Source organism: Pecten maximus, chromosome 3 (assembly GCF_902652985.1).
Source record: "Pecten maximus chromosome 3, xPecMax1.1, whole genome shotgun sequence".
NCBI classification, from domain to species: domain Eukaryota; kingdom Metazoa; phylum Mollusca; class Bivalvia; order Pectinida; family Pectinidae; genus Pecten; species Pecten maximus.
The window spans coordinates 18,726,553-18,860,083 of NC_047017.1; the positions used below are offsets into that span (position 1 = coordinate 18,726,553).

Here is a 133,531-nt window from a genome sequence, read left to right on the forward strand (position 1 = left end):
ATGACGTCATAATGTATTTCTTAAACGAGGCATTATCGTTCTTTATTATATGTAACACTATCACTCATTGGTTCTAATGAGATCACATGACATCAATTACTTACTGGAAATACCTAATGACATCACCGAGGAGTTAATACAATATTTTTTTTTCAGGTTTGTGAAATCATATATTGACTCCTGCTAAAATTGAAATTTTGTCATTTTGCTAAAATGTATTTAAGCTACCACAGTGCCCACATTGGCATACCCAGTCCGCATACCCCAATATGTATTAAGTCCAAAAGGGGAGGTAATTGTACACTATTTTTACGATATATCAAGTATCGGGTCGTAAAAATGTCCACAGTCTGTTGCTTTCCTGTAAGGAATTATCAGCAAGTAAACATAACGATCAAATACACAACATGAGGATTTTTTATTGAAAGATTAAGTCGATACCAATATTAAAAGTTAGAATTTGATAAAGTCGCCCTTATGCCCGTTCCAGTGGCTGTATTCTGGTATACGTCCGCTTAATGACCATATAGACCCATGAACTGTCCTAATGTGATGGTCAAGCGGCGGACGTGTGTACGGAATATAGTCATTGGCACGGCTTCGGGGTCGGGTTTTATAATAAGATCAGTCTGATCAATATGCAAACGATTCATAAAATTCTACAATTTAAGATGTATGTATATGTTTTTCTCCGTGTTAATCTTTTTTTTTTAATTTATTAGTAATAAGAATATGTGCCTAAATGAGGATATTCAAAACTTGTATAAAATGTTAACTATAAGTATTATTATGAATGAACCTCTCCACCGGTCGTTCTCAAAAGCTATTTATTTGTATATCAAATACAACCTTGTTTTTTTTGTTTTTTTTTGTTTTTTATTTCTCATATTTTTCTGTCTCTGTCTTCTTTGTCCGTTCTCAATATCTCCTTTTCTCCTTCTCTTCAAATTTTCCTCTTTTTCACTCCTTTTCTCTTTCGATATCCATTTCCTGTCAGTCGAACGTTTCTTATTCTGTCATTATGAAGACGAAATATTTTCGTTATCATGTAACTACTCTGGTCACCTAGATACCTATAGTGTATGTCACCATTTTTATCCTCCTTGATGGGAAGTTGTATTGATACATGGAGGCGTGCCATGGGTGGTTTTTATTATAAAACACGTTCTATAAGCAAAAGATTATATTTCTTCATAAGAAAGAATCATTCGCAACCTTGTTTAAAACAGCCGTGTATTCGAGTGTACTATTCGCATATTTAATTATAAGTTTTATGCAAATCTTATTTCATAAATATAACATCGCTATTGTTTTATTGTTAAAATGTTTACTTTTATGTGAGTGTCCCTAAACTACAGTTCCATCCTTGTATTCACACACACACATTGGTCATAGCATATGTATATTGCCAAATTATGGACTCATGAAAAAAAAAAAAGAAGATAAGCTTGCTAAGTGACTTTAAATTTTCCTTTATTCTAATGTTTCTTATATTAACATATATGGCATTTGAATCAAATCCTGGCCCGGGTTCTGATGAGCTTTCAGTTTTTCATCTTAATGTTCGAAGCATTAGAACAAAGTTAGACTATATTGAAGATTTAGCAGGCGAATACGATGTTTTATGCTTTACTGAAAGCCATTTAGATGAACATGTCAGTTCTGAGGATATAGGTATTTCAGGCGTCAACGTCCCTTTTATGTTAGATAGAAACTTTGCGGGTAGTGGTGTTATAGTCTATGTAAATAACTTGTTAAAAGTAAGCCGTTTAGCAAATCTTGAATATCCCGGCGATGAAGCAATTTGGATACAAATTACATTGTAGCAGTCAAAATTTATTATTTGTACCTAACTACCATTTACAGAGCTGAAAATGCAGTTTCGCCGTTTTGGAATAATCTGCGAGCATCTATACATAATGCTCTTGACATTTCGCCTAATCTGGTTATTACTGAAGATTTTAATGTAGACCTGTTATCTGTACCATATTTTCTTAGACATAATAACTTCTTATAGTTTAACTTATGTAATATTAGAACCTACACGTATAGGTCAAACCGGATCCAGTTTACTAGATCCAGTTATCCTCAGTGAGTCTATATCCTGCATTGATTCTTCTGTAATAGATAGATCGGTCAATGACCACAAAGGTTGTATTGTTAGTATGCCGTGCGCCTTATGCGCTTGTGGAATTACACACCATTTAGTGATCTCACTAGTTGTTTACGTGATATCACTTATTCATTAAGTGATAACGACTAAGTGATATATACAACATGGGATAAATAGTAAAACGCCATCCATATAACAAAAATTCACAATCCATGGTAAATATATATTTGGGTTGAGAGCTTCCCAAGCCCCCGTGATTTAGGATATAGTATAGATAATTGACGAAATATAAAGAAAAATCGCGGTTATCTATACCCGACGTTTTTATCACTAAGTTCGCTCACGAGTGTTTTATCTTGCTTCTTTCTTAGACTTCGTTCTGATTATCACAAACTACCACGAATATCTATTTATAAAATCAGGCCACAGGTCAAGGGTCGTGATTTTCTTTTATCAAAATAAAGAACGAGGGTTTCTGGTCATCAAGTTCAGAATTAAAACATTGTTGGTGAAACTGTTTGTTGCAGATTGTTGCATATGTTTTTGGCTTGAAAATTAACATCTTATCAAACTATTTGTTAGCAAAGGTACAGCCATCATTATTTCAAATTCTGAAATGATAACAAAATATCTGTTCATGCTTAGAGTGTTCTCAGGAAAATAGTAGGAAAGCACTTCATCTGTGCAAAATGACATTCATATTGCATAGGTATATTGATGAACTTCCATACTTAGCAAAATTGTTAGGACAGCACTCCTATTGACATACCGTTTACCGTTATAAAGTGGTATCAAAATATAGATTTTGAAGAACTTTAAAGAGCAATTGATTAATCTTGATCTATTACACAACCTCGATCCAGTAGACTATAAAATGAACCATTCACTCTCCGGTGAGGAGAGTTTTCTTTCCCCTGAAAGGCGAACGAGTATATATCATGTAAGTACTGAACTTCGTGAGCTATACGGGGGTGTAGTATTTTAAAACATACAACTAGGACCTAGAGAAAATATATCGGAGATGAAATTTTGAGAATATGGTAACCAGATCTCCTAACAGATTATTGGCATACACATCGGAACAAATTGCATGTGCCCCTCTATTGGCCGACTCTTATACCTCGAAAGTGTACTGTCATATACAACTACCACACGGGCTGATATGGGCCAACGTACGACTGCGATCCGTCGACACCAAGTTTAGATTACTGAAATATGTGTAAACATTTTTAAAAAGGTGAAATTTTACAAACAAGTTTCAGTGAACGAAGATTTAACGAAGTTCAAGAGTCAACTTGCCTATTTAGCTAGACAGGCTGTCACAAACGGTCATGCTTCAGAAAGATGGACAGCAAACGGAAATGTTCATATTAGAGACAAGAATGGTTGATTAGATTTGACTTTATAAAAGCATCAACGTTGATTCTCTTTGACCTTGAAATGCAAATGGCGACTGTGATCCAGCGGTTACGATCACAATACGCTCTCTTCATAGTGAATATAACCTCTGGAGTATCGAGGATAGGGATACATATATCCGTGATACAAATATACGTCAGTTGGAGTGTTTTTCGTAATTAAGAACTACTAGTATATGGTGATTTATTTTCTCGGATATGATTATTGACAGGTCTATGACCCGAAAGTGAGAGAGAGTATGCAAAAGGAAAACTTTTAGTTCCCATAAAGTTTTTACAAAGAAACTACGTGGTTTCAATCGAACGTTTGTTCTAAATTGTGGCAGAGACAGTGTCTCTGGTGCTTGCATAAAATGAAATCAATTTTGAAAAAATATTCTGAAATTTTGACGGATCCATTTGAGCAAAGCCAACTAAGCGGACTGAAGGGAAAATCATAAAATTCATATGCATTTTTTACCCGTATACTGTGCAGGACATGATATAGATGTGCGCGTAACCTAGGTGGTTTCGTGATAAGTTATGATGAGACAGGTGAGAAATTATAGTGATATGCTTTATTGCGTCACTGGGTTTCCTCCCTGATGACATTCTGAACTTACATTTCAGGTAAAGCTGTCATCATTACGCTTTCTACAAACCAACAATACGTAATATAATATCCATACTTTCTCATTTAGTAAAAATAATTTCTGGAGGATTCACGTATTCTTTATAATGTGTATTTCATAACACTATAAGCCAGTTGGGTATTTCTCTAATTCAATGACCCGAGCAAATTCTCTTTGATCCCGTGATAAGTCTATAAAAAACACAACTCCCAAAATACCAAAGTGGAATTCACTGATGACAATATCAATATCTTGAGTTAAGAGGTATATCTCTCTGACTATTAGTATGCTCATGGGAACAAGCGGTTTCTATTGTTTGGCCACTTTGAACGGGCAGTGTGAATTTTTAAAGACAACTCCTTATCCAAATAGTTGCCCTATCCTAACTCTGATTATACTCATTATTTAAGGATATCCTACTGTGACCATGGATTAAGTAGTGAAGTTCCTATAATCTATTTAATTTGGTTTATTTGGACTAATAATATAACACCTTATTATTGCCTAACCCTCATCTCTGAACCGGCGTTATCACGTCTTCTCATCGCCGAATAACCACATAGGGTTCTTTTTCGTGCTGGTGGGACATTCCCACATGGGCCACCGTTTTAAGTCCCATCGGACGGGCTGGGAATTAGTGTTTAGTGGTTAAGAACATGCATGTGAGTTATAGGGATTTATTTTTGTTGTCCTTTCATGTTATTTCGTTCCAACACAAGCTGTCATAATTAATTGTCCAGTGTTTGTACGCAGAATGCTGCTTTCTGATTGGTTAAGGGTTTTATCATACCTCTATGAAAAAAATCAGAAAATGGCACGAAATATGTGACGTCACAATACGGCTATTGACATTGCGTACAGATTTGTGAAAAATAATCCCTTATAAGATCAGTTCAATTGTATATAAAACATGGTTCAATTTTGAAAATGAATTTCAAAAATCAATTATAAGCGTTTATGTTAATTATGTTTAGTTTGATAGGGATATGGAAAAAAATTGTTTCAAACCCCAATGAAACTAAAAAAAAAATGACATCAATGCTTAAATATTGTATACATCACAAGAGTTCAAATTGTTCACAATCTGGTGTAACCACCCTGCTCCAATGTGCTGTGTCACAAACTCTTGATATTGGTTTGATAACAAATACCACGTGACTCATAGCAGGGGTACAAGACTCGGCAAATATGTAAAGGAGAAGATTACAGACCTCATGGGCTCTCAATATGCACCAATCAAAAGGTGCATTAATTTACCCTATTACAGTCGTCCAGGGTCGCTTTGGGAACCAGCTAGCTAGTGTGGGTATGGTGTAGCTGTGTCACGGGGGGTCCGGATAATCAGCAGATTAATCTTTCTTTGTTCCTTTACAGTGACCATAGTCTTAAATATGAAAAAAAAACAATGTTTATTTGTTGAGGCTATAGGAATTTTATTTTTTTGAAAAAAAATCTGTTCTAGCAGTGGTTTGTGTCTTGCATGGAAAAAAAATACATGATCTATATTTCTTCATTATCACAGAATGGACAGTTTGGTGACTGCTGTTTGACATGACACTGATATTAAATTTGGATTTAGTTTTTCCTAGTCTAATCTAGATATGATGACATCATTTAATTTATTGAGGTCTAAATAGGGTTTTAATTATCTATCTGAAGTTGTTGTCCTGATGATTTATTTTCAATTATCATTCCATTTTTATTCTATTGATTGATTAAGTAATAAACTTCATATTTAACATCTATATCATTTTCGCCGTGTTAGTTTATTAGTTTTTTTCGTTACCTGGGCTATTTACACGAAATGAAATACATACAAATTCTGCTGCGATACCCTAATCTTCTGGAAATTCAGTATTCTCTGTTGTGCTTGTTTTCATCGATCCTTAGATTAATTGAACACTCCATAACTGCGTAATCCTATTAAAAAATCTCCTGTTTATCAAAACTTATCAATTAATTTAACATCTGAATATTGCCTGATTGGTTACTTTAGCAACAGTGGGAGATATTTTTCATAGGCTTTGTATGGTTTTCGATCTAATTAACTTCAAACAATTTTTGTCTGTAACATTTGTTTAAATGAAAATTGTATAAGTGAAAGACACGATATTGAAATGTATTTGCACTACATAATACATAACAGCATAAAGACACAATAGTGTTGTAATTATTAAGACATGAACGTTAAAGCGACTATAACTTTAGATTTCGCCTTCAGGAGTTTGGCCTATAGATGATCAAATATACCCATCATGAAGCGATACACGAGCCTATACAGTCACTCACCTTTGCTGTTTTTGTACAAATTTTCAATGCTTTAATCTTGTTCACTCTGACTGCTGCTTGTAAACATGGTCATGCTCGATTTATTACGAATAAAGCCGAATGGGTGGTCTGGTTCGTCACGTAACGAGGCCATTTACTTCCGTCGAAAAGAAAAAAAGATTTTTTTCCCGAAAATAAGAAAGGCTCGAGTGATTTTCTGAATTAAGACCGCTCTACTTGCATTTGCTATTTTTAGATATCAACTAAGTATTGTTGTATTCACTTTTAATTTTAGTTATAAGTAGAAAGTGATAGTTTTGTAGTAAACATCACATTTTATATCTTTTACTGCAAGTGGATTTTAGCATTATAGTCGCTTTATATGATATACATTAATGTACATTATTGTTTTTTCATTCAAGATAACTTTTCCACATTGTGTGTACTGACTGATATATTGAAATGAATATGCTGTTACATACAGATACATATATATAAGTCATTCAAGATAACTTTTCCACATTGTGTGTACTGACTGATATATTGAAATGAATATGCTGTTACATACAGATACATATATATAAGTCATTCAAGATAACTTTTCCACATTGTGTGTACTGACTGATATATTGAAATGAATATGCTGTTACATACAGATACATATATATAAGTCATTCAAGATAACTTTTCCACATTGTGTGTACTGACTGATATATTGAAATGCATATGCTGTTACATACAGATACATATATATATAAGTCATTCGAGATCACTTTTCTGCATTAAGTGCACTGATGTGTAAAACTTAATATCCTTTGTGTTGTACTATTTGATTTATATTATAAACGGGAAAAGTGTCATAAAAGAGCGAAACAAATAGTATAAGAATGTATCTATGCATTAGAAAGAATAAACCTTGTTTATATTGGATTCCTAGACTCTATCGGCAAATTTATCCACAACGTTTACTCCTTGCTCGGGGAGGAACGGGAAGGGGGTTCATCTTGGCCTTTATCTAGAATTAAATCTGAATTGAAGCCCTATTTGGGTGTTGTTTGCTCTAGAGGTGAAATGAATAGGATTTTAATTTTGAAGAGCAAGGAAGAATTTTTTATTTATTTCTTGTTCGATTTTGGGCATTCACTGCTTGAAAGCATTCCTTCCATCTGAGCGTTTGATTTCTCTACCCTTTTGACTGCCGTTACCTTTTCCACGCTTGAAGAGCGCTTTAGTTCTCTTGTGATTGGGGCTTTCTTTTCAATTAAAGGAAAACGGCGTTGCTCGTGTATGACTGTGGGCTGTGAGGGAACGTTTATCGTTAAAACATGTGACTAGACTGACCGACTTGTTCTTGTTTTATACAAGCTTATTTTATTGAAGAGCTTATCAGCTAACTGAGATTTTGCAAGGTCATCAATTTCACCTGTAAGTATCTGTGACGATGTGTTATCTGTGAATAACAAAAACCTTTATTGACGATGTCAATCGGACATATGAAGCAACTTGAAAGCAAGGACACTCACCCTCGATTTCAAGAGATGCAAGTTGATGAGGATAATTTAATATTTGTTTGATCGACATCATATTCTAATTAACCTTACCCTTCCAAAATTTATACTTATTCTGCTTTTAGGTTTTGAAGAATGGCCCCGTTTTATCGACCAGTATTACGGTTTTGTTTTGATGTCGGCATTTTCTGGTGTCTAATTACTCCTCTTTCACTCGACCACTCCTGTCATGATTTGCTAGACTTAGGGTCTATCGAACGATAAGAAGAAAACTTCCCCTAGATCAGTCGGTAGGATATAGCTTGTGTTCAATGCGGATTCAAAGTTTGACCTTGGATTAGGTAATTATTCCAAGTGCCTGTGCTTAAGGATTAAGGATCTTTACTGTAAACGTAATTATTTTTGAGGGATTTATATTCAGAATTTCGATAGACAAACTATACTTGTGTGGGTTATTTCCGCAGTTGACATACATTTCCTAAACATGAATGGCTTTCGCGTATTTAGCGAAAATTCCCACATTTACAGCATGTTCCCACATTTTTAGTATGTTCCCACATTTATAATATGTTCCCACATTTACAGTATGTTCCCATATTTACAGTATGTTCCCACATTTATAATATGTTCCCACATTTACAGTATGTTCCCACATTTATAATATGTTCCCACATTTACAGCATGTTCCCACATTTTTAGTATGTTCCCACATTTATAATATGTTCCCACATTTACAGTATGTTCCCATATTTACAGTATGTGCTGACATTTACTGTATGGTCCCATGTTTACAGTATGTACATGTTCGCACGAGCACTCGCCCCGTCTGTCAATACACCCGATATTCATGTACTTGTGCAACAAAAACAACTGACAAAAGATAAAGATGTGTCGCTATATTTGTCCTGGTTTTTAACATCGTTTGGAAGGTGTTTTATCTTGTTTCATTTCTAGATTTAATCGTAACCATCATCGTATACACTTAAACATCGAGGTATTTTATCAGGGCATGTTAAAGAGACGCAATAGTTTAATTTTTCTCTTCTTTTCCAGACATCTGCGTTCGATTAAAAAACTTTAAAACTCAACAAATAACATAAAGTGCATTGCGTTTCACATTCTTTCAAATGTTTTTAAATTTCTTATCGGTTATGAAATGGAAATCTAACCAATTAGCCTCTTAAAGTGTTGGAAATTAGTTGTTTGCTACGTTCTCCTTACCCTTGCCATCATTTTGAGGATGTCGTTTAACTTTGACCCATAGCCGTATAATATTATCTTGGCCCCGGATATGACGCGACAGGTAGCGTTACTGGTCAAGATGAAGTATGTGATTGGTCAATGTAGCGGTAAATGCAAAATGCAGATATCCAGTTAAAAACAAAACAACGTTAAAGTTGAATGCAAGCTAAATAAGTGGATGTATCTTATTATCACCAAAAATGATTCAGCCTGATATAATTTTCTTATCTGTGCTGAAACACATTAGTTCGTTAATTTATTTTACCAGTAGTTTTACAGTATAACCACCAGCATTAAAACTATGCCGTTTATCTTTTTTAAAGATATTTTTTGTTTTATGTATGTGGTATTTATAGAACACGGCCAATAGAAAAATTCACGTGTTCTTTTTGAAATCCCGACATTAAACACTCGTGCCATGCGTTTGAAATGACATTTGGTTTTATGCTGAAGTTTGAAAAAAAAACTTGAACTGACGAGAGAAACTTTATTTTAGCTTTGAAGGTACAAAACATATCATATGACTCAAATATGTGTATATTTTCACACTGTTACGTAGACAATACTCGGTCCTACCTACCCTAGTGTCAACCAACTGGCGTACAACTATTATCGGATATAACAAACACTAACATTACTAGATAACGTATCAACGCAGGTCGACAGAATTCGCAGCTCCATTCCAACAACTTCGGCATTGGGATTATTATCACATGGAATACGATTAGGATTCACATCATAGCATCTGTTCTTATTTTGGTCATAAATGGTGAGTATTCCTTTATTTAGAGTCCATAAGTGTATTATGCATTAGATGTAAACTGTGGAAGTATGTAATTCATTATAAGTTGACGCTCCTGTGCTTTCCCTCGGTTGGCAAATCATTGTATCCTCATTAGAATGTGTGAAGGCTCATTTCTATGAGGAACAAGCACCTTTGAATGTAAATTTTGTATTAGATCATGTGACGAATAATGCATATAAAATAATCTGCATCATAATGTGAACGGAAAATTTGCTTAAACATTATTGATTTCGAAGTACCGCGGAATTTGGAAGCGTTACATGTGATTTGCATTCACACACATAGGGTCACAAAAGAAATTAATACAGTCATTTGACAACATATGCTTTTATGCATTAAATATGTGATATATAGTACATGTGCCATCGATGAGGTATCAGATTCATTATTACATATATTCAATATTCAAGGAAATGGAGAAGATATCATTATGAATTGTGTGAAGTTAGACATCGAAACTCTAACCGAATAAAATAATGGCTGCTTGTTGACATGTTGATAGCTTCACTAAACCAAAGGCTATATAATATAATTCATTGCAGATAATGGAAAATTCCGAGGAACCCCAAATGGAAGAACTGAGGATCATTCTCGTTGGAAAAACAGGAGTTGGGAAAAGCGCGACTGCTAACACAATTCTAGGATGTAAACGTTTTGAGGCCAGTCCGATGACGCAATCGGTGACAAAGAAATGCCAGTACGCAATAGAACAGAGGTTCGGCAAAAAAATTAAGGTTGTTGATACACCTGGCTTATTTGATACTGAAGTCAATAACAAGGTAACCTTCAACGAGATCGTACGCTGTCTGGTTATGGCCTCTCCCGGGCCACACATCATACTCCTGGTGGTTACGATTGGCAGATTTACGAAGGAAGACTGTAAAACTGTTGAATGGCTCGACGACATATTTGGGAGAGACAGAATGTATGAACATTTGATAGTGGTGTTCACTAGACAAGATGAGCTTAAGGCACACAATATGACTATGTATCAGTACGTTTCCGAAAACCAGCCAGATCTGGAAACAGTTCTGAATAAATGTCAACGTCGCTTTATTGGTTTTGATAATGAAGGTTCTGTCATTAGCAAGGATAAAGACGCGAGGTCACTAATCCACATGATTGAAACCGTCGTTAGTGAAAAGGGTTTCATCGATAATGAGATATTCCGCGAGATTGAAGAACAATGGATGTCTACTACCCGAATCAGACATGGAGGAGATGATGGACGACCTTCAAATAGAACAATGTTCAGCGAATGAAGAGACACAGCGAAAAGATCCAACCGAACAGAAAAGAAGCTATTTTGGTAATAAATTTGGGGAAATAAGGCAGCAATTTGAAATGGCTACACAAAAAGAAACTGAAATGGAGCGAAAAGAACTACCGAAAGATGAATCAACAAAGCAGAACACGATACAACCAAAACCAAGAACCAACATCAAAGAACTTGCAGATATACAAATGGAAGGCAATAAACAATTACAGCACGTAGGAAAGATGAAAGGAGAAAATGGACGAGAAAGTATCCGCCAAGATTTTGAAGCTGAAAATGAGGCAGGGCAAATATGGGAAAGGATACGCCATGTTGCTAAACGTGTCTGGGAAAAGTTGATATTCAAAAGCATTGACGAATCATTTAACGTGTAGTACCTAATATATATATATATCAATGACCTGCCTTTGGTTACTAACTTTTAACATTGGTCACAATGGACAGTTCCTCGTATACTAGAAATGCCACCAGGTTGTGTAAACTATTTGCATATAGGACGATTCCACATGATTCTGTTAACATTAATGATACATAAAATAAACGGTTCAACAAAAATCTACCATTGATTATAAACTATTGACTCCATCAAAAGATATGGTTTCATATGGCTCTTCAACGGAGTGTGACCTTTAGCCACTACACAAAATGACGGCTCCAAATGATTCCATCATGATGTGCACATTTGCTGCCAATCAAGTTGGACGGGTCCACACGAATTCAAGTGTACAAACTGTTGACTTTAAATTGGAAGGTCCGCCTCATTTCATCAAAAAACGCAAATAACTTCAAATCGTTCAAGTCAAATCATATAGCATATTTCTGAAACAAAAATTAGTAATGACATTTTTTTATGACCAGAACGGATGGCTATTGGTTATCTTTCTATCCGGTACAGTTAAATGCTAAAATCGCTAAAATAAAATTACTACTAGAATAACATTACGGCACTATAATATGATTATCACTAAAATTGGATTACCGCTAAAATAAGATTATCACTATAACAGTTCACCGTTAGATAATTTACCACTGTACTAAGATAAACACCGATGAAATGTGTACGTTTGCAGTATGTAATAAGTACTTGTTTGAAATGGCGTGTAAAATAATATAAGACTCTTTCATATGTGTATATATAGGATAGGGATATTCCACCCGAGGGGTCACAAAATGTGGTGAAACCCGAGGCTTGCCGAGGGTGGAATATCCCTATCCTACATACACACATAATGAAAGAGTCTTTTTCTCACACATCACTACCAAATTTCTGGCGAAAGTGGCCATCAGTCATCCATTTTCTTCATTAAAAAAATTATTTGACGTTTTTCCCCTTAAAATACCAACGCTGAAATGAGTTATCCAATTTTACATATGATTTGATTTGCACCTCGACATATTCGATCATTTCACGGAACAAACTGCACTTTTTATTGCCAAGTCACATTTTTTTTATAAAATACTACGTCACTGCATGACGTCACGACTGTCATTGGAATTCCATTCATAGTTCAAGGCTATTGAGAGTGATGTCGATCTCGATCGCCATGACGCGGCGATGCTTCGAGGGTGGTAATTTTAAATTCACTGTGATTTTGGCAACTTCATGTGTGAACCAGCGAACAGTGACTCGATACTAATAGTGCTGATCAATCTGTTCATTTGGAAATTAGGGTAAGTACTAATTGTCAAACCCTGATTGAATCGGATAATTGACTGATGAATTGAAAAAAATTAGTAGCGAAACAATTTATTCGATATATGTAAACTATAATTTTGTACCCTAATTCAACATATTGTGCCAGCTCTTTTGAACAGGTTTCCCATTATTTTCTTGAGTATCCAATGTATGACCATCTTAGACACTTAGTTTCTGTTAGTAGTTGAGGGAGACATAAGCTTATTAACACAAACATTTTCCGTACGGCTTTCTTGACTGTGACGGAACTACATTTTATGATGTGTAATTATTTATTGAAAAGTCAGACTTTAAAATTTCTTTATGATCTAATCAGCAATGACCTCGTTGTTTTTGTTTTTATTTTGTGTTATGTATTTTACACAGAGTATCATTTCTGCTCTGATAATTTTACTGTGAATTCTTTTTCTTTCAATGATATTAGAGTCTTAAGTCGAGCATGTTTGATGCTTTGTTCAATAAGTTATGTTTTACAACTAGCATACATTAAAATACCGTATGAAATGTATTTGCACTACAGAATACCTAATAGCATAAAGGCATTAGAGTTTTGAAATTATTGACATGAACGTTACTGTAAATGATGTATATTAATGAACAATAATGTCTTTTAACTCAACTTTCTAAATTTTGTGTACTGACAAATGCAGAAATGAATAAAAATGAATATGCTGTTACATGCAAGTTAATATATCAAGACATTCAAGATAACTTTATTGCATTAAGTGCACTAATGTATAGAACTTGATATAGCGTTGTCATTTGTGTTGTACTATACAATCTTCGGGTAGGGTCATGGTTCCAAATCTATTTAGCCCAGAGTAGGATTGGGGCTTATATATATGGAACCATGGGTAGCATATTTTTGGTCCCCCACCTCTGACCAAATGTTCTAATATGTTTATGTATGTTATGATGTCAAATGGAAATAATCATATCACAAACTGGTTTTTTTCTATCAATAAAGCGACCATGATCAATCTAATGAATGCATTTGTTCACTTTGTTTTCAACTATTATTGGTTTTACTAGCTCGCTATTCCCAAGATCATGTATAAATACAAATTATAAATGTTCAGTTCGCCTTAAGAAGCCTGAGAGAGCAGAGTCTTGGTTTTTTTGTTAGTTTTTACACATTAACCTTCGCAAGGACATATGCTTTATCTTATATGCTATATATTTTAGATATAATGATGATATTGTATCTTTGAAAAAAAAACAAAAAACAAAAAACAACAAAACAAAAAACATTGACCTTATCAAACGTTTGTACTTTAGAGAAACCAATGGCATCAGGTTGATGAGTAACATAAGAGAGGTATTTGGTTGATATCATGTTCTAATATTGAAACTTTTGAATTAGATTTGCATTGTAGGCGTTGACGATGAAACAAAAGACACTTGCCCTTCCGAAACACATGGTCTTATTCTGCTTTTAGTTATTGAATGTCTCCATGCAAATCTATATTTATGTTGGTATTTAGCCCCGTTTTATCTATCTTGAGCTAAAATTACGGTTCTGTTTTGATGTCATCATTTTCTGATGTCTAATAATTCCTCTTTGGATCGTTCCTGGACTTCTGCCATGCTGTACTAGATGTAGGGCCTATCAAACGGTACAAAGAAAACTTTCTTCTAGATAAGTCGATAGGATATAACTTTTGTACCGGGGTTACATATTTTGATTGTAGATTAGGTAATTGATCCCTGTGTTTTAGGATTTAGGATCTATACTGTAAACATTATTACCATAGGAGTGTAATTTCAGAATTTCGATAGGTAAACTTTACAAGTGAGTGCTATTTCCGCGATTTCTTTTTCACATGATCCATCAGTATTGCATACATCAGGAAAAACGCCAGAGGAAAATTTTCGCTGCCGATTGCTCTTCGCGCATTTAGTGGAAATCTCTCAAATTTCACTTTAACAGTATATATATATATGTATGCTGGTAGGGGGCTCCCCAACCGCTGGAAAAATCTTTGTTCGCCTTTCTTCTTTTTTGTTTGTTTCTAGATTTCAATATTATAAAAATTATTACTAACAAAATTATCAAAATTAACAACACGTAAATTTAACCGAGTGAGTGTGAAAGAGAACGCATGAAGATGTCCTGAAAGAGAGAAAAGAAAGTGACACTTTGCTGTTGTTTATATATATAAAACATGTGTGTATGAAAGAGAGCGGCAGAGTATACTAGTTAAGAGTGTAAATTAAATCAAGAAATATTAAAAGAAAAAGAATATGATGAATGAAAAAAAAGAAGAAGAAATAATAATAATAATATTAATAATTATTGTACGATGATGAAATGGCTCGGTGCTCTAAATAGCACCAGATACTTCGATGTCAGATGAAAAAATATAGCACGTATGCAGTTACAGACATTTTAGACAATTAACGTCACGAACTAACAAATACTAACACGCACCTCGCAAGGTTTATCTATTTAAAAAAAAAGTATTATTATTTATTATTTGTATTGATGGAGTTACCAAAGATGTGACTATATGAGCCAACTCTGAGTACGAAAATATATATATATATATATATATATATGTATGAACAGGCACTCGCGTTGTCTTTCAATACATGGATTTACAGACGAGGCGAGTACCTGCATGTACGCTATCTCCGTTTTTATCACTTCAAGTTTTGTCATGTTTTATCTAGATTCAATCACCACATATACAATTTAGCACCGACGTATTGAACAGGACATATAAAGAGACCATTTGCTTTTTCCAGACATTTGCACTAGATTAAAAAATCTGTTTGTACTAACTTTAGCTAAAACAATATTTTATTCAATTACGCTTACATACTACACCACAATAAATTACAATAGTGATTAAAACAACGTGCAATAACAAATAACACAAAGTGCCTAACGTTTAGCATTCTTTCAAATTTTGTTAAATTTCCTATCTGTTATGAAATGGAAATCTTACCATCGAGCCACCTTCAACGTAGAAAATTAGGCGTTGGCCGATGAAGACGGTTATTCTCTGCCCGGAATACCTGGTTTTATTCTCCTTACACATTGGCAAGACTCTGCAGGTACGATATTTTTGGATAATCTGCAAAAAAAAAATCACCTGTTCTCTTATTGAAATCGCATGATTAAACACTCGTGGAAACAATCACGGTTTACTGTGTGTCGATATTCTTTATTGTTTTCGTAAACATAAAGACAGGTGGGAGCGGTTTAGTAATAATGTACAAAAAAAACATTAGCCACTTGGAAATTCCATTTCGGGGATGGAGGACTTGTCATTTTGAAAGACTTTTTTGCTGTAACGGTAACCAAAGAGGGTTTTGATAGCTCAGCAGCTTCTGATGACAATAGCATTGTTGAATTAAGAGGTAACATTTTCCTATTGACTATGGCCTACCGCAGACTGCTATAATAGCCGTTGGCCAATTATCTTGAAATCAAAGATATCAAAGACCCATCTACATCAACCACTTTCATGTTATGTATCTCGTTCTATACATGTAAAATGTGACAAAGAATTGTTTGTTGGTTTAGCCCAAGAACGTAATATACCAAAATTTCGCTAATACACAGAATAAGGTAATTCAAGCCAACAAATTTGATGTCATGCGTTAGAAATGACTTTTGGATTTATGCTGAAGTTTGAAAAAAAAAACAACAAAAAAAAAACTGAACTGACGAAACTTTATTTCAGACATTAAGGTATAAAACATATCATTTAACTCAAATACGTGTATATTTTTACACTGTCACGTAGACATAATGCTCGGTACTACCTATCTACCTACCCTAGTGTCAACCAATTGGCGTACACTTATTATCGGATATAACAAACACTAACATTACTAGATAACGTATCAACGCAGGTCGACAGAATTCGCGGCTCCATTCCAACAACTTCGGCATTGAGATTATTATCACATGGAAGACAGTTAAGATTTAAATCATAGCATTTGTTCTTAATTTGGTCATAAATGGTGAGTATTCCTTTATTTAGAGTCTGTTAGTGTATTATGCATTAGAATTAAACTGCAGAAGTACATTTTGTATGTAATTCATTATAAGTTGGCGCTCCTGTGCTTTCCCTCGGTTGGCAAATCATTGTATCCTCATTGGAATGTGTGAAGGCTCATTTCTATGAGGAACAAGCATCTTTGAATGTATATTTCGTATTAAATGATATGCAGAATAATGAATATAAAAGAATATGCATCATAATGTGAACAGAAAGTTGACTTAAACATTATTGATTTATAGAAATATATATGAACAGCCAAATGATATATATATATTTTTTTCTAAATTTTGTGGACACTGTATAGAACCCAGAGTACCGAGTGTTGTATATTAAAAGATTTTACCTCATTTTGACCGCGTATACGATAGTATGACCGCAGTTGGCAACGAACATTTCCTATGGTTAGCGCGCTGGTTGTCAAGCACAGCGTTAATTAACACAGATTTAGTAGTGACGTGGTCAAATGTTCTCTTGGTTCACCTATTTCCGCAATATTCGGTTCAGTTGTTTTTTTTGTAATATAGATCTACTCACTTGACGTTAGACTTTAGTGCAGAAAGAGAAAGCGCTAAAACTGCGTTGATCAGTCCCTTCAAAATGGCGTCGTCTAGTTGACGTTCGGTAACGTCACAAATACACGACATCATAATTATGTTACCGATACCCGCGCTTATTTATCTGCCGAGCCTTTTTCCACTGCGTATACGCTAATTCTTTGGCAGTTAGAGTTTACTAAGCTGAAAAAGGGAGAGATGTAAATATTCTGAAATGGTATCATTTTCGAACAAAAGCAAACCTCTGGGATTTACAGTCCACCAGCGCAGCTTACCAAACCGAACCCTTAGATTAATAATTTTGTAATAGAAAGAGTAAATACCGAAAAATAATCTCCATCAAACCAAGCAACAGCTGTTTGATAATTTGGAAGATCCAAATGTATAAAAAAAATAAGATTACGAATGAACATCGGGAAATATTCTGCATCGACCATAAGTAACGTATTGGGAGTTGTCCGATATAAAAGTTCATGATTTGCCAAAATAACACCCCCACCCCCTAGACACATACTGGGTTGATATTGACGTCTCTGTCTCACTCAATGGAGCTGTTTATACGACACAGAGAAAAGTATCGATAAACCTGTCGATTGTGACTGATATGACATAATAATAGAATGCATGGCTGTGAACGATGTATACGACGGCTATAGAAAAATTATTGTCTCGAATAACCGCGGAATTTGGAAACGTTACATGTATGTGCTTTGCATGCACATGCACACACAGGGACACAAACGAAATCAATAAAGTCATATGACAATATTTACATTCTGTGTGACAGTCTCCCAGTACTCCAGTGTTAAACCAGATGGTATTGATCACCGTATATTTACCATTGTATGGCACTGCCACTATATAACCCTACCAATTCAGTTGCGAGTTCACCAGCTTATGAACTGCCAACTGAAATTTGAATTCGAAAATTTCAAAAACAAATCGCACGACAAATAAAAAATCGCAGATGGTAAATATAAGCATTGAACGGCATTCAGTTGGCATTCATAGTCAATATGAATGCCAACTGGACAGAGGCAAATTCAACAAGAAGCGCTAGCGCGCTTCATGGAATTTGCCTCTGTCCAGTTGGCATTCATATTGACTATGAATGCCAACTGAAAGCCGTTCAATGCTTAAATATATGCTTTTATGCATTAATTTTGTGATATATAGTGCATGTGCCTTCGGTGAGGTATCAGATTCATTATTACATATAATGTCACTCTTCTATTAATTGTGTGAAGTTAGACATCGAAACGTTAACCGAATAAAATTACAAATAATGACTGCTTGTTGATATCTTGGTAGCTTCACAAAACCAAAGGTTATAATAATGAGTGTATTCATTGCAGATAATGGAAAATTCCGAGGAACCCCAAATGGAAGAACTGAGGATCATTCTCGTTGGGAAAACAGGAGTTGGGAAAAGCGCGACTGCTAACACAATTCTAGGATGTAAACGTTTTGAGGCCAGTCCGATGACGCAATCGGTGACAAAGAAGTGCCAGTACGCAATAGAAGAGAGGTTCGGCAAAAAAATTATGGTTGTTGATACACCTGGCTTATTTGATACTGAAGTCAATAACAAGGTAACCTCCAACGAGATCGTACGCTGTCTGGGTATAGCTTCTCCCGGGCCACACATCATACTCCTGGTGGTTACGATTGGCAGATTTACGAAGGAAGACTGTGAAACTGTTGAATGGCTCGACGACATATTTGGGAGAGACAGAATGTTTGAACGTTTGATAGTGGTGTTCACCAGACAAGATGAACTTAAGGCACACAATATCACAATGTATCAGTACGTTTCCAAAAACCAGCAAGATCTGGAAACAGTTCTGAATAAATGTCAACGTCGCTTTATTGGTTTCAGTAATGGAGGTTCTGAAATATGCAAGGGTGAAAACGTGAAGGCACTTATCAAAATGATTGAAACCGTCGTTAGTGAAAAGGGTTTCATCGATAATGAGATATTCCGCGAGATTGAAGAACAATGTGTGTTCACTCCCGGATCAAATATGGAGGAGATGATGGACGACCTTCAAATAGAGCAATGTTCAGAGGATGCTCAGACACCGCTCATGCACGAAGAAAGCACAATTAATGATGAATCAGGAGAAAATACAGGACAGCCACAGCAAAAACGTAGAAGCTTTCAACTTCTACAACAATGGAAACAAGCAGAAAAAGCTTCACAAGAAGAAACTGAAATGAAACAAAGAAAAACATCGACCATAAGATTCAGAAATTCGAAGGGAGAGAAGGATTTGCAAGACGATGGACATCAACAGTCATGCATTGAAAATAAAACAGCTGAACCAGTAATACAGAACACTATTCAACAACCAAACCCAGTAGAATCAGGAAATAATGTCAAACAACTTGCAGATATACATCGCGCAAAAATTATCCAGATGCAAAGAGCAGCTAGAAGAGAAAAACTCCGTCAATATTTAGAAGCTGAAAATGAAACAGATAAGTTATGGAAAGTAATACGCCCTGCTGCTAGACGTGTATGGAGAGAGTGCCAACATTTAAAAAATTGACAGAAACATTTAGCATATGACCATTTATGTATCAATGATTGGGTCTTCGGTTCCTACTTATTAACATTCATGAAAACGTTCAACGTGATTTCCCCATGAAGTGAGAACGGTTGGTATTTACACTTTGACATTACACGTGATGGAAGGTTCTGCAAGATTACACAACGAAGTGCAAACTCCCCGAAATACAAATTTCCGATATCAATCTGAATGGACAGTTCTACAATAAAGATTCCAGAAGCGAGTACCACGGCAATACATGTATACGGTACTTTCATATTACGAAGGTATCTGCCAGTCTGCTTGGACTTCACAAAGGACATGCAGTGTATCAGCAGTCAGGATCATGACCAAGTCATTTTAACTTTCACTGTGACACAAGTAGTTAGCATTCCAAAAGGTTCTCTATCTAATTATAATTGGAACATTAGCTTGCATTTGACGTTGTATCATAGTTAAGGCTACTCTGTTTTGCCAGTCCCGGTTATATTAGATGGAAATCACTGATTGTAACGATTAGTCATTAAGTATGCATTTGAATTTTATTATAAAGTATAACTGACCATACTTCTTACACATGCTTCTTTAGTAGCCCGATATATTGGTTCGATTCTTGTCCCAAGAGTTATCGTTTAATGTACTTATATATATATATATATCTGAATAGGAGAGTACTACAACAGTGTACTCTACATCCTTATTTTAGAGTTTTTTATGGCAAGCCAAGATGTCATTCATTCATGGAGCATCGTTGATCCAGGAATTTACCAAATTATAGAAGATATCATTTATAATTATGTAAGATATCTTATAAACTTGCTAAGATATCTTATATACTTGATAAGATATCTTGTATAATAAATGAGATATCTTAAATACTTTTCTTTATAATATATCTCATAAAAGATATCAGATATCTTATATAATATATAAGATATTTCATAAAAACAATTAAATAAGATAGCTTACATTTTTTATAAGATATCTAAGATATCTCAAATAAGATATGTTATTTAATAAATGAGATATCTTATATACTTTTCTTTATAAGATATCTTATATACATGTAATATAGATATCTCATAAAAGATGTAAGATATCTTATATAATATATAAGATATTTCAAAAAGAAAATTTAACAAGATATCTTATATATTATATGAGATATATTATATAAGATATACTATATAAGGAATTATATAAGATATCTTATATAATTTGATAATAAGATATCTTATAAAAGAACGAGATTTGAATCTGAGATAATGAACTCTCTTCAACTCGATGAAGGAGTCAAGAAGCTGAAACTACATATAATGGCTAGAAACAGATTTATCTTTTATGAGATATCTTATGTCTTTTATGAGATATCTTATAAACTTTAAATAAGATATCTCATAAACATATAAGATATCTCATAAACATATAAGATATATCATAAACATATCAGATATCTTATATAATTTGGTGAAATACTGGATCAGCCTTGCTCCGCAAATAAATGACAACTTGGCTTGCCATAGTTTTTGCCCCTTTTTATCTTAATAATAAATTTCTTGAGATAAAACTTTGTACATCAACTAGTGATTTGACAATGTTATATATATTAGTGTACCTTTATGTAACCATTACAGAGTTATTCTTGTTTTTTAATTCTTCATCTTTCCCCACCATGTTCTTTGTTATCTTTGTTAAAATGTGTTACCTAAGGGGTCATAAAATAGACGTTTGATAGGCCTTATTAATAACTTATATTATAAATAAAATTAAAAAAACTTCGGCTGTGTACATCTTGGATTTTATCTTTAGTTGTAGTTACTTGACAACACGTTCTGTTAATAGACCGATTTGTCGCTCAGTTGATTCTTTTTTCAAAGTTTACATGCAGCTTTACTGATTCAGGAATATATCAATAATCTGCCACAAGCATTAAAGAAATGGGGAAAGAACTATACTCAGCTATTGTAAAGTTGTCAGCTGATATATTTTATACATGTTTTCTTGAATATATATAGAATAGAAATACCAGGGCCAGATGAAGACATTTCATCTGATACAAATGTAACTGTCTGACTATAAAATCCAATTTTAAATTTCTTATAATATGACCTCACACCCTGACGTTTCTCAGGGCCTTTGGCCCTTTGATTATCTACACCCACAGTACTTTGCACTTTGTATACTATCATATCTTGAGCTACATGTACTTAAGATAATGTGTACCAATAGCATCTCCTTTGCATCCTTTCTGATAGTCATTGTCAGATTTTTATCATTTCACCAATCTATTTATGTGTACAAAGTTTCTACACATATGTCACCTTGTTTAAAGTCAATCTCATTCTGTGTATACTCTATTTATATTACTAAGTTATGGATTTTGCACAACAACTTCAATCTTCTTATTCAGCTTATTACTTTGTATCATCTGAGAAGAAGTATGACGTAAATGATTTACAAACCAGGGTCATTCACAACTAAATATGAAATGACCTTCAATAGATCATAAAATTAAACCAATTTGACAACTTGGTTAGACAACTAATTGGCTAATTATTTATTGTACATATATCTGCTACAAACACATCTATAGATGTGTACTCACATGTATCTCTTAAATGAATAAATAAAAAAATAAAAAACAAGCAGTTTGGTTATGATTTATATTTTAATTACCTTTGAAGCAAGTTCCTAAACATCTAATTTCATGTTTACTTCCATCAAACAGATATTGGATTAAGTATAGACCGTAATCCATTTTATTACAGTATTATCATGTGACCTTCAAAGGGAGACAATAAAACAGGTCACATTTAATTTTGCCAGTTGGTCTCTTAATCCAGCATGAAACTAAAACTAGTACATTAAATAGCATTTGGGAGGGAAAATACTGTCACATATGAGAGGGGGCTGCTTAATTCAGGTGGTTACTAAGGCAGGGTTGACTGTACTAGACAAGTTTAAAATTTAAAGATATGTCTATGAAAATGCTTGAATTCATTTTCTTTTGGAAATAGGGATTTTAATTCTGAGAAGAGTTTATATACATTTACATGTATATCTTTGCATTAAGAACAGAGTTCAATGGTACAAAGGTATTTTTTTCACAAAATTCAAAGTACCATATGTACAAATGTAGAACACAGATAAAAAAACATGTTTGAGTATTGACACTTTTAAACCTGACTTCCATTCCTTTTTAATAAGCTTTTTACTTAACAACTGACTTTCTTAAGTCATCCTTGATATTACATTCAACTCATCTGACAGTTTAATTCATGAAGTTAAAAAGTCTTAATATTTGCTGAATAGAAAATGGATATACAGAAAATCAATTTTGTGCATACATTTGTACATACATTGACGAATACCTACAGTCGATTTAACTACGCTTCACTTAATCGACCAATGGTATCTGATGATGTTGTATGTAGCAACGGAATCATTCTACTATTAAATGAATTAATGATAAAGACAGTCAGTTTTATCATAAGACACATAGATATATAATTATGTCAAACTCAAACTAACACATTGCAAAAAAGTGTGAATAATTTCAAAATCACAGACGAGATTAATAAAAGGGATTAACATAATGATCAATTAAATTGATCACGTCACAAATCAAATATAAGATCATTAATCTTGTGTCTCAATTAAAACAGATAAATCACAAAAGCATAATTGTTATATGTCAATCAAGTGATTCAGAATATCAATTCTGCCCTTCCCCCTCCAAACATGTATATATTTATGCATGGAAGTTATTTTTCAGTCATGAAAAGTCCATGCACGCCAACAGAATACTGACTATAGCTGTTTAGAAAAAATCTAGTAAGAGGAGGAGACATCTAGGTGGTAAGCCTGTACTGACTTCATTAGTCAGCAGTAACTTCTACTCCTCCTGAAGAAACGAAGCAATAGCAATATTACTACCAAGCTCTATACATAATTATCAAAAATGGTGACCCTTATCTGATGTCCGTGGTGGAGAGATTGAATTTTGTACAAACTGAAAAGAGACAGCCAACCCTGTTTGTTCGGCCTTGATAGGGTGTAATCCCATCAACGCCACAATAAGCAAAAACTCGAGTCAACAGTACTTTTACTCCACAGAACTCCAAACCTACCATCACTGCCTGTTGTGACTCACCACATCATTGATTTTGTACATACTGATGTAAATAGAATGTGTAATTTTGTAACTCTAAAATAATATTGTTTTTCATACAATTCTTAGAAATAGACATTTTCTCTAAAATGACTAATGCCATCAAAAGATGATTAAGATACCTTTTGAATATTAAGAAAAAAAATACATAGTTAAGGTTTAAAAATATTTCTTAATATTTTACCCTCCTTTCTAAGTTTGCTATTCTGGAGTATTCTGTGGAAATTTATTAATGTCCAAACAGTGGAAATTTATTAATGTCCAAACAGCTTACAACGTGTTACACACCTCCACACTGGTATCACAATATGCTTAAACATAAACAAAGCTAAAAACCAGTCAAATCCAAAAGGACTATATACAATAATTCAAAAATATCTTCAACACACCTTTAGGTACCTACTACACATATAAGCATGACTTTTTATAACTACAAGTATGTACAAATTGTATACCGGTATCCATTACAACTGATATTGAAAAAATAGCCTGCATATCAATTTTCCTCAATTTTGCCTTTAAAATTCATGTTTAAGAGTGTAGGCTCCCTGCATTGAAATGCAATTTCAACACAGAATTTATCTGCTCTACAATGGGGTCAAACCATCCCATTGTTGAACATAATTAAACGATATTTGTCTTTGTTATTCTGTAAAAATTGAGAATGTAACATTTTGTGATATTGAAACTTCTTATAACAGTCAGTCTGAGAAGTGCTACTTGCAATGGTTTGCCATATTGAAGACCAAATTCTCAACAAGGACACATACTGGCACAAATTCGCTCATTTTTTGCCTTTCTTCTTCCCTTTCTTGGGTTGTGGTTCACATTGCGGCTTTGCTGGTTTAGCCTTGGTTTTTTGCTTATACTCTTTAATGGCTTCCTTGCTAATCTTTCCATTGACTTCCTCAAATATGAACTTTTTGTATTTTTTATCCTGACCACCGAAATCTACCATCAGATTGTATGCCTTGAGAATGGCTACACATCTATCCATCTCCTTCATCTCATTACCCTGGGTTATTGGAGCTGTAAAGTCTTTGGGCCAAGTATCCGGACAGAACTTCACATCCCCAAAGGATTTCATATCGCCCTCTCCTCCGTCCTTCATCATTTCATACACAACCTGAATCATTTTCAAAATAAAATATTAGCAATTTTCAAAATGAAATAATAGCAATTTTCAAAATAAAATATTAGCAATTTTCAAAATATAATAATAGCAATTATCAAAATAAAATATTAGCAATTTTCAAAATAAAATAATAGCAATTTTCAAAATAAAATATTAGCAATTTCTCCTGAATTACAGGATTTCTTATAAATACAAGAACAAATGTATTTACTTTCAAATTCTTGTGCTAAAATAACTCTTTAAGTGAAAACATTTTTTGTCATTATCATCGCGATCTTATGCACAGCTACTTTGAATCAAATAGAGAATTTGTACATTTTAAGCTTATAGTAGGACGGATTTTATGATCGTTAGTGTTTTCATAAGCAGTTTCTTTTTAATATGTACATGTTTTTGTATATATTTTTTTCATTATCTTATAATACAAAATGTACTTTTAAATTATTATATACCATGTTATAATGTTATGATATAGATGAATTTAAAACAGATAAAAGATACTGTATTTCCCTAACCTTTGTATCATAGATGTTTGTGTTATCAAGAAGAACTTCAAACTTCTCGAACAGGGTTTTAGATGCGTTGCCACAACCGTGGAAAACCTGTGAACACATGAAAATACACAAGCTAAAACTTTTATGATGACAAAGCTAGCCCTAACACACAGTCAAACTAAACATGTTATTGGTACCTGTCAGATTATGCTCATTTTTCTTATTTTTGAAAGAAAATGGGTGCAACAAGTGACTTTGTGATACACAAGATATGATTATAGTCAAATATGCCTGTTATACTTCGCATATACATGTATTCAATATGACTGTCTGACTACCATTTTGTTTTCTAATCAATCTCAAAATTAAACATGCAAGACAACGGCCTAAGTATATTGAATTTAGTGATAATAAGAATTGTTTACAAATGGATTGTCCACAGATGAAAGGTGATTTGAACATCTGAAGATGAAGGGCAAACAAATCATTTTACCTTTGGAAAGTCTCTGGACCTGAGAAGATCGCTTAGCTTGCCTTCTTTCATCATAGATGGATTCTCATTCACAAGGAACAGGTAGCATTTCTCCTTGTCCACACACATGATGTGGGATATACTGCCATCCTCTTCCCCCAAGTTGTCTCCATAACAACAAACAGCTACAGGTGACTCTTTCTCCAAAATATTATCCACAGCACTCACACTCAATTGATTGTCATAGATTCGTGTAATCTCATAGTCTGTTAAACACAAAATAAGACATTTCAAGATAGGTCCATTGCTGACAAAGAGTAATTATGACTGACAAAAGGCCACTAAGAATAGGTCACTTAAGACTTCATCCCAGGTGACCTTAAAAGCTTCTAATGCAAAATTAGAACAAACTTTATGTGTTATGGAGTGATGGTTGCCTAAGTAAATTACATGCTCGTCCCGTTCAAATTTTATTTCATGTGATGTCCTTTTAAGTTGTACTCCAGATACTGTCAACAACAGTGCTCCCTTGATCAAGATATTCTATGATTTTATTATACTTTTTTTTTCTGTGATTTTTTCATTGATCACATTCCCTCTGATGTTAGTCAAGGTTCTCAAATTTTGGTTCAACTGTTTTGTAAAAAAAAATCTCTTACAGTTACATGAATGTAAATAGCCATAACTAATAATGTAAAAATGAAAAATAACAAGAGGCCCATGGGCCTTAACGGTCACCTGAGTTTTGATATATTTTGGCAGATTTGATTCCAGGGACTTCAATTTAATGTCAATGCCCCAGCATGCTAAATACCCAATATCTGGTCTCTGGGCCTCTTTCTTAGAGGGATGATTTTGTTTAAAGATTTTATCATATTTGATCCCTGTGACCTTGAATGAAGGTCAATGTCATTTATTTGAAAAATCTTGATACAGTGTAACCCTTCACTCCAGCATGTTAAAGGATCAAAATCAGAGCTTTGGACCTTTTGCTTAATGAAAAGAAGTTGTTTAAAGATTTTAGTATATTTGACCCATGTAACCTTGAATGACGGTCAAAGTCATTCATTAGAACAATCTTGATAGCCCTTCACCCAAGCATGATAAATGCCCAATATCAAGTCTCTAAGCCTCTTGGTTAGTAAGAAGAAGTTTAAAATGTAAATTGTTTACGAAAGGACGACACACGATGGACGATGATGCACAAAGGCGATTAGAATCAGTCACTTGAGACTTTGTCTGCAGTCTCAAGTAATCTAAAAAGTAAGTTGACCATAACGAAAATAAGAACTTGACTAGCATGATAACTGTCTTTATACAACTATATACTTAATTACAGTTCTATATATGCATCTGATTAATAAGGGTAAATGAACAGAAATTAATTTATGACTTAAAGACACAATATCTTAATACACTATAACATTACAACCCCCCCACCCCACGATACATTGATCGGGACATGAAAATTAAACTATACCCAAGCACATCACATTTCAAGGTAATGAAGACAACTGCTAAATTAAACGAAATGTTTTCTTTTGTTGATTATTCTATATGGTGTAAGTTAAAGCTATATGGTGTAAGTTAAATGTCTGACTCACAAGATAATATAGGTGGCAAGTTAGAGCTATCACATGATAAATGTACATAGTATTGTGCTCCACATAAAAACATGTTAACTTTGCTTCTGTAGAAATAATCTGTGATGACTTACAATAAAACTTTCTCAGAGTAATCATGAAAAAGATTTTACCAAGGGAGATAACTACTTACCCTCCTCCACTTTAACATCTGATGCGGTCTCATATTGGTCATCATCATCGTCATCATCAGAGTAAGAAACAATAGGCCCAGGTTGGCTGAGTTTCAAATTATCTGGTGGAGTGTTGACTGCTGTTTTTTCATTTTCTGGTGGAGTGTCGACAGCCGTTTTTTCATTTTCTGTTGGAGTGTCAAGAGCCGTTTTTTCATTTTCTGGTGGAGTGTTGACAGCCGTTTTTTCATTTCTCAAACTTCTAGCTTCTGATATATCTTCTGATGAGTCTTTTTCGTCGAGAAACATTACATCTAAGTCAAAGTCTACTTCTTCGTTTCTCGTATCTTCCTTCTTTTCCTTCTTCTGGTTATGTCCTGCTTTTTTCTTTCCTCCCTCGTTGTCTTCCTCACGTTCACGCTTTTTGGCTTTGTTCTTTTTCCTCCCTTTAGGAGGGGATCCTTTGGCACTGTCCTTAGTTATACTCTTGTCAAATTGCAGCATATGTCCTGGAATGGATGGAATTAAGAAGTACATAATATATTACTCAGTGACTTCTACCTCTTGGCTTAATGCTATTTATTTATTATACACTCAACTGTGAGATTCCCCCTATTATTGCTCACATGCTATGACAATTCATTATCCAATTGTTCATTTAGAAACAACTGGTTTGAGAGCATTCTCCCTATATTGCAACCTTTACTTTTATGTTAATGATTTAACCTTTAAATCCTGTGACCTCTTCCTTGTAGTTGTACAAACGAGTTATTTTATACACCGCTGTGCACTGTTGTGACATGATGGTGCCCATCAGTGAATAATCTTAAATAGAGGTTCTTCTACGAGTGGGGATTGTTTATCATTTTTATCCAACTCGAGATAGTTAATTTTCTAATTTTGAAAAGACAGGAGCTTTAGCGAGTGTCTATTTAAAATTAGAAAATTAACTAACAAGAGTTGGATAAAAATGATAAACAATCGTCACGAGTCTGAAAACTTGTTTATCCCATAACTTCTTTACTTACAAATGTAAGCTTGTCAAGTTCACACATTCTCCCAACCTAGCAACTAAATTCTGTGAACCTAATCACTATGCGACAAAATATAGTTCGCTATGAACGAAAGCTTATCATCTACTCTAGATGCACGAGTCATATCTTTTGTACTATACAAATGTATTTGTAAATGATATAATTTTACACAACGAAATTCTAGTTTGACAATGTGTCTGTGTGATTTATTAATAGGTAACTTGTTTAAATGACTCTGCTCAAATATATTTGAAGACAAATGTCACCGCTAAATATTAGACTAATCATTGTCAGATTCAATTATCGGTCCTTTCCTGGATTCCATAGGTACGCTATTACTTGTTATTATGATGTTAAATGTTCATTCTGAGATTTATTCATTCAAGACACTGTGCATTTCAACAAATATTTTGGAAACCGAGCTGGAGTGCTGAGCAATATATATTTCACGTTTGTCAGTGTGTTACATGAAATCTCACTTTACTGACACAAGACAAATGTTCCAAAATGATTTTTGTGTTTGGGATACATATATATATTTGTAATAAAGGTAAGTGGAATGAATAGAAAGTGTTTATTCTTTGATTTTTTTTTTGTTGGTGCAATATTCGTACCAAATGACACTGAACTATTTATATAGCTTCTACTATACCAAGATAAGGGAAGCTCTAGGCTTAGGCCTATGTTAGATGCCCCGACTGTTTCTTGGAAATGACTACGATTAGGGACAACGATTTAACCATTTTGTATCACATTTGTTTATTGTTTTGAAAATTCATTCATGGCTATCGGGGTCCATTGCATATCGAGAATCAAGGGGGAGGTAGGGTGTCAATTTTGGTTCGCTATAATGGATGCAATATTTCGCTTCGGTGCGTCGTCTATTTTACCAGCATCAAATCTTATTTTGTAAGACCAAAACCCCAGATTAATCAACTTTTCCATGAGGACACCCGCCTCAGCCAATTATGCTAATGGTGACCACCGGCAAATTTACAAAATGTGTCCATGTTGATTTTTTGAAGACAATGTTGATCTTTTGAAGACAGACGACAAAAAAGTGAGAGTAGTATCGTCCATGGTCAAAGACTAGTTAGCCAATCAGATTTGTTGGGGGTCACAAATGACCAATCGGAGGCTTAGACAGTGGTTTTACACCGCGGTGTGTAAACAAACTCAATAAACACACTGCTACAAATTTTATCACATGCCTTATCAGTTGTGAAACAATCATAGTTATAGGATAAAAGATATTCAACCATTTGAAATCAGGTCAGGTTTGATGGGAACATGATCATGCTTGATTGACAAATGTGGTGCTGCACTTAATTCATAACTGCTCCAATCTTTTCAAATTTTGTTAATATGTGCTAAGATTTGAACTTACCAAAATTTCTATTTTTACAGTATCTTGTAGAAGTGAATTTGAATTAGAAGGATGTAATCTTATGACCTTTTAGGTTATATGACCTGATAAGATCTTATGAGTCAGAGACTTACTTAGGTATCTTTTAGGTTATATGACCTGACCTTATGAGACTCACTTGGGTATCTTTGTATAAGACTCACTTGGGTATCTTTGTATAAGACTTACCTGTGTATCTTTGTATAAGACTCACTTGGGTATCTTTGTATAAGACTTACCTGTGTATCTTTGTATAAGACTCACTTGGGTATCTTTGTATAAGACTTACCTGTGTATCTTTGTATAAGACTCACTTGGGTATCTTTGTACAAGACTTACTTGGGTATCTTTGTATAAGACTTACCTTGGTATCTTTGTATAAGACTCACTTGGGTATCTTTGTATAAGACTTACTTGGGTATCTTTGTATAAGACTTACTTGGGTATCTTTGTATAAGACTTACCTGAGTATCTTTGTATAAGAATTACCTGGGTATCTTTGTACAAGGCTTACCTGGGTATCTTTGTACAAGACTTACTTGGGTATCTTTGTATAAGACTTACCCGAGTATCTTTGTATAAGACTTTCCTGGATATCTTTGTATAAGACTTACTTGGGTATCTTTGTATAAGACTTACTTGGATATCTTTGTATAAGACTTACCTGAGTATCTTTGTATAAGACTTACCTGGGTATCTTTGTATAAGACTTACCTGGGTATCTTTGTATAAGACTTACGTGGGTATCTTTGTATAAGACTTACTTGGGTATCTTTGTATAAGACTTACTTGAGTTTCTTTGTATAAGACTTACTTGCAATGGATATCTTTGTATAAGACTTTCTTGGGTTTCTTTGCATAAGACTTACTTGGGTATCTTTGTATAAGACTTACTTGGGTATCTTTGTATAAGACTTACCTGGGTATCTTTGTATAAGACATTACTTAGATATCTTTATATAAGACTTACTTGGGTATCTTTGTATAAGACTTACTTGGGTTTCTTTGTATAAGACTTACTTGGGTATCTTTGTATAAGACTTACCTGGGTATCTTTGTATAAGAATTACTTGGGTATCTTTGTATAATACTTACTTGGGTATCTTTGTATAAGACTTACTTGGGTATCTTTGTATAAGACTTACTTGGATGTCTTTGTATAAGACTTACTTGGGTGTCTTTGTATAAGACTTTCTTGGGTATCTTTGTATAAGACTTACTTGGGTTTCTTTGTATAAGACTTACTTGGGTATCTTTGTATAAGACTTACCTGGGTATCTTTGTATAAGACTTACTTGGGTATCTTTGTATAAGACTTACTTGGGTATCTTTGTATAAGACTTACCTGCAGGGTTTCTTTGTATAAGACTTACCTGGGTATCTTTGTATAAGAATTACCTGGGTATCTTTGTATAAGACTTTCTTGGATATCTTTGTATAAGACTTCCTTGGGTTTCTTTGTATAAGATTTACTTGGGTATCTTTGTATTAGACTTACCTGGGTATCTTTATATAAGACTTACTTGGGTATCTTTGTAGAAGACTTACTTGGGTATCTTTGTATAAGACTTACTTGGATATCTTTGTATAAGACTTACTTGGGTTTCTTTGTAGAAGACTTACTTGGGTTTCTTTGTATAAGACTTACTTGGGTATCTTTGTATAAGACTTACATGGGTATCTTTGTATAAGACTTACTTGGATATCTTTGTATAAGACTTACTTGGGTATCTTTGTATAAGACTTACTTGGGTATCTTTGTATAAGACTTACTTGGGTATCTTTGTATAAGACTTACCTGGGTATCTTTGTATAAGACTTACTTGGATATCTTTGTTTAAGACTTACTTGGGTATATTTGTATAAGACTTACCTGGGTATCTTTGTATAAGAGTATAAGACTTACTTGGGTATCTTTGAATGACAGCTTCAAAGTAAGCGGGATAGATGATGCCGTCACTGTCTCCTTCACACAGAATTACATTGTTGGCTGAACGGAAAAACTTGAGCCCATCTGTAAATTACAAAAAGTGTAGATAATCAGTAACTTGTCATTTCCAAAATCCAAAGGACATGTAAGTTCTTGGTGCACAAATTCATATACTGTATGTACATGATGAATTAACATGTGTACATCGTTTGACAATATATACAGGGTGTATTTAGCATTTTTATTAATTGATAAATGGTGCATTTGTGTATACATGATTTATAAATATGTACGTTGTGTATTAAAATGTACATGGTGTATTAAAATGTACATGGTGTATTCAATTGTACATTTGTGTGTAAATAATAAATATATAAAGTACTTATTGTATCTATCATAATATAAACTTTGTGTATAAAAAAATATACAGGTATACACTGTGACTAATTGATAACATTTGTAACATTTATACATACCAGCGAGGGCTTTCTTCATATCCAGTATAATAATCACTTCACAGGACGACCTCATACCTAAAACAGAGGGACATTTCTATCAACACAGATTGATCAACAGGCCTGAGTTATAAGTTACATATGATCTATGTGGTTGTAAAAACCAAGACAGCACCACAAGTGATACAAATCCTCACATGCCAATCAAAAAAAAGTTCCGAGACCAACTGGTATGCAATCTATATTAATTAAATTAAAATGCATTACAAAATGAGCTTGATCTTCACTGAAAAACATTTTTATACCTGGATAGTAATGGTGCTTTTCACCATGGCCTTGGTACCCTGAAATATGACTTCATGTTTCAGGATGCCAAGGTCAAGGACAAAGTCTAAGGTATTCTCATACTTGAAGGATATAATAAGTTTGATTGAAGTGCATTAAATAATTTTATCAAATTTTCAATTTTGAATCAGATGCTGGTTGGTCTACATCCTATTGTGTTTAATTCCACTGAACATCAAATTGCACTCTGTGATGATGATGAAACATCATATTGCACACTTGTGCAAGTGTTCTGTCAACAGGCTTGATTCGCATAACTTCAGTCACTCAGACACATCCTGTAAGGTTGCCCAAGAGTGCATTATGATGTTTTATCAAAGATGTAGTATTTATGACAATGAATATCTCCAGTTTGCTTACCTTTCACAAACTGGAGATTTTATATGATGATATTTTTTAACCAAGTACAATGCTTGTGCCAATATAAAGACTGATATTGGTTATCTGAACTCTATGAATCATTATATCCATCAAAACTAAGTGTTATAAAACAGCTGTGGTTCATCTTGTAATACCACTGGTTACCTGTGGTTCATCTTGTAATACCACTGGTTACCTGTGGTTCATCTTGTTATACCACTGGTTACATGTGGTTTACCTTGTTATACCACTGGTTACCTGTGGTTCATCTTGTGATACCACTGGTTACCTGTGGTTCACCTTGTAATACCACTGGTAACCTGTGGTTCACCTTGTTATACCACTGGTTACCTGTGGTTCATCTTGTGATACCACTGGTTACCTGTGGTTCACCTTGTAATACCAATGGTTACCTGTGGTTCACCTTGTAATACCACTGGTTACCTGTGCTTCACCTTGTGATACCACTGGTTACCTGTGGTTCACCTTGTAATACCACTGGTTACCTGTGGTTAACCTTGTGATACCACTGGTTACCTGTTGTTCACCTTGTAATACCACTGGTAACCTGTGGTTCACCTTGTTATACCACTGGTTACCTGTGGTTCACCTTGTAATACCACTGGTTACCTGTGGTTCACCTTGTAATACCACTGGTAACCTGTGGTTCACCTTGTTATACCACTGGTTACCTGTGGTTCATCTTGTTATACCACTGGTTACCTGTGGTTCATCTTGTAATACCAATGGTTACCTGTGGTTAACCTTGTAATACCACTGGTTACCTGTGGTTCACCTTGTGATACCACTGGTTACCTGTGGTTCACCTTGTAATACCACTGTCTACCTGTGGTTAACCTTGTGATACCACTGGTTACCTGTGGTTAACCTTGTGATACCACTGGTTACCTGTGGTTCACCTTGTGATACCACTGGTAACCTGTGGTTAACCTTGTGATACCACTGGTAACCTGTGGTTAACCTTGTGATACCACTGGTTACCTGTGATTCATCTTGTGATACCACTGGTTACCTGTGGTTCACCTTGTAATACCAATGGTTACCTGTGGTTCACCTTGTAATACCACTGGTTACCTGTGCTTCACCTTGTGATACCACTGGTTACCTGTGGTTCACCTTGTAATACCACTGGTTACCTGTGATTCATCTTGTGATACCACTGGCTACCTGTGGTTCACCTTGTAATACCACTGGCTACCTGTGGTTAACCTTGTGATACCATTGGTAACCTGTGGTTCACCTTGTTATACCACTGGTTACCTGTGGTTAACCTTGTGATACCACTGGTAGCCTGTGGTTCACCTTGTAATACCACTGGTTACCTGTGGTTCACCTTGTAATACCACTGGTTACCTGTGGTTCATCTTTTAATACCAATGGTTACCTGTAGTTCACCTTGTGATACCACTGGTTACCTGTGGTTCACCTTGTTATACCACTGGTTACCTGTGCTTCACCTTGTTATACCACTGGTTACCTGTGATTCATCTTGTGATACCAATGGTTACCTGTGGTTCACCTTGTAATACCACTGGTTACCTGTGGTTAACCTTGTAATACCAATGGTTACCTGTGCTTCACCTTGTTATACCAATGGTTACCTGTAGTTCACCTTGTGATACCACTGGTTACCTGTGGCTCACCTTGTTATACCACTGGTTACCTGTGCTTCACCTTGTTATACCACTGGTTACCTGTGCTTCACCTTGTGATACCACTGGTAACCTGTGGTTAACCTTGTGATACCACTGGTTACCTGTGATTCATCTTGTGATACCACTGGTTACCTGTGGTTCATCTTTTAATACCAATGGTTACCTGAAGTTCACCTTGTGATACCACTGGTTACCTGTGGTTCACCTTGTTATACCACTGGTTACCTGTGCTTCACCTTGTTATACCACTGGTTACCTGTGATTCATCTTGTGATACCAATGGTTACCTGTGGTTCACCTTGTAATACCACTGGTTACCTGTGGTTAACCTTGTAATACCAATGGTTACCTGTGGTTCACCTTGTAATACCACTGTCTACCTGTGGTTAACCTTGTGATACCACTGGTTACCTGTGGTTCACCTTGTGATACCACTGGTTACCTGTGGTTCACCTTGTGATACCACTGGTAACCTGTGGTTAACCTTGTGATACCACTGGTAACCTGTGGTTAACCTTGTGATACCACTGGTTACCTGTGATTCATCTTGTGATACCACTGGTTACCTGTGGTTCACCTTGTAATACCAATGGTTACCTGTGGTTCACCTTGTAATACCACTGGTTACCTGTGCTTCACCTTGTGATACCACTGGTTACCTGTGGTTCATCTTGTAATACCACTGGTTACCTGTGATTCATCTTGTGATACCACTGGTTACCTGTGGTTCACCTTGTAATACCACTGGCTACCTGTGGTTAACCTTGTGATACCACTGGTAACCTGTGGTTCACCTTGTTATACCACTGGTTACCTGTGGTTACTTGTGATACCACTGGTAACCTGTGGTTAACCTTGTGATACCACTGGTAGCCTGTGGTTCACCTTGTAATACCACTGGTTACCTGTGGTTCACCTTGTAATACCACTGGTTACCTGTGGTTCATCTTTTAATACCAATGGTTACCTGTAGTTCACCTTGTGATACCACTGGTTACCTGTGGTTCACCTTGTTATACCACTGGTTACCTGTGCTTCACCTTGTTATACCACTGGTTACCTGTGATTCATCTTGTGATACCAATGGTTACCTGTGGTTCACCTTGTAATACCACTGGTTACCTGTGGTTAACCTTGTAATACCAATGGTTACCTGTGCTTCACCTTGTTATACCAATGGTTACCTGTAGTTCACCTTGTGATACCACTGGTTACCTGTGGCTCACCTTGTTATACCACTGGTTACCTGTGCTTCACCTTGTTATACCACTGGTTACCTGTGCTTCACCTTGTGATACCACTGGTAACCTGTGGTTAACCTTGTGATACCACTGGTTACCTGTGATTCATCTTGTGATACCACTGGTTACCTGTGGTTCATCTTTTAATACCAATGGTTACCTGTAGTTCACCTTGTGATACCACTGGTTACCTGTGGTTCACCTTGTTATACCACTGGTTACCTGTGCTTCACCTTGTTATACCACTGGTTACCTGTGATTCATCTTGTGATACCAATGGTTACCTGTGGTTCACCTTGTAATACCACTGGTTACCTGTGGTTAACCTTGTAATACCAATGGTTACCTGTGGTTCACCTTGTAATACCACTGTCTACCTGTGGTTAACCTTGTGATACCACTGGTTACCTGTGGTTAACCTTGTGATACCACTGGTTACCTGTGGTTCACCTTGTGATACCACTGGTAACCTGTGGTTAACCTTGTGATACCACTGGTAACCTGTGGTTAACCTTGTGATACCACTGGTTACCTGTGATTCACCTTGTTATACCACTGGTTACCTGTGCTTCACCTTGTAATACCAATGGTTACCTGTGGTTCATCTTGCTATACCACTGGTTACCTGTGGTTCACCTTGTGATACCACTGGTTACTTGTGATTCATCTTGTAATACCACTGGTTACTTGTGATTTACTTATTTAAATTCTGGTGGTTACCTAAGTCACAACTTGTAATACTCCTGGCTACCAGAGATAAACCTTGTAATACTGGTGGTTACAAGAGATTCACCTTAAAATAAGGGTGGTTCTCTATGGCAAGTCTGTACTACACCTGTTTTTTTTTTTATTTGTGATTACAACTTGCAAAGTTCCTGGTTACCTGAGGGATGCCATGAAATATTAGCAGTTACCTGAGGTATACCTTGTAGTGCCCCTGGTTACCTAAGTTACACATCGTACTACTTCTGATTACCTGTTTTACACCTTGCAATACCTGTGGTTACCTGAGTTATACCATGTAATACTTGTGGTTACTCAAGATATACCTTGTAATACTTGCAGTTACCTGAGGTATACCTTGTAATGCTTGCAGTTACCTGAGGTATACCTTGTAATACTTGTGGTTACCTGAGGTATACCTTGTAATACTTGCAGTTATCTGAGGTATACCTTGTAATACTTGCAGTTACCTGAGGTATACCTTGTAATACTTGCAGTTACCTGAGGTATACCTTGTAATACTTGTGGTTACCTGAGGTATACCTTGTAATACTTGCGGTTACCTGAGGTATGCCATGTAATACCCCTGGTTACCTAAGTTGCACATTTTAATACTTGCAGTTACCAGAGTTATGCCATGTAATACATGTGATTGCTCAAGGTACACCATGTAATACTTGCGGTTACCTGAGTTATGGTAGTGGTTACCTGAGGTATATCTTGTAATACTGGTACATATGTAAGGTTACTTACCACTGATAACTCCGTTCTCCCCTGGTTCTCCAGCAGCAAAGTGAATATGATTCCTTCCCATTCGACTCAGGCCCTGAAATAATATCAACAGACAAATGAAATACTTTAGCACTTTGTGTTACCACTAATACAGAGTAAGATAGCTAGGACAGACACCAGACACAGATACATGATTCGGGGTATTAAAGGCAGCTAATATTACCGTTCCTTTGATGACTTCCCAGCTCTGGAAGTAAGTACCATGAACGACTTGGTCGGCCTCTTCAGCTGTGGTGATGGGTGTCAGTTCTAAAGATTGTACCTGAAAGTGAAAACTGTGGTAAATATCATGTGGCATTTGATAAATTTCTTCAGTAACTACTTTTGAGTCCATACCTTTCTTCAGTAAATACTTTTGAGTCCATACCTGTCAACTTTTCAAAAACTTTGTAAAACATTTTGACCAAATAACTAACAGGTAAAATTCAAAGTGGCATTTCTTTAAAAACAGTTGAAAATTATAAGCTGGTGACAAACTGAGAAGTGACAGACACTATTTTACGTATAAAATACTGGTTTGTTCCAGTAGTGATATTTCAAGAGGATTCTCAGAATAACCAATACTGTTGTCACACAATCTGCTTTATTTTATGGTCTTTGTTAAGACATTCAATTGAGATGACTTCTAAACTTCTATGGTTGTTCTTCTGATATTAAAGGGAGGTAACTCATATGATGTGCTCTACGGCCTTTTTTTTGAGATGCAGGAAATTCTACTGTTATGGATTTTTCCACGATTCAAGGGAGTTCACTGTATGGGTTGTTCTGACATTTAAGTGAGTTCACTGCTATGGGTTATTCTGACATTTAAGGGAGTTCATTGCTATGGGATGTGTTCTAACATTCAAGGGAGTTCACTGCTATGGGATGCATTCTAACATTCAAGGAGATTCACTGCTATGGGTTGTTCTAACATTCAAGGGTGTTCACTGCTATGGGTTGTTCTAACATTCAAGGGAGTTCACAGCTATGGGTTGTTCTAACATTCAAGGGAGTTCACAGCTATGGGTTGTTCTAACATTCAAGGGGTTCACTGCTATGGGTTGTTCTGACATTCAAGGGAGTTCACAGCTATGGGTTGTTCTGACATTCAAGGGAGTTCACTGCTTTGGGTTGTGTTCTAACATTCAAGGGAGTTCACAGCTATGGGTTGTGTTCTAACATTCAAGGGAGTTCACTGCTATGGGTTGTTCAGACATTCAAGGGAGTTCACTGCTATGGGTTGTTCTAACATTCAAGGGAGTTCACTGCTATGGGTTGTTCTGACATTGAATGGAGTTCACTGCTATGGGTTGTTCTGACATTCAAGGGAGTTCACTACTATGGGTTGTTCTAACATTCAATGGAGTTCACTGCTATGGGTTGTTCTGACATTCAAGGGAGTTCACTGCTATGGGATGTGTTCTGACATTCAAGGGAGTTCACTGCTTTGGGTTGTGTTCTAACATTCAAGGGAGTTCACAGCTATGGGTTGTGTTCTAACATTCAAGGGAGTTCACTGCTATGGGTTGTTCAGACATTCAAGGGAGTTCACTGCTATGGGTTGTTCTAACATTCAAGGGAGTTCACAGTTGTGGAGTGTTCTAACATTCAAGGGAGTTCACTGCTATGGGTTGTTCTGACATTGAATGGAGTTCACTGCTATGGGTTGTTCTGACATTGAATGGAGTTCACTGCTATGGGTTGTTCAGACATTCAAGTGAGTACATTGCTATGGGTTGTTCTAACATTCAATAGAGTTCACTGCTATGGGTTGTTCTGACATTCAATGGAGTTCACAGCTATGGGTTGTTCTGATATTCAAGGGAGTTCACTGCTATGGGATGTGTTCTAACATTCAAGGGGGTTCACTGCTATGGGTTGTTCAGACATTCAAGGGAGTTCACTGCTATGGGTTGTTCTAACATTCAAGGGAGTTCACTGCTATGGGTTGTTCTGACATTGAATGGAGTTCACTGCTATGGGTTGTTCTGACATTCAAGGGAGTTCACTACTATGGGTTGTTCTAACATTCAATGGAGTTCACTGCTATGGGTTGTTCTGACATTCAAGGGAGTTCACTGCTATGGGATGTGTTCTGACATTCAAGGGAGTTCACTGCTTTGGGTTGTGTTCTAACATTCAAGGGAGTTCACAGCTATGGGTTGTGTTCTAACATTCAAGGGAGTTCACTGCTATGGGTTGTTCAGACATTCAAGGGAGTTCACTGCTATGGGTTGTTCTAACATTCAAGGGAGTTCACAGTTGTGGAGTGTTCTAACATTCAAGGGAGTTCACTGCTATGGGTTGTTCTGACATTGAATGGAGTTCACTGCTATGGGTTGTTCTGACATTGAATGGAGTTCACTGCTATGGGTTGTTCAGACATTCAAGTGAGTACATTGCTATGGGTTGTTCTAACATTCAATAGAGTTCACTGCTATGGGTTGTTCTGACATTCAATGGAGTTCACAGCTATGGGTTGTTCTGATATTCAAGGGAGTTCACTGCTATGGGATGTGTTCTAACATTCAAGGGGGTTCACTGCTATGGGTTGTTCTGACATTGAATGGAGTTCACTGCTATGGGATGTGTTCTAACATTCAAGGGAGTTCACAGCTATGGGTTGTTCTGACATTTAAGGGAGTTCACAGCTATGGGTTGTTCTGACATTCAAGGGAGTTCACTGCTATGGGATGTGTTCTAACATTCAAGGGGGTTCACTGCTATGGGTTGTTCTGACATTGAATGGAGTTCACTGCTATGGGTTGTTCTAACATTCAAGGGGGTTCACTGCTATGGGTTGTTCTGACATTGAATGGAGTTCACTGCTATGGGTTGTTCTGACATTTAAGGGAGTTCACTGCTATGGGATGTGTTCTAACATTCAAGGGAGTTCACTGCTATGTGTTGTGTTCTAACATTCAAGGGGGTTCACTGCTATGGGTTGTTCTGACATTGAATGGAGTTCACAGCTATAGGTTGTTCTAACATTCAAGGGAGTTCACTGCTATGGGTTATTCTGACATTCAATGGAGTTCACTGTTATGGGTTGTTCTGACATTCAATGGAGTTCACGTTATGGGTTATTCTAACATTCAAGGGGGTTCACTGTTATGGGTTGTTCTGACATTCAATGGAGTTCACTTTATGGGTTGTTCTAACATTCAAGGGAGTTCACTGCTATGGGTTGTTCTAACATTCAAGGAAGTTCACTGCTATGGGTTGTCCTGTGGTCTATGATAGATTACCTCTATGGTGTGACCCTGATTGGCTCGTATCATCATTCTCTTGTTTTCTGGATCTATCTTGAGAGCAAATCTCTGTTTGTCATTGTTTTCCACAACTCTTTTTACGTCTTCAAATTGAAAGCCTTTCAGGGAAGGAAGTTTTAAGATATCTGCTACATACAAAAATCCTCCTGAAAAATACATAATAAATGGTATTGAAAACAAACCTATTTTTGACAGAGAGCATGCATAAAATGTACAGTGTTTAACATAAAATTACTCAATGTTACTGTATTGATATTTAGAAATGTATGTGGTCTCTTCTTGAACCATAAATAAAACATGTAGTTCCACGGATCTATTTCGATCCAAATGGCAAAATGATAGTCCTGGAGGGGATAAAGTCAGTTAAGTATCTCATAATTGAGAAATAAGCAAATTTCAATAATTATAGTAAAATTGGATAGACTTCAAATTGAGCTGGGTTTGCACACAGTGTTATAATAGTCCCTGTCAGATTAAATGTGGTTTGAAAAGCAATGGTGTTCTTTTCAAATTATATGCTTCAAATGACTAAAGGTAAGGCTTCAACCAAAACCCTGTCTGGATATTTTCCTATATGACTGGCAAGACCTATAATATCAGTTATCCCAAATGAAATTCCTTTAAGAGATTGGGGATCAATACACAAAATTGGTCTGCTGCATGGAGTTTGTATAACTTTGTACAGATAATGCAATGCATACAGCTGCCTTTTTTTAAAACTGTCACTTGTGATAGGTGAATTTTGTACTTATTAGCATTTTATATTCTATTCACAAATTACAGAACCAAAAAATAACACAGTAGCCCCCTGGTACAGATAACAGTAACAGGTCACAGTGACCTACTTTTTGGCACATGACACATCGTCTCACCTAGTTGAACTCATGCATCATGCATGAGGTTCCAACGACAAGGAGATAGAAGCCTGGACAAGATAAAAGTGCGGAAGACAGAAAGACAGAAGATTGGATCGACACAACACAAAACTATACCCCTCCCCCTCAAACACCTGTAGCTCCAGTGGAGGATTAATTAAGAGCCACAGAAAGAAATACTCAACAGATGTTTTCTTGTACATGATGCAATCTAAATACAAATACTTCTCTTTCTTGAACTATTTGAACTTGGGAGAAGACAGACAATAAGGCAATTAAGTGACAAAAATGTTTAGATCACCTTTATTTACTTAGCAATTGTGTAAAGAAGCCATAGTTTTAAAACTCTAAAAATCACCTCCACTAAAAGACACTGTAAAGACTTCAAACATGTGGTCTCTGAGGGACACGTGTGGCTGCATAACAGAAGATGTATACAGTATTTGATCGTTATCATCATAAAGGATAAACAGCTACTTACATTAAATTGACAAATTATCCCTTCTGAACCCTATATGTATAAAAAGAAAGCAGGAAAACTTGTTTAAATGTGAAATGCCACTAACCTGACATCAAGGTGAATCCCTGTCTCTCTGCTCCGTGGCGAAGAAGAAATGACAACTTCTTTGATAAGTCCACATCCGAGTTGTAATCCTGCAAAAATCAAGGTAAAATTAATGTAAATAACTGTTACTTAATTAGCAATTAATGAAAATACAGTTTTGTTGTAATGTTGATTTAATCAAACTGATGCTACACCATCAAAGACAAATGACATTTACTAGTGATATATCTGATACAATGTACATGTAGACTCCTTTGTAACTTCTCCGACTTCTGATTCCAATTGTACTAAGCTAAGTATGGTGATTACTTACCCTTTGTCTCCCACCCCAACCTCCCTGGCTGTTATCCCATTGGGAGCCCCTTGAGCTTGGATTCCTATTCCAATGTCTGCCGTCTGGAGACGTCATCTGATGATGGGATGATTGTGTGTGATCATAGTTGTTTCCCCTTCTATTCCCCCAACTACTACCACCACCACCACCACCACCACCATTATTCCTCGGTCTTCCCTCACTACGAGGAGATTTATTTCTGTGTTTAGGACTTGGACTTCTGTAGTTATGTCCTTGTCCTGCATCGCTATGGAAGTTCTGTCTCCGATCAACATCATTCGATCTTCCTCTGTCCTGAGGAGGACTATGAAATTCTCCATTTGGTTCATAGTTGTATGGCAGCCCTCCATGTTGATGACCCACATATGTTTGATTTTGAGGACCTCCGCTTTCTTGAAAACCATACACTCCTCCTCTTCCTCTTCCCCTGCCTCCTACCCATGGCCTGAAAGATAAAAGTATTAATTTTATAGTAAAAATTGAATATCATTGCATACCTTTTTTATGAAATTTAAGTTAATTTTCAAATTCTTGAACACTACCAAAGGCTTTTGGGGGCCAAAAATGGGCCCCATTCCCAATTGAAACTATTTCGTACTAAGGCCAAATTCCCAAAATTTGCAATTTACTCCTGAAAAAATCTTTCCCAATTCACTAATTTTCTTTCAAAAAAGAGGCAAACAGGCCTCATCCCAAACCAGTGAGAAAAAGCTCTATGAATAATAAGTAGTGACTCTGTTTCAAAATTTTCCACGAACATCAAATATAAAAGGATGTACAGTTGTATCCACAAACTTTTCCCCTTTACTAATTGAAAATCAGCCAATTAAAATACAATGGTCCCCCTCTTATAGAACCACCCATGGGACTGACATGAGGTGGTTTTATAATAGGAGTGGTCTTTCCCGAGAGGACTGATATCAAGAAGGCCAATGCATGTATTTTAGCCATGCCTGTATATATTGAATAACAAGACTGTGATATTTATATGCATTATTTATTGAATAAAATCCATGTCATCAATATTCAATCTCATAGAAGATACATGTACTTTTATATAATTATCTATTTTTAAAATGCTTAGTGCTGAAATTAAAAAAAAAATGATACATGCAATGTGAAGTACATTTGTCAAATGTTTGGTAAAAATGAAAAAGAAATAATTGTTACCAATGCAAACTACAACAATAACATGATAGCCATTTTTTTTGCAATAATCATCCATACGGGTAACTATCCTTTTCCTACAAATTATCAAAATTCTTCATTTTCTCCTCAGGGAGGAACATGACGTCAAGGGGTAGTAATGATATTCCTAATGAAAATTCTGATCATGATTGAATTAATTTCAATGGAGATAATACTGAAAATGTGTTTTGAAGTAGAGTATAGTTTATCCCATCCCCAGGGGGAGACATGAGACCCCAGGGTCATGAAATCCACATTTTTTTTTTTTTTTTTGTAAAGCATCTTCATGAAGAGTATAGTGTATTTGATTCCAGCATATCTGGTTTTGAAGAAGATAGCTGAAATTCTAGTGAATTTGTCCCACCCCCTGTAATTCCCACAATTTTGGTTCATCTTTAATGTACAAATTCCCTTTTCTTCACAGTGTTAAAATTTTTAGTGAATTAATTGTTTATTTGTTTATAAATGACTGACTTGCAATTGGTCAAAGTCCTTTTTGGTTTAAATGAAATCGTAAAATACTGGGCTGAATAAATACAATTAAATATATCTGTCTATATCTGTTAATTTAAAGGGGCTTTAAAACAAATTTATTTACTTCTTGAAGAATGAGTGAGTGGTCTCATGCTGTTAGCTACTATTTTAACAGAAAGCATTTTACATTTATAGTGTTGAGAATCATTATAAATTTCATGATCGATCATCACCATTTATTAAATGACCTATGATTGATTTTTGATCATGAACAGAAAGGGAAATATATCTGCAAAACATCAACCAAAAAAGGGGAAAATGCTGTGGATATGTTTTAGGCATCTGTTTTAAAATGTTGTTTTAATGTATTTTATTTCCATTTACCAGTTATATTGTCCATTTATTAATTGTTGAAGTCAGTTCTTGTTATAGTCAAACCATGATCAATCATAAAAAAATCATGATTGATTAGTCATAGTCTGAGGTAAAACAGCTTACATTGATTAAATTGATTAATTAGAACAGTTAACACTATATACATTTATGATTGGATATGTAAACAATGTCAGCAACTTTTCTGCTACAACATGTACATAGCTAATGCTTAAAAAAATGTGTACATTTACAAGAATAATCAATGATATGATTTTTCCTCCTTAAAACAAGTTATGTATATTATGAAAGTGCTGTATATCTACAAACGAACACTACACAAATAATGATTGTATATAATATTGTAAATATGTTTTCTCTATGCATTATGTTATGAAAAGAGAAATACACTAATTTGAATATGATTGACTGCATTAACTGTGCAGTACGTACACATTAGCAATCATTGCCACTAATTCAGGTACAGTTGAGTGTAAGCTAACCTTTACACCCTAGTGCACTACATTTAAACTAGTAGTGCACTACATTTAAGCTACAGGTATAAACTAGTAGTGCACTACGCCCAGTCAGGTGTGACCACAAATCCCCCTATACAGGTAATGGACAGTGCCACTGGACACCTGTGTTAGATACCTGTAGTTGTTACATACACGTACAGACCTGTGTAAATTGACTGCCTTATTTCTGTCATCCTGACTTTACCAGGTATATTTAAATGCTGATAAAATTTTATCTAAAATTAACTGAAAATAAAATTGGCTGCTGTTCTTAAATGATATATTGCACAAGAGGAATTAAAAACTCTATCAATTGGATTTGTAGTGGTTTTTTTTATCATTACACCTTTTTGAAAAGATTTCATTATAGTGTATGATTAAGGTTTATCTGCCTGATTTCCAAATTTTGATGCTTTTCATTTATCTTTTTAGATGTAGTTAATATACATTTTATATTAATGATTAATTCTACCTTAGGCCTTGATGACTGTTTGTAGATTTGTTCCTCAAGTACACTGTATATATATTTATGTATATTTTAATATTTATTATATATATATTTTATCAGACAAAAATATTTTTAAATTCAATGTATTGTTACTTCACTAATATCTGTTAATTCAACCATGAAATCATTTCATAGTACATAATCAAGAATCTTAAACTTCGAATATGTTCTCATTTATGTACTGTAAAAGACATATAATATCTACACAACAAGTTATGTACATGTACCTGTATGTATAATTGGTACTCTCAGGAAATGCTTGTTGTCACCTGGCCACAACCCCACCTCACCACCACCTTATGGACCTCCATAACACCATGTATCAGATGATCGAGGATCATTCTTAAGGTGTGCCTGTTTTAACACCTGCATGCTATAGCTTTGTCAAGTCCCCAATTACCCCCAGGGGTCCATTTATAGCATGCTGTGCCAGGCTCCTCTGCCTTACCTACCTGTAATTAGCATCTAACACTACCCTTATATTATATGCCTGTGGATGTTATAGTTTTTTGTTTTTTATGAATCATCCAAAAAAATAATCAATTTCTATATACATTATTCTTCACAATAAAGACATTCAATAAATGTAGTTTATATGCTGATTTTCTTTAATTTCAAAAAGAGGTAAAATCCCCATCAGTTATACATTTTAAGGTAAAGAACAATTTATCATTTCCTTAATGCAATAAGGAAACATTTAAATGCTGATCAAAATGTATCCCAAAATTTTGTTTTTAAAAAATATTGCAAAAATCATGTTAGCATGAATTGTAAAAAATACTTAAGGTCCACATGATCACCATGTGTTATAATATATTTGTTAGTAGGTAACTTTAAAGAAGAAAATTATGTATGACATGTACAGCTACAGATACATGAACATTTATGTGTGTTATTATATACACTTAAAACTGTCGCCCTCCCCCTCCCCATGTTTGCCAGTATTTCATCACAAAAATGCCATTAATTGTTCCCTCAGGCTATTATCTCATTCTGTGTTACCTGTAACTGATACATGTACCTGGAATCAGATCCAATATGTTAGATATTCAAAGTATTAGATACCAATACAATACAATACAATACAATACAAAATATTTTATTAACGTGTCACATGTCAATATTACAGATATATAAAATACAGTAGAAGTCATAAAAACTTTACAAGTTGCATTAAAATTATATTAACATCCAGCCAATTTGACTTATGAGACACAATAAAGTAAAAAGTTCTATTAAATATAGGTAAAACAGGATCTTCTGCGATACATCAGATAAAGTGAAGAAGCTAGAATAGGCTGAAGATCATCACTTGTCATAAGATAATGAAATTGTTCATATGGGTTTAATTCTAAAAAGTTTGGACAATAATTGCTAGCTTCACTAAATAAAATTCGCCTAATATCTTAATAAAACTCACAGTCAATTAAAAAATGGCGCTCGTCTTCTACTAATCCTGACTGACATAAAATACATTTCCTCTCATGTAATGCTAAGGGAGGACGAGAATACCGGCCTGTCTCTATTTTCAATTTCAAATTACCACAACGGAACTTGGCTAACGTTTGCCTATGCTTAAAATTTACAACAGTATATATATATGATTCTGGGGTAAAATGTACGGTAAGTACGCAACTTATTTCCATTAGTTTTCCCTATATCATTCTATAGTTCTTGATGCCACTTGTTTTCGTCCTTTGTTTTGAATACACATTTAGCTAAATTCATACAGTAACTCGGAATAGGGCTAGGCGCTAAGAATTCATTAAGATTGTGTTCATTAAAAAGTTTTTCAACACGTTTATCCCAGCTTCCTGTCCTGGTTTTAGACCACTCGTGGAGCTGTTTAACCATACGGTCCTCTGTTGTACCCGCAAGCCTTAACCAGAGTCTACATACTTTGAGTTTTTGCTTGACAGCAGTAGAGTACCATCCAAGATCACCTCTGGTCGCGACATTGGATGCGTTGTTTCCGGTGCCTAGAAAGTATCGACAAGCTTTGTTATGGACAGTTTGTACAAAGCTATAGGTATTTACTCCCCACAATCCCGCGCCGTAGAATAGAACTGGTTCGACTAGAGATTCATACAGATTCTTATAAACACTAAAAGACATCCCTCCAGCGAATCTGAATTTGGCATATAATGCGCCGAGGGCACGACTAGCCGATTTTGAAAGTTCCCGCGCTGCGAATTCCGTCTCCAAGAATTCCGTAAACCAAAAACCGAGATACTTATATCGATTAGTTATGTCTATTTCCAGGTCACCACATTTGAAAGTAAGTTCCGATCTTGGAATAGATTCATGACGAAAGTGTATCACTTTTGTTTTGTCCTGATTAACACACAGCCGCCACCTGCTACTCCAACGATGAAGGCAATCTAGCATCCATTGTAGAGATTGTTCGTCTGGAGCGAGTAATGCTATGTTGTCCGCATATAATAATATGGGTACATGTACAGAAATTTCAACTTTTTCAGTAAAGGAAGATGGAAGGTGTATTACAAGTAACATATACATGTACCTTTGATAATGATAAACTTTAAATTTTGAGATGTAGAACTGTTATGATCACTTAATTACCAGTACATTCAAATAATCTCTTTCTTTACATGTTAAATCAATGTTTAATCAATTTCTGTATGTGTTCACGTTTCTGACTTTAAGCATTGGATGTTTACACATAGAATGTACAACATATATTATGGGCTGAATAAGGTTTTAATAAGCATAATATCACATCAAAAATGAAATTATGAATGTGCTGCTTAATTTAATCTGAAATTAAAACTACAATAAAAATAAATGTTTTAAATTGAAAATGTTCAAGTAACAATATTTGTTTTAAAATGTTTCATTATATATATATTTCAAGTGATGAAAACAAAATTACTGGAATTATACATGTGAAATATATAACTGATTAATCATTTCAAAATATAAAGTAAATTGATTAACAAGAATAGAAAGGTTGAAAATAACCTCAAACTAAACTTCCAAAACCTTTTTGATAACACATTGAATATTACTGCTAGATAGCCTTATATATACAGTACAGGTAAAAATCACAGGTAGCCTTGGGTACTGCCCATTACATGTATGGGAGTTTCGCTGCTCATCGCCTCTAAGGGTGTAGTGCACTACTAGTTTACCTGTAGTTTAAACGTAGGTGTAAAGGTTAGCTTACACTCAACTGTATCTAATTATGTACAGGACCAATAAAAGTATCATTACGTTTCAGTTACACAATGCAATTCAAGATTATCTTTTTATTTGTACTTTTATACTTCAGTTTTCATTTGAGAACGTTATTTGTTACACGACAAACGAAAATGGAAGATTATGTCACCACTGATTGGCAACCAATTATTTTGACCGTTCTGGTCAGAAACAATAAAGTAAGTTTAGAAACAAGTGTAAAAATGATCTAATACTTACCCTTGATAACTCGCCATTATTCTCTGTATCACAGTCCTCGTTGGTTGTTTTAAGATGTTGAAAACACGCACTTTGTCGATGTGGCCGTTGCGTTAGTCTTGTGAAATTCCCAGAAATAGTCGACAAATCGAAAGTAAGTTTCTGAATTACCAGTCATGACATTTAAGTGGAAATAGAATACGTTATTACTTTTACTTTCAGTTTCCTAACAAGAAAAGAAAAGTCCCATCATCATGTTCCAGTAAACAAATTATACGTCTCATGTTTAGAATATTCATACGGCCCCATGCACACCGACAGATCTGAAAATGGCATTTTCTTTTTCGCTGGGTTACTTTCATTTATCGGCACAGGCCGATTTAAATGGTTAGAATGTAATTAAAATATCTATTTTAGTGATCTGGCATTGTTACTGGAAATCATAAACAAAGTTCATCATTGATAAATCGATTTTGCAGATTCCAGTTGCTTGTTATTTCTTTCCCATGTGTTATGTGATTGGTATTGTTGTATTAAATATAAACCGGGTCCCAAAGGTAGGGGCCCCATGGCAGACGGAAAGTTCCGGTCATCATTTCCGGTAAATCTAAGGGGAAGTGTAAAACGCGGAAAATAATCTAGTCAGTACGATTTACAAGTTGAAAGTCCGTGAAGCATCAATACACTATGAAACTAAACCAGGTGTAAATATTAACGCATCTTTCAGAGGTATAAAATATATAATTTATTACATTTTAATATTCTATAATATCCGGTTCGAAATGCATATTTCATCTTTTCAATAGCTATGGTACCTTATGACATTTCATGTATAAAATAATACATATGTATTATTTTCGAATTATGTGAAATATGCAATGAAGATCAAAACTTGTGTATTACTAGTGAAAATAAAATTATTTCATACAACCAAGGAAATATTGGATGTTAGCAACCTTTTAATATCCTTATATAATTACCAATTGTGCAATGATACTGAAAGCATCATAACTGTAGCTCAACTCTTGTGAAGTTGCTGACACTAAGTAAACACAAGATAAAAATGTATATATAGGGTATATCATTAAAACTATCGTAACATATAGGACACGTTGATTTTCTATTCATTTTGAAACTCCAGGTCAGCCGTCATCCTCGTAAAGGGAGGTAGAGCTCTCTGTATTAAAAAAAATCTTCCGTATCCTTTCATTTTCATAACAAACTTTAAAAAAAAAGATTATTTTGAAATATGTCCTGTTTCATTTTTGGTTTAATCCGGTCAGGGGGTGTAACTGCGTTATTTTTTGATTTTATCTTTTTCATCAGTTTTAGATTACCTTAGCGTGAATAAAAATGAGCCATAAATGAACCATAGGTGCCCTTGGATTGTTTATTTTATTGATAACATTGCGTTTAAGACATTATTAAGAATACTTTAAGAAGTGGAGAAAATAATTTTAAATACTTTTATCTTTGTTATTCCATTAATTCTATTGAATAATTAAATTTCTTGTTTTGAAATTGGCCACTCAGCATAAAATGACCCGGCACTTGAAAGACGAACTAGAAAGAAAACAAAACAAAACAAGCACACCAAAATATACATTTTAATGCATTTATTTGTTTTGTCATCTATTCCTCTTTCAAAAAAGTCATAAGAGAAAAAAATTATCTACCAGAAAATTTTGACCTCTCACCAGAAAATATCCTTAATTACATCTCTTATTGACGTACAATGTGTTAACTTCGATCTTATTAAGGTAATTTTAACTCCATTCATTTTGTTTTACTTAATCTTCTTTCTAAATAATTCAAAAAATGAAAGCTAAATTTGCACAAGATAATAAATTAACATCACTCATTTGAATCCATGTAATTGTTTATACGAAATGATGAGATAAAATATTGGTAGATAAATACTTGTTCGCGCCTATGATGTAAATGTGTGTATTGTATCACTTTTCAAAACCAGTTCAGGAATCAACGGCACTATTTTTTTGGTCTAAACGAAGGTCGCCCAGAACTCTGGACGAGGTAATCCTGCATGTACACTCTTCCCAAAATCATTCAAGCGTTTTAACAACATTGAGAAAACGTCAACAATGTCGGATGTGATAATGTAAAGGATCTCTCTTCAGTCATTATTACATTCGTTTTGAGAGCGGTTGTTCATTATGGAAGACAAAGCTTTGGCATATTTTGCCTCTATTAACCCACTCTCCAAGAAAATCGTTCACGAGACTCAGATAGCAAAGAATATTTTGAACGAAGAGTGGAATGAATTGGAGTGGAAGAAACAGGAAGAGGCACTTGACGATTTTTTCGTTGACCGAAGTGTTCGAGAGAAATACGTTAGTGGCGCAAAAGACAGTCATTATGGCATATCATTTCCAAAATTATACATTCAATCAGGGGAGAAAATAATCGTCGACATGGACAGTGATGTAAGTTTGGCATTTACAACAAGTGCCAATGGGCGTGTCTGCATGCATATGGTTTTGAACAGTTTGAGCACATATCCATATGCATATGGGTAATATAGTACTAGTTTGTCCTGCATTTGAGTTATAGTTACTACATTGAGTAATACACAAATTACTCAAATATAGGATAATTTGAAATAAAACCACATCAGTTTCTTTTATACAATTGTAACAAAATATTGTGTCATATTTTTCAAATATCAAAATATATAAACAGTTCAAAGGATCATCATCTCATGGTCAAAGCTTATTTAAAGACTGATGAAAAATATAAGAAAAAGTTTTGGGGAAACCACCAACTTGGGTATTATATATGCGAACTCACCTATTATATACCTGTTGGAGTATGGATTTTGTTACTTATAGAAATAACCAAAATGGATTAAACAGCGAGTCACATTAATTTACAAAAAAAATATATAATATTTTGCTAGAAGATGTTTACTGAAAGCCTTTGGCTACTTAGAAACATGATGTTACACTACTGGAGGTATTTCATTAATTATTGGTACTTCCCATGTGAAAATTAATGTTGATTTGTGTGATATTTCACAATTAGATAAATGCAGTGTGACTTGGACAAAAAGTTATATTAAAGTGATATTGGCAACTTTAATAACAAAGCTTTACCTCAATTGGCGTATAATAGGCGAGTTTGCAAATTTTACGCCAGTTGGGTTTTTTTCCTCAACCTGATGGGCAGACCAGTATATATATAAGCAATGTCAAAATTAGTAAGGTAATTATTATTTAATTAGTTTTCATGTTAGTCATATATAAAAAAAGTTATTTATGAGGTATAACAAGAATGTTATGCTGTCATTGTGATCTTATGCTTATTATGTTTTTGTATACATAAACTGTTTCATGTTACATATTGTAGATATGGTCCTGGCAAGATGTGCACTCGGCTCCATTTTCATGGCGGTCCAAGGTATGTATTTACATTTTTGTCAGTATATAATATGTCAAACTTATATATGGTAGTGTATTAGTAATGTCAGTGGTATATAATTAAGTATTAGAGATATATGCCAAAGATAAATACATTTATGTATTAAAATCAATATAGGACTATATGTTGGAGTATGTGCCAAAGCCCTTTATATAATTTGTCAGTGTATGTTATATTGTAAACTGTGAACACATATATAAAATACTTCCCTATATATTTAGTCAAAGACATGACAGACCAGTCGTGACTTTTAGGAACTGCATGCAAATTGTACTTCCCTAATTAATATGCTGAACAGCTGCAGGGATTTTAGACTCCACTCTGATTAACTCAGTTTAATTCATAAACACGTTCAGAATATTGTACATGTCATGATCAAGTATTTTTTTCAGCCACACAATCATGAGGTAAAATTCACCTGCAGCATTTTCCTTGTTTGGTATTTTTAAAAAGTCCATTGCTTGAACAGTTAAGTGAATAACTCATACATTGTACAATTTCAGAGCCAGCAAGACCTTAATCTCTTAGACTTGGAACCAGAAAAGCTTTCCAAACCCCAGCCTTCTAAAGGAGCTGCCAAGTCCAAATCGGGACAAGAGAATGAGGAACGACCAACAGCACCACCAGAATTTGTCTACAACCCTAATCCCAGTATCTGGGAAACTGACAAGTACAAAAATTGGAAATCTGATCCAAACAATTTTATACTGCCGGAAACCAAAGAAAGCGATCACAGTAGCCATGGTAACGTAAGGAATAGTTGTGTTTCAGATGTTTCACAACCATCTCTCACTGATAACAAACCTGCCGGAGAAAATGAGGGGGAAACATCACAAACAGCTCCTCAACCCTCTAAAAGGTCTCCAAAAAAGGCATCGACAAAGTCACCTGTTGCTTCCAGATTGAAATTGTCTTCCTCATTTTCAAAACGTCGACAGGAAGAGGAACAGGAACTTGTTACGAATGAACAGACCAGAAAGGAATTTCCTAAGGCCCACAAAGACATAGAAAGTAATGTCTTTGATAATCCCGTAATGAACATCAGAGAACAAAATCTCGTTGATGAGGAGACCGAAAGCATTAGTAGTACAACCTCATCACCATCTAGGAAACCGTTGTTAAGGGAGCCAAGAGTACAGATGATGGAGCGAGAGGAGCAGACGGATATGTTTGATGGAGCCAAAAGGACTTTGGATCTAAATGATGATCAGGCAGGGCTGCTGGAGGTCACTGAATCACATGGATCTGTCCTATCTGGGTCAGATATGGTTGTCTTACGAGAATCTGAGGTTAGTATTAAATACATCATCAAACATGTATGTATGTAATCGATACACATGAGACTATACTCCATGCATGTTTATTGCAGTGATAACTCTTTGATAAATGATTATTTTGAACTTTTATGGATAAATGATATCAATTACTGGTTTTGTTCATAAATGTTTGATTTGAAATTATTTCTGTATTTTGGTTATTGTTCAATGGCAGTGTCAATGACTGGCCTATTGTAGGAGGTATCTTGCAATGAAATTATCCAAGATGGCAGAAATAGAACAAGTCTATTTTGATATGATAGGCTTTCAAAATAATATGATGATTAATTATGATATACACTATTTATACATGTACAGCTCACTATATCTTTGTAAAATTACTCCAATGGGCCTCACATTACATGATATTATAAATATAATACTTCAAGTGCAACAGCATAACCAGAACATGTAAATCATATCTCCTGGTATCAACTCCAGCAAATAGGTAATGTAATGCATTGAGCATCTACATCAGGGTCTAACAAGCAGACATAAACAGCTGAGTTTTGATCTTCTTAAATTTGGTCAAATTTATCGACTTCCTGGTATATACGTAGCGGTTGGTAAGTTGTTCCACAAATTTGCTGCTACCTTTCCAAAGCACTAGCTAGTTACCGTAAGTCACAGTACGAGAGTTTGGAACGCATAATGAGGATTCTGTCTGTGAACGTAGTGATTGTGATGGTTGGTAGCTATATAGAGGGTAACAAGTTCTTATCAATACTCAAGTGGTTTTCCATTTATTGCTCTGTAAATGTGTACATCAAAATCTTGTACTGTGACCAGGGGTCATGCTAGTTCAGTCAGTTAGAGCACCAGTCACATAATCTCAAGTGAAGAAAAAAGGTGCACGGTTCAATGCTTTCTGGTTCTGGACCGTCTAAATCTGTAAGCAATTAATTAGTATATCAGATATAGCACAGAGCAAAGCATTTCCATGCATGGTGTAACCAAGAAGTTACAAGCAAATGCATCAACTTCTTGCATGTATCTGTGGTGATGAACTGCCAGATAAACAAAAAGTTTTCTGATTTGGTGATAAAAGTAACTTACAATAACATTTACCCGTTTCTCAGTTCAAAGAACTACCAAAGTGTGCACCAAGATTTCTCACAGTCTGGACTGTCACAATAGGTTGTACACCCAAGCCTTCTCCTGGAAATAAAAGAAAATGTTTTTCCCTCATGATGTCAATTAACTTTTGTTTTCACTTTCAAACAGGTATCTGGAGAGAGACCAGATTCATCTGTTCCAATGTCTGGATTCACATTCCTTGACAACTGGTAGCCTTGACATGTAACAGGACGTCTCTCACTACTGGGACCAGTGTATGACTTGTAAACACACAAACGCTTCACAGATCTGGATTATAATTGTGCTGCTGTCTTACCAGCCTTGTGGTACCATTACACACATTGTACGATTTAATTTTTTGATAAAAAAAAAACAAACATGTACTTACTTGCATTTTATTATACAAAGAAATATGATTGCAGGTACTTTTTGGTATAACTTATTTTTGCCTTATCTTGTAAATCTTACATTAGCTGAAACAGAATTGCTCAATTTTCAGCACTGTTATGCTATTTTCTGTGCATTAGTAATATATGGTTGTTATAGATACAGATGATACTAAACACCTGTGTTTAAATGGTGATTATAATCATGTAAATGTTGTATGCTCAAACTTGTCACTAGCATATTTACAAAAAAAATATGTTTCATAGAATTGATATTAGTAAATACAGTACAGAGGAAACAATGGTGGCCTGGCTATATGTATAGTGCTATTGCACATAAATGTTATCATGTATTTTTTACATATTTTAGATATTTAAACCAGAATATAACTTTTTTTAAACCTAAAGATCTGACCATATAGCTCTTCCTAAAACTCATTAGGAACTTCTAGAATTGTTTAATGTGTAAGGATGTATTTGATTAACCCTGGAAGTATCCATCTTCTTTATAATCTGCTTAAAATAATTATTAACTATAAAAATGTTCAGTGTGGTTTATTGTATTTTGGGGATATATATACTGTCAATATTACTGGGTGCTATACTTGTATGCCTATTATTTCACTTTTGTAATGTTGGCATGTCTTGTATCAATTTTAATGGTCTGTGGGTCATGCTGATAGAAAGATTCAAATCAGACTGAAATAAGATTCAAATCAGAGACTGAAGTGAGATTCAAATCAGGGACTGAAATGAGATTCAAATCAGAGACTGAAATAAGATTCAAATCAGAGACTGAAATGAGATTCAAATCAGAGACTGAAATGAGATTCAAATCAGAGACTGAAATGAGATTCAAATCAGAGACTGAAATGAGATTCAAATCAGAGACTGAAATGAGATTCAAATCAGAGACTGAAGTGAACGATTTCATCACAATTCATCTATTAATTAACTATAAACAGGATTTCAGAACTTCCAACAAGTAGGAAAATATTCTGAGTTCCTTCTAGAAATGTTAATTTTGTTGCATGTATAATGTTCATCTGTTCACTAATTCCTATATATTGTGTATTCATATAGATATACATTTATTATTTTACGCAATGTGCTAATTTTTCAGCAAGTTGAAATGTATGTGAATGTATTCACTTGCAAGTTGCATTGAACTTGTATTTATGTGTTTTTATGTACCAAACAAAGGGCAGAATTTATGATTGTTGATTGTGATATGGGGTCATTATCATTTATATATAATTCTTAATATAATGACTTCACTTTATCTTCTTACTCCATTTTGGATATTTTGGAAATATTTTTGACTCTGAAGCTTTAATATTTTCTTTTTACTGTCAGAATTAAAACTATAAATTATGAGTATAAGATATAACTATCATACTATGTAGTATAATACAGGGAAAATCAATTATTTACTGGGAGAAGGTTTATAATACTGTCACTGTACATACATGTTTATTTAGGAAGAGCTCAATTAAGATATTTTATGTCAGCAGTGTAACAACAGATCTAGACTGAACATACTGCATTTGAATGAAAAAAAAAATCCAAAATTGATGAATACAACAAATTTAATCCTTTAATAAGATGTTGCTTTAACATCTAAAATGCACAGGGGCCCAATAATTTGTTACTGTCTGTGTGTATGTAGAGCTATCCTGGTGTATAGCACATTTTTAGATGTTTTAGTGAGCTGGACAAAATTCAATAAAAGACGCATCTTGATGTGCCAATCGTGCATTTAATCTAGCCCCATATGAAAAAGTCTGAAAATGTGCTATACACACTAGGATAGGTTTTAAAATATGCATAGACTGTAACAAATTCTCAAGTCCCTGTGTCAACATGTCATCCTATATTAGTTTAATTTACCTAGGCATTTTACATTATGTAACACTTCTATGGCAATTCAAGGAACTGCAATGGGAATACTGTAAAGTCATTTTGTATACACTTTTAATAGAACTATAGCAGAACTATTACTCTTGTAGTATTCTATGTTGTTTAATATATTAACTACATTTTGTGAAATCATTGTAAAGTTGTGAATATAATTTTGTGTCATGTGTAAGTGCAATAAATCTACGTACTAATTATTTCATCAAGTTTTAATTGTCTTATTTATTTATCAAATGTTTTTTGGGTTTATCACCCAATGAACAGCTAAGGTTCAATTTTGAGGCAGAGTCTCCATGTAGTAGTCAGTGACTACCTCACTGAACAACATGTTAAATGCCATCCAGAGGAATTAGGGAAAGTGTTTTGTCCAAGGACACAGCCATGTCAGCACAGACTGGTCAGTTTCCCTCGCTGGCACCTCGCCCCTAACATCATCATCTGAGCTTAAATTGGCCGACACCCTTGCCGACTGTTATATCTTGGTGAAGCAGTTGTCAGAATTCTGAAGGAAAATGGAACTCCAAGGATCTACCAAATGGTTGCCTTTTCATCAAGTCCAATTGAAAATATCTCACTTTGATTATGTCAAACTATTTTGAAGTGATTGTATCATTAATAGAAAATCTTTTCTAATAGTTTTTGAGTTTGATGAAAATAAAAGACAACTAACCTTCACCAATCTAGATGTGAATCAAAATCAAAGGTGTACTTAGAGTTTCCTTTAATGAAGGAGAATCGGTGTGTAGGGTGTGGAGCTCTTGGGACAGAGAGAAAGGGGCAAAAATTGGATTTCTGAATAAATAAATCAGTTACAATCCTTTGACATGTTTTCTGGAGCAGTACAAATTTTAAAGGAAATTTTGACAAACAAGGACACAGCCTATCTGATAAGCTTGTATTGCCCATTGGGAGATTTTTTAGCTAAAATTCAGCATCCTGTAAAAAACGTTTTGATTCTGACAATGTCTTTTCCAATGTTGACTTGTTCAGGAATCAAGATATGGTCCGTACATAATGACGAGATCATTTCTGTAACTGTCTGTCTTTAATGAATTTGTTTGAAAAGAAAGACAACACAATAGAATATCGATAGAATGTATTTTACTGTTTAAAAGTTTGTTTTAAACAAACTTGGTATAAAAATAACAATATGGAATTCTACTAGTAAAATCTTCAACATATCACAGTCTTAATATTCAACACTAGCTAGGGACACATTTCTAGCTAAAGCAGCGAATCGTAGATATATATATATATAGAGCTCGAGGATAATATCTGGATATTGAATGGCTTACCGTTGAATACAACATATATTTCACAAGTATGACAGAATATCAATATTTTTCACAAATGAAAATATCAGTTTTTCTGATACAAGTGAAAATCGGGAAACCATATGTTTTTCCTTTTATTTCATTTTTTAAAGACGAAAAAAGGAATGAAAAACATCTGTGTCAAATTAGAGCATACTTTTTTAATAGAAAGTACCGTTCTGGTTGGTAAACAAAAGTTATATCATCACTGTGAGATATGAGACTTTATCAAGTTGATAATTTCTTATACTTCACTGGTGACATGTTGAACTGAATATCTATTACATATTACATTGAAAACAATGCATATAGATTTTAAAAATAAATAAAAGTGTCACCACTATGTTGTTAAATTACTGAAATACTTTTTTTTTAAAAATCATATAGTTATGAAAATGTATACAAACGGCAAGTGATACGCTCAGGTAAACTGGGGTAAATACTATTCAGTTTAGGTACACAACACAGTGTAAATACAAATAATGGAAATATTTGTCAGACAAGAATGACCTGTTAAGTTGAACTTAACGATAAATACTCATGTAACACAAATACAAAATCATTTTTTAGGCATGTCCACCTGTTCATTGTACCGAGTACACTTTATACTTATTATATAATACATTTGTATACAGTCACTACATATTGAAATAATAGGTTTCACCTACTGGTACTTACAAGATTGAAATAAAAGATTGATGTTCCCAACATAAATATTTATTCGTCTATAGTCTGTTTTAATATCGGAGGTCAACAACTTCAACTATAAACTTAATATAGTTTAACAACAATTTTGAAACAAGTTATATCAACTTATACCACTGATAACTCTTGTTTGCCCTGATGGAAGCACAGGACGTGTCTTACTGTAGGAGGAAACCGAAATGTCCATAGAAATCCCACATGATTGGGCAGGTTACCCAATACTTTTTCATGTCCAATCGGGGAATCGAATCCTGATCGCCAAGGTCAACAGTGACAGGGAGTTGAACAACACCAGAGGTCATTCTAGTTAAACTTTGCTACAATGTATACAGATTAAAACAGGTACAATACAGATACACATCAGAGGGGATACTATAGAGATAACAGTATTGACCTATAAGGTAAAACACACTAGTCGTACAGGTAGTCACAGGTACACAAGCAATTGTCAAAATATCTTGATGAATTAAAACAAATAAAGCACAATCAGCAAGTTTTCAGTGTCAGATATAAAAATGTATGAATTACTACTGCTTTTGAAGCATGCATGACATGTTCATTGTTTTAACATTCAAAATGACTAGGCAAATAATCATTAGGTATACCATTACCTAGAGTATTATCTGTAAATATATTGACTATTGCATCGGAAATCTGGCTCTGTAACATCTAAAATACTGGCATAGGTATACCTGTAAAACCTATCTATAGTGTATATAATTTATCATGTTATAGCTACACACACATTTGACATTGTATGTTGATGTATATACCGATATACAGTGTATGACCTAATTACCCTGTTATATTCTGCTGTATATCTTAATACTCATAACACAAGAACGGTTCACTGCTCTCTCTAAATACATAGAGGCAGTCAATTTAATGGTATCGTGACCTTAATTGCATGGTACATTTTATTTTTTTTTTTTTTATTTTTCGATTAAAGCATGATATCAGTAAGATATTTTTTATTTCAACAAGGCTCTAATGACCTACTAAAATAAAAAAAGATGTCACATTTCATGAATCTTATAAAAAATTGGAAATGAATGTAAGATTCTGTTTATCACATTTAAAGTGAAGATTCACTGTAAATATTTGCAAATCAACATTTTCTCAGATTGACTTGAATATTAAAGTATCAAACATTTTGACTCCATGCCCAATTCTTTTGTTACTGATTATGTCACATTACCATTAAAAAAGTCTGTGATGCTCTGAAGTGATGATGTGGTATGTGAATCGTGAAACAATGAGAACCTACAGTCATTCTAATATAATGGCTCTAGGTTTGATTAAAGGTGTTCGTAACAAAAGCTATGTAAGAATAGGTCTTATGATAACATGCATATACTTAATAATAGAAACATTTACATACAAATAAAAGGATTTCTTACCTAAAGCATTATATACTGTACATGTATTGTATATAGTTTTTTTTATTTATTTATTTATTATTTTTAGTTCAAAACTTTTTTTATAGTTTATCACCAGAAACATTACATACAAAGTTTTACATTAAATTTGTAATATAAAATCTATGTACCCTATATTATTTGTTTCCAAAATTTAATCTTTAAAGGACTGGCTCAACAGTTGAACACTTTCATATTTTATCATCAAAAAAAAAATACATACATACTTGTACATTTGAAATATGAAAAATTTGTACCACGATATATATACTAGTATTTTCAAAATCAATCTTTAAAAAGACTGGCTCAACAGTTGAACACTTTGTAAAACTTGACAAAGAACACTACCAGTAATATATAGAACTGTGTGTGTGGTTGGCCCCGTTACTGAACACTTACTGCTGAACAGCTATGCCCCCAGGTATTCATTGTCTTCATAATAAGATAACAACTTTGTGTAACTTTGCGTATATGACATGATCAAAACCTATTTATATTTATACAATTGTATTATGCTTATAGTACATTATTTATATGGCTATAACAATGAACCTCTGTCAAAATTTAAGTGAGACAGAGCATCTTAAACTTATACACTGTTCGTATACGTAGCTACCACAGTTTGACTAAAACCATATCTAAATTTCACTCTTCACAGGTACATGTACACACATATATAGTTCACAAAACTTTCAATGGTAAATTTATGGAATGTAATGTACCTGAAAATAGTGATTTATTTAGACTGCACCTACTGTAAGTATTTTATTAAGTTATCCAAGATACTCCATGGGTTACATTCACTTTCGCTCTCTGTACCCCCATCCTAGATACTCCATGGGTAACTACACTCACTTTTGCTCTCCATCCTCGATACTCCATTGGTTACGATCACTTTCACTTTCTGTACCCCCATCCTCGATACTCCATGGGTTACACTCACTTTCGCTCTCTGTACCCCCATCCTCGATACTCCATGGGTTACACTCACTTTCGCTCTCTGTACCCCATTCTCGATACTCCATGAGTTACGTTCACTTTCACTCTCTGTACCCCTGGAATATGTCATGACAAAATCAAAGACACACAACTTGTCATTTGATTGTGTCAGGAAAAAGCCTGACCATTCACTAAGCTGATGTATTTCTTTTGAAAGTTCACAGAGAAAAATCAAAAAAGTTCAAAGCCAGTCAGTTTAATGGTATGGTGATTGGGAACATTGACGCACATTAAAGGATCAAAAAGTCTTTTTGTTTTATCCACAAAGTGGCAGTGATTCCAGTCTAAACTTTGTCGTGATATATTCTAGATGTTCAGAGAGCAAATGTGAATGGAACAGCTGCAGCTTCAACTAATAATTCAGTTTAACAGCCGTTATAATGCTACATTTAATATAAATTCGAATATATTATAATAACACACATACATGTATATATATAGGACATAACTTGTTTGTGTTTGACACATGTAACACACATAGACACATATACAATTACATGATATGTAACATTACAATAAAACCATTCTATGGCACCTCTAAGATTATATAAATTATACAAGCTTACATGTCACATATTACTCAAGGCAGATGAAAGTTATCTCCCCTATTTTCAGAGGCAGCACATAAAGCACATGTTCTGACATATAAATTACTATATATATTATGTACCTATTAAAAAATGTACATGTTTAATTTGATAAATGCTAATTGATTAAGTTAACTGTAATACAAATGGCACACAAGAGATATGTACATGATATATCAATGTATATGGGACTATTTTAAGACTAAGTCTTGATGGCAATAAGCTGAAAACTAAAATCAAATTCTGATGATGGTTGGCCTAGCCATCCCAAACACGTAAAATAATAAATTCTATGAAGTTATAGAACCCTTTGCTTTTTTACTTTTCTTCTATCAAGCTCTATTAGAATACTATCATATAATGGCATCCACCTCAGATTCATTTACTGAGAAATATAACAACAATTACGGGAGGTTGGACTTATCCGCTGATAATGGTGTCAGTTTAGCCACACTTTATAACTATCTACAATATCTTAAATGATCAATAATGGTATTCTACAAATGATGGCTTCCTTTGAAAAAAGCGATCAAACTATTTGGTTCCATTAATTCTTTCAACCCTAAGAAACTTTAGTGGACTCTGCCATTCTTTCATAATTTGAAGTCCAATATGGTCAGTAGGGGTGAAAGGGTTAAGTATTAATAAGGTTGGCCCACAGTACCTAGTGATTTACAAATACAATGAGATAACCTCTCTGTCTATATATACCAGTAACTTCACGTCTGGAATGTTAAAACAAGATTTGATCCCTTAAACTTTGGCAAGGATAGCTCAATTTGAAAGTCCGCTTGGGTAAATGATCTTATCACAAATATTACAAATTCACCGGAAACATTCGGAGAGTAATATTATATAACTGTATTACCGTACCTTTTCGTTCAGTTCGGGTCAAACCCTGAACAATTCAACTAATGTGTAAACATAGAACATAGAGTGTTTATTTTGGTTTGAAATCTTCACCAACAGAGATCTGTTCCCTCCCCTATAAGGGTTGACTTCCATGCAGAGAATATCTGTTTATAGGAACGACATGAATTGTGGTGGTATCGACTTTGAAGATCTGGCTGAAACCGACTCCCATATTGTGACAGTTCCGTCAGAAGTACACATACAGAGCCGTTGGGAGTCCCATGAGTATGCAAGACTGAAACGTTAAAAGCCAAAGTACAGTTAACTTATAACTACCATAACTTCATCTTCTGTATTATAATGATTTTTATTTCATGAGCGTTAAATAATTTTCAGACTGAAATAAACTATGGGAATATGGGAAAATCTCCATTCGGAAAAATTCTACAAGAACCAAAATCTGTATTGTAATTCATCTACTAGACTCCAGGAGGATCCCTAGTGGACACAGAGCCCTCTTAAAAACAGTAAACAAATAAGTTAAGAAGAGCAACTCCTGAAGCCAGGTTCGGATTGGTATATTCTAAACTGAACAACTATAGAAGAGAGTAGAATATATCAATTGGAACCTGGCTTTAGGATTTGCAATTCTTCCATATTTATTTGATATCAAATAGGTCAAGAAAACTGCTGAACATTTAATACAGATCACACAAAGATACACTTGCACCAGAAATTTCAACGCAAGAGATATCTTCTTTGAAACTACAACTTGAAACTGTAGGGGTAATTACATGTAGATATTTTTTTTGAAGGAACAATCAAGCTCAAACCCGCATGACAGTACATTGTGTGTATTTGCATTTTCAGTTTGACCTCAGGCCATGGTTATTCATGTTCTTAGATGACAAACATGAGGCAGGAATTATTTTTCAAATTTCGAATTTATTATGATTGATTTGCAATAATGCATTAACGGTATCATACAAAATATCTTTAATTACAGCAGATCCTATATTAACCAACAGTTTCTTGCAATTTTAATTTTTTTGAATATATTTTCAGAGGAAATTCTGCCTTAATTCAGGATATAACAACATTGTGTACTTGTGTACATCTAGTATGATCCGATTATATTACAAGACAACAATTTCTGATAAGAAACTGTACCTAATGACTGGTTTGGCAAGAAGACAATCATGTTGGAGGTCCCTCAGAACAGTCAGGTTCCAGCTGCTCCACAGCCTGTCAAACAAAATCACATGTAAATTGATATGTCCATATGTCATCACCAAAATAATTTCAAAGTTTTAATTAGAAAAATTCTGGTAAAATACACCCATGCCCATATTTTTGCTTTGATTGAAATGGGACTAAAAGCAGGGACCCCTAATTTAAGTCAAAGATTATGAATTAGACCCCTGGGCAGGAGAGATAAAATTCTAGAAAGTGTGTAAATATAAGTATGATGATTGGGACTAGTCAGTAACCTCAGAGAAAAAGAGCTTATACCAAGTGTAATTATAAAATGCTCAATGCAAAGTCTTCAAGGAATGTCAATGAGATGTGGAATATATATATATAATAGATGTCACATGATGATTCAAGTCTTATGGAAATGGTCTTATTTTTACTGACAACTCATAAAAAATCATTGATCATCCTTTATAGATTTACCAGTTACCCCGGTAACTGGCTGCAATGTAAATGAGAGTACGAGTCTGTCATGCTCACCTGACCATTCCTGAGCTGAGACCCCCTGCGATGACATTGATGGATCGACCTTCTGGGGCAGCTGAGAACGCGAGACAGTGAATGGTGTCTTCACACACAGAAGAGGCCACATGGGCAGCATTGATGGTGTGAAGCTGTAGACAGCTCCCTGGCCCTGAAACACAAACTTGTACCGTAATTTCTAATTTCCTGTGTATTGCCTGTGGGTTATACAGTTTTTCACATAAGAAGTTGTCTAGTGCAGGTTATCTGCCGATGCGGACTATCTATGGATTTTTTACCAGAAAAAATGTGGGCTATACGTTTTTAAATGTTTCCATTTGTATTGAAACAGCAGATGAAGTTACTGATTTCAATGTGTTGATATTCATGCATATGAAGGCTAGATTTACGATATTTGTAAACAAAATAAATCGTTGATAAGTTTATATATAGATATATTTACAAAATATATACAAGATATCCATCACATGTCACTGATTTCCACTGCCACTTGACACCCTAAAACACAGTTTGGTGAGAATCGCATCAGCAGTTCCTGAGATTAGCTAGTTACCTTGCATTGGGATGTGATTTGATGCCATGGACATGGGTAACACTACATGCCTCTCCATTTCATGGCAGGGACATAACAATTTAATGTAAAATAAGGTAAATGGCATACCGTAACTGCTGACTGAGGCGATGTCTCCTAGCTGTGGACTTATAGCCACCAACTTCACCGCAGACTTGTGAGTAGATATTGACCTAACGTAGCACAACCTGGCAAGGCAAATGTAAAGATGTCATTGTATGTTTTTTGATGTTTCATGTTTTAATACAATGCAATAACTGAGGTCACACCCTTCTCTCTTATCACCTATATAGGTTACTTCTCTCTCTCTCACCTTTCAAGGTCATGTCCTCTCTCTCACATGTTAGGGTCATACCACTCTCTCCTATCTGTCAAGGTCATATCCTGGTCTCTCATATGTCAAGGTCAACCTCTCTCTCATCTGTGAAGATCACTACCCTTTTTTGCCATCATCAAGGTCACACCCCTCTCTCTCATTTGTCAAAGTCAATACCCTCTCTCTCCACTGTCAAGGTCACACCCTCTCTCATCTCTCACCTGTTGAGATCCCAGATGATACAGGTGTTGTCATGGCTACTGCTGACCAGTACACTGAAGGGTTTACTGACCACCAGACAGGAGATGGTGTCTGTGTGGCCGTGTAGCATCCTTTTACTGCCCCTCACTTGTATGTGACTCTCCTACAGGTAAAACAATATACACATTAACAAACCAGGTTCACAAACTATATCATATCATTATGTAATGTACTTAATATGAGGTCTATCAGCCAAGGTCCCTACATCCTGGATTAACTGTAACTCAAATCGACACCTGTTTTATTACACTGCATTTTTCATTTAATGCATGCAATCCTGATGTTACATTTGATTTATTTTACATCAAAAGATGGAATCTTTCCTAGTGGCCTGTAACACCTTTTATATTCTTTGTAATTGTGATTTGTAACAGGCCATTACGGTACTCTAGTCGATTACAAGACAGATTTTATTGTGACAATGACAAGGTATTTCTAACAAAACTTTGACTCAAGTACGGAACTTAACTATCCAGGTTAAAGACCACTAACCTTGGCCTGGTTGTGGATGGTCTGGTACACTGTGATCACACCACCAGTACCGCCGATAAACAGCAGACGACAGTCTGGTACGGATGCCAAACATGTGATCTGAAAAGATATTGCAAATAGTGAAAACCTATTGGATAAAATGTTAACTATCAAACCTAAAATAACTGTGGGAAAGATTGTAAGATATGTAAATACATGTAAAAATGAATGTGAGAGTTGTTGCTAGTACCATCAATGACTTACTTTAAAATTAGTTTGTTGTGAACATAAAACCTACATAATGAAAGAAATTGGAAATTCTACTCATAGTAACTTCAACCTTTTTACCTTCATATTAAATAGTTTGTATACCTCCCTCCCCTATCACCTAGAAATGACATAATCATTGTCATATTTACCTGTTCAAATGGGCTGTGTTGTAGAAAGTTTGTTTTTGGCCGATTTTTGTCATTTTTTATTCTGAGGATTCCTCCTGGTTGATGCCAGTCAATGATGGCTGCCCATGTTACGTCTGTGGAGAAGTTCACTGTGGAAACTAAAACCAAGACAAAACAGTCAGCTACAAATCACAAAGGTTAGAATCAAAGTTAAAATCTATAAGATTTATGATTTTTTGTATTTCCAAATTGTACTGATGTCTTTATCATCCGATAAAATATTCTGGTTGAAAAATATTATTCTTCATGATAGTGCTAGTGATTTTACAGAAGACATATGAGATATTAGCAACCTCTGATGTACATGTAAACTGAAAATTAGAAACAGTACTGCCAAAAATGAATTGAAACTACATCAAAAAGCTGTTTCATTTCCTAGACCCAACAGTGATTTTCAGGGTCAAAATTTCCGGAGAGACAAGGGAGGTAGTTAAGTCATCTGTAACTTTATTCCATTTGGAAGTATTTACGTGAATTAAATAACCAAAGTCTGAAACAGCTCCCCATTTCTATCTACTGTTCAACAAATGTGTTCTCCTTGTCACTTAATTCTTACATTATTGAATGCCCCCTCTCTCATCAGTAGCCAGAAAGAGTGTTTTCCTTTAACTAACTGAGCTACCCACCTTTCTGTTTGCTGTTCATTGTAACACAGTAACTGTCCTCCCCTACACCAATAATTTCTCCAGTTGACAAAGTAAACAGGGAGGCCATGGCTGTTTCATACTTCTCCTGCCAGACAACAATAGGGGGCTCCAACTGGGGCGACCCTGCATACACTCCCCACTTCAAGCCGCAAACAGAGGGCACCACACTCGGCTGAAAAAAATAAGACACGAATCACAAATTTTAAACAATTGGAATATAATATCAAATATCACATTGTAACTTTATAACAAACAGATCATGGCTGTAATTTTATCCTGTATTCAAATGATTATTTCAAAACAGCACAGTATGGGAGAAAATTGTAATCCAGTCTCCAGCAGCTAACTGGCAAACAAGATATGGCGGCTTATCATTTGCGCAAATCAAATTTGCTCATATAAATTCATACACGGCCAAATTAGTCTGAATGAAACATACCACGTAGGGTGCAGATCTGTAGTCCAGGTCAGGGCCGTGACTCGTCTGGCCGATTAGTTGTTTGAGAATTCCCGGTTGAGCCTGCCCCTGTTGAGGGTGAGGCTGTTTAAACAACTGTTTAGGCATCTGTCCGTATGTCTTTACCATGGTCCTTAGGGCCTGCCTCTTCAGAGGCTCCTTCACACTGTCAATGTCCATCCCAAAGTAGGTCTGAAACACCGGAGTCAAAATCAAAAAGTCAGACATGGAAGTCTGTACAATAGTGGTGTTTAGTGTTGATGATGATGTAGGGGCAGTTACTATACGCTGGGTTTCAAAACAAAGAAGTTCTAGTAGAGTTATAACAAGGGTCAGAGGTCAAAGATATTTAGTAGAGTTCTGTACAACAAAGGTGGGAGGCCAAAGTGTAGACATGTAACTGTCATAATGGATTTTAGGACAAAGATGGCCTGGTAGAGTTATAACAAGGGTCAGAGGTCACAGTGTAGACATGTAACTGTCATAATGGATTTTAGGACAAAGATGGTCTAGTAGAGTTATAACAAAGGTCAGAGGTCAAAGTGTAGACATGTAACTATCAATGGACTCTAGGACAGAGATGGTCTAGTAGAGTTATAACAAGGGTCAGAGGTCAAAGTGTAGACATGTAACTGTCATAATGGATTGTAGGACAAAGATGGTCCAGCAGAGTTATAACAAGGGTCATACTAAACTAAAGGTCTGGATGAGGTCATAATGCTGTTAAACATGGTGTGTGTAACATATATGAAGTCAGACAGGCAGGTCTGCAACACTGGGCATGGGGTCTATCAATACAGTGTATTGTAACACTGAGTTTTGAGTCTGAGAAAAGGCATAATGTGTTTACATATTAAATTATTTAAACTTTAAGGTGTTGTACATACCGCAGGATGAAACACATTGATGGCTTGTACTGCGGCTTGCCCTGTCTGTTGGTAGCCAAACACCAGATTTATCCAATGGTGAAGATTTTGCCTGACATAATCTGACTCCAGGGCCTGACGATGGACGAGGATCATCAAACGGGGGTCCCCATTACACCAAGGAGGCAAGGTCACATCGGACACCTGCTGGTCATTCTGTCGCTTACCAAACTCAAATCCTACACAAGAAAAACAAAATGTAATGTAGATTAACAGCCTTTGTTACAGTACAAGATCTTGTTTCATATGCAACACATCAGTTCTGTAGGGGACTTTCATCAGATATTCACTTACCTTCAGAGTTTATAAGAAATTCTGGTAGGAAAAAGAATTCAGGGATGAGCTCCTTGACATCAGTTGTTGATTCAAAACTAGCGAGTCTCCATGTTGTCTCAACACTGTGGAAGGATCGATCAGGCAGGTCAAAGTTGTCATCTGAAAAATGTACCATGTAAAGATTTATAGAATGAAGTATGGCAAGGAAAAATAAGTATACTGTGAGGGGAAATATGAGATGAGAAAGTATGGTATGAATCAAATCGCTGCAACTTGTCCTAGATATTATGGTCCTATATTATTGTGTGAAGTTTACCAAAACCCCTCAAGGAATGAAGCTGCTAGAGCGCTGACAAACATATGTACAAGATGGACAGAGAAGAAACCTATAGTCATTGACACGTGGATAATTTAAGGTAGGGATGTAGTGTTCTTTTGTTATTGACTTTTGTAATTAGTTTGGTTACCTTGGTAGCTGAGGAACATTTTGGTGTAGGGAGGAAGGCGGATAAGGAAGTGGAGCACAGTACCACTATTGGAGTAATGACTGCCATAATGGAACGGTGTCATCTTCAGACCAGAAATGTCATGATGGCCATCCCGGATGTACTCCTGCATCAGGACCTAAATTGTTAAAGAAATAAGGATTCAATAATCAAAAAATATCATCAGGGATACAACAGGTCTGACACAGGAAACACAGATTCGTGTTAACTATGTATTTCCTGTCAGAGTTTAGTACATACTTCTCGTGTAGACACTAAAAGTGTGTACTAAAGGTCATGACATTTATTGTATTTATATTCACAACTTTCAAAACTGTTAAATGAATTCAGCTGCTTAAGAACATGAGCAATATCATATATTGCTTCAAAAATGCAGATTCCCTGATATACATTGCTGTAGATTGTTGTAGATATTGTATATACAATTCTATAGAAATATCAAACATCGTAGATTTGTAATGTTTTGCTATGTATATAATGTCAAAGAAACATCCAGGACTATAGATGTGTCATGATTTAATGATAAAACATAAGTTACCTCATAATTATTTTTGTATTTTTCCTCCCTGCTTTTCTCTTGTACAGAGATGGGTTTTTCCAGATTTCTAAAATAGATATCAAATGATTAACACTAAAATGTAGTTGTTTAGATAAGATACTGTAAATCACCTAGATTTTGCAAATACTTTATTTCTCGAACTCACCTCTTCAGATATATTCGCCTATATGATTTCAGGAATGTTGATATAGAAATAACTTTTTATTTATGAATGATGATCTTTTAGACTCATCAACTCTAAAAGATTCCTATATCTGTAACCGATTGTTTGGCCATCATCCAAAAGTGTCATTTTTTTTACAAATAATTGCGAGGGATTTTAATTCAAGATAGACTCTCCTCGCATGTTAACGCAAAAATAAATACTACACAAAATATAAATGATTTATGGTAGTGCCTTTGAGGATAAAGAGATGATTCCAGTAGGACTATCTTTGTCTGGGGATTCCATAATACTATTGAGTTCCAATACTAAGAGATACAGTGGATACTAAAAATTTCAATGAGTCTAACATAACAAGCATGAGCCTTACAGACTCAATACATTATGAATCTGTGTCCTAAATATCACTGCATCTTGCCTACCTGTATGCGTTACTATCTCTGAGATTCAGCGTAGGACTGACATAGTCCTTCAGTATAAATGGAAACACTGGATACTGCATGAGGTCGTTAAAGGATCGTCCCGAGATCTTGTTTAGGTAGGTGAGGTAGTCGTAATTGGTTATCTCCCCTAGCAGCCAGAGGCGCAGGATTTGGTTTAGGTCCTCGGACTCCATCAGGTTAGGAAGTTCAAGGTTGGCCAGAACCTTGTGTAGCTCATCTCTCTCCTGTGAAAAGACAGTAAACCATATTGTCTAAAGGTTGAGTATGTTAACGGCCCGATTCCGAGTCCAGTCCCAATGTAATATAATTTATTGCATACAAATCTCTATATAAAGGCCACCTCTATACAAAGGCCATTTTCAATGCTTCCTTGAGTGGCGATATAAGACAAGTCTCCGTAGTGTTTTTATATATATTCTTAGTATACTCTTTAACAATTATGGTTAAAAGTTACGAACGTTTGAACTCTACAACATTTCTTATTTGTGTGTAATCTTAAGTTTGTTGACGCTAACTGATGATATTTTCAGAATTGAAAAGTGTTCAAACATTTTCATCTATTATAATAATAGAAAAACTTAACGCATGAATACATGTTTCATATTGTACATAAGATCAAAATACTGACATAGTTCTGGTGCAGTGCCGACAACTCACCTTTGTTTGACATAGTTCTGGAGCAGTGCCGACAACTCACCTTTGTTTGACATAGTTCTGGAGCAGTGCCGACAACTCACCTTTATTTGACATAGTTCTGATGCAGTGCCGACAACTCACCTTTGTTTGACATAGTTCTGATGCAGTGCCGACAACTCACCTTTGTTTGACATAGTTCTGGTGCAGTGCCGACAACTCACCATTGTTTTACATAGTTCTGATGCAGTGCTGACAACTCACCTTTGTTTGACATAGTTCTGGTGCAGTACCGACAACTCACCTTTGTTTGACATAGTTCTGGTGCAGTGCCGACAACTCACCTTTGTTTGACATAGTTCTGGTGCAGTGCCGAGAACTCACCTTTGTTTGACATACTTCTGGAGCAGTGCCGACAACTCACCTTTGTTTGACATAGTTCTGGTGCAGTGCCGAGAACTCACCTTTGTTTGACATAGTTCTGATGCAGTGCCGACAACTCACCTTTGTTTGACGTAGTTCTGGTGCAGTGACGAGAACTCACCTTTATTTGACATAGTTCTGATGCAGTGCCGACAACTCACCTTTGTTTTATAACAGGCCAGGATACATGTCTTGCCACTAGTGAGAAATATCTCAATACCGATGTCACGTAGTTGGTACCAACACCTACGAATCTCCTTAACGTCCTCATATGGCCAGGTCATTGACAGCTGGTCCTTGTTGCCTAGCAACACCTAATCATTACAAAAGAGTAAGTCAGAAAAAAATTGTTACATAAATATACTTTATTTTTTTTGTTTCCTTTCTTTTAATTAACAAATACCTTCAAATAAATTTTACACAGTTGGTGTTGGATTCTGTTTACTTTTGTCAATTCTGAGCCATTTAAAGATTTTTAAATCTTAATTGAAAACGGTGAGATACTGTTAAAGAACTGTATGAATATCATAGTACATCCAATCATACAGATACTGACAGAATGACATTTATTCAACCTACACTGAATGTTTACAATACCTGAGTATAGTTAACATCTGAGATCGCCTCGTCTGCTACAAAGAAGATGCTGTTCTCTCCTGAAAAGTGAATGTTAGATAAAGTTTATTAAGTACACATAGCTCTTCATGCTTGTCTAAACATTAACTAATTACTCCGTCACACTTTGAGCATATAATCCCCTGAAATTTGTATTACTAGGGATTGGGAATAAATAGCATCTTATGATTAAGGATTGATTGAGATTAGAATATTAAGATATTGTAACATGAGCAATAGTTCAAAGGTTAAATTGTACTTCACCCTTTCAACCCTAAGAAACTTTAGTGGACTCTGCCATTCATTCATCATTTGAAGTTCAATATGGCCAGTAGGGGTGAAAGTGTTAAAACCTTGTTTAAGTTTTAGTCATTCATGTCTCTGTGATACAGATTATATTATTATATATTTCTATGTATTCAACAAATAATATGTCACTGTAAGGAAACTTACCAATCAAGAGCTCGCCATTACTCTCGTTGTTTGGGGACACAGCCTTACATTTACAGGTGTGTCTGTAAAGATAAACAAGCCACTTGATTATTGTAAGGTAATCATTTGTCTTGTAAATAATGACTCTGAATGTCTTAAACTTAATTAAAAAGGAAGCAACTACAGACAGGTACAATTTACTTAATTTCTAGTCCTGTTGTAATTCTAAGAAAACAATAAGTTTTTCTCTTAGACTAAATTATTTTAAAGGAATGTTTCATTTGTGTTCGTTCAAAAAGTTAAAGGACCGCAATTAAGCTTTTTATATCTTTAATATGGATAGCCATGATGTACTGAGAAGAGTTTTTGAATCATGATGTACATTTTTTTCTAAGGACTTTGTATTACATTATCACATTATTGATATTATTATGTATCAGCTTGAAGGTACTATAATCATATATCACCCCATGAACAACCACAGTCATTTTGAGGTGATGTCTTCTTGTAGCAGTCAGTGGCTACCTCACTAAACAACATATGAGAGGTCAATCACATGCTATCCAGAGCAATTGAAGTTTTATCAGTTTAAAAGTTATGGTAACCGTAATTGGCTTTTACTTTTGGCTAATCAGCATGAGTTAAAGTAACACAGTTTATTTTAGTTTATTCCATGTATTATTGTTGACGTCCCATCAAAGGTTGAGGTCATTTAAGGATAGTAAAGTGAAACATCCATGACAACACAGGACAGTATGTGATGTCAATTAAATGAGAAACACAAGTCTCTATACTAAGGACCATGCCTGTCAATGTTCTAAGGGCCATGCCTGTCGATGTTCTAAGGGCCATGCCTGTCGATGTACTAAGGGCCATGCCTGTCGATGTACTAAGGGCCATGCCTGTCGATGTACTAAGGGCCATGCCTGTCGATGTACTAAGGGCCACGCCTGTCGATGTACTAAGGGCCACGCCTGTAGATGTACTAAGGGCCATGCCTGTTGATGTACTAAGGGCCACGCCTGTCGATGTACTAAGGGCCATGCCTGTCGATGTACTAAGGGCCATGCCTGTCGATGTACTAAGGAAAAGTACTGTGATATTTCTATACTATGAAGTATAGAATACTTCTGTACTTACTGAATCTTCTCATTACGATAAAGCTGGTATATGAGGGCAGCTGAGTCAGAGATGTGATGGTCATCCTCAAACAGGTAGATCAGGGGCGGGTCCACTGTTTCAGATTCTGCAATTAAAAGAAAATTACAGGTGATAACCGAACTCCAAAACTCAGACTGTTTAACCTTTACCTGAATTGGAATAAAAACTATAAGATGAAAATAAACACTGTTCAACAGGTGTTTCATTCCTGTGGTTTGCATACAGGTGTATATTGTATAAATACCTAGTTTCCAGGCAGTGTCTTCACTGAGAAACTTGGGTTTAATATTGAGGTGGCAGCGTTTTAACCTCTTTCTGATACGGCTTGGTCCCTCAGTGGGGTCGAGTTGCCATGACTGTGGGTAGGAGTCGGCACAATACCAAACGGCCCTGTGGAGAGAAAAATTTCCATGGTAATTGGGCAACGCTTATCTACAGGGAGGACAGCACAGACCTTGTCAGTCCGCATATGTCACATACACTGTAAATCTATTAAAATAGTCTTTTTTAAAAGAAAAAAAAAGAAATTAAAAAAAAGTTTCCAAATTATACCTCTCATGAGTGAGGTTCTGTACAATGTTCTGCCAGGACTTTTTGACCTGTATGTGTTCCGTCATGCTTCGCTTGATATGCTCCACAAACTTGTTTCGCTCTGTCGTCTGCAGTCTCGTCACTGTTCGAGTAATATCCATAGCAAGGGTAGATAACTGTGAGTAGAGCTTGTCATTCCGTTTTAGAACCCTTTAAAATTTAATCAATCAGCAATGGTGAAGTAACACATTCAAATATATCATTATGTCTAAGGTATTTGACATATACATAATCTGCCAATTTGTTATTGAACAAAAGAAGAATGCTGGTAGGTCTTGATCAACAAGCACTCCAATTGGTACATTTGACATATATATAGGCCCGTACTTTATAGCGCATGGCTGTTTTTGTTGTTGTTTTTTTTAATTGATAATTGTGCCCATGAAAACATCATATAGTAATATATATTTGAAAATAAACTTTGTCACTGGAAATAAGTGTTAATATGTAAAATGTGTACAACTGAATAATGTTTGGCAGTACGGCCAGTACCAATACAATGTAGTTTTTGCATTTGACATGAATCATCAACCTACCTTTCCATCGTCTGACAGTGTTTTTTTGTGATTTGTTTTCTTCCTTTTTCAAACTTTATGCTTATCATCTTTTTCTCCTGATAAAAAAATAGTGGTAAGGTAATTGTTAAAAGCAAACTCTATTTCAAAAAATTACTAATGACTTACAGGAAGGGTTGTAGTAGGGCATGTCTCCAAAACATATCATTTTATACTGTACAACAGGGTATTTATCGCCTATATACTAAGATGGCGTGTCTGTACTCGCATTTTCAATGTCAACCTTCATCTACAGATGTAACATACAAGATAAAACTAAAACTGCAACTTTTTAATATCAGTACATACAACAAGAGGTGCATGGGCCTTAACATTCACCTAAGTTCTAAAAATACATACTGATAGTTGATGTATTTGTTTATGAATCAAGAATTTAAAAAAAAATTTCGCAGGTAAACTAAAATTGCGGCTAGCATACACTAAATTCACAAGCTTGAAAAAATTCATATACCCATATTTAGTTTTGAAAATGAATTATTTTTCTTGTACAATCAGCAATGACTACCTCTTTGAAGTACTCTTCTGTGTTCTTTTGTTTTCTCGGCATCGGGGACACGACAGCTATGCCTGTGCTCTTCATGATGTTGAGCACTTTGAAAGCGTCTTCCCTCTGTTGTGTGTTAAGACAGTCGTCCCAGATGGTCAGTAAATCAAACATGTAGTAAGCTATCTCTGTTCCCTGCACATACAAGCAATATGATTTAAGTTTTAGAATTAAATAAATCATAGTATTTCCTGTATTCAGTCAACTTCAGTTTCAGATCTTCAGATCTTTCCTTATGGTTCCCTACCTGTATATATCAACTACTGAAGGTATTTTCCATTGTGAATAGGGAAATATACAATTTCAATTCAAAATCTTTAACATTTCTTTTGCAACAGGCAATTTCATGTGTCAGATATTTGAAAATTAATATTTCTGGGTAAAGCAAATTATATGCCCAAAAAATAATGATAAATTTTTCATCAGGACTTATCGTTATCATGGGGAAGAATTGATAATGTAACAAGTGCCAGATCCATGCACATTATACTATGGGGGCAAAATGACATAAGAAGTTTGGACTATACCTGATCATTGGCAGTGTTGAGGATGACCTTGAGGATCTCACTGCCCCTGACCTCACCATGAAAAAAGGACAGGACGTAGGCCCTATTGTCAACTTCCTGTCGCGGGGACAGCAGAAAAGTCATGAGTCGTCCTATCTGTACCCGGGTCACATCCCTGGCCGCCCACATCAAACTGTTACGTGGTTTCCTAGGTATCATTCTGTCCTGTAACCATGGTAACCAAGTAAAACATGTATATGGAAAAAAATAACAGGCAAAGAAGACTCTGCAATTCTTCTAGTCAATAGTAACATACAAGGAATAGTGAAAAATAATATTCAATATGAGAAGCTGAAATTTTATTCGGTTCTAAAACAAAAAAAGCTTTCAAAATTTATTCACTCATTATGGGGGGAAAAAATATTGAAAAGTAGTAACTTCTGTTCAAAATATAGAATAAATCAATCTTTCCTCAAAAGACAAAAAATAAACAAGAGATCCCAGAGGGATAAACAAGAGATCCCAGAGGTTCCATGTCAGATTGATTTTTTCTCTACTTTTCCCTTCCTCTAAGTCTTACTAATCTGTGTAAATTCAGAAACAGCCCTCTAGTACTTTTCAAACAAGGGGAACCTATATATAAAATTTAAGATTTAGCGATAATGGCTGTCTGTTGTTTTCGGATTGGTCCCAAAATGCAACACCAGGGACCAAGGGGAACCTACATATGAAATTTGAGAAAGGTCCCTTCAGTACCTTCTGTAAAATAGCGATAACAAACTTCAATTGTCAAAATACAAGATGGCTGCCTGTCGGGCAGGTTGTTTTCTGACTGGTCTCAAAATCCAATATGCATAACTAGGCACAGAGGGCAACCTTCAAATGAAATTTCAGAAAGATTCCTTCAGCAATTTCTGATAAATAGCGATAACAAACTTCAATTGTCAAAATCCAAGATGGCTGCCTGTCGGCCATGTTGATTTCCTATTGGTCCCAAGATGCAATATGCAGAACTACAGACCAAGGGGAACTTACAAAAATGTTTGAGAAAGATCCCTTCAGTACTTCCTGAAAAATAGCGATAACAAACTTCAATTGTCAAAATCCAAGATGGCTGCCTGTCGGCCATGTTGTTTTCCGATTGGTCTCAAAAATGCAATATGCATAACTAGGCACCAAGGGGAACCTACATATGAAATTTGAGAAAGATCCCTTCAGCACTTTCTTAGAAATAGTGATAACAAGTTTCAATTGTCAAAATCCAAGATGGCTGCCTGTCGGCCATGTTGTTTTCCGATTGGTCTCAAAATGCAATATGCATAACTAGGCACCAAGGGAACCTACACATGAAATTTGAGAAAGATCCCTTCAGTACTTTCTCAGAAATAGCGATAACAAACTTCAATTATCAAAATCCAAGATGGCTGCCTGTCGGCCATGTTGTTTTCCTATTGGTCCCAAGATGCAATATGCAGAACTACAGACCAAGGGGAGCCTACATGTGAAATTTGAGAAAGATCCCTTCAGTACTTTCTCAGAAATAGCGATAACAAACTTCAATTAGCAAAATCCAAGATGGCTGCCTGTCGGCCATGTTGTTTTCCTATTGGTCTCAAAATGCAATATGCATAACTAGGCACCAAGGGAAGCCTACATATGAAATTTTAGAAAGATCCCTTCAGTACTTTCTCAGAAATAGCGATAACAAACTTCAATTGTCAAAATCCAAGATGGCTGCCTGTCGGCCCTGTTGTTTTCCGATTGGTCTCAAAATTCAATATGCATAACTAAGCACCAAGGGGAACCCACATATGAAATTTGAGAAAGATTCCTTCAGGACTTTCTGAGGATTAGCGATAACAAGAATTGTTTACGGACGGACGGACCACGGACCACGGAAGCAGGGCGATTTGAATAGCCCACCATCTGATGATGGTTGGCTAAAAACAAGAACTGCTAAATAATTTAAAGAAATATGAGTTATATAAGTATTGAAGAAGTCTTACCTGACTAAGTGTCATTTCATATGCTCGGTAGAGGAATTCAAATAGCTTGCGTATATGTAATGTCTCCATGCTGTCCACTTCTGACCTCTCAAACAGCAGGTTGAGGGTACGAGTGTACCCCTCTCTCTTCACAGTCTCTTTGTCTGTTATAACATACATACAACCATTCAAAGAAGAGTTTTTGTTGTTTATTTGCGGGGTTTATCGCCCCATGAATAACCTGGGTCATTCTGAGGCGGGGTCTCCTTGTAGTAGTCAGTAACTACCTCACTGAACAACACATGCATGGGTGGGCCATTGCGTGCCATCCAGAGCAATAAGGATAAAGTGTCTTGCCCAAGATCACAACTATGATAGCAGAGACCGGCCCGCATCTCAGCTGCCAGAGAAATACAAAGCAACATAGTAGGGAGCAACAAACCATGCACCTCGAATCTTCACCTGAACTTACGTGACCAGCGCTCAAACGGTACGTGACCAGTGCTCTAATGGACTGAGCTATCACAGCAAAGCAGTAGAGAATTCTCAGGGCAAAATTAACTCAAAGGAGCTATATGATGGTATTTTTTTCAAGGGGGAAATACATACAGCCTTCAATAATAAATCTAAACCCAGCAATCTATTCATACTGCAATCATAATTTGATATTTGCCTAACAATATATTTCTGCTATTTTCAGATTTAAGGTGAATATCTGCCAGTACACTTTCTGTTAAAAAAAATTCAATTTAAAGTCACTGCTACAAACATATTTTTTCTAATATTTGAGAGATGTATATATTTACCTGTGAAGACAAACAGATTGACAGCCATGACCATAAAGTGTTTGAACCGGTCAATGAGGTCCGAGTGTGTAATTGGAATAACACTAAGTCGTTTTTTACGTCCAAATGTTTCCAGGACTGACGTGATGATACCAGGTTTTCCCTGCTTTGACTGGTTTTGGTCCACGGAGATGGTCCGACTGACTCCTGGTAATACTCTCATACTTCCATAGGACAAGTGACTTTCCGTGTCGCTGGAAGGCGTTTCCTCATACGGAAGATCTAACGAAAGATGGAACTTTGAGGTGGTCTGTTTGGAAGGATTGTTTGTGCCAAATGCTGGGAGGTAAGGTTGGAAGGGGTACCCCAAAGGGGTGTGTCCTTGGGAAGGAAACTGTGGTGAAGAGAAAGTGTGCCTGGGTCGACTAGCTCCTACAATCAAACAAGCCAGCATCAACATTAAAGCAGGCCACAAGCATCATTTCTTGTTAAAGCAGGCGGTAAAGAAACTGTTCTAGATGACAGAACATCGTGTTGTGGAGGAAAATTTATATAATTTGATTTAACTGCAGGAATTGAGTTACTGCAGGAATTGAGGTATCATCTTACAGTGAATCACAACTCAATATTTCACAAAATTTTAATATACATACAATAATGTCCTCTTAATTTCCTTGTAAATATTCAGTATAAAAGTGATACGTTGTGTAAAATACTGATAACAGGCTTATTTACCATATTGAAATCCAAGTAAAACTACTACATGTCATATTGGTTAATAAGATTATCTTGGAAAACACATGTGATCAAAAGGATGTGATTACAGCATGGCATTTAACAGTTCACATTGGTGGATTGGACTTACCATCCAGTCGACTTACAATGTACATGGCCTGTTTGGTGGGTTGGAATTGCCATCAAGATTGCTAATGATGCCCACCGAGATGATTCTGGTCTCGAGCTCACATGGTACCCATTACTTACCATAAATACTGGAGGCCTGTGATGACGTTTGGCGTGACATCCACAGAGGTCTGTTTTCCTGACTGGCACACTCCATGTAGTGTAGGATACTTGACATCACATGTAACTGGATGACTCGCACACTTTGGGCTTGTTTGCATGCCTTATTTCCTGTAAAACAAAACAAAAATATGTAAACATAACAAGGGCCCAATGGGCCCAAATCGCTCACCTGCAATGCAGTGATCTTTTCATATATGGATCCTGCAGTTATTTGAAAGCATGCTACAGGACCAATATAATAATGTCTCTCTGCACTTTGGCTTTTCACTAAAAGTCATTTAAAGATTTAAGCATACTTGATCGACGTGACCTTGAATGCGAGTCAGGGTCATTCATTTGAACAAACTTGGTAGCCCTTTACCCCAGCATGCTACAGACCCAATATTAACTCCATGGGACTCTTGGTTATTGAGAAGAAGTCGTTTCAAGATTTTAGCCTTTTTGACTCCTGTGACCTTGAATGAAGGTCAAGGTCATTCATTTCAACAAACTTGGTAGCCCTTTACCCAAGCATGCTACAGACCTAATATCAACTCCCTGGGACTCTTGGTTATTGAGAAGAAGTCGTTTAAAGATTTTAGCCTTTTTGACTCCTGTGACCTTGAATGAAGATCAAGGTCATTCATTTGAACAAACTTGCGAGCCCTTCACCCCAGCATGCTACAGGCCAAATATTAGGTCTCTGGGACTCTTGGTTATTGAGAAGAAGTTGTTAAAATTTTTAGCCTTTTTGACTGCTGTGACCTTGAATGAAGGTCAAGGTCATTCAATTGAACAAACTTGGTAACCCTTTACCGCAGCATGCTACAGACCCAATATCAACTCCCTGGGACTCTTGGTTATTGAGAAGAAGTCGTTTTAAAATGTTAGCCTTTTTGACTCCAGTGACCTTGAATGAAGGTCAAGGTCATTCATTTGAACAAACTTGGTAGCCCTTTACCCCAGCATGCTACAGGCCAAATATTAGGTCTCTGGGACTGTTGGTTATTGAGAAGAAGTCGTTTAAAGATTTTAGCCTTTTTGACTCCTGTGACCTTGAATGAAGGTCAAGGTCATTCATTTGAACAAATTAGGTAGCCCTTTACTGCAGCATGCTACAAACCTAATATCAACTCCCTGGGCCTCTTGGTTATTGAGAAGAAGTCGTTTAAAGATTTTAGCCTGTTTGGTCCCTGTGACATTGAATGAAGGTCAAGGTCATTCATTTGAACAAACTAGGTAGCCCTTCACCCCAGCATGCTACAGACCCAATATCAACTCCCTGGGACTGTTGGTTATTGAGAAGAAGTCGTTTAAAGATTTTAGCCTTTTTGACTCCTGTGACCTTGAATAAAGATCAAGGTCATTCATTTCAACAAACTTGGTAGCCCTTTACCCCAGCATGCTACAGGCCAAATATTAGGTCTCTGGGACTCTTGGTTATTGAGAAGAAGTTGTTTAAAGATTTTAGCCTTTTTGACTCCTGTGACCTTGAATGAAGGTCAAGGTCATTCATTTCACCAAACTTGGTAGCCCTTCACCCCAGCATGCTACAGACCCAATATCAACTCCCTGGGCCTCTTGGTTATTGAGAAGAAGTCGTTTAAAGATTTTAGCCTTTTTGACTCCTGTGACCTTGAATGAAGGTCAAGGTCATTCATTTCAACAAACTTGCGAGCCCTTTACCCCAGCATGTTACAGACCCAATATCAACTCCCTGGGCCTCTTGGTTATTGAGAAGAAGTCCTTTAAAGATTTTAGCCTTTTTGACTCCTGTGACCTTGAATGAAGATCAAGGTCATTCATTTCAACAAACTTGGGAGCCCTTCACACCAGCATGCTACAGGCCAAATATTAGGTCTCTGGGCCTCTTGGTTATTGAGAAGAAGTTGTTTAAAGATTTTAGTCTTTTTGACTCCTGTGACCTTGAATGAAGGTCAAGGTCATTCATTTCAACAAACTTGGTAGCCCTTTACCCCAGCATGCTACAGACCCAATATCAACTCCCTGGGCCTCTTGGTTATTGAGAAGAAGTCGTTTAAAGATTTTAGCCTTTTTGACTCCTGTGACCTTGAATGAAGGTCAAGTTCATTCATTTGAACAAACTTGGGAGCCCTTCACCCTAGCATGCTGCAGGCCAAATATTAGGTCTCTGGATCTGTTGGTTATTGAGAAGAAGTCGTTTAAAGATTTTAGCCTTTTTGACTCCTGTGACCCTGAATGAAGGTCAAGGTCATTCATTTGAACAAACTTGGTAGCCCTTTACCCCAGCATGCTACAGACCCAATATCAACTACCTGGGCCTCTTGGTTATTGAGAAGAAGTTGTTTAAAGATTTTAGACTTTTTGACTCCTGTGACCTTGAATGAAGGTCAAGTTCATTCATTTGAACAAACTTGGGAGCCCTTCACCCTAGCATGCTGCAGGCCAAATATTAGGTCTCTGGATCTGTTGGTTATTGAGAAGAAGTCGTTTAAAGATTTTAGCCTTTTTGACTCCTGTGACCTTGAATGAAGGTCAAGGTCATTCATTTGAACAAACTTGGTAGCCCTTCACCCCAGCATGCTACAGACCCAATATCAACTCCCTGGGCCTCTTGGTTATTGAGAAGAAGTCGTTTAAAGATTTTAGCCTTTTTGACTCCTGTGACCTTGAATGAAGGTCAAGGTCATTCATTTCAACAAACTTGCGAGCCCTTTACCCCAGCATGTTACAGACCCAATATCAACTCCCTGGGCCTCTTGGTTATTGAGAAGAAGTCCTTTAAAGATTTTAGCCTTTTTGACTCCTGTGACCTTGAATGAAGATCAAGGTCATTCATTTCAACAAACTTGGGAGCCCTTCACACCAGCATGCTACAGGCCAAATATTAGGTCTCTGGGCCTCTTGGTTATTGAGAAGAAGTTGTTTAAAGATTTTAGTCTTTTTGACTCCTGTGACCTTGAATGAAGGTCAAGGTCATTCATTTCAACAAACTTGGTAGCCCTTTACCCCAGCATGCTACAGACCCAATATCAACTCCCTGGGCCTCTTGGTTATTGAGAAGAAGTCGTTTAAAGATTTTAGCCTTTTTGACTCCTGTGACCTTGAATGAAGGTCAAGTTCATTCATTTGAACAAACTTGGGAGCCCTTCACCCTAGCATGCTGCAGGCCAAATATTAGGTCTCTGGATCTGTTGGTTATTGAGAAGAAGTCGTTTAAAGATTTTAGCCTTTTTGACTCCTGTGACCCTGAATGAAGGTCAAGATCATTCATTTGAACAAACTTGGTAGCCCTTTACCCCAGCATGCTACAGACCCAATATCAACTACCTGGGCCTCTTGGTTATTGAGAAGAAGTTGTTTAAAGATTTTAGACTTTTTGACTCCTGTGACCTTGAATGAAGGTCAAGTTCATTCATTTGAACAAACTTGGGAGCCCTTCACCCTAGCATGCTGCAGGCCAAATATTAGGTCTCTGGATCTGTTGGTTATTGAGAAGAAGTCGTTTAAAGATTTTAGCCTTTTTGACTCCTGTGACCTTGAATGAAGGTCAAGGTCATTCATTTGAACAAACTTGGTAGCCCTTCACCCCAGCATGCTACAGACCCAATATCAAGTCCCTGGGTCTTTTGGCTATTTAGAAGAAGTCGTTTAATTTTTTTTTAGCATATTTGACCCCTGTGACCTTGAATGAAAGTCAAGGTCATTCATTTGAACAAACTTGGTAGCCCTTCACCCCAGCATGCTACAGACCTAATATCAACTCCCTGGGACTCTTGGTTATTGAGAAGAAGTCGTTTAAAGATTTTAGCCTTTTTGACCCCTGTGACCTTGAATGAAGGTCAACGTTATTCATTTGAACAAACTTGGTAGCCCTTCACCCCAGCATGCTACAGGCCCAATATTAGGTCTCTGGGCCTTTTGGTTATTGAGGAGAAGTTGCTTGAATGGAAAAGTTGACGCCGGACGGACGGCCGGACGGACGGACGGCCAGACGGACGACGGACGGACGACGGACGCCGCGCCACGGCATAAGCTCACTTGCCCTTCGGGCAGGTGAGCTAAAAATGATTATTGAATTCTAGGTTTGTTTTTTAAGTTTTACCACAAAGAAAATTAACCCTAGAGCACTCTACAAATAATGACCTGAAAACAGACTATATCTTCGTATCTGAAGATGATGTGCATGTGATAATTTATAGTTTTGTAACAGTTGTGCCTTATCTATAAGCCGTTTACCTGTTCTATGTAATTCTTTCTCCTCCAGGTATCTCAGCAGCTCCATGACCTCCTCTACCCTCTGTAGATGTAATGATCCACTGGCACTGGTCAAAGATCAAAGGTCAAAGTTCACATTATTGATACTTACAAAAAACAGCATACCCGGTAGTCAGAAATGACTTTGGTACACCAACCCTAAGATAAGAGGTTTGTTGTCGTAGTAGACGTGATGGTAGTTGTGTAGGGGGGAAAATTGAGTTACCTAGTTATCACTAGTAATAAATAATGACCTTGACCTTAGAACCTTGAAAAATAAACACATTCAAGATACTAAGTATTCTGATAGGTACTCGAATTTTGTATGTATTTTGATAAAGTTTATAAAGGAAATGAAGGTACTAGTCAAAGAGTGATGATAATGATTTGGGAACCAGACATGGTAACACTACGTATATACTCCCCACCTCTAATAAAATGGCAATGGCCAAAAGGTGTTGGGAATTTCCTTCTCAAAATGAAGGTGCTAGTCAAAGAGTGATAATAATGATTTGGGAACCAGATGAGACACAGTAACACTAGGTATATGCTTCCCACCTCCAATAAAATGGCAATGGCCAAAAGATGTTGGAAATCTCCATCTCAAAATGAAGGGGATTGGGTGTTTTGCCACATACACACTTACCTGAACTCTCGGACCACTATGGTGGATAGCAGGACTTTTATAGTGTCCATACACCTCTGGTGTTCTCCCAGTCTCTCCTGGTCACCATCCCTACAGATACAATTCACATGGACCATACACAGGAGGCTGATTATCTTACTACGTGTTAACATTGTGTTAAATATACAGTCAAGACATATTTTATAACACGAAGCGTATGCAGCACTATTTAAAGGCAGTGAATTCAACACAGATTAAGATACAGAGAGCCAGTTTAGTGAACAGGCCTACCTGTAGGATCTGTTTATTCGAGCCAGTATGTTGGTGAGGGTTTCTACTAGACCAACCTCTAACATCATGGATCCAAATACGGAGTCTTTGGTGAATAGCTGAAAATAACAAAATAACTGTAGTGTAACTTCAAACTAAACACTGGCAGTAAATTGAAATATTGTAGTTAAACTATCACCTTTCTATAAAATGTGATGTGTCCAGTAGCTCATGTCCAAGAGGTAATCTGTGTAAGTTGGCTGACAACTCACATGTGTACTAACTTTGCTATGACACATCTGTGTAATGTAGCCATCAATTCATCTGTGTAATATGACCTTAAATTCATCAGTGAAGGGGGCCATCAACACACCTTTGTAATACGACTTGAAATTCATCAGTGAAGGGGGCCATCAACACACCTGTGTAATACGACTTGAAATTCATCAGTGAAGGGGGCCATCAACACACCTGTGTAATACGACTTGAAATTCATCAGTGAAGGGGAGTAAGATGATGTGTGATCTACCTGTGTAATGTGAACAAAGACTTGCCTCTGTTCAGTGATGTGTGACCTACCTGTATAGTGTAAACAAAGACTTGCCTCTGTTCAGTGATGTGTGACCTACCTGTATAGTGTCAACAAAGACTTGCCTCTGTTCAGTGATGTGTGACCTACCTGTATAGTGTAAACAAAGACTTGTCTCTGTTCAGTGATGTGTGACTCACCTGTAGAGTGAGAAGAAGACTGCTACTACAAAGGTCTGAGTCATACACGGTCATGTCCAGTAGAGATATATAGAGACCAATGGCAGCCTGCTGTAGAGCCGACAGATCTTCCAAACAGTCCTCAAGGTCAAGCCTGTCAAACCAACAGACACAAAAATCAAACGCAATTTTTTAAAGAAATCTTTTCAGTACCCGTACATAAATTGAGTTTAAAAGCATGACTACAATTATGTTACATTTGTCCGTGGAGGAGCTTACCTGTTGCTGAAGGTGAAAGGTCGTCCTATGATAAGCGAGATGACTTCCTCTATCTGTTCTTGGTGGGTGGGGTACTGATACATCTGGGCACTGATCAGAAGGAACCCCATCTTTTGGAGAAAAGTGTCCACCAGGTCAGAGTTGGTCAGCGTAGCTCTCTTCAGGTAAACCATCAGTAACTGTTGTGTAAGATCGTAAAGGTGAGAGGTCATAGTGACAGGTATATAGACAGTTCACTTAATTTAACATGATAGCATGTTAAAACATTGTGAAGAATTTTTTATAATTTCAGATTTGAAATTTGAGTTAAACATTTACATGTATATTGAGTGTACAGCTGTATTGCTGAGAAATGTACCTTAAGTACAGCTGTCCTTATTTGAGGAGAACTGTTGTGTGCCAGGACAATGAGGATATCAGGTTTGAGGACTTTGTTGAAAACCTTCTGTGTAGTACTATCAGGCATGGTCACCAGGACACTTGACAAGGTCTGGAGTAGCCCTGTAAAACATACAGCAAAGTGTGCAGTGACTCACTTGATAAACCACAAACTCCTTTTAAAAAAGTGTGACCTTTGACCTTTAACATTGACTGATGACCACCAAACTCTAATTTAAATAATCAGGTGCAGAACTTGACAATGCGGTGATATGATGTGAACATGAACTAAATCTGTTCAGGAGTCCATGAAATATCCTAAAGACAAAATTTGAAAAGATGGACAAAGTCATTACTACATTCTGCCCCTCCCCCACCCCCCCACCCCCACTCCCATCCCTCTTTATTTTTACTTCGTGTTAAGTAGTAACATAAAAGCTTGTGAAAAAAAATCTGATAATAGATCTAGAAACAGATAATCATACACACAGATACATAAATTCAGCCTTACCTACACACAAGGCAGTAAGACCTCTTTCTCTCTCAGACTCATCTGTGTCAGTCTCCGGAACATCAAACTGAACATCCGACCTTGGAGCATACAACCCTTCCTCCTCATTCTCAGACTGTCGGGGAACGTGGAGATCTGTAACGAACTCTCCTGTAAAATCTCAGGAAAATTGTTAGTGACTTTGTCAAGTGCAATATCAGATGCTTCTGTAGGGGAGGAGCTGAGTGAACTACTGTCCCCGGTAGTTATATTGACGACTGGCCGACGGTTAATTGTCTCGTGGTTCTCAAGGTCTGATACAGTTTCCGAAGTGTCCACTTGGGCACTGCTGGGGTCACTCGCTCCTGGTACCACCTCCCATGTCCAAGCTGTAACACAAATATCTTCTGTAAAACATTTCATATATGCCCTGAAGTACTTTTGTATTTTATTGACGACATCTCGACCACAAAAAAGAAGAAAACTGTACTTGGATGTTGAGAAGCCTTTATTTTCCAACTACTATGTTCATCTCATTGTAAGGATCTCTGTTGAACACTATAATACTATAAGGTTACATAAAACTAAAATAAAGTGACAGAAAAGTTTGTTTTTCTTTCATTTTTAGTTATTATTTGCATGCTCCGTAAGTTTGGTTTTTTTACCAGTGAAATATCAAAAATTATTCATTCATTCTATGAAAGTGATATTTTTTCACCATTTCTGATTTAACCAATCATAACACTGCATACAAATTTCAATGGCAACAGGGAAATTTAAAAGCTAACCCAGAATTTTTGTTATAAAAATGTAATAAACAGAATATCTAAAAGTACAAAGTATCTTCAGTAATACAAAATATATTTCACTCATGCGGCTAATATTTTGATATTCAGTGATACCAGTGGTGGGATTTCGTAGCTCTATCCATACCTGCTGTTTTGATGTCATTGTCCGGTGGGACTGGGTTTGTTTCGAGGATTTCTGGGTACTTGTTCTCTTGTGTCTGGGAGTCCTCGGGGCTGGTCGCAGAATTACTGGTCTCGTCAGATAAATCAGGGCCTACAATAACATACAGTAAGTCTGTAATCTATCACACTTCACACAGCAATGTAATGGTAGAATTTGTCTCCATTACAACATACATAAAATTTAATCCCGATAAACCTAACCTTGTAATGTATTTGTTTCTACTCTGATAGCTACCAATTAATGATTGTCATGGTTTTTTGTCATGAATTTTTTAAATTCATCAATTTTAGTGTACTAGAAGTGTTTGTTAAGTGTTATTCTACAATATACCTGCGTTTGAGCCAGACTTTGATTCGGAAACACTAGATTGAGTATCCGGCTGACTTGGACGCCTGATCTGGGTCAAATAATCTTTCTTTTTCATCGCATTTGTCTCCGGCAAATCTGAAACAAAACGTGGGTGGAATATGTATATTTGATCCCTGCATTTAGAGTTCAATAAGATCTCTTTAATTACACATACATAATTATACCTAAATTGTAAAATAGTTTGACAAAAATGAATCTGAGTTTTAAGATATTTTAAAATTTTACAGCTCCATGTTATTTGTTGAATGACCTACCCCACCACAGTGTGAAGTAGAAGTCTTCCTTGGCATGATTGATGTACGTGCTGGCAGCTGGGTGGACATTTAACAGGAAATCACACATGGACACGATCAGATGGACATCGGGAGGCGATCCCATCATGCTTTGGCATATACTGACCACAGACTGACCGATGTCTGTTGAAAATGAAGGACACGCATCCTGGATCCTCTCCTGTAAGTCCAGACCATATTTTATCCACAAAAGCCTTAGAACTAACTAAGCTACGGTCAAACATCCCTTTAAAGTCACTTCTACATAACAATAGCCTGTTTAGATTATAAAGACCACCAATTTCCCTTTCTCCATGTCACATAATTTTATTCTGTATGAACCTCTATATAAAGGTCAACTGCATACAAATGACCCTGCCTGTTTACGGGGTGATAAACACAGCAAAATGAACAAAATACAAAAGCTAATTTTGCTGAGGTCAAAATATTATAAACTTAATTCTAAAAGCTATTTCATGATTTTATTTTCAAGACATAATTGATTAGATGACATTTTCAAGACATAACTGATCAGATAACTCCAACAATAATGATAAATAAAGATTAGAGACTACATCCCGTAACCTATTGTTTCAGTATGGTGGCAAGTTCTGGCGAGTGTTTAAACACCTACCCTGTACATGAGGAAAATCTTGTTGAGAATGTTGATTGACTGAAACTGTTTAACATTAAAGTCCTGTAAAGGGTGATCTTCCCTGATCAGCGAGGCAAGAGCACGGAACATGAGGAGAAATACCCCGGGGTCAGACCTTTCCCAGATCCGCCAGTTAAGGAGCAGTTCCTCTATCACAGACATGTTGGTCACCACTGCCTCCGATTTACGGCGTAACACTAAGGGAACTTCACCCATGTCTGTACGGAACAGGGACTCACTGACGCTGGCATCCATCAACACCTGTTTTAAAAATGTAACTTTGTAATAACACAGTAGATATATGAATTAACAAGGTAGAAATATTAATTCAGTATTTCATTACTATCCAATAACATCAACAAAGTGATTGTAAGAAAAAAGGAGAAATTTTGCTGAGTCATGAATTTTGAACGAACAGTCATCCTGAATTTTCTTGAATCAGGTAAAATTTTCCATTACCAAACTATGCAGTAAGCACAGAGATTATTTCAATACAATATTTATCATCAAATAAGCCACCTCTCCTATTGTGAAAGTTGAGTATTTTTAAAAGTTTGAGGACGGCTTATTTATGAACCACTGTTAGCTTTCTATTTGACAATTGATTGTTCTGGGAAAATGTAACTATGGACATATTTGCAGATTAATATGGCAATTGGAATCAAAATTCTAGCCTTGTACCTTCAGTAAGCATTACTTTGATTCAGCACACATGATATTCTACATCATGCAAAATGTGACCAAACAGATAAATGATAAGGTGTGAGGTTACCTTCAGGGTGTGGTAGCCCACATGACTGTGAGAGCTGGTCAGGACCTTCGTAAGGAGCTGGTGACCAGAGCAGGCCATGTAGTCTCGCCCTATGTATGATGAATGGTTGACAAAGGCGAATAACAGCTGTAGGGCCTTGGACTGATACAACTCCTTGTTAGAGTACTTCTCATCTTTATCCTCGTATACCTTAGCAACCAGGAACAAAATAGCAGATGCTCCTCCAACTTCCTCGAGGGCCTTCTCCAGTATGTAATTCGTGTGAGGAGTTATCTCCCCTTGGGCTTCAGTTGAGATGTTGTTTGGTTGCTGGGACAGCAGGCTTGTGGTGACACCAGTCAATCCCAGGTTGGTTATAATGGCGGCGGAGTCTTCAGTTGTGGGACCAAATGTTGAGTAGTAACCCATCTTGTCAGAGTTCCATGCATTGTATGAAAGCACTAAGTTTGACTACAAAAGAAAAAAATTTGGACAATAATTAAATTGTCAAAAAAAAAAAAAAAAAATCTAATACATTTTTTGTATATACATGTACAATATTACAACCAGACAAGGATAAAATGGATTGGAAGTTGTCAATTCACATGTTTGTAGCTGCAGACTCTGTATCAAGCAGCTTTATAATATAATTCATTTTATTGCTTCACATAATTTTGAGATTCAGAGAAATTTCTTCCTTAATTTGATTTTAATATTTGGAGTAATTTTTAATCAAAGTAAATATACAAATTCAAAGAAACTTACTCTGAGACTGTCAAGGTCATCATCTTTGAGTCCTACCAGGGTATCCATGGAGACACCCTCCACTGGCAACAGTAGCCTTGGAGAGCCGAGGAGGGTAGGACCGTCCGACCCCAGTACTATCACACTTACTCAGGGTGTGGCAGCTTGGCCCGAGCGTGTACAAGTGCAGACATTCCTCCTCTCCAACACAACAACCTGGGGTTAATTCAAAGAAAGGTTTATCTCTTAATTTTCACTGATAACTATGAACAACATTTTTAAGATTCTTTATATTTTTAGATATTTTATTTAAACAATCTATAAAGACCATACATCTTGCTGAGGGCAAGGTTACAGAAATTATAGATTCTATCCTTATTTTAATTCAATAAACTAGTGTCAAGGTCACAGCAATGTCAATCATAATTAAACTGTATCAACCAAAATTCTGACTGTTACCTCGAAAGAGCATAAAGGATGCCAGGGACCAAGAGGCCAGTGGGGCTGTCTCTGACATCTCATCTAACAAATGTCCAAGACAAACTGTCAAAAAGTGGGTATCACTGTGGGCATGTTTCCTAGGTGATGGTGCCATCTGGTGTTGGAGCCACAGTGTGTGTGTCCTACAGCCGTCCAAGGTCAAGGTCACCTGTACACGTTAGTACAAAGAATCATAAAATATAGAATTAATCTTAAACGTATCCTTCCACAATTAACAAGACATGTTAAATAGCTATAGTTTAATTTAGATAAAATACAACTTACTGATATTATCTGTTAAAGGCCAGATTTTATTTGTGGAAAATTAGGGACAGTGGGACAATTTTGTTTATAAGAAATGTGTAGCTGTGTTACAAACATACATAACATCTGCTTAACTAGCTAATAAAGCCGATTTTTCAGACAGACTTTCTTCAAACCATTATTATATTCTACCATCAAAGGTCATGCGCTGACCTTTCTGTTCTGGCCATACCTTGCCTTTCAACATTTCACGTGTTGGGATGGTGTCATCGTTGCTCAGTTCTTTGTCATGTTCTTCACTGTAATTGACCACTAGATGGTGCCACTGTTCAAGATGGAGGCAATCCTTACACACAGCCTCCTTCTGTGTCGGTCCAGTGATCTGGATTGTTGCTGATGTGATTCTATTTTAACAAATAAACAGCTTATCTAGATCTTATATTTACAACCAATTACTGAGTGGTAGCCAAACAATTTAAACAACATGAATGAAAAGTGTCTTCTTTTTAAATACAATTGTAGTAACATTGGGTTCTATCAACACAAAATTGCTATGAAAAACTGATTTGTCAAATAATACACACAAAATTTCTGTACTTCATTTCTCTATATGGAAACTTTCCTACAGTACAACCAAGCTACAGGTGGTAATTGCTATTATTATAAAATCATATTTTTCACACTCTCTGATTAGCTAAAATAGCGTCATGTGATTTCCGATAAAAAGTCATATTGACAGGCCGATATTTTTTTCGGGTTAATAAAACCATGTATCAACCTTATCCAAAGTCTATAATTGTATATTATCTATAACCAGCTCTATAATTGTATATTATCTATAACCAGCTCTATAATGCCTACCTGAACAGGAGACTCCTACTGGATATATTCACCCATATCTCCAACAACTTGTCCTCATTGCCAATGGATACAACATGTAGGAGGTTTTTTGAGGCCAGCGGTTCAGACTGACTTCTATGTGTAATTGTGTCAGACAATTGTCCACCTATAATTATGATACAATACTATTGTTTTACCTACAGTTCTCTACCATTGAGCTGACATATGAACTATGTTAACAAGAAACATTACAAGTATTTTTGTATTGTAATTTAAAACAATGTTGGAAGGCAAGTGTATACCTTCCCGCCAATTCTTTGCATCATGGAAATATATTACTTGGAGGAATTGGAGGAAGCTAATATGTAAAATGAGAAAATTTTCTGCTACTTGTAAATAAATGAATTACAGTAATATTAAAAAGCTTAGGATTAAAGTTTTGGGAGGGCTTATTTTTTAACCACTTTTAACATTGGTGGTTCTGTAAGAATTATGAAGGGGGCTTATAATCATTTGAGGGCAGGGGCTTATTTGGCAGGCAGGGGGGTTATTTGTGGAAAGGGGTAATTTGCAGATAAATATGGTAGTCAGTATGATGGCGTTTCCTAAATGTGTCAGAGGCAGTTTGTACTAGATATTAAAAAACAGACTTTATCAGCTTCAAACTTTAAACAGAATAATAACAGCAGTTGTTGCTTTAAAACCGTACCTTCGAGTGAGCTGGAATAGTCTTGACCCTTGGCAGGCCATGTATGACCCTGGGTCTGGATGGCACTGTCAGATATTTGCAGCCACATTGCCACACTGAACCCCTCTATCCCAGGAGGCCAGACCAGGCCGCCATGTACCTCCTGGGTGATGGTCGCTAACTGCCACGGCTCTTGTTTTAAACTAATGTCAACAATATCACCAATGTCCTTGAAGGCAATATCAGCATCTTCCACCTCAGTTGAAAATGCAAACTTAGGCACAGCTGATCTCTGTGGAGTCTGTGATTTCGTCTTTTTCTTCCCCTCCTTGACCTTCTTTCTCCTGCAGGGGAAGGTCACAGAATGGTAAGGCATGGTCCGCGAGTTCTCCACTATAGACAGCAAGGTGGACACTACAAGATTCTGTCAAATGCAAAAGCAAGACATAAATTACTACGTGATGGGGTTGATAAAACAGTTTTATTGTAGGTAGAAAGTATATAGGTTGATAAAACTGACATTCCCAGTATTTTACAGACCTGTGGTATCCCAGGATGCTGCAGCAGACAGATGATCCTCTGGAGTTCCTGGGCTGTCAGTCGGTGCTGTGCCAGCAGCTGTATCAGGGACATCAGGGCCTTTTGTACTACAACCAGAGTGGGTATACAGGGTCAAAATTGTACTACAACCAGAGAGGGTATATAGTGTCAAAATTACACACTTATAGTACTAAAACCAGGGTTGGTATACAGTGTCAAAATTACACACTAATAGTACTACAACCAGAGTGGGTACACAGTGTCAAAATTATACACTAATTGTATTACAACCAGAGAGGGTATACAGTGTCAAAATTACACACTTATAGTACTACAACCAGAGTGGGTATACAGTGTCAAAATTATACACTGATAGTACTACAACCAGAGTGGGTACACAGTGTCAAAATTACACACTAATAGTACTACAACCAGAGTCGGTATACAGTGTCAAAATTATACACTAATAGTACCACAACCAGAGTGGGTACACAGTGTCAAAATTACACACTAATAGTACTACAACCAGAGTGGGTATACAGTATCAAAATTACACACTAATAGTACTACAACCAGAGTGGGTATACAGTGTCAATATTATACACTAATAGTACTACAACCAGAGTGGGTATACAGTGTCAAAATTACACACTAATAGTACTACAACCAGAGCGGGTATACAGTGTCAAAATTACACACTAATAGTACTACAACCAGAGTAGGTATACAGTGTCAAAATTATACACTAATAGTACTACAACCAGAGTGGGTATACAGTGTCAAAATTACACACTAATAGTACTACAACCAGAGTGGGTATACAGTGTCAAAATTATACACTAATAGTACTACAACCAGAGTGGGTATACAGTGTCAAAATTACACACTAATAGTACTACAACCAGAGTGGGTATACAGTGTCAAAATTATACACTAATAGTACTACAACCAGAGTAGGTATACAGTGTCAAAATTATACACTAATAGTACTACAACCAGAGTGGGTATACAGTGTCAAAATTATACACTAATAGTACTACAACCAGAGTGGGTATACAGTGTCAAAATTATACACTAATAGTACTACAACCAGAGTGGGTATACAGTGTCAAAATTATACACTAATAGTACTACAACCAGAGTAGGTATACAGTGTCAAAATTATACACTAATAGTACTACAACCAGAGTGGGTATACAGTGTCAAAATTATACACTAATAGTACTACAACCAGAGTGGGTATACAGTGTCAAAATTACACACTAATAGTACTACAACCAGAGTGGGTATACAGTGTCAAAATTATACACTAATAGTACTACAACCAGAGTGGGTATACAGTGTCAAAATTACACACTAATAGTACTACAACCAGAGTGGGTATACAGTGTCAAAATTATACACTAATAGTACTACAACCAGAGTGGGTATACAGTGTCAAAATTATACACTAATAGTACTACAACAAGGATAGACAGTAGCACAACTACTACAATGTCACACTGAACCAATTTATCCCAGGAGGCCATCAATTATCAATTATGGACATTTGGTGAGGTCAGTATGGTAATATACCAACCTGGTAGACCCTAAGTTCAAGGTCAGTAGATACAAGACACTAATACATTGTAGGTCATACTAATACAATGATTATGTATTGTTAACACTACATACTTACACAACTTACTAATACAACCATTTCAGCATTAAACTACCTTTTGACATTTATATTTAATATAAATGACAGTTTTGCAGGCAATCATTGTATATTCCATGCTAGTGTCACAGCGCAAAAGCAGTCAAATTTGCCCTAAAAGTCACCTATATTCTGTAGTCATAAAGGCAAACTGTTTGAGTTTTCAATGTAGCATATCACCTATATAAATGCACCCTTAGATGGCCTTTATAGACAGGTTTTACATAAATAAATTATGATTTAGAAACTTTATAACACATCTTAACTTACCTGATTCTGAAGTTGTCTTTGATATCAATTCTTCCCAGAATCCTTCCAAAATGTCATGCAGCAGACCCTGGTAGACATTAGAAATATATGTTACAAGTACCAGCCCAGTCCCTTACATTTATTGCATTTCAAGAAGTTTTATCGAAATTGCTTTATTTGTACATAGAAGTAAGAAACTTTATAGTGGACATATAAGTTACTGACAAGTATATACATAAAAAAGTTTTTCTGTGTATTGGAACTAGAATTTTTGAAGAGAGTGAAAATTCTCTTCATATAATGATGACAAAAATTGCTAATATAAAGTAAGCTTTCAATTTATCAAGGACTGCCTAGACTTGCATGAAACACAACTCCTGTTACAAAAGCTGTTGCAAATTGTCAAAGTTCGTAGAAAGAATTCCCAATTTTTACAGAAAAAATTTATCAGAACAATTACTTTCATAAATATTAAAAGCTCAAAAGAGAAAATCTTTCTTTTTAAAGAAGACATGTCAGCTTTTGTAAAACAAGAACAATATGAATGCATTATTCACAACTTGCTATTGTTACAGTTAACATGTTATAAAGGACACCTCTATATAAAGGACACTTGTGTATAAAGGACAAACTCATCAGAACCACTCCTTCCAATTTAATAAGCCTCTGTATAAAGAACACCTGTCTATCAAGGACACTTTTGGTATGTCCCTTTGGTGTTCTTTATACTGTTGTTTTGACTGTATATATAATAGACAGGTTTGACTGTATATATAATAGACAGGTTTGACTGTATATATAATAGACAGGTTTGACTGTATATATAATCACCTCCTCACAAACTGCCAACACGGCCACATGGTTAGCACCAAGTGTCTGTAGAAGTTTTACAAGGACATCAGCCAGAATCTCGCGTCCATCTCCCTGTCTCTGTGAGGCCACTAAAAGGTTGACTACAAGTCGGAAAATGGCCGGGTAGTACTCTCGTCGTACTTGTTGGTCGACAACACCAGTCTTCTGTAGATCGTCCACAGACATCACCTCAGTGTCAGCGTCATACCCTCGCTCTGTTGACCCGTGGTGTTCAAGGTCATCATCACTGTGGTTTTGTAACATCTGTCTAACATCATCATCTTCTATGTGGTCTTCCTTAACATACTGCCATCAAAACAAATGTGACACATTTTAACTAAAGGGACATAACTCCTTCACATTACCAAAGCAGATGTAATGTTAATATAAGTAAATTGACATATAGTTTCATCACATTATCAATTGTTAAAGCAGATGTAGTGTTGATTAAAGGGACACAACTCCTTCACATTATCAAAGCAGGGGCCTGTTCGTTTATGCAAACAAACCTGTCCGTCAGTTTTTAAATGTAATATTTCAAACATATTTCTTGACGGACCTGTAGATGTTAATACAGGTTTTAGAAGTCTTTGTCAAGGCTCATCTGAAAACAATGTAAAATCGCCAGGTCCGTCTTTTTTTAATAAACGAACAACACCAGTACAACTGGTGGTCCAGATGTAATGTTGAGTAAAGGGACACAACATTAACTCCTTCACAACAACATACAAGATGTAGAGTGTGTTTGGTTATAGAACATAAATCTGTGCTCACCCTTACTCTCATTATGATAATAATGAAATGGATTCCTTATTTGCGGAAGAAAATAGGTCTCTTTTTGCTACATATATATGCAGAAAGCTTTTCCTTCTTGAAACATGTTTGAAAACTTCCATTTCCGTGTGCTGAAAATATCTTAGCTTCATTAGCAACTTTAGAGATAGTTTTGGAGACTTACTTAACGAACCACTTTTAACAATTAGAACTAGTTTTTTTATATCAATGTCTCATGTCTCAAAAGTATAAAAAATAAAAATTTCCAGATGAAGTTAATAACTTTTGATCATCATCCTTTTTTTCAGGTGAGTTTTATTCTATAAATTGAGCAGTATTTCAGAAAACTAAAGAATCTGATCAATTAATCAGACAGTCACTTACTATGTGAGATAAGTTCATGGACTGTGATATGTCCAAGACGCTGGACTTTTTTGGCATGGCAGAGGACAGGATAATGTCAAAGAGCATTTTGAGTTTACAGACGGGGAGCCCAGCACATCCGAGAAACGCAGCATTAACTTTCTGCCAGATCCTCTCCTCAACATGTCTCTGTAATATCAGCAAATAAGGCCAAATAAATAAATTATCTGTTTATCTTTAAAACAGAGTGACACAATAAGGCAAAGCTTTGGTAGACAAAATATTTCCATTTGGATAATTACCTTAAATAGATAATAATGTTTTACTAAGGGAAAAGGAAACCTGGGTTAAACGGAAGTTTGGTTTTTTCTAGTCTTACATGTACCAGCCAAAAGTGAATTTAACATTTTAGAATGTTGTTTTATTGAAATCAAAAACTTGCCACTGACATATGTATGTAAACATTATTCAAAATCCAATGTATAACAATGGTAATCTGGCAATAATGAAAACAACAGGGAGTATCTTTATACAAAACTATATACATGTATAAATATATGGAGACTAGTAGATGAATTACAACACACATGCGAATTTAGCAGGATAGGATGATGGTTCTAGGAGAATTTCTCCAACTGGAGATTTTCTCCTATGGTAATTATATACATATCAAACTAGTCAAAGTTAATGTAATACTTTTGCTGGTACATGTACATATGTAACTACATCTAGTACTAACAATAATGGCTCATGCATGCAGTATGTAACATATTTTAGGTGGAACGAAATAATTACTTAACACCTTCACCACTAATCTACAGCTATTGACTTTTCTTTACTTCCAATGACAGCTGTATTGTAAAATTCTATAGGATGACAATTTATCATTAATATCACCACAATATACTACAGTTATTTTGATGGTTCTTAACTACCACTGAGCTGTAATGTAAAATTGTAGAAAAAAAAGTGTCATTAACATCACCACAATATACTACAGTTATATAGATGGTTCTTAACTACCACAAGCTGTAAAATTGTAGAGAAAAAAAAAGTCTTGTAAAACTAGAGATGAAGTATGCTGGTCCAATCACCACTTTACTACCACTGAGCTGTAATGTAGAACTCTAGAGATGAAGTATGCTATAGTTCCATCATCCACTTTACTACAGCTACAAAAGATTCTTAACATCAATTGGCTGTTGATATAAAAATGTCTAGAGAAAATGAATCTGAAAATATCATCACTACCCATTTAAAGTAACAAACAATTCTAGATCTTTATAACCACTGGCAACTGTAATGCATATGACAGAACTACTGTGTCAAGATAAAAGTTATACAGTTATTGATGGTTCTTAACTATAAATGATGGCTGTACATGTAAAGATAGAGGAAAGATGAACTACAACTGATGGCTATAATGATAGAAATATAAGCTTAACTACAATTGATGGCTGTAATATGATAGAGATAAGGTTAACTACAACTAATGGCTGTTATACAGGCTGTCTAGCACTTTTTGACAAAAAAAGGGGGTGTGTCATTTTTTACTGATAGAATTTTTAGGGCTGATTTGGGGCTAAAGTTCCTTATTTTATGACTAAATTATGGCAGATTTAGACATTTAAATGGACTAACTTTAGAAATTTGACAATAAATAAACTCACAAATAATACTTTAAGCAAATTTAAAGAAGGGTGTCTTCAGAGTTCCATTGTCACAGCTATTATTGGCTATAATCTTACTAGTCACATCATTGTTACATAGTCAGAACCAATAAACAAGCTTGACACATTGGATCCACTGGTCAACTGCCTTTCAGTGTATAATCTGAATAAGAACTGAAAACTGCATTAAGACACATTAAGTCTGAATGCATTTTCAAAGTTGCTTGAGTAGACACAAGGTATATAAAAATAGGAATTAACATGAACAAATTAGGCCTTTTTTAGGATTTCCCAGCAAAACTAAAATAAAATAGGATTCTTTTTTAAGGAATTTTAGAGCTGCTGCATGGACAGCCTGTTATGTTACCAAAATGAGAAAAAAGTTCTACAGTTGTCAATGGTTCTTACCTACCACTGAGAGCTGTATCAATGGTTCTTACCTACCACTGAGAGCTGTATCAATGGTTCTTACCTACCATTGATGGCTGTAATGTAAAAGTCTAAAGAAGTATGTGCCAATCACCAATATACTAATAGCTGTTACTACCACTGCTGAGTGAAAAAAGGTTTAAAAAAGTTACAAGTCTACAGAGAGAACGAGTCTACCATTAATTACCTCTTCACAGTCTGTCTCATCTTCTACCTCCGACTGTAATCGCAGCCACAATGGAGTTTAAAACAAACAATAACGTTTACTAGATCATCTTATTGGTTAATATTTAATCAAAGTCAAGGAAAGACTGATGATGGATTCTTTTGATAATCAGTTTAATACCTTCATAGCAGTCAGATCTAGAGTCAATGGAGAATGGAGAATGGCTTTGACTGGATAGTATTTAACAATTTGGTAAACACATCTATATATAGTTTGGGTAACATCGTTAGCTTAAATTTTCATACCATAATTAGGATTTTAAACAGAAATACTTTATGTCTTAGTTTCACTGTTGATTCCGTTATAAATGTATTATTTAGTAGGTGGCCATGGGTCTATAGTATTGTATAAATTATGAAGAGAAATAACAACATACAACATATGTTTTAGATATGGTATGAACAGATACGATTAGTAGATTGATATTTATATATAGGAGCAGAGTACAGGGCCTGTTTTCACTGACCAGTTACTCGGACGATGATCATGACCACTACCCAAATCTCGGACCATGACCATTACCTAAATCTCGGATGATGACCACTACCCAAATCTCACTATCTGACCTTGATCACTATATCAGTACCTGACATTGACCCAATGAACTTGACAATGACCACTAATATAACTCGGTCACTATTTCTGACATAGACAAATAACTTTTAATATTGACTGTACTTTACTCATTGTTAAGTTATCGTGATCGATTTATGAAATAGATGATCGGGGTATACATATGTTCAAGTATATATTGTGTCGTGTACTATAAGGTAAAGCGTCCCATAGCTGAAGTAGTATACCCACAAAATAGCATTTTCTTCCCATATACAATACATTTTTAGATATAACTTGCAGAAATGGGACTGCAATTTATATCTACATACCGTAGATTTCAAATGGATGTGACTTGAGTTATCCTCAAATCAAATAAGTCCCCTCCCCTTGTGTAAAAGTTTAGTACCAAAGTTATCCTCAAATATTCCCTTCCTTTAGTGTGAAAATTTGCGATTAAAGATTTGTGGAATATTTATTTGTGAATCACTTTTAGTGAACTATTTTGAAATTGATGTTTCTGTAAAAATGAAGAGGGGGGCTTTTTTGTGGGCAGTGGCTTATATGCAGATAAATATATGGGAATTATATATACCTACATAAAGTGTTATCATCATATAATATCAAGATCAATGTACAGTTATTACAACCTATAAAAAACTGTTTATCTCGAACCCAAAAGAGAAGGCTATATAAAGCTCATGTTTATCAATGTTAAAATAAGTTATCAATATCAAACAAATGGCTAAACTTTGTATACAGGACTTTGTGATTGTACCACACTCAGCATATGTGTTTACCATATATTCTCAAATAAGCCCCCTCCCTTAGTACAAAAGTTTAGTATGAATATTTTGGGCGGGCATATTTGTGAATTACCTTTAGCATATTATCTTAAACGTGATGATTGTGTAAGGCTTTGTGAACAGGGGCTTATTTGTGAATAAATACACTAATATTATCTTGTATACTGTAAACACATATTTTAGAGGTAATCTTATTTTACCGTTTTTCGTGCTCGAAGCATTGGGCTAAATTATGATTGCACTAATTGTAGTTTACCTACATTGGTTTCTATGGTAATCATTGTTGTGCACTAATTCATCATTCTGCTAATCTGTTTTAATTTGGTTTTGTGCTAAAATTTTAGTGCATCAAATTAAGTACAGTATTGCAAATATGTAACCCGTTTACCAAACAAGAGATGTCTTTACCAAATATTATGAACACTGGTATGTTTTTTTGTCAGCTGTTGTTCTAAATCATTGAAATGTGAGCTTACAATTCATAGTTGTTACTTTTCTTTGACCTTGTGAACAAAGCTAGCCCTTTATAGGGCATTTGCAGCAATGTTTGCAGGAATTTACTAATACAGAGTAAAAAAATATTCTTGAAGCAATTGGCTACTGTATCATGTAGGATTCTTACCTGATGTCCTGTGTTCTTGTAACAGGCACTACACACAATGAGAAGAGCTTTTAGTAGGGATAACCACATGAAGCACCCCACAGGAGGCATAACTCTACCCACTCCAATGGACTCCTGGCCAGAATCTTCTGATGTATCTGACGGCAGTTCACAGTTTGGTGAATACATCTGCTTTAGTATCACCATCAGTGTATCCTCTGCAATGCTCAGAGAGTCTGAATCCTTGAAATGTGACACAAACTTATCACTGTTAATGCAAAGCTTGCTACAGGTTTCCCACATATCCACCATCAGGGCCAGGTTTCTAAGGCATACACTTGAACCCTCGGTTACCCCTGACAACCTATGCCTGACGGGGCAGCATCCCGGCCAAAGTGACTTCTCACTAATATCTCCCTTTGTTTTCACAGCTAGACCATCAATAAACGCTTTTATGACCATGCCACCTTTAAGATCATCGCTGTCTGTCGTTTCACATTCGTTGCACTTAAGTCGATTCTCATCTAAAAGAACTAATGCTTCAAACACTTTAAGGGCTGGCTCCCGAAGACCATCATCTTCCAGGATGCCACAGATCTGCCCTAGCCCTCGCTTGGTGAGAAATACCTTCAGCACAGAGTCCACTTGAAGAAGGTAAGGTAGGGCTGAGAGACAGTGTACTTTGGTTGCCAGGGAAAGCTGAATCCCTCTCCTTCCTCTGACGAGCTCTGCGGCATCTTTCCCCAAGTCCCAATAAATGATCTGAATGCTGGAAGATATACTCTGAAGAAGATTTCCTCCTTGAGATCAGGTTTAGCACTTAGTACCAGTATCTGAAGATGTTTGGCTGTCAATTCACCGAGATGAACATTTGAGGAAAACAACAAAGCTCGAAAAGACTCAATTGATGACCAACGTGATGCTGGTTCTGAAAATTGGGACAAACTTTTTCTTGATACATCTCTGCTTGAAAAACCACTGTCAATATTTGCAGGAAATGTCTCATCTTCTTTTTGTGTTTTAGAGTCAGAATGAGAATGATTTGAGTACGTCTGGCAGAATTGAGAACTACAGTACCCTGACTTACCTATACCTTTCATACTGTCTATCCCACCTAGGTACGGAGAAAGGATAATCTTGTTGAGTGTTTCCAGAGCATAACTCTGGATGGCCGGGGAAAAGGCACTTACACTTCCAGTTACACAAGACACGATGGATTCCAGCGGTACACAGCAACACATGGATGAAAGGTGTAGTGTGCTCAGCACATCGATCTGGGACACCTTGGACTGTATACCGGGTAAAACAGACAACAGAAAGGAGCACCAGGAAGCGACTAGACAAACTCCACTGGAATTAGAAGGATCAGGTAAGGTTGTTGTGGAGTGTATCGAGTGATCTACCTCCGTTTCCGACTTCAGTGTGAGCCGTTGGCCCAGAATGTCGTGGTGATGGTCAAAATAGGAACCATAGTAACACTTCTGATGTTTTCGTTTCAGACAGGATACCGAGTGAATGTAATTGACCTTGACAGACTTCAAGGTGTTGAGGAAACAACTGATGACTTTCACTGGTTCTACATCAATACAGTCTATCAGACAAGACTCTTTGGTCTTACTACACTGTTGTAGGTCATATTCTTTAATTACACATTCTAAGAAGCTAAATCCCTGGCCTTGTCCAAAATCTTCTACTAGTTCAACAGCATTTTTAACATACACAAGATTAAAGGGCAAGTTCTGGAATATCATGTCAAAACACAGGAGTAAGCCGACGTTTATCTCTGAAAACAAACAGAACTCCTGGTCAACAGCATGTACGCTCGTAGACTCCGATTTATTCTGGTTTGTCCTGGATAGCTGGATTTTAATTTCTTGGAAGTGATGGACCTGTTGTGCCACATCCAATAGGACTGATGTGACCTTATGACCCAGGATGACCCCAACACCATTTTGCTGCGTAGATATGACTCCACATAACGACAGAACAACTCGTAACAACTGTCGCTGATAGAATATACTGTCGTCTTTCTTCCAAGAAGACGCTAGCAACTCATCCACTTCACCGGTAGTGGAGGGATACATGCCAGTCAGATGATGTAACAAGTGTGGCAAGATGGATGGTGATATGACCTTGATCAATGACACTTGGTCCAAGTCAAGCAAACACAAACTTTGAATAAGGTTGAGTATTAGACTGCATAGATCCTGAATACAACAATGTTTGGGGTCTTTCTTGACTTCTGTCAGCATGGCATAAATTTCTTGTTCATTTTCTTCAATCATGGAATCCTGACGGGAATAATTCTCCTGGAGCCGTGACCCTGACATTAGACATCTTCTTATCAGCCTCTTGTTCCGTCTTATCCTCGGTGCCTGGTCTTCATTTGAATTGTTACTGCCTTCATCTTGATCAGACGTTTCTTCTGTCTGGTTTTTATGGGCCTGTTTCCTGAGTTTTCTGTCGGACTTGTTGCTATGACGATTCCGGACCTGCTGGTGTTTAGGGATAGCCTTGTCCCTGGTCTGGGAGGATTTCTGCCATTTATAGGACATCTCCAGTTGGGAAAATACATTCCCTACAGGTGGCAGAAAATGACTCGAAGACTTGGACGTAAGCATATCTGAAAACCAGCAACACCAATGATTTAATTGTTATGTTCAAATCAAGACAGGATGAGATTTCTTTCTAGACAGTTGTCTCAATATTTACAATGACATAAGCACGTTATGCTTAATTGAATAGCTAGTAGTTTTCAGTAACTAATTTCAATCAGTCTGTGCTAAATGTTTTCTATCATTTGACACTCTTCCCTATAACTAGGATTATTAAAAGAAAGTTCAGGACTTTTGTGACAACAGAACTGACATGTTGATAAAAATTCATTTTGATACCTGTCATCGATATCAAATACAAGTTAAAGTCCAAGAATGCTAATAACTTAAAGGTTTAATCATGAGAGAAACAAAAAGCTAGAGAGACTAGAATAAACATGTACATGTATGGTGACTTACCAGCCTTAGTTTCCCCCGGGAGGATGGTGTCCTCTTTGAAACGCAGACAAAATGGGAGGAGGTTGACCAGCAGGTTACTGAAGTCCCGACCTACTGACAGTCCCTGTGTGTGAGAGAACGGTAGAATTACTGGAAACGTTCTATATAAAAATGATTTAATTCATAATAAGTGCATTGCTTGTATACCATTCTGTCCAGTAACTCAGAAAAAAACCTACACATTTTGGTATCAAGTTCATGTATAACCAATTATTGCAAAGCTCAACAACTTATAGGCACTATATAAACGTGAGTACTGTGCATGTAATACAATATGAACCTGTCCAATGACACTGGTTCTTGATTCTTGATAAGTGTTCCAGGTAAGTCCTGCTTATTGATGAGTAGGAGGAGTAGCCAGTCTCTTCCTCTCTCCAGGTGCCCTGCAGGTAGGGCATAAGAATTGTACCTGCTGCCCCAATTGCATGATTGTAAGAGGCGACTAACTTTGGGATCTTATCTTTTCTCTTCTTTCTGAACAACTTTTTTCTTCCTACTGTCTCCCTTGACAATGCCTCACTTTTGGTCTTCAGTTGAGCATTCGCCCCTGTGAGGAAGGCTTTGGGTTCTGTCCCCTGGCCGAGACATACCAGAGTCTTTAAATATGGTAGTTGCCACTCCTGCTTAGCGCTCAGCATATTAGGAGTGGGATGACTGGTTCGCCCGTTGTCAGTATAATGTGATCGGGTAGGGCGTGCTGCTGGGTGTCTTCGGCAGTACCCTTCAGTGAGGTAGCACTATAAATCGGCAAAAGTTCCGGCCTATCACAAGGAGACTTAACACGAACATACCGCAACCTCCCAAAACACACATACACTCACCTCACGCATGCATGTCGCACGCACGGGAGGCCGTCCTTAAATGACCTTAGCTGTTAATAGGACGTTAAACAAAATAAACCAAACCAAACCTCTCCAGGTAGTTCTGTAGGGATATATACATACCTGTACTCCATGTTTACTGATGAGTAGGAGGAGTAGCCAGCCTCTTCCTCTCTCCAGGTAGTTCTGTAGGGATATATACATACCTGTACTCCATGTTTACTGATGAGTAGGAGGAGTAGCCAGCCTCTTCCTCTCTCCAGGTAGTTCTGTAGGGATATATACATACCTGTACTCCATGTTTACTGATGAGTAGGAGGAGTAGCCAGCCTCTTCCTCTCTCCAGGTAGTTCTGTAGGGATATATACATACCTGTACTCCATGTTTACTGATGAGTAGGAGGAGTAGCCAGCCTCTTCCTCTCTCCAGGTAGTTCTGTAGGGATATATACATACCTGTACTCCATGTTTACTGATGAGTAGGAGTTCTGTAGGGATATATACATACCTGTACTCCATGTTTACTGATGAGTAGGAGGAGTAGCCAGCCTCTTCCTCTCTCCAGGTAGTTCTGTAGGGATATATACATACCTGTACTCCATGTTTACTGATGAGTAGGAGGAGTAGTCAGCCTCTTCCTCTCTCCAGGTAGTTCTGTAGGGATATATACATACCTGTACTCCATGTTTACTGATGAGTAGGAGGAGTAGCCAGCCTCTTCCTCTCTCCAGGTAGTTCTGTAGGGATATATACATACCTGTACTCCATGTTTACTGATGAGTAGGAGTTCTGTAGGGATATATACATATCTGTACTCCGTGTTTACTGATGAGTAGGAGGAGTAGCCAGCCTCTTCCTCTCTCCAGGTAGTTCTGTAGGGATATATACATACCTGTACTCCATGTTTACTGATGAGTAGGAGTTCTGTAGGGATATATACATACCTGTACTCCATGTTTACTGATGAGTAGGAGGAGTAGCCAGCCTCTTCCTCTCTCCAGATAGTTCTGTAAGGAGGGGATATATACATACCTGTACTCCATGTTTACTGATGAGTAGGAGGAGTAGCCAGCCTCTTCCTCTCTCCAGGTAGTTCTGTAGGGATATATACATACCTGTACTCCATGTTTACTGATGAGTGGGAAGAGTAGCCAGCCTCTTCCTCTCTCCAGGTAGTTCTGTAGGGATATATACATACCTGTACTCCATGTTTACTGATGAGTAGGAGGAGTAGCCAGCCTCTTCCTCTCTCCAGGTAGTTCTGTAGGGATATATACATACCTGTACTCCATGTTTACTGATGAGTGGGAAGAGTAGCCAGCCTCTTCCTCTCTCCAGGTAGTTCTGTAGGGATATATACATACCTGTACTCCATGTTTACTGATGAGTAGGAGGAGTAGCCAGCCTCTTCCTCTCCCAGGTAGTTCTGTAGGGATATATACATACCTGTACTCCATGTTTACTGATGAGTAGGAGGAGTAGCCAGCCTCTTCCTCTCTCCAGGTAGTTCTGTAGGGATATATACATACCTGTACTCCATGTTTACTGATGAGTAGGAGGAGTAGCCAGCCTCTTCCTCTCTCCAGGTAGTTCTGTAGGGCAGCTGGATCATCATCATCATCATCCTCAATATTGGACACTTTGATGATGTCATTCATGAACTCCTGACAGAGGGAGTTCACCACACTTCTCATCTCACTGTAAATACAACAACAACAACATGAATTTCCTGTTAATGACTAAATATTTGCTAATGCTGTGCCTGGTCTTATGTGGTCTTTATCACAAATTGTAATCATCTAAAGGAAGTGGTTTTAAAGCAGTTTTAATTTATTGCTTTTAAGTGTCAAAATAACTATAAAATTTTATGTAAAGAATGTGGTGATTTTTCTTATATCAGGAACTCATTCAGCATTATATATATAAGTACATACGTGAATGTTAAGTGTATAATTAAGAGCCTTAGTCATACAACCACAGCTGTATACTTCTAAGTTACAGATTAATTGAACATAAATATAATTGAATATAATTAAGTGTATACAATCAGTCATTCTTCTATATATACTTCTGGTAAAGAACCATAATGATCTTAATTATCATATGTAGCATCATGATGTTCATATACAAATGTAATGCAATCGCAGGTACATATCAATCTAGGTTTTGGTACAGAACCTTAGATGTATGATGAAATGTTTCAATCACTCTGACCCTTTTAGGCTGCACGCATCAACCTCTTGGGGTCAGTCAAGGCTAACATGTGCATAATCATAATTGATTACAATAGAAATTCAACAAATGATAGTCAAAAATGTTATTTCCCTATACAAGCTAAAGCCTTTTTGCCCAACCCCTCATTCCTCTGGAGATTGGGGAAATATATATATATTAATTCACAACTTTTGGCTGATCTTTGGCAGCGGAATGTTTCTAAAAGATTTCATTGAAATTGGTTTAGGGATTTCTGAGAAGAAGTCAAAAATGTTAATTGTTGCGGATGCATGGACAAAAGGCGATTAGAACTGGTCACTTGAGACTTTGTCCCACAGGTGATCTGATAAAACTGAACTGTCGTATAACATAGGAAATATGACAGGAAGTTTATATCTATGTAGTTAATTTTTCGTTGTATTATATATTTCATATTGATATCAGATTAATACTGCTCAAGTCTCAGCCTAGATTTTCACCCCTAATATACTTCCCTCTATGTCAATTTATGTACATAAGTAGTCTATACGCCTTAAGGTTACAGTTTTCTTCTTTTTTTTTCTTTCTTACTTTCTGTAACTATGAAAGTGGTAACTAGAATGTCTCAAAATGCTTTTTCTGCTCATTCTTTTTCAATTAACACAACAAAACTGTTTTAACCTAACCCCTGAAAATACAACAATCTGACTAATTACAATGTTGGAAATTCCAACATCCTAGCTTCCTGTCTAATTCATGAATATAATTACACACAATTCAATATCAAATTTGTTTTGATTTGTATTTTTGGCTATCCATGCAGGTCTCAGACATTTCAGCTAAATAAGAAAATTGTACAAAAAATTCACAGAAAGAATCATATTACACTTCAAACCGTTAAGTTAAAAGGTAAAAAAATGTTTAGAAAATGTTTAGATAGCATCAAAAGTAAACAACCTGTTTGTATATAATGTACATTATGTATCATATTTACGATCTATTAAGTGTAAATTATCAAGCATTAGTATGACAGTCAGGTTGATCGGTCGTTCACACATCGTGTGTGTGGTATAGGTATGTATCACAGTAATGACCAGACTACATCCTCTCCACTGCTTGCACGAATGGTTTATACATAATACTTACACCAAACACGGTTTAACACTCTATTTTTTTTAACAAATTAAGATTTGAAATACCGTATATTTATCCTGTCCAAACAAGTTACATCACACAGGTTGTCAGACTAGACAGGTTTTACATCACACAGGGTGTCAGACTAGACAGGTTTTACATCACACATGGTGTCAGACTAGACAGGTTTTACATCACACAGGGTGTCAGACTAGACAGGTTTTACATCACACAGGATGTCAGACTAGACAGGTTTTACATCACACAGGTTGTCAGACTAGACAGGTTTTACATCACACAGGATGTCAGACTAGACAGGTTTTACATCACACAGGATGTCAGACTAGACAGGTTTTATCATAACATTGTGGTACATATTTATATATTTATCAATTTTACCGATTGAAGTAATTATATCTTGCTAGTGGTTGAACATCTAGCGGTGAAAACTATAGCCTTATTTGGAACATTACCAACAAAACTGTAACATCTGGCCATGATGGGTATAACGACATTTTCATCATCCTAACCCGTCAACAACAACAAGAAATGTTACAGAATTAACATGTTTTCTTCCTTCACTATGTTTAGTGGTACAATGTGTATTGTGAGAATACATCATGAGAATAGTAAATATCTGTCACAAATTTCCAGCTGGTAGATGGCTACACCTTTAGATTATTACATAAGCTGAACATAAAAAGGGTATAAAAATGGAAAAGACTATACATGTACATGTATCAATTAAGTTGTATTTTTACACTGCATTTAGGACTTTAACACTGCATCTATTGTTAATGAAACGTTTCTAAAACCTACATTTACCTAAAAAAAGTTAGCAAATGAAAATTCTCTGTGCTAAATCTACTTTCTGCAAATTAAAACTCCAATATGTTGCTTTAGAAATCAGTTAAAAATCATCACATTGTTATCTTTTAAAAATGTTCTACTGACAATACTGAAATTCTGCATTTACTTATACATATACACCATAAAACCCAAAGCCTACATGTACAATTGTGAGCATATTAACACACAAAAATAAGAAAAGGAAAAAAAATTACAATGTACACTGTACATGTATTCATAACAACTATATCACAGACAAGTCACTGTTGAACGGTCATAGCCCATTATATATGGTGAGAGTAATTTACTATAAGTGACCGACTACGGACAGGTATAACATAGAACCTACCTTAGTATATATAGTGAACTAGTAATCCAAATGATCTAGATACACATTTAAATGTGTCGGTCAGAGGGAAAACAAAGTCACATGATGCTTATGTCTGTTATACATATTTACATGTCATGTGCCTGTTGGCAGTCACGGTTGGTTGAACATGGCAGTTTAATTGTTGACTATCATTAGAGTATGCAGGTTTTAATATTATTTTACTAGTTCACAAAAAATACGTAATTAAATTTAGAATGTTATTGGAAAGTTTACATTAGAGTCACCCTACACTGCAAAAGAAATAAGATTAGAATTTTTTTTTTAATTTTAACTGGCGTCGTAAATCATACATACATCCTACTTATTTGTCTGTACTGTGATCTACACGATATGTAAGTAAAGTGTCACAGGATTTGATTTAATTTCCTGTAATAAAATTCTGAGTTTTAAAATCTTTTGTCAATCTACTAGATATACTAGATATATAGGTGTCAATTACCAGTATCAGTATAATGATCAATACAACTGTTAACAGATCTCGCACAGACATTTGGTTTTGTTTTTGTTTAACGTCCTATTAACAGCCAGGGTCATTTAAGGACGTGCTAGGTTTTGTAGGTGGAGGAAAGCCGGAGTACCCGGAGAAAAACCACCGGCCTACAGTCAGCACCTGGCAACTAGCTGCCCCAGGTAGGTTTCGAACTCGAAACCAAGAGGTACGTGGAGGGCTAGTGATAAAGTGTCGGGACACAACCATTTGGCCACTGCGGTCCCTACGTACAGACAAGAAGAAGATATACATTGATTATACATTGATAAGAAGAAGAAGAAGAAGAAGAAGAAGAAGAAGAAGAAGAAGAAGAAATACATGATCTGAATCTATATATATATATGTACAAATGTTATACCGCTTGGATAGCTTCGCATACATTATAGAGTCTTGTTTTAAATAATAACAATCTCTTTCTTGTTAGAAACAGAGCAGAATATATAAAATGCTTTGTACTTACATTATAGAAGTATCAGCTACTTGTACAGGTATTATCTGATATGTGCACTGGATTTAAAAAAAATAATTGTATCTTTGAAGATTATAGTAAACACAAATCGTCACATCTTCATCTGAAGATCTGTTTATCTCGTCTATTATACCTTCCTATATACAGACAAGTACTCTTCCACTAAGACAAGTCGATCTCCAGATCATAATGATGAGGTTTTTTGCATATTAGTTCATATGTGTTTGTGTACATGCAAAATCCATTATACATGACATGTACATCCGTGAAAGTGAAGAGTATCGGTCACCTAAATAGCGCAGGCAAGTATAAAGATGTGATTTTTCCTTCAGCTTAGTGGTAGGATATATATTCAACTCAGAGTGCGAGTGTTCACTAGTTTGAGTCACAGCACTTGAGGATATTTTTCCTCACTCCTTTCTATTACAAACCTGTAGCAGTACTGTAACTCCAGAACGGCACCAACGATTCATATATACTATACACAATATTTACAATGCATCACACATATATATACATGTATATATATATATCGGTGACATTAGAAATGGTTGTATCACTGATACATAGGTTGCAGATAATGAAACTCACCCAGGTTGATGATTCTCAGGTGTGTATTGCCCAGGTATGTCATCTTCATATATGAGCAATTGATGAGGTGTGACATATATGGGCTGATTTCAAACAAACAATACTGGTTATTTGTTTGTAATAACATACTCATTATTTAAACTGTTGTGTAAGTACAGATCATTTTTACAGGTTTATAATGTTTGCTTATAAAAGAGAGTGACAGTGTAAATTTTGTTATATACAATTTGTGCTAAATAGGATAAACAAAAACACTGCTTGAAAATATTGAATGCATGTATGTACATGTATTTGTAATTATATCAGTTTAATTAGGATTCTACTGGTCATTAATCACTATATATATATATACTCCAATTGTTGTATTAATTAAATTCTTAAATTTTATGGAGCAAATATTTGGTAAATATATATTTTATGGAGAATGTAGGAAATGTCCTCTAAAACTCAAAACAATTAATTCTCAAGTATCTTTGGATTGAACCACATACAATTTTTATGTCGTCATTAATAGGACAACGCTGTGGATCTCTTTCCATTGGATTTTAGAGATACATGTACTATCAGAGTACTGACACACAGGTAGACAACCTTGTGTACAGGTAGTTTTTGTTTGTGTTAAGTGTCCCAATAGAGAAACAGATGTAACAACTGGTTTGTAAATAGTGTCAGTGTACTGACACACAGGTAGATGACCTTGTGTACAGGTAGTTTTTGTTTGTGTACAGTGTACATGTCCCAATAGAGAAACAAATGTAACAACTGATTTGAAAATAGTGTCAGTGCACCGACACACAGGTAGATGACCTTGTGTACAGGTAGTTTTTGTTTGTGTACAGTGTACATGTCCCAATAGAGAAACAAATGTAACAACTGGTTTGTAAATAGTGTCAGTGCACCGACACACAGGTAGATTACCTTGTGTACAGGTAGTTTTTGTTTGTGTTCCAGTTTTAAAACAGAGGTGTGTTCAGAAATCTTGCAAGTGACAGCGTGTTCGCTTCTGAAAAAAATATGCACACATCAGCAAACGTATATATATATATGCGTATACTGACCTTTACACAGAGCAGTTTACCACCAAATCCAACATGGTGTTCAATTGAATTAAAAGATGGAGACAGTAAAAAGTGAGGACGAGAGGATCACATATGAATTGTTTGTAAAAATGAAGCCCTTATTTGTTCTGGTGGGACAAATTTTTTTAATGATTAATGATGATCATGTCATAGTAGTGAGTTTTTACTGTAATAACCAGAACGCACCTGAATTTTATAATTACACCGGAGATCGCCTTTTTAAAAGCAAGTGTGAGTACCAACTTCTGTTCAGAAAGGTTGGTATCTTGTCGCACAAGTGCTTCACATTAGCGTTTATTCTCCTGAACATCAGATGAACCCATGCCACTGGTTTGTAAATACTTTTTGTGTACAGACACACAGGTAGATGGCCCAGTTAAAACAAAACTTTACATCATAATTCACAAGTATACTTATCAACAGATTTTAAGGACTGAAACAGATAATAAATTGGTTGTTTTATCAGTTAAAGCACATCCGTTCCTCTCGTGTCATGATCACTCACCGATAACCCAAGTGCACTGAAAACAGTTATACAACTTATACAGTTTATGCAATTTGGTCAGGCTTGTGACATACATACAAATGTAGACTGCAGATCAAATTATTGTAAGATATTCCTTGTCGTATGATTTCCAAACTTAACATAAAAGTTGTCGTAATAGAATGTTGGTTCTTATAACACATATTCTTATTAATATTGATTTTGATACTGACAGAACTGAAGCTGTGTTTCAACTTCAATGCTATATGCACCAGTCGAAGGGAACATGTCCATCAGTTTTTTAAAGCTACTTTATAATTTCAGTTCATGCAATTGTAGGTTTAGACAAGTTTCTAAGGTACCCATATAAATCAGTCAAAGCATGGAATATCGGTTTTTTGTATCCCTTTATATGGCAAATGATGTTAGCCTTCATCAGTTTAAAACCAAGTGTCTGTGAGCTGTTTTTGGAAAGCTTGCAATTGGTATATATTGACTATGACAGCCAAATTTTATGTTTAGTCATAGTATTACATGTACTGTTATTGCTATATATACTTTGCAACATCTATATCAAGGAAACAGATCTCTTCAACACATCAGAGCTAGTATTCATTAAGACTCTCAGTACCAAAGTAAGGGTTGCGCCATAGCTCCGTCTTCAACATACTGGGGTATTCTTAGAGGCCCACATCCCCAAGGTAGGGGTTGTGCTATAGCTAAGTCTTCAACATACAAAGACACCCAGCCCCAAGGTAGGGGTCGGGCCATAGCTCCGTCTTCAACATACAAAGACACCCAGCCCCAAGGTAGGGGTTGGGCCATAGCTCCGTCTTCAACATACAAAGACTCCCAGCCCCAAGGTAGGGGTCGGACCATAGCTCCGTCTTCAACATACAAAGACACCCAGCCCCAAGGTAGGGGTCGGGCCATAGGAGCACCTTCAACATACAAAGACATCCAGCCCCATGGTAGGGGTCGGGCCATAGCTCCGTCTTCAACATACAAAGACACCCAGCCCCAAGGTAGGGGTCGGGCCATAGCTCCGTCTTCAACATACAAAGACACCCAGCCCCAAGGTAGGGGTCGGGCCATAGGAGCGTCTTCAACATACAAAGACATCCAGCCCCAAGGTAGGGGTCGTGCCATAGCTCCGTCTTCAACATACAAAGAATTCCAGCCCCAAGGTAGGGGTCGGGCCATAGGAGCGTCTTCAACATACAAAGACACCCAGCCCCAAGGTAGGGGTCGTGCCATAGCTTAGTCTTCAACATATTCTCAAAGACTCCCGATCCCCAAGCTTTAGGAGGGGGTCAGACATAGTTCAGCCAGTTGAGCATCGGACAATGTAGCCTCAGTTGAAGATTGGAGGTACCCGTAAGTGTTTCTACCTACATGTACTTATAGTAGGGTTGTGTCATGGGATGTTCAGATTAGTGTCCTTCGACATGACTGAATTTCTCTTGACAGCATTGGATGGACGTCTTGTATGTACGTGGTAGCGATCAACTACTACAAGGAAACTTTGTCTCAAAAAAATTCCTGGCTGTTTACAGGGCAATTAGCCAACAAGCAAACAATTCTCCAAGACTATTGAACAGAACTGCAAATTAACATAAATGTTTTAAAATTACACAGTAAGTGTACATTATCACAATAAGCCTGATTCGTTTGGTTTATTTTGTTTAACGTCCTATTAGCAGCCAGGGTCATTTAGCTGCGTGCCAGGTTTGGAGGTGGAGGAAAGCCGGAGTACCCAGAGAAAAACAATCGGCTTACGGTCAGTACCTGGCAACTGCTCCACATAGGTTTCGAACTCGCAACCCAGAGGTGGAGGGCTAGTGATAAAGTGTCGGGACACCTTAACCACTCTTCCACAGCGGCCCGCACACAATAAGCCTGATAAAAGTGATCAAATCATAATTGGAGAAATTGAAACCTCAAAGGACAACAATGTTACATATTACACTTTAAATCTGATGTTATATGTTACAAATTCAACACCATCAAATGAAAGGAAATCTCTAATGAATGAGGATACCAGAAGAGTACTGATGATGAGAGGGTTACAGAACAAATGGGTTATCTCTCATTGTTATCAATATCTAAACTATCTTACGATGCTGGCACAGATCGGAACCTACTGGAACATACTGGCAGCTATCTAACTGGGGAGACACCGCTATGATGAGTGAAGAGATAACACAAATCTATAGGAGTTGATAGCTGTTGAACTTGATAAACCTCTATATCAATACACCTATATGTGTCTGGTGTGGTACACAGGTAAATTTTCATAAAAAATTGACTGAACTGGGAAAAATATTCATGTATAGTCTATAGGTAAATTTAAGAAATCTACTGAACTGGGGAAAAAATATTCACATATAGTCTACAGGTAAATTCATTAATAAAATCTACTGAACTGGGAAAAAATACGTTGTATTCACATATATCTACAGGTGAATTTTTATTTAAAAAAATCTACTAAACTAGGGGGAAAAAATCATCTATAGTCTACAGGTAAAATAGAACTTGATGAAAAAAGTAAAGTTTTATACAAAAGTTAGAAGTTTAATTGTACATTTATTACAGGATAAAGTAAACTGAATTTGCAAGACTTTTTTTCTCCTCTGCCATTACCAAACTCTATCACAAATTTGGCTGAGCCCTTAATACATTATTCAACCTAAGTTTGAAGATTTTAGGAAAATATTTGGAAGAGTTATTTAACGACAAAGAGCAATTGTTTTCATAAATTAAGGGACGATAATCCTGCTACTCAGCTTAATGATTATCATATATTTGTGGGAGAAATTGCATAAACACAGTATAAAACTTTTTTTTTTCATTTATAAAAGGGCTAAAACTCTGCCAAACAACTTCCACCAAAAGTTGCAATTTCATATACTTTACCAGTTATTTCATGGAAACGGCAGAAAACAATGTTTTAGTTAATGAAGGGACCATAACTCCATCAAATACAGTCAGAAAAAGTGGCAATGGAACTTGGCCAAACTCTTAAGGCATTTAACCTTGTTATTAAGTTTTAAGAAAATCGGTTAACATTTCTTGCAGTTATTTCACAGAAACTGCATGCAGAAAATGGTGTTTTTAGTAAATGAAGGGGCTATAACTGCGTCAAATTCAAAGTCTGACAAAAGTGGCAATCGAATTTGACAAAGCCTTTAGGCTTTTCTTAAAACTTTACAACAAGGTTTAAAATTTTGTAACAAAGTTAAATTTGTTGGGCTACTTACTATCCAATTATCTCCCTTTATAATCATAATTACCTCCCTTTATTATTACATAATTATCTTTCATTGCTGCATTGTATATCATTTTGAATAAATAAATATTTCAAAACATTTTGCATACAACTTTGCTATGGTAAATATACAAAAGATGATTATGCATTTTTCAATAATAATAAATCTGAAACAAGGGCCCGTTGGAGGGCCACAACATATGCCCACCGCGATATCTGACACTTGGAAGGGGGTAGTTTCACAGGTTGTAATGCTTTAAAATGAAATATCATTGTTGGGAAGTTGGAAGGAGATATTGATACACATAATGGTGTGTAGTCGAAACCAAAGGGCAACTTTAAATGATAAGATGTATATATGTTGCAAATATGGGAAACCTTGGTTTAGTCACAACAACACAAAAATTAGTTCATATGTTTTTATTACATTTTTACCAGTGAAATATCAAAAATTATTCATTCTATAAAAGTGATATTTTTCACTAGTGAAGAATATCATATTTTTCACTAGTGAAAAATATCACTTTTGCTGATTTGACCAATCAAATTAATGATTAGAAAATACCATAATAATTGACCAGTCAGAAAGCCCGACATATATGTCAGCACTTGGACAGGGGGAACTACTTTTTTTTGTATGCAAACTTTCGCTGTAGGCCTAGTTAGCATACGGGGTAGGTTTTTCGTTGATAAAAAATGTAATAAACAGAATATCTAACAGTGTTCTCAGTAATACCAAATATATTTCACTCGTGTGGCTAATATTTTGATATTAAATATCAAATATCAAAATATTAGCCCCATTCGTGAAATATATTTGGTATTACTGAAGACACTGTTAGATATCCTCTATATATACAGAATATATACATTAAAAGAACCTCTTTGCAAAGAATCAGCTTCCTAATACCATTATTAAGTGAATGGTGAGCAATTACAAAATCATCCAAGGGAAATAACTCCATGGTATGCGACACTCCAGTTAATCAAGATGTATATTTGTGTCAAGTATGGAGAGCAGTGGGTCGAGTAGTATTGGAATTATGGTCCGGACAAGTAAAATCATCAAAGGGGAATAACTCCACAAATACGGGGGTAAGGGGCATGATTTTGGTATGCGACACTCCAGTTCATCAAGATGTATATTTGTGTCAAGTATGGAGAGCAGTGGGTCGAGTAGTATTGGAGTTATGGTCCGGACAAGTAAAATCATCAAAGGGGAATAACTCCACAAATACGGGGATAAGGGGCATGATTTTGGTATGCAACACTCCGGCTCATCAAGATGTATATTTGTGTCAAGTATGGAGAGCTTGGGTCGAGTAGTACTGGAGATATGGTCCGGACACCATATGTACCCGAAGTAAAATCATCAAAGTGGAATAACTCCACAAATAAGGGGGTAAGGGGCATGATTTTGGTATGCGACACTCCGGCTCATCAAGATGCATATTTGTGTCAAGTATGGAGAGCCTGGGTCCAGTAGTATTGGAGTTATGGTCCGGACACCATATGTGCCGTTCGCCCGCCCACCCGCCAACATGATAACATAATACGTCCCGTCTTTCGACGGGCGTATAAAAATGGAGGCTTCTTCTGACATTTTATGACTTTGTTACTGAAAGTCTGCTAGACCATAAATATACATACACAATGTATATTTATGAAAGCAACATCTCACAAATTTGTATAAATGATGTTTTCATGTAAATGAACATTTTGTGTGATTACTTCAGCATAAAGTCACTGAAGCATGTCCAGTTCTTGGGAAGATTTGATGTGTTTGCCTTTGATTTTATGCTGCTTTTCTAGAGTATTCATGTACATTATTAACTTGTATTAGGGCATCCAGTAGACCCCTGAAAGTTATGTTTTTGACTCCCCAAAATCAGATATGACTCTTGGGATTAAAGGGACATGACATATATCTTGACCCTTCAGATTTCTGAGAAACAGAGATTCGATTACTGAAATGGCTATAAATCAGGGTCAACAGGATGCCCTTGGTATTACTCTAGATCTGTGTGTATTTATCATGTTGTAGTGATACTAGATCTTCATTTACAACAGAGTGGTGCTATAATGATATTATACTTGGTATGCGCTAAATCAAGTTGCTCCATATCTTTACTGATTGGTTTAATTTCCTTCGTGTACTGTCAGCTTGTTGTCCCATGTATCACAGGAATGATGAAATATCAACAAAATTATTGATTTCTTATGTTTTCCTATATTTTTGTATTGTGATACAGAGAGGATATGCTTCATGATCTATGAGTGTCAATATGGAATCCATATCAAACCATTTACTTTTTTTTTGGCAAAGCCGTATAAGATCGGTTTTCAAAATCTACATTGTACAGTATCAAAGTAAATGCAGTAATTCTTACAATTCAGAATTGGAAGCTAACAAGTTCTAGCTGACCAGTTATTAGTCAGCTAGAACTTGTTTGCTTTCAATTATGTGGTTAGACTGGTTCACTCACTGGATTGTAAATCCTGTCAGTGTATGTATACAAAATCACAGGTAAGTGGCTTTTAATTGTGTACAGGTAGTTTGTATAAAGGTAGTGAGGTAGGTTTTGTCTGTGTCCCTTTTGAGATAGGTCAGTGTACAGTCACACAGGTGTATGACTTTGTGTACAGGTAGTTTTTGTTTGTGTACAGGTAGATCTCGAGGTAGTTTTTGTTTGTGTACAGGTAGGTTTTGTTTGTGTCCCTACCGAGATATTGTCAGTGTACAGACACACAGGTAAATGACCTTGTGTACAGGTAGTTTTTGTTTGTGTACAGGTAGATCTCGAGGTAGTTTTTGTTTGTGTACAGGTAGGTTTTGTTTGTGTCCCTACTGAGATATTGTCAGTGTACAGACACACAGGTAAATGACCTTGTGTACAGGTAGTTTTTGTTTGTGTACAGGTAGATCTCGAGGTAGTTTTTGTTTGTGTACAGGTAGGTTTTGTCTGTGTCCCTATTTTGAGATACTGTTAGTGTACTGACACACAGGAAGATGGCCCAGTTAAAACAATATTTTACATTATAATTCACACAGATACTTATCAACTGATTTTAAGGATGGAAATAGATAATAAACTAGTCAGATTGCTTTATCAGTTAAAGCACAACATACACTGTATTCTCCCCATATCATGATCACTTACCGATAACCCAAGTGCACTGGTGAAAAACATAGTGGCTTTTGTAAAAGTACAATTCGGTCAAGCTTCTATACATACAAATGTAAACTGCAGATCAATGCATTATTTTGTTAGAACTTAATAGTTTGAATTCAAAACTGAAAGTGAAAGTTGTCAAAATACAATAATTACATGTAATTATATATGTCTCCTGTGTCTTCGCTTCTGCATATCATTTAGATTAAGACACCATGTTGTATCACTTATATCTAATGTTGTAATTACCTGAAGATAATTAAAAAGATCTTAATGTTATAATATATTTCTCCAAATATAAAAGTACAATTAATATCAAATTTTGTTGAAATTCTAAATCTGAAAAGTGTGTTTGAATGGTTACATATAAATGTAAATATATTTCATGCATAGTTTACAGACTTCTCATGTTTTCCCATTTTTTTATATTGTGTTACACAGAGGAAATGCTACTTGATAATGAGTGTCAATGTAAATATAATGTATATGGAATTTATAGTAAAGCATTTTTCCAGGTTTTTTTCAGCAAAGCTGTGTAATATAAGATGGCCTCAGACCATATATACATGTGTACATGTACTTCGATTCCAGGTCATTGTACATGAATGTAGTACATATGGAAATTTCAGGACTGTTACTAAATACTTTTCCTGCCTATACTATTAGCTGTTGCAGATATCAGCATAGATACAATTTTGTTTTGACACCATTTCCATGTTTGATTGTGCAGAGGACACAGCGAGTTATAAGGCATGAGTAGTGATATTCTGTAATTTTCTTGATTTACCCATGTTATAGTGGGGTGGTGACACTTCAATAAAAATATCTTTCTTAAACACAGGTCATGAGGTGCTTTTCCAGTAGGTTCAGCTTGAATAAACCAGATTATTCGGCATAGCCATATAATACTCTTTTGGCCCCGGATATGAAGTGACAGGTGGCGTTACTGGTCAAGATGAAGTAATGTGATTGGTCAATGTAGTGGTAAATGCAAAATGCAGATATGGCAGTTAAAAACGAAACAAAGTTAAGATTGAATGCAAGCTGAATAAGTGGATGTATCTTTACAAATGACACATTAATAAAATTACATTCCTGATTCAAATGCGGTCTTATTATCACCAATAATGATTCAAACTGATATAATTTTGTTATCCGTGCTGAAACGCATTAGTTCGTTAACTTATTTCACCAGCAGTTTTACATTATAACCATCAGCAATAAAACTATGTTGTTTATCTTTAAAGATATTTCTTGTATGAAGTTTTTTGAAGTTTTGAAATAAATTTTTCTTTGGTTAAAATAGAATAGAGGCCAGAGCCCAGATACATTTGCAAAATCTACATCATACAGTTGTTTGCTTCCAATTATGTGGTCAGTCCTGTTCAATCGTATTATAATACATTTGATGTAAATGCAGTAATACATGTATTTATGATTGGACAGAACCTGCTTTTTCCCATAATACAGCAGACTTATGTTTTTGAAATACAGAATGATCAAGTTTGCTGGTTATCTTCTTTAATATTTATTTTACAAGCTTTCAGGAAAATAAATATATCCATATAGTTTAATAACATAGAATCAAGTCAAATATCACATTTATCTGATATTAAGATATCTTGTAAATTTGAAATGTGACAACTTTGAAGAGTTATCTCACTTACATCATAAACTGATAGACAGTCTGGTATATGTACAATGTGACTAGACTTTATACAAACATGTTGTGTATGTAGCCTGTACTATGATCTGTCTGTAAAAATGAGACATCTAGTAGACAGTCTGAACCAACAATATGACGAGATAATCAACAGAAGACTGTGTCATACTATCATGTTCATGCCAGGGGCACAAGGAATGCTTCTACAATGAAATTCATATAATGTAACATTTCTTTCAATAATGCTTCCCAAACCTAAATCAAGATTATAGTTTACTATGATGTTCTACATAATCATACACCGCAATCTTAGTAAATTGAAATCCCAATCTATTAAGAGATTTTCTTATACATGTATTCCTGTTGTAACGTGCACCGGGGGAACAACGGAGCCGCCACCCGTCCAAGAGCTGGCCACGCTTCGACGTTGCTTAACTTCGGTACACAGACACAACACTCAACTGCACAGCCACAAAAGCTAGCTATTGGACTATGCAGCTGAAATGCCCATATCCATGAACCATCACACTGTATCGATCAACATGGAATATTGTACTTACAAGATGTGCGAGATCTCTCCTCCATGACAGAGATGTTGATATACAAGGTGTAGAGATAAATCCAGGGATGCTCTCTTCATCTACAATGTCAACAGAAGTCATCCTTATATATCATATCTGATTACAAGAAACCCATAGAAATATCCATTTACATACTCTTTCTACTTTCTAGAGAAATACAGATATTGCAATCTACATTTAATTAGGAGAAATGCAAGAATGGAATTTTGATTCGGATTTGAAGTTAAACTATTTTTCATTATAATAATTAGATATAGTGGATTTAACATGGTAAGGTAAGTATTGTTTTATCTTAATGTAGCAATTAAAAATATATAGATGATATTGAATGGTTTCTCGTTTAATATAACATATTTCACGAGTATGACTGATTATCGATATTTTCACTAGTGTGAAGCATGAGTGAAAAATATTGAAATATTCTGTCATACGAGTTGGAAAGATCAGCAAGTTTCAATGAGGTGATTATGAAGTTCGCTCTGATTGGTCAAAAACACTTCACAACTTATATATTCACTGCAAAATCTACTATTTTCACTGAAGTGAAAATAATTTTTCATAATTTTCTTATGCAAATAAGCCTATTATGCAAATAACTTAATTATATATATCAAAATTGATTCTTCTGTACAGTATAAATAAAAGGTTACCTGTTGATAGTGGTGTGATGTGTCGGTCTCCACTGCTGATGCCAGTCTGCTGTAGGTATCCCATACTTGTTTTACCGACAGCTTATAAAAGGAATCCTCCATCTCACAGATTATCAGGGGTACCACTTGTGGCTACTACCTATATAGTGACTGGCAGTCAGTATCGATCGCCAGAGATTTCTTTATGATGCTAGTAGGTAACATATCCATAATTCCTAGATATGTACCAGATAGATTTAAGTGTTGCAACAGCAGGAATGTATCTGGGGTAAAAACAAAATCATTGATTAACAATGAACACTTCATAACAAGATCAATTTTGTTTCAATCAAACTAAAGGTTTTCATTTCACGTATTGTTACACTAAATTACATCCAAAGTTTTCTCTTAGAAGCATAACAATTGCTGCATTTCTAAAACTAATACCAATCACTGATGAACATCATTTAACTTCCTCTTTTGTAAATATGATTGCTTTAATTATTTTAAAACAGGTGATGTCATTTGTAATTAATACAATGTGCCATGTACATGTTTAATAAATTAAGATGATGCTTAATAACATCAAGAGCTAATTTTCATGTTTACTGTTATCAATCTACTTTTAGTACACATGACACACTGCCTCAGCTAGGTCAACAAATGTCTCAAGTATAATACAGTTCCAGTGACAAATGTACAGTTGAGTGTAAGCTAACCTTTACACCTAGTGCACTAATTAAACTAGTAGTGCGTTAAACTACAGGTAAACTAGTAGTGCACTACACCCTAAGAGGTGATGAACAGCAAAACCCCCATACAGGTAATGGGCAGTACCCAAGGTTACCTGTGATTTTTACCTGTACTGTATATACATTGTATAAGGCTATCTAGCAGTTATACAGTGAGCATGAGAATCAAATATATTAAGGCCTATTTTCGAATAAATCCCTCCGTCTTCAAATTAGTTATTTTTCTATCATCTGGTAATACAAAAGAATTGAGTGATTTAGGAAAATTTGCTCATCATGCAAACATATTACGAGGAAATTATTTAGCAGAAAATTAGATTTTGTCTGATTGACCCTGGAAATATTTATTGTAATTTAATGTATGCAAATCTTATATCCATGAACTGTATCAGTTTACGATTAATAAAGAATGTGAATATATTCAAAGAGTTATTAAAAGGTTAAATTGGAAGTTAGTTTGATGTTATATTTCAACCTTTCTATTCTTGTTAATTAAATACACTGTAGCTAAGTTAAGACAGATTTACTTTATAAATCCTTTAACTAAGTTAAATTGTTCAAGCCAAGTTTCATTTATCTTTTGGTACTTTATATTTTGTACTGATTAATTTTGTACATTCTATGTGTATACATCCAATGCTTAAAGTCAGAAACCTGAACACATAAAGAAATTAATTAAACATTGATTTAACATGTAAAGAAAGAGATTCTTTGAATGTACTGGTAACTAGTTATGTGATCATAACAGTTCTACATTTTAAGTTTGTAAAAGGTATATGTTACTTGTAATACACCTTCCATCTTCCTTTACTGAAATAGTTGAAATTTCTGTACATGTACCCGTGTGCAGGTATCTACTTTGAAGATCCGACATATTCTGATCTGATTCCAGGTACATGTATCAGTTACAGGTAACATGTACAGAGTGAGATAATGGCCCGAGGGAACAATTAATGTCATTTTTGTTATGAAATACATATACTGGTAGGGGACACAATTATCTAATTTTTAAATCTAATTTTGGTTTGGAAAGCTATTTAACAAAATTAAATAAAAGGGATCGTATAGTTTTATGCAAATTTCGAACTTCAAACTTCCCACTTCCACTGGAAACGGGAAGGTGGATAGGAATCCCTTCGGAAGAAAGGATATGCACATTATGTAATTTAGATGAAGTCGGTGATGAATTCCATTACATGTTTAGATGTAAAAAAGACTCAATTTGCCAAGCTAGAGAAAAATTTATACCTAAACCCAAATACTGACAAAATGAGAGGTATGTTTACAGTATGTAACATTAGACTATTGAAAAAAAAATGAGCTTATTTCTAGTGAAATTACATAAATGTATTAAAAACAGTTAAGATGAATACAATAAGCATTATTGGTATACCTTTTATATATATGAACTTAATACCTTTTTTTTTTTTTTTTTTTACAAACCATATTATATATTAAGCTGTGGAACTTTCTAGACTTATCTATGTTGTGTATTGCCAATTATTAAAAGGATATTGGTTGTTTTTTTTATGAAAATTACACTATATATATGTCAGTGTAAAAATAATTAGCCCTATTGTATAATCTCTGCATACAGTATAAAGGGAGATAACTACTCCAAATTTACAAAAGTCCAGAGGTACTTACACTAGTTATTTTCCATGACAATGAATTTTCATCAAGTATGTTTCATGTAGCTCCGATATAGACTTAAGCCTACTGTACACTTTACTTTTAGTAGTGGCATTAAGTATATTGTGTTGTAAAGAAGATGAGTACATGGTGTATTATTATAGTACACATAAGGGGCGATAATTTCCCCAGATTTCCACCAATCTATAGGACAAATAAGCTATTCCTAGTGAGATAAAGAATTACAATGAATCTCTGTATAATCTATTAAGCTTGGTGTTATTTACTTGTGAATATTATAAACATAACTTTCTATAAGTATGAATTTACATGCTATAGTGTAGAAGTTGCCAGTTATTATCAATTAATATTCTACTACATTCATATTTCCCAGATTTTCACAATTCATTATATGGAAAAGTAAGAAACAAATAATTATGTCCATACATATGATCTGCTCACATTGTCATGTTATAATTGTAACATTGCTGTACACTTGTTTGACCTCTTGTTACACACTCTCAAGTGTGTCAGAGAGTAATAAAAATCTTGAATCTTGAATCTTCGTAAACTTGGGGAGGGGAAGGGCAACAATTTTTCTGGAACTGTGCTTGTCATACAACACTTGAATTGTACAACACTTGTATTTGTAACTCCATACTTTTCTTCTATAAAGTTACCTGCTAACAAACATATTATATACACATGTTGATCATATGGACCTTAAGCCAAAGGTTTTTTTTTACAATTCTCGCTAACATGTTTTTAACAATATTGTTTAAAATCAAGATTTTGGGATACATTTGATCAGCATTTAAGTGTTTCCCTATTGCTTTTAAGAAAATGATTAATTGTTCTTTACCTTAAAATGTATAACTGATGGGGATTTTACCTCTTCTTGCAATTAAAGAAAATCAGCATATAAACTATATTAATTGAATATCTTTGTTGTGAAGAAAAATTTATATAAAAATCAATTATTTCTTTATGATTTGCAAAAAAAACCTATTGATTTTTGAAAATACATCCACAGGTAGATATTATATATGGGTAGTGTTAGATGCTAATTACAGGTAGGTAAGGCAGAGGAGCCTGGCACAGCATGCTATAAATGGACCCCTGGGGAGGTGGGGGTAATTGGGGACTTGACAAAACTATAGCCAGGTGTTAAAACAGAACAGGCACACCTTAAGACTGATCCAGATCTGATACATATCTATAGGTAAGGTGTTATGGAGGTCCATAAGGTGGTGGTGAGAATCTGAATCTGAGGTGGGGTTTGAGCCCTGGGGCCCAGGTGGCCATGCATGACAACAGGCATGTCCTGAGAGTACCAATTATACATACAGGTACATGTACATAACCTGTTGTGTAAATGTCTCTTACAGAACATAAATGAGAATATACAAAACTTCTGATTATTGATTCTTGATTATGTACTATGAAATGATTTCATGGTTGAATTAACAGATATTAGTGAAGTAACAATACTTTGAATTTAAAAATATTTTTGTCTGATAAAATAATAAATGTTAAAATATATGTACATATATATACAGTGTACTTTAGGAAAAAATCTACAAACAGTCATCAAGGCCTAAAGTAGAATTAATCATTAATATAAAATGTATATTAATTACATCTAAAAAAAAGAAAATGAAAAGCATAAAAATTTTGAAATCAGGAAGATAACCTTAATTTCTCACTATAATGAAATCTTTAAAAAAAAATAATGATAAAAAACCCACTACAAATCCAACTGATAGAGTTTTAATTCCTCTTGTGCAATATATCATATAAGTACTGCAGCCAATTTTATTTTGAGTTAATATTAGATAAAATTTTATCAACATTTAAATATACCTGGTAAAGTCAGGATGACAGATATAAGGCAGTCAATTTACACAGGTCTGTATATGTAACAACTACAGGTATCTAACACAGGTGTCCAGTGGCACTGTCCATTACCTGTATAGGGGGATTTAATTTGTGGTCACAACTGACTGGACTAGGTGTAAAGGTTAGCTTACACTCAACTGTATATAATGTAGGAGATAGAGCTGGACAAAGTTTTGTTATGTAGCTATATAGGTCAAAGGTCAAAATATAGGTCAGAGTGACCTTCTTTTATACTGACTCACCTAGGCAAACCAATGTCTGAAGGATAAAGTTCCAGTGACAAATATAAATAGTGATAGAGATAAACCCTGGACAAACTTTTTCATGTAGGTCAAAGGTCAAAATATAGGTCAAGTATATATACAGTATACAGTCCCAGTTACACGTACAATTAATGTAGGAAATATAGAATCGGACAATTAAGATAAAATGTGGAAGGATGAAGGACCTCACGGATGGACGGAATGCAAAACCATACATATATAGTCTCCTGCCCATATTTAGTCCTTACTGGGGACTCTTTCCAAAAGTATGGTGATTGATATACTATGCAACTGGTATATTATTTTTGTATATGGCTATATATATATGCATATGTCTCTCATAAGTTGTATGCAAATGATAGAAATATGCAAAATCTAATAGCACATTATTCTAAAGCAACTACATTTCCCCACGAAACAATTGAGGCCAATGAATTATACCTTTTATGGCTGATAATTTTTGTTTTGCTTGAGTAATTTTTGTTTTGAAAATGAGCTTTACTTTCTACAGGTCAACTAGATGACAAATTCGGACCGGACTAGTCCGTACCAAATTTATACACTGCACAGTCACAAACTGGTGTTGTACTAAGTATAGTAAAAAATTAAGCTGTTAAGATGCAAAAAAAGTCTGATGATAATTTTATATTATAAACACAAAAAGCAACAGACTGTGATACAGTATATGGAATTGCCCTTGCAATTGGCCAAGTATGGCAAGTATATGTCATGTAACGTTACCATATATCAATGAATTTCACAATTTATGTTCCAAATCATAGCTACTAGATCTATCCAATAAACTGGAAGACTGACATAAAATCTGTACATTTGTATAGATCTACATTTGAATCACTACCCTGAATTTCCTCTGGCCCTGACACCACCATGTCTGGTGTCAGGGCCAGAGGAAACTCGGGCTAGTCAATCACCAATGTTACTTAAAAACTGATGGACTTAAAATGCTTGTTTAACACATACAATGTATTCTATCGATACCTTCAGTATGAACGAATCATTACAATCAACTTACATCTTTCTTAAAACTTGATCGTGATGTGACATTTAATTTGATCGGGGTCTAACAGTCTCATGTCAAAATGTGGAACGTTGTGCAAATGCATCAGTTTTTGGGAAAATGCACTCACGAAAAAAAAAACTTACTGTCAAGTTCCAATTCATCGCCTATACTGTAGAGTAGCACGCGTTTCAGTAAACGTTGCTTTTAAAGTTAAGTTGTGTTGTCAACAAAGCAGTTCTGATTACACGGATGAGAAATCCAAATTAAAAATAAACTAACTTTACCGGAAGTGAACCCGATGTTATACGGAACGCATAACGTCCGGAAAGATCAATTAATACCGCCAACAAACGAAAAGAGACAAGTCGATCCGGTCAATACCCGGACAATAGTTTAGAGTACGACATCGGAGATTATAGAACTTATTGTTATTTATTTCGATAATATATAATATTTAATTTCATCAAATGTTGACTGTAATAAATTCACCTTATCTAACGTTTAAAACATAATTTACTGAACCCGTTTTTTCTCTAACAGGTGTCAGGGCCAGAAGAAACTCTCGCTATAACTTAGATCTACTATGCTTCCGATAATCAAAACAAGGGGACTACGCACAAGTTATGTCATCTCGATATTTAAGCCACTGTCAAAATACCTCCATATAAAGATTTCAAGAGGAAAATGGAAACAGAAAGACAAATACAGAAAAAGGAAGACATATAAAGTATATATATACAATATCACATATAAAGTACAAAATGTATATATATATATACAATATCTATAATATCACGCGCACATGCATGTACGACTGCATCTGCATTACACACATGAAAAAACATTTTCCGTTGTACAATCCAGCTATATCAATGTATCGTTCCTACATTGTTTATGTCTGATAGATGACAATTTTCTTAAATACATATATATTTCTATCATGACAAAGAACACGTAATTAATAAGTATAACTATTAGTGAAAGGGAAAGGTTAGGAATAGGGTAAGTACGTACATACTAGATAGACCACTCTAAGGGGTTTGAAAGGAAAGGAAAAACTACATACATCTATCACACATGGCCATCAAAGATTTCAAAATCAATATCTTATAATCACTTCTGTTGAGGATGAGGATATTTCAATATTTCAATCTTTCAATTTGTGTAGTTTTGGACTCTTCTAAAAATGTGGTATTTATAATGTAACTGAGGATTTACATTTCCAAAAAGTAATACATTTGTGTCAACGACAGAATTATAATATTCATTTGTAATAGAAAGAAGATTTCTGCTGAAGGATATACTGTAGTATTACTAGTGATACACTGTTACTGATGACAACTATTAGGCCAAACTGATGATAAAAATACCTGAAAAATTCTCTTAATTAAGGGTTAAAGACAACAACAAATTCGATATCACAGGCATCTAATGCTAGCAAAAGAGTTACATATACATGTACATACTTTCGACCAGTGTCGCTTAATATTTTTTTAATATGCATATATGAATGTATAATAACTTTCCAATCAATTCACCTTGTATTAACTAGAGAATGGTTTTGTTAAAACAGACAGTATTTCATGATTTACACTGATATGCTGTTGTATTACGCTCGTCTGAAATAGGACTGAATGTAAGAACTACGTCATCATGTATATCATTTGAACGCTATATCATCGCAAAAGCCAGTCGTGGGACCACAGGGGCTTGACACATTCATATGACCCAGAATGAAAAACAAAATGACCCCATGATCTGACCCCAGGATCAGACCCCTAGATCACCTATTACGGCAAATACCTGTGACCATAAGTTGTAAATACTAATGGTGTGGGTATGTTGGAAAATCAGTGTTTGTTGAATGCCATGGACAGTCTACTTTTTATGTTGTTAACGGTCTTTGTAAGACCAAGGTTCACAATAACGAAAGGAAATGGGGACATAGGAAAGACAATGATGCAATCAGGAACCTTCTGGACGTTTCATTAACGAGAAATTATCTATTTCTCTCGTTTAGAGGAAGTGCCGAATGTTTCCGATTGTTTAATGGCAATGGACAGATGGTACATTGTGAGTCGTCTTCGTGAAAATTGACAACATCAGTTTCTCAAGTCTTTTTTTTTTAAATATTTACTAGCAGCTTGGAAAATAACTCATTTCTTACTTTTAACTCGGATGACTGATGCCACAGTCTTCATTTCCTTCTTGTCTATTGCAGCAGTTCTTTAAAGGAGCATTCCTTCGTTTGAAAAAAATTGTTTAGATCGTCAAAATTAAACTTAATGGAAAATATGTATTTTTTCCAAATAGAAAAAGTTATAATTATTACATTAATAAGGCAGTTTTATTTTAAGATAAATTTCTTCGGGTATTAAGTCATGAAAATTCTTCATTCGACCCGAAGTATCACTAATTACCGCAAAGGCATACAGTATTGGCTTTCGAAGATGAACAAGGTTGTACTGATAATTGATTTTATCAGAGGGAGTATATATTTCACACACTTCTCACAAATAAACGGAATATTGTGATTGCAACAAAGCGGGTCCATTTACACCTACAGTGAAAATTGTAATATTGACCAATATGAGATATTGACTTCAATAAGTAAAATGTTTCAGATATCTAAAACATATGAAGACAAAACGTGCTTCTGAAAGTCCGCAAAAAAAAAAAAAAAAAAATAATAATAAATTTTTTTTTAAAAAAAACCCTCGCAGGCTCCGAAGTCATAAACAGGCGACCATAGAATTTTGGAGCTTGTGATTATTTAAGTTGTAACAGTCTACGCTTTATAAAGTACTGTATGTATGTATAAGCTTATTTATGTAATGATTTCTAAACCTTGATATATCAATCTAATTTACAATGAAACCTGCGTATAAAGAATACTCAAGAACAGTTGGCCGTGGCCGTCACACAGTGAACAAACGTTTAACGTCCCCGCAACAGCCAGTTTCATATATGAGGACGGGTGTCAAGGATACACAAACAGCCAGGATCATATGAGGACGGGTGTCAAGGATACACAAACAGCCAGGATCATATGAGGACGGGTGTCAAGGATACACAAACAGCCAGGATCATATGAGGACGGGTGTCAAGGATACACAAACAGCCAGGATCATATGAGGACGGGTGTCAAGGATACACAAACAGCCAGGATCATATGAGGACGGGTGTCAAGGATACACAAACAGCCAGGATCATATGAGGACGGGCGTCAAGGAGATACCAACAGCCTGGATCATATGAGGACGGGATGTCAAGGAGATACTTACAACCAAGGTCATATGGGGAAGGGCGACAAGGTCACACCAACAGCCAGGATCATATGAGAACGGGTGTCAAGGCCACACCAACAGTCAGGATCATATGAGCACGGGTGTCAAGGCCACACCAACAGTCAGGATCATATGAGGTCGGCTGTCAAGGAGACACAAACAGTCAGGATCATATGAGCACGGGTGTCAAGGCCACACCAACAGTCAGGATCATATGAGCACGGGTGTCAAGGCCACACCAACAGTCAGGATCATATGAGGTCGGCTGTCAAGGCCACACCAACAGTCAGGATCATATGAGGTCGGCTGTCAAGGAGACACAAACAGTCAGGATCATATGAGGACGGGTGTCAAGGAGAGATCAGCATAGAATAGAGACATCGGATTCATTTCGGTCCCTTTATTTCCCAAAAAACAGAATACACGATCCACTTTAATTCGCCTCCGACGATCAACACTCAGTGGGATGCAGCGGTCCATATTCTTCTGTTATCCGACGTCTTATTAGCAAAAGGCATAGAGGTGTAGCGGGACTGGACTGGGTCGATCATCGGTGACCAGGTAGCTCAATTGGTAGAGCATCCGGCTAGTGTTCGGAGGTCCCGGGTTCGAACCCCGGTCTGGCCGCTACATTTTCTCCTCTCCTGTTACAGAGGGCCTGAATCGCTCACATGACCAGTCAGGAATTATGGCCAAATCATGTTTTCCCAATTTTCATGTAAATCTTAATATATTAGTGATATCTTAGGAAATGTTATATGATATTTCTAACAGAGGTGCCATGATTGTCAGTTAATGGTATTGAAATACCAAACATTTCCTGAGTTGGTGTTTTTGTAAATCCAATATAACAATTGTGAAACCGTTTAAATGTAGAATGTGATGCGCGATGCGATGCATATAGATAATCATATGTAGTATATATCATTTTCGAGGGTTGATAAATCATGTAAATGTAACAACATTTACGAAGCCAGTCTACTAAGCTTTGTCCGAGAGCACATACATACATACATACATACATGTATTTGTAAGCATACATATTTGACGTCAAGGATTGTGAGAAAGTCCACGTTACTATCACCATGTAGCGCAGATCTGACGTCACGGATTGTGGGAAAGTCCACGTTACTATCACCCTTTAGCGCGGATTTGACGTCAAGGATTGTGAGAAAGTCCACGTTACTATCATCCTGTAGCGCGGATTTGACGTCACGGTTTAGCCTTGTTACTACACTATATCTCTGGGTACGAACTCGAGTTGTTGGATTGTTATATCACCATACAGTGGGGATTCATTGTTGATATAATATTTGAGCAAAGTAGGGATGTTTAGACTTGGCCAATTTAATTAGGAAAGGGGGAAATCACTGTCATATAATAATAATTGCTTGTTTGGTACTCATATTTTTTATTGGTAT

At 35.8% G+C, this 133,531-nt stretch overlaps 5 protein-coding genes and 1 long non-coding RNA gene across 6 annotated transcripts in view; 2 read left to right on the forward strand and 4 right to left on the reverse strand.

The window, feature by feature from the left end:
- Positions 1-855, reverse strand: part of LOC117323458 — a 1,851-nt gene extending 996 nt beyond the window's left edge. Inside the window, exon 1 of the mRNA XM_033878690.1 lies at positions 1-855. This exon is cut by the window's left edge and continues 184 nt beyond it. The gene's annotated coding sequence lies outside the window, so the exon portion shown is untranslated.
- Positions 856-22,708: 21,853 nt separating this feature from the next.
- On the reverse strand, positions 22,709-49,924 carry LOC117323459. The gene is made up of 12 exons (XM_033878691.1): positions 49,575-49,924; positions 43,056-43,521; positions 42,744-42,831; positions 41,279-41,448; positions 38,212-38,310; positions 38,010-38,082; positions 32,933-32,989; positions 32,433-32,540; positions 28,108-28,596; positions 26,353-26,597; positions 25,881-25,967; positions 22,709-25,356 (listed from the first exon to the last, which is right to left on the reverse strand). Exons 1-12 carry the CDS (start codon positions 49,589-49,591, stop codon positions 25,015-25,017), a joined length of 2,241 nt encoding a protein of 746 aa, XP_033734582.1. The 5' UTR covers positions 49,592-49,924; the 3' UTR covers positions 22,709-25,014.
- A 1,723-nt stretch (positions 49,925-51,647) lies between these two features.
- LOC117323460 (uncharacterized protein C1orf198 homolog) lies at positions 51,648-57,889 on the forward strand. The gene is made up of 4 exons (XM_033878692.1): positions 51,648-51,997; positions 52,920-52,970; positions 53,495-54,280; positions 55,532-57,889. The coding sequence occupies exons 1-4, from the start codon at positions 51,728-51,730 to the stop codon at positions 55,595-55,597; spliced, it is 1,173 nt and encodes a 390-aa protein (XP_033734583.1). The 5' UTR covers positions 51,648-51,727; the 3' UTR covers positions 55,598-57,889.
- An 882-nt stretch (positions 57,890-58,771) lies between these two features.
- On the reverse strand, positions 58,772-107,956 carry LOC117322634 (lysosomal-trafficking regulator-like). Its single transcript, XM_033877573.1, is given in 53 exon segments — positions 58,772-63,856; positions 64,732-64,806; positions 65,296-65,449; positions 65,960-66,057; positions 66,407-66,549; positions 66,939-67,037; positions 67,337-67,473; positions 68,002-68,194; positions 68,462-68,671; positions 69,367-69,584; positions 69,700-69,840; positions 70,149-70,305; positions 70,726-70,792; positions 71,332-71,576; positions 72,570-72,722; positions 73,006-73,064; positions 73,477-73,538; positions 74,596-74,701; positions 74,861-75,006; positions 75,169-75,357; positions 75,744-75,820; positions 76,288-76,461; positions 76,854-77,057; positions 78,839-78,981; positions 79,624-80,034; positions 80,587-80,736; positions 84,829-84,914; positions 85,493-85,582; positions 85,763-85,860; positions 86,471-86,603; positions 86,729-86,907; positions 87,087-87,229; positions 87,618-87,773; positions 87,776-87,985; positions 88,530-88,658; positions 88,899-89,012; positions 89,192-89,390; positions 89,844-90,125; positions 90,637-91,086; positions 91,406-91,575; positions 91,819-92,008; positions 92,336-92,507; positions 92,965-93,109; positions 93,653-94,055; positions 94,172-94,278; positions 96,138-96,204; positions 96,948-97,274; positions 98,127-98,294; positions 100,392-100,424; positions 102,411-103,102; positions 103,105-105,012; positions 105,404-105,506; positions 107,792-107,956. Coding segments are annotated over 53 exon segments (10,857 nt in total). The 3' UTR covers positions 58,772-63,729.
- Positions 107,957-112,368: 4,412 nt separating this feature from the next.
- LOC117322635 (circumsporozoite protein-like) lies at positions 112,369-115,206 on the forward strand. The gene is made up of 2 exons (XM_033877574.1): positions 112,369-112,413; positions 114,571-115,206. The coding sequence occupies exons 1-2, from the start codon at positions 112,369-112,371 to the stop codon at positions 115,204-115,206; spliced, it is 681 nt and encodes a 226-aa protein (XP_033733465.1).
- A 7,417-nt stretch (positions 115,207-122,623) lies between these two features.
- LOC117323461 lies at positions 122,624-129,070 on the reverse strand. Its single transcript, XR_004531738.1, has 3 exons — positions 128,967-129,070; positions 123,278-123,540; positions 122,624-122,686 (listed from the first exon to the last, which is right to left on the reverse strand). It is a non-coding gene; the product is annotated as an uncharacterized LOC117323461 (long non-coding RNA).
- Between the last annotated feature and the right edge of the window lie 4,461 nt (positions 129,071-133,531).

Coding starts and splice junctions, on each gene's coding strand:
- LOC117323460 (XM_033878692.1), top strand. CDS start 51,728: ATGGAAGACAAAGCTTTGGCATATTTTGCCTCTATTAACCCACTCTCC. Junction 51,998..52,919: donor TCGTCGACATGGACAGTGAT/GTAAGTTTGGCA, acceptor TACATATTGTAG/ATATGGTCCTGGCAAGATGT. Junction 52,971..53,494: donor CATTTTCATGGCGGTCCAAG/GTATGTATTTAC, acceptor GTACAATTTCAG/AGCCAGCAAGACCTTAATCT.
- LOC117322635 (XM_033877574.1), top strand. CDS start 112,369: ATGAAACTCACCCAGGTTGATGATTCTCAGGTGTGTATTGCCCAG. Junction 112,414..114,570: donor CTCAGGTGTGTATTGCCCAG/GTATGTCATCTT, acceptor TAAGACTCTCAG/TACCAAAGTAAGGGTTGCGC.
- LOC117323459 (XM_033878691.1), bottom strand. Junction 38,083..38,211: donor GGGAAGTCATCAAAGGAACG/GTAATATTAGCT, acceptor ATATTATTTCAG/GGCCTGAGTCGAATGGGAAG. Junction 25,968..26,352: donor GGTCCAGAGACTTTCCAAAG/GTAAAATGATTT, acceptor ATGTGTTCACAG/GTTTTCCACGGTTGTGGCAA.